Genomic DNA, 121,896 nt, shown 5'->3' on the forward strand with positions numbered 1-121,896 from the left:
GAATCTGGTTAAGCTGCTGTGGCATGATCTTAAAAAAAGTTTATTAAAACTATTCTGCCAAGCAAAGTGGGCCGCAATTCCTCCACTCATTGCTGGTTATCCTAAATGTTTGATTTCAGTTGTTACCGCCAGGGGCGGGCTGGGCAGGGGGGCAATTGCCCCCCAGGCCGCCCTGAATCCGGGCCGGTGGGCCGGCCGGATGGCCAGAAGACGGATATTCAACGCAGCCGCTTAGTTTGCGGCTGGATTGAATGCGCCCGTCGTGTCGGTAGCGTACCTGGCGGGGGCGGCCCGCCCCGGCTGCCGCTCATCTGAGGGGTGCCGGCGCGGCAACTGTGGCTGTGCGCCGGGATTTGAAGCCACGCCCACCATCTTCCCTACCAGAAGGACAGGACACAGAAGAAAGGAAGAACGAAGAGGAGGAGGAAAAGTGACAGTGACAGAAGAAAGGTAGGACAAGATTCAGGGAGAGTGGATAGTGTGTGAGAGTGATGTGAGAGCTGAATGCTTGTGAATGAGGGTTTCAGATAGCATGGATGTGTAAGTGTTGGGTGATAGCATGGCATAGGGAGGCTGTAATCACATTCCTTTCATGCCCAGATTCCAGCATATACTGGCTGCCTAAGCATGATAGGAGTGTGATTGCTGTTATCAAAAATTTTTTTGGTCCAACTTTGGTGTGTTAACAACACTTTTATTGGACAGAATAATTATATATATATATATATTGCAAACAGCAATCACACTCCTATCATGCTAAGTCAGCCAGCACATGCTAGAACCTGGGCATGATAGGATTGTGATTGCTGTTTTTTTTTTTTGGTTTTGGCCAAGTGAATGCTGAATTTTCAGTTTAGGTCCAGAATTTTCATTTCGGTGCATCCCTACTATATACTAAGCCAGTCACTGACGTGGTAGGCCTACACCACTTCAATGTTTGGCTTAGTATATAGTGATAGGGGTTGTAGTGCAGTATTGTCAGTGTCTGGCTCAATGTATAGTGATAGGCAAGCATTGACGTCAATGTGTGCCTCAGTATATATAATAGTTACGCTGTACCCCTGTCAATGTTTGCCTAACCATAGAAACTATGCAGTTTTAAGTGTGTGTGGGGGGGGTGCTACATACAGTATATGCCACAGGTGCCAAATACTCTCGGTACGCCCCTGCATCGTGCGGCAGTCAGACCCAATGGCTGTGCCTCAGCTCTTCGTCCCACGTCTTAAAAGGGGTGGGATGAAGAGCTGAGGCACAGCCATTGGGCGGTGTGGTGCGTGCACGCCGGCCGCTTTGATTTCATTAGGCGCCGGTGGAGTGACTGCCGCATGACAGCCGCTTTCAATGTCGCTCGCAGCCGCTTTGGTGGCGCAATGGGCCAGTTGACTAGACTTGCCCCCCAGGCCTTGGGCTGCCAGCCCTCCCCTGGTTACCGCCTAGCGTGGCACTACCAGTTTTTAGGTTTAGAGAGGAAATTACTTGCACATGGGTGATGTAGGTTTTGATTAACTGTTTACCTTCAACAAATGAAATAATAATTTAAAAGCTGCATTTTGTGTTTACTCATGTTGTCTTTGGCATAGCAAAATTAGTTGGATTATCTGAAACAGTTAAAGGTGACAAATAAGCAAAAAATCTGTACGGGCAAATACGTTTTTTTATAGGACTGTGAATTAAAATGTGTTTTTTTTAAATATTAAAAAGGATAAGATATATTCATTATTAATGGAATTAATCCTTTTTCTTCTACTCGCCAGATATTCCATTAACACATTCAGAAATTGTAGGCTATTCTTACGAATTCTCTTAATGTATCCATGGGGACATGTCTGCATCTGGACAACAGTTGACTCACTCGTTTCTAATAATGGAAACAAGTCACCAACAATATAATAAGACTATAGTTTTAAACTGGAACCATTTCAGTTAGATTGAAACCTCAAACAAGCAAGGGTCTGATTCTTAAGGAGAGTAAAGCCCATGAAAAGTTAATTTGTGATGTAACAGAAGTAGTAGAATCCAATTAATTCCCATTCTAGATTTCTACAGTGCTATTCTAATATTGTTTCCATTAATTTTTTTTACAATTATCGTATTATTCTATTGCTATACTCTGTGACTGCAATACTAGAAACTTGACGCTGAGATTGGATATCTTGTTACACAACAATTGCCGGAGCGGTTATTAAATCAAAGGTCTAAAATCCCAAACAGTATGTGATACGTCTGACTCCAGTCCAGCAAGATTAATGTTTATATAAAGGGTGGCATTTCCCAAATCAAGTAGTTATTCACTTAACCCAATGTGAGTGGTTCCCACCCTGTTACATCCTGTGACATCTGCTAAGAAAACAAATGCTCAGTTGGATTTAGGTTGCTAATTATTAAAAAAAATATATTAAAACAAGGAACTGACTACAGCTGTGCGAAACAACACCGATGGTCACATCAGAACTTACAGGGTGAATTTACGGTAATAAGGGTGATTTGGAAACTTTTGTGATAATTTATATGATGATTTAGTAATTTATTGTTATACCGTATTCGCTCGATTATAAGACGAGTTCTTTTCTAGAGCAAATGTTCTGAAAAATACCCCTTGTCTTATAATCGGGGTCGTCTTATAATCAGACCTCAAATAGGTCTGACTATGAGACTAAGATCCAGATCCCCGCAGCGCTGCCTGTCTTTTACTTTTCTCCTATAGGGTCGTCTTATATTCAGGCTTTTTATTTTTTTCCTAAATTAATATTCAGATTTTGGCAGGGTCGTCTTATAATCAGGGTCGTCTTATAATCGAGCAAATATGGTAATTAAATTTGGTACGTATAGGTGCCGTGACGTGTTGAGGCTTTTGATCAGCATATAAACAATTACACAAATATATATATATATGAAGCATCCATATGTTTGACAAACAAAAACAGGGATCTGTATGGTCCTGTAACAGCCGTACAATTAACATCCATAGGTCATTTTTTCTTGCTTGCGAGCAGGGCTCTCTCCACCAAATGTATCGGTTTGTCTTAGTCTGTCAATTCTTGTCTTGTCATATCCCTTGAATTTATGTATTGTATTAAGCGCTGCGTAAACTGTTGGCGCTATATAAATAAAGGATAATAATAATAATAATATTAATAATACAACATATAATCAATCAGTGTATAGAGTAAGATCAGACATCGAGGTGGCTACAGGTGAAATACCACAAAAAAGGCAATTCTTTAAGAAAATGATTTGCATTTGTATGCTGTCCATTAATCGAGTTTCGTGAATGCATGAAATATGAGATTGTGTAAATGAATGAACATGCATTGGCTCTTCTGGATATAATGCTCGTCCATTGAGCGAAGGCTGTTTCTTTGAGTAAAGAATTCCCCCAGAGTGCAAAAGAATCCCAAGCATGAGGTTTTGCCAATTAGTGAGTACAATTGTAAGAAGAAAGGCTTAAGTGGACTGAGATTCAATTATCTCATGTTACATAACACAAAAGTTGGAAAGTTGAAAGAAAAGGCCATCAGGTTCAAACTTTCTGAGATATTTGGAGTTTTTTTTTTCTTTTCTTGTCTGTAAAGAAAAACTAAATCCCCACCAGAGCCATTAAGGGTCATTATGAGAATACTCACATATTTTGCCTTTTTTCCCCAGAGAAGAGAGTCCTTACATGGTACATCATATTAATTTTTAAAGTGTTCCTGAAATCTACATGCCTGACAATTTTCAGAAATTAAAATACTTACTGTAAAGATACATGAATTGACTTTCTTGATTCGCCCGTCAGTTAAAAAAATCAGATTTATTGAGCATCCTGATTAGTGCTCTTCCTTATTGTTAATTCACAGTGGAAACCCTGCTTGACAACAGGCAGCTCAATTCATATTATCTATACCTCCTGACAAGTGATGCCATTCATAATGACTGTTATTAGAACAATTTAGTGGCCACCACTAGCAAGTCATTACAATAAAATATTTGTGATAGACTATTAAAGGGTTAATATTTGTAAAGGCCCAGGGTCAGCCATTGAGTATGTCTAGAAGACGTTAATAGCCCCCCTAGTGGGAGGCAGTCAGAAACTTGTTAGCCACATTAACTCATGACTGTGGGGGGTAAATTAATCAGCTTAGCTCTCAGGTACAGAGGGATATGAGGGAAGCAATTGTTTGAATTGACCTGTTACAACTAGTGAGCCATTAATATTATATTAATCTACAGATGTAATATTATTGTAACAACGTAGTTACTTTGTCTGAAGTTTACTTTAATTATGTGAGCGGTGTGGTGCCAGAGATCCTTCTAATTACCTTCACTTTTGGGTCCATATGTGGGAATTTGCGAATTATTGCTTAATCCAAGAAACATCTCTTTCTCATAGTGGTGCATGGCAAGAAATTAAAATATATTGACAAAACATTTCTTACGTCTGGTTTGAAGGGAAAATATGAAAGGCAGGAAATGGATGTGATATAATACGGATGTCAAGTTTAATATAACAATGCAAAGTATAAATAAGTTTAGGCAATGTTTCCAGTTTTATAACTAGGTGTTCCCAGTTGCCTTGTTAAAGATGGCCAGATGTTCATTTATTAAAGACACTTACAAAAATGGGCAGTAGAGAGCTGAATTTTCCTGTACCGGAAAACCTGGTAATCGCCAGATTCAACACAGGGCAGACATTGTCACTATAATTAAAGCATAGGCAAAAAAGGGACATGCATAAAAGTTTGTTTAGCGTCTCTGACACCCCTGCCTAAGAAGAATACAGTACATGTTAAAGTACTATGTGAGCGCTTCAAAAAAGTATATATTAAAAAATGTACCAGACACAGAAGAGGCAGCCCTGCTGTGGCAGCAGCTCTTCCTGTCCATGCTCGGAAAAGTTGTGTCCCTGATTGGAAGGACTGTAATTAATGGGAACACTTTTCCCACATGTGCACGTGGATCAGAAAAAAACCCTCGTCCACATGGTTCACCATGCCAGCTTTGGTGAAGCACGCCATTTTGCTGGGGATGGAGAAAGGAGCAGATGCAAATTTGAAGTGATTTGGAGGTCATTGATGTCCTAGTTGCTGAAAGGCATGCTAATGGCTGAATGTTAGTCTATAGTTCATTTATTTGAGGAGAAAACAGTATCTTTCCACTTGCCAGGTTGTCTCTAAAATGGACAAAGTTATCAACCCTGGACCTTCTAAAAATCAACATAGGATGCACCTGTTTTCTGCTCCATGAATGAAGAAACAGGGTGGGTTTTTTTTGTAATGTGACAGGGGAAATGTTTTGGGGGGACATGATCTAGGTTTAGAAGAATGGTGTGGGGGGGAAACGTTGACTATAAAGGAAAGCAAAGCCTGAAGAATTCTGGCTCATTTTTAAAAGGATCTCAATAAATGTATTCACCAAGGAGCACTGAACTGTTTACCATCATTAGTTAAGAGCCCACCAAAGAAGACACTCGTCCAATCCAAATGTTAACAAGCTCGGCCAAAGCTACTGAGTTTCAGTAAGAGTGCGTGGGTCTAACCATTCTTTTGTTTTTATGATTATGTACAGATTACTTTTCCAAGTCCTGAATGTGTTCAATTTTTAAAAAATGTATTTTTAAATAATTATTTAGTGGTTTTCTGGAATCAAGGAGCGGTTCCTCAGAGGTTTCCTCTCTACAGAAGATGCAGCCCACTTATGCTCCGTATGAAACGGCTGTGTTTTTCATTAACTTCTGTTCATCTCTGACATCGTTTGAATCTGAAGTCTGGGCAGGTTATGAAAGCAATAGTAGTCAGCATCTGTTTTCTGTGCAAATGGAATTACGTCTTACATGGGGGCTTTACAATTCTGCATTTGTGGCTATGTGCATATATCAGATGTAAACAGGCACCCCAGGCTTATCAACTCCTCCATTTATCATAAATGTAATGGATACATCACATCTCAAATATGTTTACTGTCCCGGTAGTAGAAAAAGGACATGCTTGGGGGTGCATTTATATGTGTGGCTAAGGGGAAGGACTTTCCCAAGGGTTTTTATATGACAATAAGTGTAATTTTACACTGTGGCAATTTCAAATATTCTTGGATCGGAATTGTATAGTATTTTAAAGCGGAAAGTTTAACTGAGCAAAGGGAAGTTTAATAAACCCAGTTCTGAGCTGATGCCGCTGATTTCATAGGCCAACCCGTCAACTTCTATCATTGCCTTCAGGGGACACTTAGTGCTGTCTGTTTTAATTTTCCTGGACAACATGGTCATGGGTTTGGTGTAAAATACCAATCTCCATCTGCTTGTGTAACCTAATATGAACATACACACATTTCTCAAGGGGACCATAATGGATGATTTAACTAGCAGTAACATATATATATATATATAGAGAGAGAGAGAGAGAGAGAGAGAGATCATAATAATACTCCATGTTAAGTAACTTGTAATGTGGTATCTAACCTCATGCCTGCTAGGCCTCTATAGTAAGACCCCACCATTCAATGTGGAAACACATTATAAAAATAAACTGAGAAAGCAGCATATGGCCTTTTGTAGTTAAAGTAATTTTTTTCACAGTGGTTTAGTACCCCACACATCCACAATGCATTAATATAAAACAGAAACCTGAGACCATAACAGACTGCAATAGAAAATGGGTTGTCTGCTTGGGATTCACTTCCATATTGACATCAGGAAAAGAGACTGGGTCGACATTGACACGCCAATTGTGCTGACATGTCTTCCGTGTTTATTTATTGCTAAAAGTAGTAGCATTCAAACAAGCATTTTTTAAATTATTATTTAAATGTTTATTTTAAAGGGAACTCTTTATTTTAAAGAATATTACAGAAAATTTACCAAAGTTATGTTTTCTTATAGTTTTTTTAAAATATATATAGTGCAAAAATAAGTGCATATACATTAACATATTTTGGGCACACATTTTGTGAATGTTAGAATTATTTAAGTCAGATTTTCAGGAAAATCTAAACAGGTCTGCATCAAAAGGCAAAACTAGCACTCATCACAATGTGCAGAATAGTCTAAATATACTTTAATATGAAATCTTTTGTACAGCGCTCCATACTTAAATTTCTACCCCTATATATTTGCTAAACAGTAGAAAAGATAATGTATTTCAAGTATAGATTGTGTTTTACAGTGAAATTTAACCCAATAGTTTTGATTTCCAAGAGGTTTGATTCAATCTGTTTAGACAAGAAATCATATTTCAGTTGAAAATAGCATTTCTGATTTACGTGTACTAAACGTGTATGTGTGGTCGTATGTTGCTTCCCTGGTTGCCCTGAGAGTTGAATTAATGACTACTTAGTCGCAATTTAGCGCTCGTTTTGTGCAGAAAATTTACAGTTCATTAAACTTAGCCCCTCGGGTCTTCTTGAGACATAAGGTTGTCTTAACCTACATGTGCTAAAAAAGCATGTTAAAATGGTTTGTCATAACACCTGCCAATATCATACTAATTAACTATACGTTATACTTCGTGCATAGTGTCCCTTTAAGACCATTTATGTTCAGGTTTAGATTTATAGATCACAATGTATCTACATTCTATTGCATACTCAAAAAAGGCTGATGGAATCAAAGATTATTTAAAGTAAAACTGTAATGATATCATGGACGTTGTCCCATATGGAGTAACTTTATGAAAATTAGGTCAACCAGACCCCTCCAGATCATAGAAGGAAAAATAATAAGCAAAGATCAGAGCTTACTGGAAGATTCCTCTGCAGACCCTCGGTCTGGCTACAAAGTCTTTGAGTGGGATGCATTTGAGAAACAAAAGGTTTATGAAAGCTTTTTAATAATAACCACAATCATTTATCCTTACAGAGTCCTGGCAATGTAGAACACAAATTAATAGAGAAAACATATTGGCGCCCACTCTCTTGGGCTTCCTACTTGCATAGTAAAAGATCACAATTTTGCAGCCCCATTATTTAATTGTGTAATTAAATGCTATAGAAATACAATAAGATTGTGTGAGTTAAAGTTTTATATAAGATATGGATGTTTTGCAAGCTTGACAGATGTAACCTGGGCGATAAACTTGAATAGAAAAAATATGGATTGGTATAATAAAGAATAAAAAAAAACATCAGTGTAACAAGTAAAGTACGTTAGGGTTTTACAGCGGTTAATCGGTTGCTGTCCCAGATATCCGCTAACATGGAACAGAACCGCTATATGGTATAACGTAAGCGATGTAACTATATCGTGAATACAGGCATATTTTGTATCTTTTTTAACAAATACATCTTATCTTATTCATATTATATGATCTGTTAATGGATAATGGAGATCTGAATTCCAGATGCCGGTGATGTACTGGTGTCGGTGATCCCATCAGAGAAGAAATATACATATTTTATTTTTAATTTTAATAATAATTGATAGTGGATCAATTCTTCAGCGCTCTTTTGGTATGTTTAGGTGTAATTCCGCTATGTTTCAATAAATATATAATCAGACCATCATATCACCCTGTTTATACATTAGTACATTTCTTTTGGCCTGCTTGTTGGAGTCTCAGTGAGCACAGATGTTGGGTAGCATCAGTGGGTAACACAGGGCGCCCTGTGTTTAATTACCCTATGAGTAATCTGTAAACCTCCACTGCCACTTTAGTCTGATCCCGTAAAGCCTCATGTTTTACTAAAGTCTTTTCATATGAACAGACACAATTCACTGACAGCATGGTCGTTCAATGCATTGTGGGTCTTTGCTACATATGGCACACAACAGATAAATGTGGATATTCCGCAGAGACAGGATCAGGAAGCCACTCTGATCTAGATTTCCTGTGTCTGAAGTGTTAGATACCAAAAGCCAGTTTCTCCTCCATTGTCTCCAAGCAAACAATGAGGAACAAACTTGGCTCGCCTTAAAGGGAATCAATCACCAGTATTTTCAATAACAATATTTATATTTAAACACATCCTTGTGCAGTTACACGTCTGATCCGCTTAGGTGGCTATTTGCGTATAAATGTTGTGTCTGTTGGTTCTCTGTGAGATTTTCCAGTTCTTATCAACTTGCGTGTTAATAGCACACTAATTAAATTATATCGGTGGAAATATATTTTAACTGAACAATTCAAGCATCATTAAGCGGGGACTTACAGCATACGTCAGTGAGAAGAGGACTGAGAACAGTTTATAGATTCAATTCAGACAAACTGATGTATCAAGTAGGCCTTCAAGTGTGTATCTATACCATCATATGCATACATATGAGGATCAGTGTGTATGTTACTTGAGAGTAATGTGTCTAACTTATGTGTAGGACGTGGGTGTCTATATAGTAAAAGTTATTTAATACCCAAAAATTGTATGCGTAGATCAATAAATAACACAAGTCATAACACAAGTGGGTTGACCCAGAATACTTAGGTAGACCACATCGATGGTCGATGTCAAGGGGTGTTTCCATATGCGTCCCCTGTTAAAAAGGATCTTTAAACACATTCAGCACATTGTAACAGAATTGCTCCTTATAAATCCAGCCCAATGTGAAGGCAGCCCAACTTACTATACTTTACAAATGAGAAACGTGTTGGCTGACAAACAAGGGAAGTGGTAAGTGTTTCTAGTTAAAATGAGGTACAACTACATATATGTTTTCTTATGTATATTTCCATGTTTCTAAAGAATCGTAGCAACTAAAAGCATTCTTTCACACTTCCTGTAATATCTCGGGTGTATTTACTAATTATAATGAGATATTCTGCTCAGAGTGTCAGACATCAAATTAAACAAAACAAGCTACACTCTCAGTTCCTGGTCTCCGGCTAAAACATTTCCTGTCGATAATATGAGTTCGAATGTACAGTTTGCTATAAATACATAGCTGGATCTTATATTATAATGTATAGCACGAAGGTCCATGAAATGTATATGTTTCTACTTTGCACAGTCTGGCTGCAGAGTGATTTAATTAGGCAATTTCCTCATTCTCTCCCTTCATCTCACACCATTATTAAAATTATTCCTCTCATCTCACTGGATCCTACCCTCTATCCACATCTAACAGGAAATTGACTGCTCTTCCGATTTAATAGACAACTGTGCCTTTTCATCTTTTTATTCTTTTGTCCCGAGTCAGACGAGGACATTATATATATAAATAGCAAGGCGCCACTCTTCTTCATTCTCTGAACAAGACCCTTGCTAAGCATTTCAGTATTCAACATATTAAGAAATCTTAAAGTTTCATGACACTTAACACATGACTCTATATTGACAGCAAGATATTTTGGTTGGTATTTTCCCTAGGTCTGAGCCAGATAAAAAGCCCCAGGCTCCCCTCACCACTTCCATGGCCGCTGTCCATTCTGCTGAGCATTGGGACATTATACCATTTTCCAGCCCATAGCCCTTGTGAATGTTTAGAATGTTTCATGGATATGAGTGTATCACAGCATTCAACATTCCTAAACGTCATAATTTGTGTATAAAGCAAGTATAGTAAAAGGGGAGGTACAATAAATGCAGTCATAAAATAAGTGCATCCCATTTCTCCCTACATCTCCCTTTCTCTTTTATCTCTGCCCCTTTTCTTTGATCTCCCTTTCCCACTATATTTCCCCTTATATCTCATCTTACATTTCTCATTATCTCTCCTCCAATTTAACATTTTTGCCTTTTTTCCCTACCACTCCACTTTTACTTCATCTTATCTCTTTCCTCCTCTTTTTCTTTATATCTCCCCTTTCTCATTATACCCCCCCTTTCTCATTACTTCTCCCTTTTTATCTCATTTCTCCCTTTTCTCTTTATCCCTTTTCTTCTTTTTCTAATGTTACTTCTCTTTATCTCTATCTTTCTTTATCCTCCTTTTATTTTGGGCCAGCGGCAGGGTGGTGGACACCACAAATTGTCGTCTGTGTGTAGACATCTTGGCGACAGGGGAGGGCTGGCACCTTCTGAACCGGGGGCAAGTCAAGCCCATCAGGCCCTTGCCCACCCACCACATACGCACTGGCACACATATGCATACACACTTACACACTCACACTTCTAGTGTTGTACACAACAAAAGTAAGTTTTATTTTACATGGTCTGATAAATGTCCCATATCTGCAGATACAGGGTTCATCTATTTTAAGGAGATAACATGCAAAATATTCTTTGTCTGCTGTTATTTGTCATAAATGGAATTTTTCAGTTCTGAGCTCCCTCTAGTGGGCTAATAACATTTCATAAAACATCAGTCAGTAACCAGCCCTTAAGTGACAAAGACAACGTTCTGCCAGTAATATATATTTTTGGAAATTAGAGTTATTCAGCAAAATGTCTTAGTAAGATGTCAAGGGTATATCTTGGCATGTTCACAAAGGTTCAGTCTTAAAAGATATAATGCAGTTGTATAACATGTCTGCTGAGGATTTTGTATAATAAATAGGAACCAGGTTGCCTCAGTTAGGGCTGTCTTTGGGAGTTGCACTGGTCTCCAACTTGCTGTCCTGGACTACCAGTCTGGTCACTAGACTTGGGCGCCGGCAAACTCTTCGTGTTTGTTTTCATGTCTAGTGGTCACCACAGCAATCATTTTTTCTAGGACACCTGACCAGCTCAGTTAAAGTACTGCCCTGTAGGATGTAGGATGTGTAATTTGGTAATGGGAAAGAACTTGACCGGCCACAACCTCAACCCCATCGAACTTGACCTGCCACGACCGGCCCTGACCTCAACCTCATCGAACACCTGTGGGATGAATTAGAATGCAGAATGAGAGCCAGGCCTTCTTAGCTAACATCGTTGCCTGTCCTCACAAATGGTCTTTTGGCTGAATGGGTCCAGATTCCCATAGATACACTCCAAAATCTTGTGGAAAGTTTTCCCACAAGAGTGGAAGCCATTATAGCCCCAGAGGGAAGGAGAAAGAACTCTGTATTAATTGCCATGTTTTTGGAATGGGATGTACATCAAACTCATCATATAGGTGTGATATCCAGGTGTCCACATACGTTTGGTCTTATAGTGTAGATTCTAGATTGTAAATTGATGCACTACTTGTAATATCTTGCTTACAGCACTGCATAATATGATGATGCTATATATAAATTTATAAATGATAATAAGGGATGAGGAAGGGAACCATGGAACTAGATCCATTTTATTTGCCATGCAAGTTAAACTCAAATAAACTCAAATAATTGCAGGGCAGTGTGTTAGATAAGGAGCAAATATCAGGTATATTCCATGTGCTGATCTGGCAATATCTCCAAACTTAGCACCCACGAATAGCTCTAATTTGTCGCTTTATTAAATATGGTCATATATGCCCATGGACATGCCAAGCTGTGTTATTTACCCAAAAGTACTACATGAAAAGCCCATATAGGTCTCGCAAGAATCATTTCATCACACAAATGCTGCCTTGCTCATTTCATTATGGCATGTATTGAATAGCAAACAGGAAAAATAATATAAAAAAAAAAAAAAACAGCTCACAGGGCAATTAATTCCCTTTCTGACAGATGTCCCCAAGGTACTGTTTATCAGCATTTACTCTAGTTTTACGAAGACTTCCGAGAGTTACGTAAACAGCCATCATCTTTTCCTCCCTGGCAGTTAATACCTCCTTTAGGGAATTTTAGAAAAACAGAATATTTATATGAAGCATGTGAGTCTATATGTGTGATGTAATGTCAGTAGAAATCCTCTCGGCACATGTGAGCACCAGACTACATAATGGTTTTTTTTACAGATCACCTTTTATATGTACCCATGAGCATTATGTCTTCAAGTTTAGGAATGTCTTTAATCACATAACTATGCACCAAACACACACAAGTGTTTTATGCTTAGAGAACAAACTTATCTACATCTGTTCTGTACTGCGTTATACTGAACATATGCATAACTTATTCATACTTCCTCTAAAACATCACACAGTTTCAACTCAGTCTAAAGATTCTAATCCTTAAATGGACTCTTGGATCATGTATACTACAAATAACAAACATCCTCTGCTGCTCTGAAGATTTGTGGTCGCTGTCTGAAGAATCTTTTGTGTATATTACTTGTAGTTCCACATATGGCCACTGGGACTTCTAACAAGGTTGTGTATGGTAAGTAGATCCTCAAAGGCTCCCTTATAGATCCTTAATGGGTTGTCTATGGAATGCTTGTTGGACAGTCCTGGATAGTCCAGTGAATGTACTGTCTCTCAGACGTGTTTTGGTCTTCTTTAGTATTGAGCCACTTACTGAAACTTGTCTTGAAGGCTTTAGGGCCTTATAACAAATGAGAAGATGTTGAGGGTGAATGGAGCATTCTCAGGGTCACACAGTTGTGGCAATACTGTTGATTGTATTCATTATTTAATAGGTGAAATTCTTGAACATAGGTGACCAGATCAAGGTTATGCAATCAACTATGAGTAAAAACAGTCAGGGTCAGCTCGTTTAGTAAGGTCCTAGTATGACCACACCATTACTGAATTTAAATTTATTGGCAGCATCTGGAAGCAATCGTTCTTTGGTGTAGGAAATGTATAATACAGTATTTTATAAACTTGTATATAATTCAAAAACTAGACCATACTGTTTTACTGTAACTTTTATTATGACTTAACATTATTTTCTCCTGTAATGGAATCAGCAAGTATAGAACATAAAGTTCAAAACAAGATCATACAGGAAATGTATCCATACTAGTCCTTAAGATCCCATATTTACAGTAAATAATTATCTGCATACATACTTATACTGCCAAGATAACAGGGTCAGACTGGGAATGAAAACCAGCCCTGGAAATATTTAGACCCCAGCCTCATATATTTTATTGTGTGGTCGAGCTCATGTGCCCACATGCCACACAAGAGGCATAACTAGAAACCCCAACCTCACAAGCAACATATCCTACAATTCCAAATATGTCTGCACTATCTTTGCCCTAAAGCAGCTTGTCAGTGCCCCCAAGCAGCTTATGTCATCTCTGCCCTCTAAACAGCCTGCCTATGCCATATCTGCCCTGTGAAGATCCTGCCTATGCCATCTCTGCCCCCTAAACAGCCTGTATCTGCCACCCTCTGCCCCTAAACAACCCTAAACAATTTTACTGTTATGGAAACAGAATATATATATATATATATATATATATTAGCAAGGAACGCTTATGGCTTTAATGAATATAAGCTGGCTTTGACTAGTATAAAGGGTCAAACCTCACGCAGATATGCGAGAGACGCAAGTAGCAGTACATTGGTACATTCAATATCAGTTAACAGATAATTACACAATGTTTTACTAACCGCAAAGATATCCGGCTAGCATCTTGCATCTAGTTAAAGGAAATTTCATAATATTGCCTAATGTTTGCTTTTAACGGTTGTCTGCCTATATCCGCATAGTTTTAAAGATTAACCAATTAATGTGATTTACGTATTGAGACGTCCCTCTTTTTGGACACTATATAACCTATAACACAAACGTAATAAACCAGAGTGATTCTGGACCAGACCCAGAGTGTGTCGTGTGTCTTATTTCTCTCTCTGTGCACGTACATTTATATTCACATAATTTGGAACAGTTCAACAATTGAAGAAAGGCTTTATTGGAAAGCATCCAAAACAGTTGGCGCCCAACGTGGGGCTCGAGTAAGCCGTACCCGGCGGAGGTCCCTCCCGGGGAGAGTTCACGCCGTGAGCTGACGATTGGACCCTGGGACTGCAGCCCAGTTACAAGGTAAGATTGTTTCTTATCTGCCTTGTGTGTCTCTCGTTACTCACGTGTGTATTCGGAGGAGGGAACTCAGGTGGTTGACGCACCCTCGAGAGGCAATAAAAGAACCCCATGTAAATATACTGTCGTAGTCACTTGTTGAACTGTGGTGCCTCCCTTTTCTGGCAAGCACACTGTAGTGGGAAGGAATCGGTAAAGTGTTGCAAGTCTACACCGGATCAACCCAGTTGCTTTTGATCCCCAGACGGTGCCGTAAGACTAACACTAATTTGGACAGCCCAGTCGCCTGTCCCCAGTACACTGTAGTGGAAGGAATCGGTAAAGTGTTGCAAGTCTACACCGGATCAACCCAGTTGCTCTGATCCCCAGAAGGTGCCGTAAGACTAACACTAATTTGGACAGCCCAGTCGCCTGTCCCCAGTACACTGTAGTGGAAGGAATCGGTAAAGTGTTGCAAGTCTACACCGGATCAACCCAGTTGCTCTGATCCCCAGACGGTGCCGTAAGACTAACACTAATTTGGACAGCCCAGTCGCCTGTCCCCAGTATATTATATTACTACAGTGTGTGTGTGTGCCTCGTATCAGAAGGTTTCGGACGGTTGCGGACAAGGACAAGGTTACGATATCGTTGCGGAATGGGGAACGATAACAGCGTTCCAAGTGGGTCTTGTACGCCCTCCCAATTAGTTGCCGACAGACGAGGGAAAAGATACATTAAGCAATTATCTAAGTTGGAAAAACGATATAAAATACCCAAAGGAGGAACCTTATCGATTTGCACCTGGCAAAACCTCCTAAATGACCAAGCAGGGAGATTGAGTGATGATGGATTAAAAGATACTATCAGAATTTGGCTAGATTGTAGCAAAGAATTTAAATCGCTAGGTGGTGAAGAAATGTATGATGAAAAGCATTTGAGATACTTGTGTAAGATTCCAGTATCGTCTACGCCACCGCCCTATAATGGCGCCGAGCTGTCGGATAAGGGGTGGAGCTGCCCAGCCTGTAATGCCATGATGTCAGGGGATCGTCGTTTTTGTCTGTACTGTGAGGCGCCCCGCCCCCTACCTGATGTGCCTACCACGTTATGTCCGGCACAGGCATCAGCGCCATCTTGTGACGCACCTTACCAACCAATTATTAATAGTGGGATAATGGAAGATCCCCGCCCGCTGCCTGATCCACCCTCTACTGTTTTGGATGCTTTCCAATAAAGCCTTTCTTCAATTGTTGAACTGTTCCAAATTATGTGAATATAAATGTACGTGCACGGAGAGAGAAATAAGACACACGACACACTCTGGGTCAGGTCCAGAATCACTCTGGTTTATTACGTTTGTGTTATAGGTTATATAGTGTCCAAAAAGAGGGACGTCTCAATACGTAAATCACATTAATTGGTTAATCTTAAAAACTATGCGGATATAGGCAGACAACCGTTAAAAGCAAACATTAGGCAATATTATGAAATTTCCTTTAACTAGATGCAAGATGCTGGCCGGATATCTTTGCGGTTAGTAAAACATTGTGTAATTATCTGTTAACTGATATTAAATGTACCAATGTACTGCTACTTGCGTCTCTCGCATATCTGCGTGAGGTTTGACCCTTTATACTAGTCAAAGCCAGCTTATATTAATTAAAGCCATAAGCGTTCCTTGCTAATAAATATATATATTCTGTTTCCATAACACCTGTGCCACTTCTTCCTCCTTAACAGCCTATCTGTGCCATTATTGGCCCCAAACACTAAAAGTAATTCACTTATTTGCTGATTCACCTCTTATTCGAGAACTCTTACTAATTACGGTAAGCTTTTGGGCTAATCAAGTGTTTCTTGGTAGTTGGTAGAAACTGCAAACGATTGCTTTAGTGAATAAACCCTAGAATATAGTTCATCTCTCTGAACATGATATTAGTGTTATTACCATGTGAGTATCACGTGTGCCAGGTTGTCTACCCAATTCTATGGTCTTGAATGCTTATGTAGGGGTCACATTCAAATTTCACATAGGCAAATTGCTTAAAATACAAAATATAATAGCTCATAAAGGCTTTTAAAGGAAGGCAAATGAGCACGTGGTTTAGATAAGGGTTATTTTGTCTATTAACTTAATGTTAATAACCAACTATTTGAACAAAAAAGAATGTTGTGTATATCAGTTATTACTGATAATTACCTGTTTCAATATTTACCTGTTCTGTTCTTCACAGATTTTTCTCTTTGTTAGCTCCCAATGGACTATTTGATCTATAGTTATTGTAACAATTCCTACCAGGTATGAGAGATAGCGCTCCTATGGGGTGCAACCCCAACAGACACGTTGCTGTGACACCAAGATCTACAAAACCCTACAGAACCAAAATTCCCCAACCACACACCCAACACATACCAAGGGAAGAGAAGAAAGTGCAAGAAGAATAGCAGCAAATGTAAGATCTGTTACCACAGGCAAATGTACAGAGATGTGGCGTGGAAGCAGCAGAGAGGAAAAATGCTTTGTGAGGGTGTAAATGGTTGAAGTCATGCATGGGCAGGTGAGTCAAACTATCTACTGGCCTCCTAATCTTCGTGGCTCCATGCTGGGAATCAAGCCTTGAACTGTTAGCACTCTTTAGTGTCGCGAAGTAAGCCACATAGTGGTATCTGTTTTCCATCTGCCTAATGCATTCATATTAAGTAAAAATCCCTTTGTGGTTGAAGAGGATAGCAGTAATAATCCTCTCTGTTATTGGCAGTGTTTAGAGTACGGACTTTTTACAGCACCCATAACTGAAGCATATGTTGAAAACAAGACTTGTTTATATTCTTCCTAAGTAGATAACACATATCACTTCTACCACGTTATTCTTTATGTGACTTGGGCTCCACCCTTTCCCAACAAAGAATTAAAAACCAAGACCCAGGAATTAATTAAGCATAATGACTATATAAATGAACTACTAATACTGCTGCTGATGGGACCATCAGAGAAAAAGGATCATTAAGTGTGGGGTGAAGGGGGTTTATACTTGCAGGACTGTGCTCTTTTCCACGATCTCTGCAGGTTTCCCTATCTTCTCTTCTTTGATATTAGGATATTGGTCAACGGGTATGGCTTACTCGTAAGGTATATGTTAAGTCTTGATGTTTCACAAAAGACTTGCAGCAGACCTGGCATTGGCCTAAGAAGAAGCAGGAGCTGGTATAACATATCTCAAAAGACCCATCCCCAGTATATATAGAACATTTAATGTGCCATTGTGGTACAATGACACTAACACTATTATATATCAAAGCTAGATTGACCTATATGACCTTTGTGACAAAAGATGATGCTGTCTAGACATTGAGGTTCTGCTGTTTAGCATTACGTAGTGCCACTACATGTAGTGGGGGCCATATTGTTTAGTGCCCATTGGATAATTGCCTCCATTGTTAATCTGGCTATGGTAACAAATGATAACATAACTAGTGACAAGCTTCTGAGATACTCACAAGGTTTAAACCTACATGCCAAAACATAAATCAATTTAGATTTGGCCGTCAAGCGAAGGTTGGAGGGGCTTTCCACAACACAATTCTCTACCAGTCTTCCATTTAGAAGTATTGTAGATTGTGGATGGGGAATTAAAAGTTTACCCCAAGTTGAAGTACGATGTCACCTTTAAAGTTTTAGCATGCAAGTCTCAAAATCTAGGGTATGCATCTTAATAATGATTGCCAACGTTTATGGCTTGCACCAAACATACTTTCTGTAAAACTGCAGATTAAGTTATGGTATGCTCATAGTTTGTGCAAATGTGTCACAATGTGCTAAACCCTTGGCCTTTATATCCAAAGGAGTTTATGGGCGATGGGGACAGAATGGTGTGTTGCATCAGCCAATGAATATAAGGGCATCATCTTATTACTTGGAAACTCTGGGAATCAGAGTTTGAGCTTTAGTTGGTGGAGTGATATTTGCCTCCGTCTGCTTCCTATATAGGATCTCCCTACAACCCATGCCTCCATGTCTGGGTCTTGCCTGCTACATACTAGACCCTGCCTGAGCTCCAGGAATACAGTCATATGAAGTTCCCAAGTCTGCATGTTAACTAATGCTTTACTGAGCAGTCGTCAAATCTACCTACGGTCAGTAAGACATCTGTGAATGTCTGGTGTCTGATACATTTTGATATGATCAAAATGATAAATGTGGCCTTTTTAGGTCAATGTCAAAAAGGATTATGGAGGGCACCCTGCACTTATCCGCTTTAGTAGGAGTGGATTATGTAACAATATGTTTGTAGAAATGTAAGACTCTTCTTCAAGGACTGTTTTGGAATCGTACAACATGTCTTTGGCTTGAAACCAAACCAGGATTCAGAAATGATAGCACGGAAAGGCTGCAATGTTGATTGTGTTATTTCTAGATTTCCCATGAGGAATGGAGGTATGTTAGTCCAGCATTGAGAACGGAATGCATAATAGCCCTGTAAGGGTCAACTGGTGTTCATCTTAATAGTCAGTATAGGTAGATTCCATGTAGATGTTTAATGAGTTAATATTTTTTTTAGAACAATATCGGGGTCATTCAGGGGATATGACATAATGGATGTGGACAGATTAAGAAAGATAGTAATTAAAGCAGTTCTATGGTTCAGCTTCAGTGAATAAGCATAACCAAAATATAGTAGAACTGGCATATTCACGACTTTACTTATGAAATTAATATCCCTTCTCTAAACCCAACAATGCTCACACGTATAAAGTGTGATGTATATATATATATATATATATATATATATATATATATAGTGTGTCATATAAATAATTTTATTTTAATTTGAAACAGTTATATTTAGATTTATTTAGCATCAAATTTAGCATTTGGAAAAGTGACAGATCAGTGTGCCAATTTATCCAACACGGTACCAACTATGACGCAATGAGCTTTGAGAAGACAAAAGAAAATGTAATTTAGACATTATGGGGTATGACAAACATAGATTATGGCAGATAATTCCTGATGAAAAGACTCAGACCTTACTCAGTCCTTGCACTTGTCGGAAAACTACCCTATATGTATATCCCACGCACTTGATGGAATTTAGCCAGTGTGTGACCTCTGTGGTGTTCAATCACCTATTGAGATGGTGCCACCAAGAAATTTACTGTGACCTGGGAAAATACGAGAAGGCAAATTACTTGGCGTTGCAAGTTAATTTCTAAATATATGACCTAAGCATTATGGTATTTAATATCCTGGTTTATAGGAGCAGTGGAACCAACATCAATCTAGAGAACCCTTGAAGAAAGAGAAGATCTTTTGGATTGGGAGCTCCAAGATCCCACCATTCCCTTCTTCATGTACCTTATCTCGCTTACACCCAGTGCAAAATATGAGGCATGGGTATGTACACAAACTACAATGCATTTTATACTCTACCAGTGACATAAAACAGGCACCTGCAACCCTGCTTACGTGGGGTCTTCAAGACGTATATAATATACTTGTTATTTCAGATTTACAAGATATTTGTCACTATGTAAATATTATTTATTTTCTTATGTGTTTAATACAGTGTGTTTAATACGGTACTATGTGCTGCTACATAATATTATTGACCATGCACACGCGTCAAATACGTTTTACCGTTAAGCATGGTAAACCTCAACAAAGTTTTCAGCGTAGCCTGTGTTACACATTGCTCTCTTCTCACTATTTTTAATATTTGTCGTTCCTACTAGCGAAAGCAAGCATTTGAAATATTTGCTGATGTTTGTCTGCACAATACCCCACGGAGACTCAATAAAATGTCTGCTTGTGTTTTTTTACTTTTCTAGAGGGATGGATTGCAAAACAAAAGGAAGATCCAGGCTGCACAGTATGAGGAATGCTTGCCACAGATTACACGAGAATCAATGTGTATGAGCAGGAAGAAGAATGAAACACAATTTACAGGTCATTTTCATTTTATTCTGTTGGTTTGTTTTGGATGGGTCTTGTACTAGGCCTGACCCAGGACGGCACCCCCGGGACCACTTAACACACCTCTGCTGCCATTGTCCTACCTGCAGGCTGCTGGGATACATCACTTCCCAGCTCCTTGCCTCCAAGGCACACGTAGCACAAGTTACTATAGATCAAGTAACTCCTCTGCCAGCCACTTAGCTGAGCACTATGGGAAATGTAGTCCAACAGCAGCTGGAGGGCCGCAGGTTGGACACCCTTGCTATAGATGCTGTGACAGCTCGAGAAAGACCTCTATAGTTTAATTGGACCTGTTACAAGGGAGATCTCTAATCTCTCCAGTGGCCCATGGAGAAGCAGCGCAGAGGGGAGAGTAAACACTCAATATCTGACCCCCAGATCAGCAGTCTTAGGCTTGGTCGGCCTAGGCCAAAATACACCACTCATCGTATATGAAACTGCATGCTTGTTAATATATAAAGTTGAAATATCCATGGGGTCCAGCTTGCTGTTCTATCAAACTGACAGTCAGGTACCATTCGTCTAGTCACCAATGTCAGCTAAACTGCAAACAGGAACATAGTTCAAGGTAACCCATCTTGAGTAACAACTTGTGTTGAGTTGCAATAGAAATCATAGAATCTATTCAAGGGAAATCAAGTTCAGTTGGCTGTCGAGCTGATTTGTATTTGTATTAAAAGATTGAATACTACACAGAATAAGTAATGATCTAGCCTGATACGGGTTTGAGAAATCCAGAATATGTGTTTCCAATCCTGCCCGTGAAGGCCACATTCTGAATAACATTTAAGGATTTCTGTAATTCTAGCCCTGATAAAACATCTTCAACTTGTTTTTGCATGGATATAAGTGGCAGAAAACAAGTTGTTTAGGTGAATGAGATGTTTTACTGTTGCTGCATATTCTCCGCTTCCCTTGCTGATATTCTGGCATATTTTGTTACAGATTAAGAAATCCCCATGTCTAGAAATAGGTTCTTCACTTTAAGGTTTTATTCTGTGGGTGAATGATATCTGTAACCTATAAAACATATTAAAGTGATTAATGTAATCTGTGCACTAGAGTTGAGTTACAAAGAAAATTGTGTTTTCATTGGGTGTGAAAATGTTGTTTTAGCTCGTATCTCACATATCGTTGAACTTTCTCAATATTTCACATTGCTTCGATTTAAACAGTGTGTTCTGATTTTCTCCGATGATCTTGAGTGAGTTTAGGGTTGGTGGTGCCTGGGTGCAATATTTATTTGCCCCCCTCCATTTAACACACACATACTAACAGGGAAACTGGCTTAACCCCCACTCATTCTATACTAACTGCTACACATTTAATCTAAAACACACTTTCCTTCACTCCTCTCAGGCTCACGCTTGACATAAACTGATGCACACTTATGCTAACCCCATACACTATCACACACAAACACCATACAGTAAAAGACACTTACACACACAGCACCATACAATAACACACACACACAAGTGCTATCATATACTCATAAACACACTCTATTGCCATATGCTGACACGCATCTACACTAATGCTATACAGTAACACCTCCATCATGCATTTGAAGAAGTACCATTTCTTTAAGAAAATAAACTATATATCATATAGGACCATTTACTCCTTCAGCAGGTGAAACTTGTCGAGATCATAATGCACAGTCAGTACATTGAAGCTGCAGCTCTTCTGCAGACTGTAGCATTGTGAATATGGATATAAAATAGATTCACATTCAGATTGTTATCTTGTTATACTTGTTCCCACTGCTGACACGGTAACACTGAGAACACGATATATGGGAATCACACATATATGCAGCACACTCTAGTGGTGTAATATAAGACAGTAGTGTTCAAGGAATAGATACCCGCATTGTCAGTTAATGGACTAACTCAACTGATTTGAGTAAATCTTTGTGACATAATGGTCATTGGCAATCATATTATATGATATATTGCCTCTTTTTAAATCAGTGTATATCAAGAGTAATATTCCACGTAGCATAAGAGAAGATTTTGATCTAATGAATACAAGTATAGGTGTCCTGGTGTAGCAGATGAACAGATCAACAAACTATTATTATTATTAGCCTTTATTCATATATTTGGAAGACAAATCCCTTCATGCACAATATTCGGTATTGTCCAGCACACATTCCCCATTAATCGGCTATGGAGAAAGTCCATATAGGGGCATAAAATGTACTTCTTTGCATATTTTGGCAACACTCGCAATCAGCTATTTATTTTGACCAAATAAAAATTAAAGTCTAAATTATTAACTGTGGGGGTCTCCATTTCACAGATATGTAAACAGTGTCTGGCATCCAGTTAATATTTTATTATATTGTGATTTTTGTATTTCTAAGTTGGTAACAGTGTTCATTTATTTGTATTATGGGACTCTTGCATTGTGCCAAAGCCTTTACTAACATGAAATGTTACATCATAACCTCTATGGGCTACTGCCATCAGATTGGACAGGGCTATTAAATATGACCTTTTTAATGTGGGGGCCTTGAACATCAGAAAGTGATTTAGGAGAGAGAAAATTTGAAAAATGACTTGGAAATAATTAACTTTGTTGCCTTTTTACTTTTGAACAGTTCAGGGTTCCAGTTGCATCCTTCAAGAAAGGCCTAAGAGCCAAGAAAGGAGCCTCAGCAGTGCAACAGGCAACATGAGAAGAGGACAGATTGTGTGGACACAAGATTTTCAACCTCTTCACAAAAATGTTTTACAGATGACTAAAGGTAATAATCTCTAACCTGGTTGGGACCATTCTGCCCCAAACCGAGAGGGAGAAATCTTTAGGCTACTGTAGAAGTGAATTTCCCTGGTATGGTGAGAGTGCTGATGCTCCTAAAATTATAGTTTTTATATTCATCAGGTTGGGACACCACTTTTAAGTGATACTTACAATATATTATTTTGCTGTGTACAATTGTGATCATGTAATATATCCTGTGCCAAAAAAGGAACCACTGACTTCAAGCTTTTTATTAGGAATGCTTGGTAGCAACGTCAGAGGTTACAGTCGTCCATGTGCAGAAGATGCTGAATCCCCAGTTGACATGTATCAGATAAATAAGGAAAAACCAAGGACAACCACCCTTCACTTCTATCTTCCTAAATCAGAATCCCAAGAAGAACCAGTAGACACTGCCAGGTATACACTTTTAAAAATGAGTGTACCTTGTTTTATTTGTAATTGTAATTTCATATTTGTCCTTATCTATTTATTTGGACTCATCCCTAGGAGTATAAATTATGTCCTAGAAGACATTCCATTTAAGGATCCCGTGGAAATCTGTCCATCAAGACAAAACCTTTCAAGGCAAGCGAAACACAAGGCAACGTATTTAACAGTTAAAGAAAGTCTGCCCACATGTAATCTGTCTGTGCATTATGGGGGAAATTATAAATGGGCAACTTCACTATCATCAAGGACCCATGCTTTGCTGGATGATAGAAACAGGAAGGACCAAGTTATGCAGAGTATCCAGAAGGCTGCTCATAATGTGGGATATAGATTAGGATCTTATTACCAGGACAAGACTGCAGGCAGCTCAGAGTATGGACTCGAAGTAAAAGCTCTAAGAGACACCCACACAACATCTGTTATATAATACAAAAGTATAACCTCTTCTATACATCTGATATGCAGTTTATTTTAATTTTTGTTTTTTTACTTATCCACAAATCCTTATTAAAAAATAAAGGCATAAAGAAAAGTAACATTCACTTTAGACCTGATATGTAGGTTGGTGCATTAAATTAATTTTATTTATTATGGTTGCTTGCTTCATTTTTTGTGCATTGTATGCATTTTATGTATTGAATGTAGTTCATATTAATTGATGAGCTCCAATTTGCTAATCCTGTCAAAGTAACCTAAGCTACCATGACCGGATAATTTAATTTTTAAATATATTTAGCCATTAGTGAATAAATTTGGTTGCGTCGCAAGCGCCTTAACCTCATTTGAATAATCAAAGTATATGTGATTTGCAGAAACTAATCAAACCAAAAATTTACTGTTGTGATATCTTTATAATTACATTTCCCGAATCTTCTTTTTAAATGCAATCAAGAGCAGGTATTCTGAACAGCTAGAATAGAATAACGTTGATTGGATTGTTTCATTCCCTCGCTCTTTAATTAGCTCTGTGTAATTGGAATTTCTACACTATATATTTTCAGGGATATTGGCATTCATGAAACACATGCAGTGAGTAACTTCTGTGTCCAGTGTAGTTAAAGTGTGGGAAGCAAGATGATTCTGGAGCAAATAGAAAAAAATCTGAAACACAAGACTATATGAACACTAATTTCATTCATTCTCACAGCCAGAGACTACTGTGGCACAAATCTTCCTTTAACTAGCTCTGCCACAAAATGTTGTTTTCAATTGTACGGTTCTGGAAAGTTGCCCTTACCCAACCTGAAATGAATGCTGTCATACTGCCCCAAGCAACTTGTGGCATTTATCATTGTGGCTGCCTGTTCTCTGCAATCACTTTTCTGTGATGTCTGCAAGAGTTTCTTTGAAGTTTTGTTAAAGAGATGCCAGACAGACTTGTCACTTAGATTAATAAGGGACAGTAGCCCAACAATCATTGTTATGAATGGTGAAACCCATGAAAACTAGTACCTGACTGATTAAATATGAAAACACAAAGTTACTAATATCACTGTGGTCAATGACTGGGATGGGATCAATTAGGAGAGCACTGGTATAATCAATATCATGCGAAAAATTATTCTAAGTATGAATTAACCATTTTCATATTTCAATAAATTACTGAAAAAGTTCTTCACAACTGTAATGATTTACCTCCATGGTTCTCGCAGTCCCATGTCGTTCTCTCCATTGGTCCTCTCCTCCAACAGCAGGGACGGCGTCTGCAAGTAATGGAAACCTCACTCCTTGTAATCTCACTCCTGATGGTCCTTCTCAGGTAAACGGGAGCCACGGAACTCGCCAGCCACTTCCTCTGCGTAGACTGTCTCACAGTAGGCATTTTTTTTGCTGGACTGTCTATATTAATGCTAGGGGTTCACCGTCACTTTGCTTTGTTGTTGCAAATCCAACTGTTGTCTCCAGTTTTTCTAATTTGACCTGACAATATTGAATCTGGCTCTGAACTGGCTAGCTATGGGAGTTGACCTTCTGCGTGTCACGTCCTACCCAGGCTGCGGAGCTGCATATCTTGCTCTTGCTTCAGTTTCCCTGTTTTGCTTCGATTCATTCCTGGATTTCCTTTTGCTCTGTTCTGATCTTCCATTCCTTGCTTCTGCTTCAGCTCTTTGCTTCAGCTCTGTTTCCTTTATAAGGTGTGCTCCAGCCGTTTGTTCTGTTTCTCTCAGTCTTCAGTCTAAGGTATGTCTCAGTGCTATGTGTTTGGTTTACATGTTTGGTTTGTTTCCTACCACTGTCAGCAGGGATTAGCGTTAGGACCCACCGTCATTGGAGTACTTTGGCGTAGTGGTGGACTAAGCATACTATGGCCATATGATATGACGGAATCTCCAATTGTTATCACATAGTTCTAGGCTAGTTCCTGTATTCATGTTTGTCTGTCTCTTATGTACCTTTGCCCTTCTTCCTTGTATCATCTGAGGATTCTGGTTCCTCTCTCCTCTCCCTATGTCCTAGTTTATATGGCCTATCCTTGCTTAAAGGAGAAGCGTCCGAGGATTCCGGCTCCTCACTCCTTCCCTTGTGTTCCTTGCATTGTTCCCTGTCCTTTGTTGTGCCTTGTATCATGTATGTCGTGTCTGGTTATGTTTCGTGCCTGGTCTCCCTATCCCTTCCTTGTTATGTTTCTGCTGTATCTTTTGCTTAGCTTCCATACTCCCTGCCTGCAGCATCCTGCACGTGATTCTAGTGATATGTTTCATGCCTGCTCCAGGGTGCCTGCAGGATATCACTTCACTTAATTCTGGACTTCATCCGCTGCTATATCAGGGCGCTGGTGTTTGGAAGCACAACCTAGGTGCTCAACACCTGGGTGAGTGCGGTCACCCTGCAACCAGGCCCTGTCCAACTCCACTACTGCACTGTGACTCCTGCACACAATCTTTGGGCGCGCTGGGTCCTTTCAGTTATCTGTATGGACCCGGTTTCGTGACACTGCGTTTGTGATTTGGTGACTTTTGATCTTTGCCTGAGACCCCGGATAGACACACACTCATCCATAAGACTGCTCCAAACAAACAGTCTCCCTTTAGTTTTGCCATGTGTGAAAAACACCTTAAGTACACCTTATGATTCAATAGCCACTTGAAGTAATCATTTTATGACTTTAACAGTCTCTTACAATGTTGTGGAGGAATTCTGGCTCACTCTTCTTTACAACTTTGCCTTAGTTCATTGAGGTTTCCGGGCATTTGTTTATGCACAACTCTCTTAAGGTTTCACCACAGCTTTGGATTTTGACTGTGCCTTCGTAAAACTGTAATTATTTTCTTTTTCAGCCATTCTGTTATAGATTTGCTGGTGTGCTTGGGATCATTGTCCTGTTACATGAGCCAAGTTTGGCTTTAGATGTCAGACAGATGGCCTCACATTTGATTTTTTGGTATACAGATTAGGTCATGGTCGACTTAATGACTGCAAGGTTCCCAGGTCCTGTGGCTGCAAAACAGCCAAACATAGCATATCAGCACAAACGTGGTGCTGTGCATTATGGCCAAACATCTCCATTTTTATTTTGTCTGTCCCACCGGTGCGGGGAACTCTCCTCACTGACAGCCGGGGAAGGTCTGCGCGATGGACGCAGACAACCTCCGTTGCTAACCGCACCTCCTTCCGGCTGCAGTGGAAGTCTATCCGGCTACGTCTACACGCTGCCCTGGCTACACACCAGCACCGGTAAGCACTGGTAAGTTTGGGGGTGCATAAGACAGGAGGTTCCAGGTCCCCTGCAGCTCTTAGGATCTTAGTCTCATGGTCAGACCTATTTGAGGTGTGATTATAAGATGACCCCGATTATAAGACGAGGGGTCTTTTTCAGAGCATTTGCTCTGAAAAAAACTTGTCTTATAATCGGGCAAATACGGTATTACACCCAGTAAGACAAAACTAATTCCTGAATTGTCACTATACAACTCGCTAACACTACACACCTCCCGAAAGTCCAGAAATAAACCACTTACCACACACTTCCTTATCGGCCGTATGCAAACTACTAAACATTATCTGATGTGCTAAATTAGTTCCACTTGCTAACACTGTTTAAATTGGCAGAAATAGCTACATGTCATCTATTGATTTATTAGTACATGTCCCAAGATGCAAATCTGTGTTATTGTATTATGCTTATCCTCCTAGTCCCTCTTTTGGTTAACATGGCAATGCTTCTAAACAGACTTTCCATATCTATGTGATCTTAGAACTGCAACATTATAATAAATCTTCCTTATACGTGAGAGCGTATTCAGCACCGATCCCTTCTCTCCCAAGCTATGACTCAAGCCAAGACCCTCTGTTTTCAGACATGTTTTGGCCTTACATAGGGGACTTAGTTATAGGTAAAGTGAAACAGATGTTAACACCAATATTTATACAGGCCAGCCAATGAATAACAAATTAGTCACAAATGTGCTACATTTTATAACTATTATACAAATAAATCAAGGGAATACAATGTAACATTTTCAATGGTGATCTTACAACATTACAATATACCGCACATATTTAGTGAAACAAAACTTTACGCCAAAGTACCAGTACATTACAAAAAGGAGAAGAAAAAAATACAAAAACAAAATTCTAATAAAAAGAACAATGTACCGGTAATTTAAAGATCAATGGGTTCACCTTTTATCTGTATGTCCTGTTGAAATCATGAGCCAAATACTATTTCTTTTGTTAACTTTTTAAAACATGTCTGTTTTTTATTACCACACACACTACCTCACCATACACAGGGTAGTGGAAGAGGGGATAGTCATCAGCCCCCCTTGAGTGATAGGGGGTTTTGGGGACCTCCTCCCCATTTTTTTACATTAAGAGGGGGAGGAGGGACTCGTAAGACACATTGAAGTTCCAGCTCACAGGATAATTTGTGAGTTGCCTGTGAGTGTCACATGATGAAGAGGGTTACATGACCTTGGGTGCAGTGTCAAAGACCCAATCTGTGACCAAAAACCAAATGATACCAAAAAAACCTATTTTTTTTCAATAATAATAATAATAATGTTTTAAATAAACAATTCCTCTCTTGCAGGTGTCCAGGAATATATGAAGATATACAATGCATATTTAAGTAAGGAACAGCAGTTTATTAAAGAAAGTTATAACACAAACATATATCCATTCAATATTAACATACAAATTTAGTACATATCTTATAAGCCAAATAAAGACTTAATCTTTTATCCTTTTCTATTACAAGAGGAATATTACTGTTACTGTTTAAGCAGTGAAAGTAACACAGGGTTAATCCAAGTCCAAATCAGTGTCTGAGTGAGATGAAAACACAAGCAGAGCCTTGAGGGAACATCCAAGTAGGGGGTCAAAGTAATGTGGAGTCCAAAAGGTCCACATACAATTCTGAAGCACTTAGACCACCATGTATACCCATCCGAATGAGAGCTTTATAAAGGGGTTAGAGGGTGAGATCAGGGAGCGGTTTATATATTTTTGGTATTATCAACAGAATGATGTAGACCAATGGTGCTTTTGGGCTCTGTTGTGTTTTGAATTTTGTACTCTTTTAATTCCTATAAAATAGGATCCTTTTGGAATCAACTGTAACTAACCAAAACTTTAAAAACTTTTATAAAAAAGCCACCATCCATCAACCACACCGTCTTTTCCTGAGCAGCCTGTATTTCTCCTGAGGCTACCTGAGGGTTTTCTTTGTATCCCGAACAATTCTTCTGGCAGTCGTGGCGGAAGTCTTTCTTGGTCTACCTGACCTTGGTTTGGTGTCAAGAGATAGCGGGATTTTCAACTTCTTAATAAGCATTTGAACAGTACTGACTGGCGTTTTCAAGGCTTTGGATATTTTTTTATATCCTTTTCCATATTTATAAAGTTCAATTTCCTTGTTACGTGGGTGTTTTGACTGTTCTTTTCTGCACCCCATGGCTCAGTATCTCGCCTGCCCAGTGCATCCACCGAGAACTAACAAACTCATTCACTAATTATACAAAGAAACTAATTGCAATTTAAAATACCACAGGTGTGGGAAATTAACCTTTAATTCCCATTTTAACCTCTGTATGTCACCTTGTGTGTCTGTAACAAGGCCAAGCATTCAAGGTTGTGTAAACTTTTAAACAGGGTCATTTGGGTGATCTGTTATCATTATGATATAAAAAGGAGCCAAACAACTATGTGATAATAAAGGGCTTCATATAATCCATAAAAACCTTAAAAAAGTTTTTTGCATGATCATTAATATTTTCTAAATCAATTCCAACATTTCACAATTTCTGCCAGGGCATGCAGACTTTTGAGCACAACTGTATTCACACATGTTCTGGTATCCTGTTATTTTTCTGAATGTTTTTGTGAATATTGTCCAGAGTTTCCTTAGTGGCACAAGTTTGAAGATGCATAATCCATATTGTTGATAAGTGGATAAGGCGAGCGATCTTCTGGACTCTACTTGGATTCTCCTCTCGGTCTCCAAACTGGAACATCAGTTAAAACTTTACAGTCCTATTTTCTTTATCATGGGACAGTTTACATAAAGTGTGTTAGTGAATATGCAGAACATATTGTCTGCCAAATTTAGTTTGAGACACAATATTATTAAGTCACTCAGGTAGGGTTGCTAAGTGGTCGGCATTTGTCTGGGTTGACCGGTTGCAGCTTGATAACCTCTTCACTGCTGGAGTGAAAAACTTTCCTTTGTGTACTTTGTGAGTGTGATGGCATCATGTAAATGACTGCCCCTTCTTGTTGTCTTAAATATTATGAGATCATACAGACACAAAAGGCATAGAAATGTAGACAAAAAACTATATATCTGCGAAAAGACAGATTTTCAAAGAATGAACAATGATCACAACTAACTTCATTTGGAAATATGGTTATTAACAGTATGAATTGAATATAATGTGCACTATAGATGGTGTTATGGTGACACCTAAAGGATTTCTGTATCGCTACATCTTTCTAAAAAATATTCCCACAATCCAATGGTCACAACTACCACGAGGGCTGCCCTTGTAGGGTGTGGGGGCCAGGGCAACTTGACTTTTCCAAGGCCCCCATTGGCAAAACTCCGAACAGCACCAGTAACGTGCACTAACGTGCATACCAGGGAACTTCCCAGCCAGGCGACTCTGAGGCCTCCCTCTTCTGGAATCTTCTGGAGCGTTGGATTAGCCACATGAAGGCAGAGCTAGCCACCTATAAGGGCAGGGCTAGCCCCCGATAGCAGAGAGTTGTATGGGAGACCCCGGATACAAAGCAGAGTGACCCGGAGAAGAAGTGCTTCTCCTGCAGATTCACCTCCCCCGGGTTAGCCCCCCCATATTAAATTTTTTTACAAAAGATCATGGCATTTGTTAGATCATTGTTAGATCAGGTTTGATCAACTGTTTTTTTCGTTAGATCTACTCTAAAATAGGCAATATTAACAATCTTTTTCAGGGGGGGCTAACCCGTAGCCAGCCCCCCCTCAACAAAAATTTCAACAAAATGTTACTGATTATGATAGCTCTACGTTAGATCAGGTTTGATCAGACAAAATTTTTGTTAGATCTAGTCTAATTACTGAGATATTGCATATTTAATGAGGGGGGGCTGGCCCCCCCTCAACTGAAATTTGGATTTTTTTTAATGGATCTTGGTAGATATTCGTTAGATCAGGTTAGATCAACTGTTTTTTTCGTTAGATCTACCACGCAGGAGGCGGTATTCACAATCCTATTTTGTGTGCGGGGGATGGGTACACATACGGTCTGGCCCCCCCTCAACTGAAATTTTGATTTTTTTTTAATGGATCTTGGTAGATATTCGTTAGATCAGGTTAGATCAACAGTTTTTTTCGTTAGATCTATCACACAGGAGGCGATATTCACAATCCTATTTTGTGTGCGGGGGATGGGTATACATACGGTCTGGCCCACCCTCAACTGAAATTTGGATTTTTTTTAATGGATCTTGGTAGATATTCGTTAGATCAGGTTAGATCAACAGTTTTTTTCGTTAGATCTACCACGCAGGAGGCGGTATTCACAATCCTATTTTGTGTGCGGGGGATGGGTACACATACGGTCTGGCCCCCCTCAACTGAAATTTGGATTTTTTTTAATGGATCTTGGTAGATATTCGTTAGATCAGGTTAGATCAACTGTTTTTTTCGTTAGATCTATCACACAGGAGGCGATATTCACAATCCTATTTTGTGTGCGGGGGATGGGTATACATAGGGGCTGGCCCCCCCTCAACTGAAATTTGGATTTTTTTTAATGGATCTTGGTAGATATTCGTTAGATCAGGTTAGATCAACAGTTTTTTTCGTTAGATCTATCACACAGGAGGCGATATTCACAATCCTATTTTGTGTGCGGGGGATGGGTATACATAGGGGCTGGCCCCCCCTCAACTGAAATTTGGATTTTTTTTAATGGATCTTGGTAGATATTCGTTAGATCAGGTTAGATCAACAGTTTTTTTCGTTAGATCTACCACGCAGGAGGCGGTATTCACAATCCTATTTTGTGTGCGGGGGATGGGTACACATACGGTCTGGCCCCCCTCAACTGAAATTTGGATTTTTTTTAATGGATCTTGGTAGATATTCGTTAGATCAGGTTAGATCAACAGTTTTTTTCGTTAGATCTACCACGCAGGAGGCGGTATTCACAATCCTATTTTGTGTGCGGGGGATGGGTACACATACGGTCTGGCCCCCCCTCAACTGAAATTTGGATTTTTTTTAATGGATCTTGGTAGATATTCGTTAGATCAGGTTAGATCAACTGTTTTTTTCGTTAGATCTATCACACAGGAGGCGATATTCACAATCCTATTTTGTGTGCGGGGGATGGGTATACATAGGGGCTGGCCCCCCTCAACTGAAATTTGGATTTTTTTTAATGGATCTTGGTAGATATTCGTTAGATCAGGTTAGATCAACTGTTTTTTTCGTTAGATCTATCACACAGGAGGCGATATTCACAATCCTATTTTGTGTGCGGGGGATGGGTATACATAGGGGCTGGCCCCCCCTCAACTGAAATTTGGATTTTTTTTAATGGATCTTGGTAGATATTCGTTAGATCAGGTTAGATCAACAGTTTTTTTCGTTAGATCTATCACACAGGAGGCGATATTCACAATCCTATTTTGTGTGCGGGGGATGGGTATACATAGGGGCTGGCCCCCCCTCAACTGAAATTTGGATTTTTTTTAATGGATCTTGGTAGATATTCGTTAGATCAGGTTAGATCAACAGTTTTTTTCGTTAGATCTATCACACAGGAGGCGATATTCACAATCCTATTTTGTGTGCGGGGGATGGGTATACATAGGGGCTGGCCCCCCCTCAACTGAAATTTGGATTTTTTTTAATGGATCTTGGTAGATATTCGTTAGATCAGGTTAGATCAACTGTTTTTTTCGTTAGATCTACCACGCAGGAGGCGGTATTCACAATCCTATTTTGTGTGCGGGGGATGGGTACACATACGGTCTGGCCCCCCCTCAACTGAAATTTTGATTTTTTTTTAATGGATCTTGGTAGATATTCGTTAGATCAGGTTAGATCAACAGTTTTTTTCGTTAGATCTATCACACAGGAGGCGATATTCACAATCCTATTTTGTGTGCGGGGGATGGGTATACATAGGGGCTGGCCCCCCCTCAACTGAAATTTGGATTTTTTTTAATGGATCTTGGTAGATATTCGTTAGATCAGGTTAGATCAACAGTTTTTTTCGTTAGATCTATCACACAGGAGGCGATATTCACAATCCTATTTTGTGTGCGGGGGATGGGTATACATAGGGGCTGGCCCCCCCTCAACTGAAATTTGGATTTTTTTTAATGGATCTTGGTAGATATTCGTTAGATCAGGTTAGATCAACAGTTTTTTTCGTTAGATCTATCACACAGGAGGCGATATTCACAATCCTATTTTGTGTGCGGGGGATGGGTATACATAGGGGCTGGCCCCCCCTCAACTGAAATTTGGATTTTTTTTAATGGATCTTGGTAGATATTCGTTAGATCAGGTTAGATCAACAGTTTTTTTCGTTAGATCTATCACACAGGAGGCGATATTCACAATCCTATTTTGTGTGCGGGGGATGGGTATACATAGGGGCTGGCCCCCCCTCAACTGAAATTTGGATTTTTTTTAATGGATCTTGGTAGATATTCGTTAGATCAGGTTAGATCAACAGTTTTTTTCGTTAGATCTACCACGCAGGAGGCGGTATTCACAATCCTATTTTGTGTGCGGGGGATGGGTACACATACGGTCTGGCCCCCCCTCAACTGAAATTTGGATTTTTTTTAATGGATCTTGGTAGATATTCGTTAGATCAGGTTAGATCAACAGTTTTTTTCGTTAGATCTATCACACAGGAGGCGATATTCACAATCCTATTTTGTGTGCGGGTAATGGGTATACATAGGGGCTGGCCCCCCCTCAACTGAAATTTGGATTTTTTTTAATGGATTTTGGTAGATATTCGTTAGATCCGGTTAGATCAACTGTTTTTTTCGTTAGATCTACCACGCAGGAGGCGGTATTCACAATCCTATTTTATGTGCGGGGGGATGGGTATACATACGGGCTGGCCCCCCCTCAACTGAAATTTGGAAAAACAATTATGGATTTTGGTAGATATTCGTTAGATCTGGTTAGATCAACAGTTTGTTTCGGTTGGAGGGACAACCCATATGTATTCCCATCCCCCCGCACACTATATAGGATTGTCAATACCCCCTCTTGTGTGATAGATCTAACAAAAAAAACAGTTGATCTAACCGGATCTAATGAATATCTACCAAAATACATGAAAAAAATTCCAAATTTCAGTTGAGGGGGGGCCAGACCGTATGTGTACCCATCCCCCGCACACAAAATAGGATTGTGAATACCGCCTCCTGCGTGGTAGATCTAACGAAAAAAACTGTTGATCTAACCTGATCTAACGAATATCTACCAAGATCCATTAAAAAAAATCCAAATTTCAGTTGAGGGGGGGCCAGCCCCTATGTATACCCATCCCCCGCACACAAAATAGGATTGTGAATATCGCCTCCTGTGTGATAGATCTAACGAAAAAAACTGTTGATCTAACCTGATCTAACGAATATCTACCAAGATCCATTAAAAAAAATCCAAATTTCAGTTGAGGGGGGGCCAGACCGTATGTGTACCCATCCCCCGCACACAAAATAGGATTGTGAATACCGCCTCCTGCGTGGTAGATCTAACGAAAAAAACTGTTGATCTAACCTGATCTAACGAATATCTACCAAGATCCATTAAAAAAAATCCAAATTTCAGTTGAGGGGGGGCCAGCCCCTATGTATACCCATCCCCCGCACACAAAATAGGATTGTGAATATCGCCTCCTGTGTGATAGATCTAACGAAAAAAACTGTTGATCTAACCTGATCTAACGAATATCTACCAAGATCCATTAAAAAAAATCCAAATTTCAGTTGAGGGGGGGCCAGACCGTATGTGTACCCATCCCCCGCACACAAAATAGGATTGTGAATACCGCCTCCTGCGTGGTAGATCTAACGAAAAAAACTGTTGATCTAACGAATATCTACCAAGATCCATTAAAAAAAATCCAAATTTCAGTTGAGGGGGGGCCAGCCCCTATGTATACCCATTACCCGCACACAAAATAGGATTGTGAATATCGCCTCCTGTGTGATAGATCTAACGAAAAAAACTGTTGATCTAACCTGATCTAACGAATATCTACCAAGATCCATTAAAAAAAATCCAAATTTCAGTTGAGGGGGGGCAAGCCCCTATGTATACCCATCCCCCGCACACAAAATAGGATTGTGAATATCGCCTCCTGTGTGATAGATCTAACGAAAAAAACAGTTGATCTAACCTGATCTAACGAATATCTACCAAGATCCATTAAAAAAAATCCAAATTTCAGTTGAGGGGGGGCCAGACCGTATGTGTACCCATCCCCCGCACACAAAATAAGATTGTGAATACCGCCTCCTGCGTGGTAGATCTAACGAAAAAAACTGTTGATCTAACCTGATCTAACGAATATCTACCAAGATCCATTAAAAAAAATCCAAATTTCAGTTGAGGGGGGGCCAGACCGTATGTGTACCCATCCCCCGCACACAAAATAGGATTGTGAATACCGCCTCCTGCGTGGTAGATCTAACGAAAAAAACAGTTGATCTAACCTGATCTAACGAATATCTACCAAGATCCATTAAAAAAAATCCAAATTTCAGTTGAGGGGGGGCCAGCCCCCCCTCATTAAATATGCAATATCTCAGTAATTAGACTAGATCTAACAAAAATTTTGTCTGATCAAACCTGATCTAACGTAGAGCTATCATAATCAGTAACATTTTGTTGAAATTTTTGTTGAGGGGGGGCTGGCTACGGGTTAGCCCCCCCTGAAAAAGATTGTTAATATTGCCTATTTTAGAGTAGATCTAACGAAAAAAACAGTTGATCAAACCTGATCTAACAATGATCTAACAAATGCCATGATCTTTTGTAAAAAAATTTAATATGGGGGGGCTAACCCGGGGGAGGTGCAGATTCTGGATGAAACCTGAGTGTGGCCTATAAGTAGAAATTTAACAAAAACTAAAATAGATTCACTCCAACACAGTAATTAAAACACCTGCAAACACACAGTGCCGTTTGCAACTTGGTAAGAAGGTTGTGAAAAATTGTCTTTATTGTTTAACCCTTTAATCTTTTCTTCCAAAAAGACACAGAAATGCTCTTCTCTCATTGATATCAAAGAATTACACATCAGAATTAATTGTTAAAATCAGTATTTAATAAAATAGCATTAATCTTTTATACTATTTGATACCTAGAAAAGTGTGGCTATTTCACCAAAAGGCATAGTTTTTTTTCAGGAAGATAAGGAAATAATGAGCTTGGTGACAAACACCGCGCAGTGTAATGGAATGTAAATAAGGGTTAGTCAGTCTGGCCTCCTTTTAGGCTAACGGTGACCGTGGCAACAAGAAACTGGCAACAAGAAAGTTTCTGTATACAGGGAGGGCCGGCTACAGGCTGTAATCCAATGCAGAGTTTTAAAGGAGATTTCGTACATTAAAAGTTTTCCATTTATGCAGCAATGTGGAAAAATCCATCAGAATATTTTGCCGCAGCCACCGTGAAGTATTTCGAGCGGCACAAAGGAGAGGTTGGTGTATTTTTGCTTTATTTGGTATGAATTTGTTATGTCACAATTAACTGATTCTTCATTTAACCTGTAACTTTTTGTTTATTTCTATTTGGCCCATTTCAATGGATGCTACCAAGCCGGCATATACAATTTAATGCAGCTGTTTGGTCCATTTCAATTTCCTTGTGGTCCCAAGAATTAAAGGGTTAAAAAGAAACTGTAATTTTAAAACGAAATCTACTATTACAAGCTTGTAGAAAATGAAGATTTCTTTCCTTTTTAAAATGCATTTTGCATCCAATGGTGTATACCATATCGGCTGTTATCTTTTACAATAAAGCACCCACATATAGCTTAGCACTGTACAAACATTTAATTCATGTATGAAAATACAACTTTAGACATATGGGGAAAAGATACAGCAGTTAAGTCACAAACTGTCTGTTTATGGCAATAGTACTATAAGCAAAATAAACAGAAGAAACATATGAATATAGTAATTTTGCATCAATACCTGCCAGAATTTTGATGATTATTTGCCCCCACCCTCTTATTATTCCATCATATATGACAAATGTTTACAGCGGGGCTACATTAATACCCTGGCTGCTCTGTTTTTGTTTTGTCTCTTTAAATGATCTCCTATTAATGGGGCCATTGATCACCCTCAACTACAATGATCTTTAAGTACTTAAACCTAGTATTTAGTAGCCATGGGTCCAGTGGCTCTGGTGGACTAGCAAAAGGTATCAGGAAACTTAGTGCATATCTCAACCTTTAGTACAGCAGAGATCTCCTTGTCATTTCTTTGGTATAGGGGTAAGACCGTTGAAATAACCCTTCCACAAAGAGACTGTACCAGAAACAAAATGGCCCTGAAAATACTGACTCTAGGTTGATGAGACTAAAGTAGTACCATTTGGACCTTATGCACAGTTGGACCACGCGCATTTAACATGTAATCTCACGAGAGCAGCTGGGCTCTCTTCTCCTTTTGTACCAGTTTGTTATGGGTGTGATTTTAAATGTATCCTACCGACTGTGATTGTAAAGCGCTATGGAATCTGCTGGCGCAATATAAGTAAATGTAATGTAATTAGTAAATAAGCCCTGTTTATTGTCTTGTAGGTTAATTCCTGCGCAATATCACCAGACTGTAAGCTCATTCTGACCTGCTCTGATGACAGTCGGATCCACTTATGGGACGCAAAGAGCGGATCACTCCAATGCAAAGTGACGGGACACACAGGTGAGATCCTCACTCTCCCCCATCTAATATTCAGGTTGGCTTCCCTTAGTAATAGAATAACAAGTAACAAGTAATACAATAAATAACAATAATAATAAAAATATTATTATTATTATTATATGTCTGGGATTTGTTTTTCCTAATTGATTTATCAGCAGAATTGTCATCAGATATTATTGCTTATGTCCCACTACAGGGCCAGTAAAATCTTGCTGCTTCTCTCCTGACTGCTCCCTGTTTGCCAGCTCATCCCATGATTGCACTGTGCGGATATGGAAAGTGGAGACAGCAGAGTGTCTTCATGTGCTAAAGGGTACGCGTGAGTCACATGGTCGTCCATAAAGGTGCAATAAATGTAATATGTATTTAACATTGCTAAGTACATTCTTTCTCTTAACTTAATTCTTAGCCCCCCCCTGCACATCTCCATAAAAAATGATGGTACCCCTGGGATATAAATATATAATCTGACAGCACGTAAGAGCCATATGGCATATTTAGATTTTATTTTGTTCTTACCTGCTATAAGCATAAAACCTTACTTGGCCCTTGACCTTGCATTATGTTCAGGGTGGTGTTATTCCAATGCCATATATATTTAAATACCCTCGGCATCTCTACCTCTGCCACTTCAGCTTGAAGGCATCTTTACATCTAAGCCTCTGAATTTCTAATTTTAGACTATTGTCCTATTCTTTTTACCTCCATTTAAGTAAACTTCCCACTGTTTACCATATAGACATATAAGGTACAAAAATGTCCCGAAAAAGGCATTAATGTGGAATGTCATCAATATATCCTAACCATGCTCTTACCTCTCTACACGTTTGACATATTTTCTGGTTCCTGTCTTATCCGATCTGGATATTTTTAAAACATATTGATTTATGCTGCATCTGTTTCATCTCCCCAAACGTCTCCTTAATATATTATCTCTACACAATTGACTTAACTTCACACTTAACATCTGTTCACCATCTTTCAGACCATTCTAAGTGTGTTGAGACTGTTTGCTTCAGCCCGGATTCTGTGTATCTGCTGTCTGCAGGCTGGGATCGCTTTGCCATACTGTGGAACGTGCAGGTAAAACATGATTTTCAGGCAAATTTTAACTTCAATGCATTTGTCTTTGTGAGTGATCACAAGAAATTGGATAAAAAAATAAGAACTTACTTTAATACTATTGTCACACTTGCTCAACAGCATGGACAGCATTTGAAGACATTTGTAGGGCATCAAGATGCCATCCAGTGCAGTGCTTTCTCAAAGAATGGATCATACATAGTAAGTCTGTGACCCGGCCATAATGCTTTAGGGCTTGCCTATCAGCTGGAGACAAGATATATTCCGTGTTGTCTATCTTCCTCTGAGATGACTGCTTCTGTGTTTAACTCGTTTTTGTTACATACTGCTGTTCTAATTGAAAGAAAATAAGCTGAATAACTGAATACTATGCAAGCTTTCAAGACTGCTGAGGTCTCTTCTCTTCTGCAGGCATATTACGCGAAAACTCGCAAACTATTGTTATTCAATAACTAATAAAAGTAGCTTCCTTACCTAAACTATACCAATGAAAAGTCTCAGATGACCCTTCTTCTATGGAATAAAAATATAATTTTTAGCCGTTTTGCCAAAGGCCTTCTGAGGCTCAGTGGCAACTTTCAGAGTTTCCTTGTGCTCTTTGACGTAAGATGCTAAGGTTGTATTGTCTGTCCATTAAAAAACGTATAAATAGGATCTGCCAGGTGCGCTAAACTGTACCTTTTGTACGGTTTGGTCTGCAGTGTTATTGCTTTTTTTCATTTAGGACTATTGTCGAGTTTGTGAGCGTTAATGCGTCAAACACTGAGTACAGCTGTTAGCAGTGAGCCTTGATTTGTTTTTAATATGGGCTAACCTTTCAGATGTCCGCTACGGAGGAATCAGTTCCGGGCTCCTTGCTAACAATGCGTTAAAAGTTACTGAGGCTACACAGAGAACTGGCAAAATCCAGTATTAAATCTAAGGCAGATACATGTTTTTGAGTGGATTGTTTTTACGAGGAGTGATTGTCCAGCAGGTCTCATTTTTATCATGGTATTTTGGCAGGTTGTTTTGGTAGGATGATGAAGTTGGGAAAGGTGTGCGTAGTATCACACTGGATAATCTTCTTTACAGGCCACTGGATCCTGGGATTACACTGTTAGAGTATGGAGTTTGCAAAATGATGGAATGGACAGAATTCTGAAAGGACACAAGGGCAACGTCAGCTGCTTGTGCTTCTCTGTGTCTGGGATGCTGGTACGGTAATTCAGTGCTACTGACACCCATGTGCCATATAGACAACAATGTAGGACTTAATGTCATTTAAGGCAAATTCTGTTTAAGGAAAGATTACTGATCTTGTAACATTTGTTTTAAAGGTTTGAGATATTAGATAATCTTGTTTCCCCATTTTTGCTCTGATCTCCCTGCCTAATGGTCATTGAGCGATCAGTAAGCAGGTCCCTGCAGCACTCCTTACCTGATCAGACGGAGGTCACTGAAGTATTGTAACTCAGCACTCTCTCTGCTTCTGATGCACATAGAAGGGTTGCTTCTTTTACCATGCGGCTTCCCCCAGCTATCACGCCTAGAATCCGGACTGGCTACTATTAGTCTGAACAGGTCAAGTACATATGTGTAACAATTGTCATTTAGTGAACTATCCCAGCTGTAAATACAGTTTTGTATTTTTTGTTGAAATACCCTGGCACCTCAGACCCATAGATTAGGATATAATTCATGCACACAAATCATTATTCCTCTATTTATAGTGCCAATAATGTATGCAGCACTCCTTACAATACATATATTCAAGGGCCCCTACAAAACTAGATTACAGACAAACTGATACATTAGGTAAAGAGGGTATTGCTCGCAAGCTTACTATTCAGTTAGTATGCATTGTTCACTTATTTCTCACCTAACCACTTTACTCCATTCTATGCCAAATTCAACAGTGAAACAGTAATTCTGATTGAGTCGTGTTTTTCTTGGTACACCAGGCTTCTGGTTCTTGGGACAAAAGTATTCGTGTGTGGAACTCACGCACCGGCTCCCTTATCTTCCTACTAAAAGGACACGCTGGGTGGTTGAGGAGCATGTCTTTTTCTCGGGATGGCATCCTGCTGGTATCCGCAGGACATGATAAGATGGTAAATATAGTTTGAAGAAGTATACAACCGCACGATCCAACCGACTGTAGTACACAGCATTCAGTATAGCGAAGATGACCATTTAAGAGAAATTATCTACATAGCCATATTTTTACTACCTTAGTTCACTATAAGGGGGTAGCCATGCTCACAGCCCGGAAATTGCTCGGTCCAATAACTCATGCAGTGGGGCCACATATTTAGTTTCTCAATTTAATACAGCCTTAACCATGACAAAACCTGCCTGTTGAACAGGCTAGTGACCCGGGCAATGACATAGGCCAAGAAGCACTCTACGACGTTCAAGGGACCTGCATTTACTTTAGTTGTCTCATTCTGAAATATCCAACACATTGGTTTCTTTTTATGTACACATATAGGGCATAAGGAAGGGAGAAAAATGGCAACGTTTTATATAATTATTATATTGTTAATATCTTACCATTTTGTAAATATAGGTAAGGCTCTGGGACTGTGGACATGGAAAGTGCATCAAGAGCTTGAGGGTAAGACATTTGCATCTACTTTGAAAATGCTGTAATTAAAATGTAATCGGGGAAAACCCAGCCCGTGAAATCAACTCAGTCAACACAATAATGCTAGATTCTTAGGCAGTTGATAAAGCTTGTGTAAAAGGGTAACTATATCCTCGAACACACAGAACATCACAGCAGATAACCCCTTTTTGACCTAGTCTACCTCACCTTCTAAATATCTTCAGTTTTACCTCTATAGGAAGATTAGAACTTCTTTTCCATACAAGCTGCTCTACACAAACACCGCAATCTGCATTAAGTTTGGGAAAACGTGGCCAGGTGCATTGATTTCTTAGCCCAAATAGGAGTAGGCGTCATTTGTATTAATTATGTCTTTTCTATTTAAGGCAATGATTGACGTGGTACATGCATGTGCCTTTTCCGAAGAAGGGACCCTCTTGTTAACTGGAGCCATTGGATTCACCAGGATTAATGGAAAATGAAATGAGCATTAGCCTTGTTATTCTGGAATTTCTGACAATGTTGTATAAAATCTCCTGATTCAATGTTCTACAGCAGGAAGAATACCAGAGCGGCATCAAAAAGCCTGTATTATAGAAAAACATTGCAGTACTGCAGATGCAGCACTCAGCCAAAGTGGAGAAAGCCAAGCTATTTGTCATAAAAAATGTTTATATAGTGTTATAAAAATTGCACATTGTGGTCTTAAGCCCTTTTTTTTTTTTTTAAGATTTAACCCTATTTTGTGGGGCCCTAGTGTTCACTATACTTTGTTGTATCCATTCCTATTTTATTTTAATAAACATTAGCAGAGTATCCTTTGTCCATGTGATGGCAAACATTTGGGCCACACATTACCAAGCTTGCGACAAAGTTTAATGGTGACATCTTGTGATTGTAATGCCTAATGTCACAGCTGATACCATTTCCTTAGAGCCAACATCGGCAAGATAAAGCTCTCACAGAGACCCAAATATTCTAAGCCAACATTTACCAAAGCTTGCTTCTTGAATGAGACTGGATATGTACAGATCTAATAGTAAACCACTGGCTAAAGTGTCAGTATTCTGAGATTACAGGGCTTGTCATTTGGCTACTTAAGGATTTTACCGATATTAAGAGGGGGGAAAAAAATGGAACAAACAATTTGAGTAAACCAAAATTTTATTCAGTGCATGGCACTTATGCCTTGACGGCAAACTTGCGAATGGAATACAGACGCTCTTTTCTTTGCTGTTTCCTGGTCCGCAGAGACTCTTCGTGCTTGTTCAGCCGTCGTCTGAGGGCCCTGGTCTTCTTTGGCCTCAGGTCCAAAGGCTTGTACTTCTTACCCTGTTAAGAAAACAATTTTGGAAACTTCACCAGTGGCCACAAAAACATGTTTCAGCAATAAGGGTTTTCAACAAGCCGCAAGCTTTTCATTTTTCAGTTTACTCTGAGAAATTAGTGCTGTACTTTATTTACAACGATTGCTTGGTACTCCAGATCAGAATTGGATCACCACAAATGAAATCTGTGGGGCTCAACAAGTTTGTTTAGGTTGCAGTACATTCCCAAAGATTCTTATACTATTACAAGATTCTTAAGCAAGAGCTATCAGTCCATTAGTTGCTTTGGGTTTTAAGACCTTTTCTCTCTCCTTAAAAAAAGACCACACAATAAGCTCTCTTTAGGCTTTTAACTGCTGGAGCAGTGCACTACTGAACCTTACAACATTCACTCACCCAATAACCGTTACCACTTATTGGTTGTTCATAACGCACAGCTGGTGTACTGCTACAAATCTACTTCACCTGATTAAAAGCAAGCAAGAATACTTTGGAAGGCTTGGATTTGATTTTATATCCTTAAATATGTAAACTGCTCACAGCAAACACGTATGTACCCTTCACTAGCACAACACACAAGCCACATAATCTTGGCCTATATATTTGCTTTTCAAACAGTCAGAATAATGTATAGGTGAAGATGCAAGCACTAAAGTGGTATCCTCTCAAAGCCAGATGCAGCGCATCAGAAAGCAAATTCGCTGTCACTCTTTTTTCCTTGTATGCAAGGATGCGTGCACTTTAAACAAACGTTGGCAATGCTAAGCTATTCCCGTTTCTCCTGCCCTACATAACAGCACTACTCACCTTGTAAAATTTTCTCAGATTTTCCTTTTGGGTCTGGTTGATCACAGTCAGGACTCTGGCGATGGACTTTCGCACAACGCGGCTGGGGGGGGGGGGTAAAAAAAAAAAAAATGGCTGATAAGACTTAAGCATTCAAAGGATTATTTTTACTGCATTCCTAAATAAAAGGAGTTTGAGACTCAATTAATGCAGCAGCCAACAATGCAGTGCAAGCATTTTGATGACAAAAGTTATCGTTCTGAAGTGCAGCCAATTGCATTGTTCCCCCTTCAATGAACATGTGAGCGCCAACTGAATGTTTTGCCTTGTTGCACAAGGACTATTTTTGCTCAAACTATAACATCCATAATACACCTAGTGCGTAATTATAAAGGTATCATGGAAGCTTAATTTCACAGCTGGAAACATAGCTTTAAGTTATATCTCCTTGTGGAGAGAGGGGGTCAAGGCAGCCAACTGACAGCACTACAAGTGTATATGCATCATTTCATGACATACTAAAGTGTTTCCATTTTGCACTCACATTTTAAGACAACTTAATTGGTAAACATAACTATGAAACCCAGTGACTGGAAGAAAAAAAAACAAAAAACTAGAACCATTAGAGGGCTGCATTTTGTTGCAAACATAAGCAACACATCGAGCTTTATGAGCAGATACTCACATTTTGGACAGCTTGGATGCAGCACCTCCAGTCACCTTGGCTACTCTCAACTGGGAAAGTTCCACTTTGAGGTCATCCAGCTGTTTAAGCAGCTCTTCCTTTTTCTTACCGCGCAGGTCTCGGGCCTTGATCTTTGCCTGAGAGGGGAATAAAAAGCAGCATTAACATCAAATCTACTGTGCAGTATAGGGAGGCGGCAGACCTGTCTTAAGAGGATTTCTATACAGCTGTCAAAAGTACCAGATGTACAGATCAAGAAAAACTTTGATAAATTGGGTTTCTAAGCAGCATGTACATCTATAGCCTTTGCATCTGCATCTGAAACAGTGTAGGACAAAACATTTTTAGAATTGTACATTCAATAGCAGTCTAGCTGGCCCAAGCCTATAGATCACTAGAGATCGTGAACACTTTTAAGGACTACCTACAAGTCACTTACTCCAAAGTCTCACTAAGTGCCAAATAGAAGAACTATGGAGCATCCAGATCTAGTTTATGGCATCTCTTTCCAAGGTACAGGGCTCCATGGAATATGTCTGCAAAGGCTAACTTTGGGGTACACTACAAACACCACATCTCAACAAGGCCTTAACACAGATCTTCTGCACAACATAAGATACTTAACAGCACTAATCAATAACAGAACAAAGCTAAGCTATGTGTGGCCCTGGAAAACCTCTGTTAAATAAACCTTCTGCACGAATGTGGACCTGCTTATGGGTGGAAAATTGTACAGCACCCAGCAAGGGTTACTTTAAGCGCTATTCCTATGGTTACAGCAGCAGCTTTATACACAACCCTGCAGATCGCCAGATGAAAACTTTGTGCTAAACACTTTGTGTTAAAAGCACACACCATAAACCGCTGAGACAGCCCCATTCCCTGATCTTCCGCTCAAACATACGGCTCTGCCTCAGAACGCGCATATAGTATGGCATAGCATATACGCACAGAACAAGTCAGTTTATACACTCAGCCTCGCCTATTACACAGCACCTCGAGATACATCAATATGACGTAACCTACTGCCACTGTAAGTAGCGAATAATATACACGCAGCACAGCGGCCACGGCTTCGGTCCTCACAGGCCTCAGGAAGCGGATGGGGGAAATAGATGTTATTTATCAGGTCACTTAAACCAAAACAACACACAATACCGGGCCCGGCATGTCCCCCTACGCCTCATCTGTCTGTCCTTAGTGAATATGGGGTGTATAATAAAAGCAGTTAGGCGGATGGAAACAGATTTTACAAGACAACCATACTTCACTCACCATTTTCACCGCTGGCTGCTAGAGGAAAGGGAGGGGTCAGCCGTCTACCGAGCTCTTCCGGGTGACGGACGCGACCAAGTTAACAATCGAAGGGGTGGGTTGCTAAGCAATTCGAGTTGCTCATATAGTACGTTCCAAGTAGGTTATTAATTAGAGGGGCCTGAAACAATAGTATTTCTTCATCTATACTATCCGGGTGTAGGAGGATATGGGGTTATTGTATTAGAGCACAATGGTTACGGCTGTATTAAATATAGCAGATTCCACAGGAAACAAGGAATAGGAATTTAAACTCTTTGATGTACTATGTTTCGTGTTTATGTTAGATCTGCTTTGGAAGACAAAAGGATTTTTACGTCTGTTTCCTAAATACTTCTGTTTCATAAATATGGTGTTTATTTTGACATATACAGCTATAATCTTCAGGGAAATGTTTGTATTTCCACAACGATGACACCATTTTCGATCTCTGGTGCGCCCGCTTTTGAGGGCTATAACTACCATTTTACTTTACTGAGAGGGTGGTAGGTATGTGGAGAAGTCTCTCATCAGAAGCGGCAGAGAGTAATACCGTGATGGAATTCAAACATGCACGGGATAGGTATAAAGTTCCTGAATCTAAGACAAGACCAAGGACTGATACAGACCTGAGTCTTTAGATCAGGATAAAGTAGGAAGTGTGGATGGCTGAATGGCTCTTGTCGACAGGGTAATCAGAGATGCTGAAACGAGTGGGGCGGTCAGCCTAGTGCTGCGGCTTGACTTTCATAAAATCCCTGACATTTTTGGATTGAAAATACAATTAGGGAATTTTGCTAACGTTGTGATGTAACTGTGACGGCCCTGGGTTAATAGTTGCCAGCTGTGGTAGTTATTGTCTGAATTCTGTATGTCCCAGTATATGTGTGACTTTTGTTGTGCTTTTGTTCTCCCCTCATGTGTTACCCTGTCCATGTGCCACATGTCCTGCCCACGGACTTTAACCCCTCGTAGCCCGGACATCATCGGCCCGACCGCAGCACTATTGTACCCAACAGGTGGTGGGGGTACGGACCAGGGGTGGTTCGGAGAAGGAGCCTCCTGCAGATTCCCAGCTGCTTGGGGCTGCCAGGAGAGTGGAGATCAGCTGGCACGGTTATTGCACGTCGGCTATCTCGCGGTCTGTCCCGGGGAAACGTTGAACGGCTGCCGCTCAGGGTCCCTTCGGCCAATCGCGTCACTTTTTGGACAGGATATCCTCAGGACCCCGAGCTATCCATCGGTACCCCGAGATCACCGCCGCTCCTTCTGGATCACCCCGGAAATCACGGTTTAATGCTGTATGGACATTGCGGGGCTCGGTGGCCTAAGTATGTGCCGGACTGTCTGGGCTGTGCTGGAAGATGTGGACATGATTTATGGTTTGTTTCCCACCTAACTTGCATATAAGCCTGTGTGTTTCCCAAATTAAGAGTTCCTGTTTTACCTCACTACGAGTTCTGTCAGTAGAGCGCTGTATTGCTATACTTCGGTATGTACCAGTGCCGCCGAGTGCTATGATCACTTACTGTCCTTTTCAGGACAATAGCCTAGAAGATTGTAACAGTTGTGGCAACTGAGAATGTTGATATAGTGGCTGTTACTGAGACATGGTATAATGAGAAAAATGACTGGGACATATCAATACCGGGGTACTCTTTATATAGAAAAGACAGAAAGGGGGAGGGGTGGCCCTATATGTGAAAAATAACATAAAATCTAACTTAATACAAGTTGGTGAGGAGAACTTAGAGACGGTTTGGGTTACAGTACAATTTGGCAAAAGTAAAGTAACTCGCATAGGTGTGATTTATAGACCCCCAGGACAAGTAGAAGAACTAGATAATCTACTAGTGGATGAAATAGCTAGAATGACAGTGAAGGGGGATGTTATAATCATGGGTGACTTTAATCTCCCTGATGTGAACTGGAAAACGAAAGTAGCTGGTTGTCCCAGGAGTGCGGATATTCTAAACTCCTTACTGGGATTATCTTTAAAACAGGTAGTTGAGGAACCAACTCATAAGGAGGCCATATTGGATTTAGTGTTCACAAATGGAGATTTGTTAACAGATATTTCTGTAGGTGAAAGTTTGGGATCTAGTGATCATCAGTCTGTTTAATATACGAACAGTGACTGAGTCACACCACACAAAAACAAAAGTTTTAGATTTTAGAAAAGCTGACTTTTCTAAAATGAGAAAATGTATAGAGGAGCCATTATCAGACTGGCACAATTTAAATGGCGTTCAGGAGAAATGGGATTTTGTAAAAGCTGTTTTATTGAAGATAACAGAAAATTGTATAAGGCTGGTCAGTAAGAGTAAACAATTAAGGAAACCGCTGTGGTACTCTGTAGAAGTGGCCAAAATCGTGAAAGACAAGAAGTTAGCCTTTAGTAGATACAAAAATACCCAAAGTGAGGAAGATAGACAGATCTATAAAATTAGAAAGAAAGAGGCAAAGAAAGTTATAAGAACTGCCAAATCACATGCAGAAGAACAAATTGCCCTCTCAGTAAAAAATGGAGATAAAACATTTTTTAGATATATAAATGAGAAAAGGAAAGTTAAACAAGGATTAGTTAGACTAAAAACAAAAGGAATATATGTAGAAGAGGATAAAGGTATAGCTGACTGCCTCAATGAATATTTCTGTTCAGTTTTTACAGATGAAAATGATGGAATGGGACCTCAGCTGGGAAAAAAGACTGAATCATTTGAAGTATGTGAGTTTATCGAGGCGGAGGTTCTACTTCAGTTGTCTAAGGTAAAGACAAATAAGTCGATGGGGCCTGATGGGATACACCCCAAGTTATTAAAAGAGCTTGGGGGTGTACTAGCAAAACCGTTAACTGATATATTTAACGAATCATTGGTAACGGGAGTTGTCCCTGGGGATTGGAAAGTAGCGAATGTTGTGCCCATTCACAAAAAAGGCAGTAGGGAGGAGTCGGGCAACTACAGGCCAATTAGTCTTACATCTGTAGTGGGGAAATTAATGGAAACTATGTTAAAGGAAAGGATTGTTGAACATCTGAAGTCACATGGGTTTCAAGATCAAAAACAACATTGGTTTTCCTCAGGAAGATCTTGCCAAACAAATCTTATTGATTTTTTTGATTGGGTGACTAAAGTAATTGATCAAGGTGGTGCAGTAGACATTGCGTATCTGGATTTCAGTAAGGCCTTTGACACTGTGCCACATAGAAGACTGCAATCTCTGGGTTTAGATCCCAATGTTGTTGAATGGATTAAGGAGTGGCTGAGTGACAGACAACAGAGGTTTGTAGTGAATGGCGTATATTCAGAACAAGGTCTTGTTACCAGTGGGATACCTCAGGGATCTGTACTTGGACCCATTCTCTTTAATATTTTTATTAGTGATATTGCAGATGGTCTTGATGGAAAGGTATGTTTATTTGCTGACGACACAAAAATTTGCAACAGGGTTGATGTTCCTGGAGGAAGAAGCAAAATGGCAAACGATCGAGGAAAACTGGAAAAATGGTCAGAGCTGTGGCAATTGGCATTTAATGTAGATAAATGCAAAGTAATCCACCTGGGGCATAAAAACCCAAGGGCAGAGTATATAGAATATTTGGTACTGTCCTAACCTCAACGTGTGAGGAAAGGGATTTAGGGGTAATTATTTCTGAGGATTTAAAGGTAGGCAGGCAATGCAGTAGAGCAGCAGGTAATGCTAGCAGAATGCTTGGTTGTATAGCGAGAGGTATTAGCAGTAGAAAGAGGGAAGTGCTCATGCCGTTGTACAGATCACTGGTGAGACCTCACTTGGAGTATTGTGTACAGTACTGGAGACCATATCTCCAGAAGGATATAGAAATGTTGGAGAAGGTGCAGAGAAGGGCTACTAAAATTGTTTATGGATTACAGGATAAACCTTACCAGGACAGGTTAAAGGATCTTAACCTATATAGCCTGGAAAAAAGACGGGACAGGGGGGATATGATAGAAACATTTAAATACTTAAAGGGAATCAACAAGGTAAAGGAAGAGAGTTTATTTAAAAGGAGAAATACTACCACAACAAGAGGACACAAGCATAAACTAGAGGGGCAAAGGTTTAATGGTAACATCAGAAAATATTACTTTACGGAAAGGGTAGTGGACACATGGAATAACCTCCCAGCAGAAGTGGTAGATGTTAATACAGTAAAGTCATTTAAGCAAGCATGGGATAGGCATAAGGCCAAGCTAGATATAGGATAAGGGCAAGTACTAAAGGAAAGTACTCAGAGGTTGGGCAGACTGGATGGGCCTACTGGTTCTTATCTGCTGTCACTTTCTATGTTTCTATGTTTAAGATACATGAATAATTGGATTGAAAATATATTCCATAACTGTAGATTCCTGAGACTAGTCGGCTGCTCTAAGGATGTCCTCTGATCTACAATCTGAGTTAAAGGCTTTAGATGTAGTGGCTCGTTGAAATTGAGAGGCATCAATTCCAGCTAAATGCATCAGCCAACAAACCCATCCAGTAGCCTTGGACACCGGAGCGAAAGGTTAATGGAAAGAAATGTTACTGACTCGAGGAAGCATGTAATGTTTCAGTCCTAGATGCATAAACTTGTAAACAGTCAACCACACAAAGCTTGTGATTATTAGGAAATTAAGGGTAGAAAATAGATGTGCATGGCGTGCAAAATTGATTCGGACAAAATTTTTTTTTTGTTTTTGCCACATTTGTTTTTGGGCAACCATTTTTGTTTTCCGGACTTTTTTTATTCAGGACAACATTCGGGGGCGCTCCCAAAAGGGGAGGTCTCTGACACCTTCTGGACTCCCCTTTCATTGCAGAAATATTTTAAAAAAGGTTCCCCCAGACTAAGGATGCAGCAGTAGTAGTAGAGCACTGGGCCTGAGCAGGCAGACACTGGCAGGTGATAGGCACATGCAGCCCTGTGCAGCAATATTATATATTATATATTATAATGCCAGGTTTTGTCACCAATACTTATTTATCAATGACGATTAATAGATGGTACGATAGAAAGATAATTAAAAAATGTCCACAAATTAGAGGTTTGGCTAGTAGCGTAATTGGGCAACTGTCTTAATCAACTAAACTCTACTGAGGAACAGGGGGAAAAATGTCTGCTGCAGTCCCTGTAATGCACTACAGAAGTTACTACAGCTTCTCCAATCCACCCCACAACAGTACAATTTCTGCACTAAAACAAACTATTCATTAATTTGCAGTATGGTAGGCGAGCAATGACCTCTGCTAAGTTAACTGTTCCAGTCTCACACTCCAACTCCCATTAGTCTATAACTGCTGCTACATTAAAATGGTGTCAGCACAATTATATATCTAATGCTTGTCCCTCCCCGTGTAAATGCTGGTTGCCCAGAGTGAAAAACATAAGGAAAAATTCCCACAGGTTGTTGGACCCATCAATCACAGCCATAACCATCGATAAGACCCCCCCAAAAAAAGTTTTTTTTATTAATCAATAGAGCATAAACATCAGAAACATGTTTTAAGCACAATAACATTGTAAGTTTTGTGAATAATTCCTTCAAGGCCAGGGTATCTGAGAGTTGAATTTTAAAGTTTTGAAGAGATATTTGTCCCGAATGAGATTGTTGAAAAGAATTAACAGATGTTGATTGCCTGATGGATCCTGAAGGAGATCTGGAAACGGTTGTATTAGATGTGGAAAATCAAAGCTCATTTCGAGTAGATTTCGATACAAATATTGAGTCGGCCACATAGGGGTAAATAGTACCACTGTTGTCTTCTGGGACCTGATTGTCCATAGGACTCTGGGTATCATTACAAATGGTGGAAAGGCATTATTTCTTGTTAATGCCCAGTTCTGGAGAAAGGTGGCAGACTGCATTGAGTTTTGACCTTCAACTGAAGGTAGTTGACAATTTACACAACATGCAAAAAGGTCAATGTCCAAAGGTCCCCATGGATGTAGAATCTGTTGGAAAATTGTCTGGTGTGGCTGTAGTTAGTTAAATATTTGGAATACCAATATGTGATTGTATTGGAAAGTTCCGGAATGTATCCGCAATCCAAGCAGAAATGCCAAAAATACTTCGCCAATTCTGCCAGATCTTGATTTAATGCTGATATATTGTCCATTCTTAGTAAAACCTACCAATTCACTTTGTCCGCAGTGAAAGTTTTTAGGGTGAAAGAAGCTGCTGAATGTTCCAGACAAGTGATATGAAGATGTCTTTCTTCTTGGGACCATCTGCCTCCTGTCAATGAGTGACCTTAGCATGCACCCCAACAAAAGCGACTCACATCTGCTTCCGTAATCTTATAACGGGTTAGGCCGAAATTAGCATTGCCGTTCCAAGCTTGGACGTGTCTGAACCACCACAGAAGTTCTTCCTTTGCATCAATAAATGAATGAGATCTCTGTGTTTTAGGCCTCCCTTGAGATGTTTGGCTTTCAAACATGGAAGAGCTCTGTAATAAAGAGGGTCCGGGAAGTAGACGCTGGCAGAAAGTTTGTTTTCAGGAGAAATATTTTTTATATTTTCGACGAAATTCCTCCGTCTTCATATTTGACGAAATTTGTCCAACATTTCAAGAAACTCATAGAAGAATGGAGAGTTTAAGATCAATGGATGGAAGAAAGAGGGCCCAAATTAGCTTAGAGTTACAGGGTTAAGGATAATAGTGCACTGGTTAAATTATCTTAAATTATTTAATGATCTTAATTAAATCAAAACTTTAGAGAGTCTTAGACATTGTGAGAAATGGCAGGCTGAGGCTGACTTAGTCTCACACATAAGAATCACGCTCTGTAAAATGCTCAGATGTAGCACAAAGCTATAATTATACAAGTGACCACAGGCTACACTACTAGGTACTACTTTTAGCCTGATGTAAAAGTATAGTGTGTGGCCACATGGATCCAGCAGGGGGCAGCACTCCCTATGACAGCCAGAGCCAGTTTCACATCCCAGTCTGGTCTTTTTTCCCCAAAATGTATGGCTGATGGGAGCTATAAGCAGAATTTCCTTGCGGGATGCGGCCAGGACTGCATACTGATGGGAGGTTGTTCCATTTATCTACCACCCTTTCAGTAAAGATGTGTATGAGTCTTATATTAACTAGGAAAATCTCTGCCAAGTGATTCTTTACTGATGTCACAGTCGTCGCTGCCAGCTGGTTGTGTTGCGTTATTTGCATGTTGTATCGGATGTGTGGACTTGTGATATACTCAGATGGCGCATGTCCTTCCCCTTCCCACTCATACCAGCTGCTCCTTCGAACACAACTCTTCAGATAATGGAATTCTGGGAGAAATGGAAATATGTCCACTGCTTCCCTGCTTGGGGGACCAGCAATAAAGAAAACCATGTAATCGTGCAGGACGTATGCTCAGGCGGCCACAACCTCTTATTGTGTACATTTCATTCTGATATTTTTCTTACCAAAAACACCCTTTTGCATTCTTACAAAAATTCATTTCTTCCCAAAAAAAAAACATGTAATACTAATAATAAATGTATAATTTATGATCGCAAGAAGAGGATATCGCTGTACTGGTCCAAGAGAAGATGGCGTCAAAGGTGAGACTTCATTTGAGCCACAAGAAGTATAGTGCTGCGTTGTGAGCCCGCACATGTACAGGCTTTGTCGTGAAGGGGTTAATGTTGTCGGTTGTTCCATAATTATTTCCTGTTGTCCCAAGAAGGCAGGACAAATGGCGGCAACAGCCCAGGGTGACAGGCTTAAGGCTCATAACTCTACAAACACAGAGAACCCGGCTGCTCCTCTTGCGGTCAGGGTCACACCTGATGAAGTCATTTTGACAGTCCTTAGTTCTTTTTTGCTCTGCGCCCCTCCCCAAGATCCTCCCATGCCTTCAAGATTATGTGGCGTTGTGACATCATACATAACATGGCATCACAAATTGCCCAGAGCGTGTGAATGGGAGTGCTGGCACCAATCAGGCTGGGGTGGAGGGGCGCTAGCTCAGAATGTGGCCCATTAATATATTAAAAACATAATTTGACAATATATTGAGTGGGCACTATCCAGATCTGTCCTACACACCCCGAACATGAAACACATAATCGGAGCACAGAAAGGATCTAGTGTGGGTTAGGTCCTTGAAACTTTAGACATTGGTGGCTGTATGTGGAATTGCAGTTAATGTCCAAAAATATTCAGACAGATACCCTTAATCTTCAAATCAGAGAAGCTCAAGCGGCAATTGCTTCCCTTGCAAGCATTTGGGAGGAGAGAACTTTACCAAGGTCTCTACATATCTAGATGCTGTGAGACCAGAGGAATAAGACAAAGCAATTCTAAAAGGTTATTATCGTTACTGCATGAGTGGCCTTTCAGTAGCCAAGTGTCCATTAAGCTGGCTACGCTGCTTTACTGTTTGGAATCCATAATTATTTTATAATACTATTTCATAACTATCACTATACGGTATATATTCTAACAATTCCAGAAACCATTTGCATTCAGTTCTTCTCTTGGATTTGCAGATCCGCAGCAGGGTTAAGCTCTTTTGATGCCGACGTAATTTATTATTTGACGGGAACGAAAACCTGTGGGGTAGAGAATTAAATTGCATAATACTTGACGTGAATTTTCGTTAAAACAAAACCTCCGTTGCTAAGCATCCACAATGTAAGGGTGGGTTTTCAGCGGCACAGCGAATGTGTAGGTGTGTGAGAGCCGGGATCCATTCATGGCATAGTTCCACTTTTTGCCTTCTCTCTTCTGTTAATCGAGTTGCAGAGAGCGGGTTTCTTGTGTGGCCCTGAGTGTTAAAGGCCAAATCTCACATAACCTAATTCAGTCCTTGTCCGTCAACATTAGTCATTTTCTGACATCACATCACTATATTTAAAAGAATGGTGTCAACTAACAGACTCATCCAATGCATATCCCCCCCCCCCAATATTTCAAGATCCAAATCGACACACCTTTGTGTGTGTGTGGGGGTCACTGTTGGAGAAGGACAGGACTGCCTGCCTACCTTGCCTGAATACCCACCATGCAGCGCTCAGCAGCCTGGGTTGCCCATGATCCCCGTTACACTCTAAAGCAGGGCAGTGGGGCAATTGGGTCGGGGCAGTGAAAATCCAGACTGGAGCCCCCCTTCAGATTTCCCACGGACCATGTGGGTGGTTCCCACTAATATCAGTGGGTGGTCCTGCTGACCTCACCAGACACATACCATTTTTGGAGGGGAAGTGGGCGGGCTTCCAGATAGTTCACAGGTATGCGCAAACCCTTGGGGGGTCTGGTGGGCGGGGCATTAATTTGTTATTAACAAATATGGCATTTACAGGAAGAATGATCTATTTCATTTAAACAATTGAATTTATCCACGCATTTTCAGCAGTTTCTATACACATGAGTGTAACCTTTAGGGATGTACAACCCTGGGAGCCACACAGTTTATATAAAAGAGGGAGATATGAGCTTTATTATTATTTATTTGGTTTATCTGGTTTGGGTAACTGTAATTACTAAGTGAAGTATATCTTAAGTTTAACATGTATATTAATATATATATATATTGTGTATATTGGACAGACTTGCAGCATCATTTTCCTGGAGCCAGTTGACGAACCTATAGGTTCCAGGCCTAAAGTTGCTAAGCAACCGCCATGACGGCTTCACCTCTCTTCGCGTCTAGCGCCGGTGACGCCTTTCCGCTTCCGTCGCACTCCCCGCCTGCCGGAGTCACCGGAAGCGGAGGGAGCCGGGCGGACAGGAACGGAGAGTCGGTGACAGCGACTAGAATCCAGAGGAGCCGCCACCTCCCTCCGTGCCACCCCTGACCCCCCAGCATTGGCTGTCACCGCCCAGCTCACACAGTGTTCCCCTGGCGTGTTTCCTCCTACCCCCTCCCCGCTACATCTCTCCACGCACCCAAGGCTACTGTTACCCCCTCGTCGCCCTATCGTTACCCCGGGCTCCGGTCCCCTGTCTTTCCGCTTCCATAATTCCGGGTGTCTCTCTGGTGTCACACCCACTCCATTTTCCGTGTCTTTCTCACATCGCCTTCTTTCTGTGCACCGTCCCCACTCCTCTATCCTCCCCTCGGGTCACACCACCCCTCCTTGGTGTCACCCCCTCACTGCCACCCATTTCCCACCGTCATGGCAAAGAACACCCTCTCCTCGCGGTTCCGTAAGGTGGACATTGATGAATACGACGAGAATAAGTTTGTGGACGATCAGCTGCAGGAAGAACCGGCTGAGCCCCAGGGTCCCGACGAGGCTGAAGTGGACAATCTGATAAGGCAATATCCTTCACGGTGTACCGGGGGTTACTGAGAATATTACCGTGGGGTACAGCTGACAATAGGCCGGGGTAACCCTGTAGTGTGGATGGGGTAATATGTTGCAATAGTGTGAGTGAGGCAGGTGGTGTGATCTGAATGGGAAAAAAGTAGAGGCTGCTACTTATTTATTCAACAGACCTTGGGGTCATTTGAAGGAGTAGCTGAAGTTCGTTGGAGTTTAGGGAGATACTTTGCAGGCAGCAGAATGGGGGGGGGCTCAAATGTGCGCATAGAGACCCCTAAACTAGTCGGCCCATCAAGGGGTTTATTCAGCAAGCGGGGAACTCTTAAGGGGGGTCGTCTTGGCCCATCTCAGAAGCAAAAGTCACCATTAAAAGCAGTTAGACCTTTAAATAACGTGTAACTCCTAGTTTAGTGAATACGCCTTGATACGACGTGGGTACCAGGGACTATGAGGTTATTGCATGTATAGTAGATGTTATCCGGTGATGATGTAATATTATCTGTGTACACCTTGGGGTTTATTCACTAAGGGGAGAGCTGTAGTTTTAACCCCTCACTGTCACTTTACATTCTGAAGGGCCAACTCCAGCGAGCTGCTGCAGGAACGGCTTTTCTAGCCTCGAAAGGTGTATAGTGAAATCAGTGAGATTTCCTCGGCCTCCTTGCACTTTGTGTTATGCTTTATACAGGGCCGCCTGTGTCGGCATTTCATGATGAATAGCGAGGGAGTTGAAACCGCAGCTCTCCTGCGAAATCCACTTTCCCTTTAATGAATGGAGCCGCTTGTGCTCAGAAGGTTCTTCGAGTTCTGATGTCGGTGATCGTTCCGCGTTTAACGTTAATGTCTGCTAAGGCTTTTGACAGAAGTTAAGTGGAAGACGTTCTGAGAGTTGACTTGTTCCTTTTTGTTCTGCGGGAAGCGACACGCACGGAGTGTCACCTTAGCAGGGAATGTTACTCATATTTGTACAATCGGGCTCCTGATCTCCGCTGACAGGGGGGACTGATGTGTAAAGGCTCTTGCGCTCCACTCCCTGGTTATGTTTGACTTGTATTGATCGTAAAATGGTCGTAAGCATGAGAGCGATACATTCCTTCTAGGTCAATAACCAGAGTTTTTATGAGATGCTGAATTTCAGGATGCCTTTTGCTCGCCTTCGGTGGTGTCTGTGATCCAGGCTGCTCCTTGACTTCCACATTTGGTGTTTCTGCTCACTTTTATTGTATTTCCACTTTTTAATGAGTTGATTTATCCGTAAATACGACCAACGGGTTGATCGGTATTATGACTTTTATTGTTTTATATAGCGCCATCATATTCCGCGGTGCTATACAATCGGTAAACAGGTCATAACAAGCAGTATATAACGTAACAATTCAACTTACAGAAAGGGGTAAGCAGTGCCCTGCCCCAAACCTTGGATTCTACATGTTGCAGGTCAAGTTGAGAAGTGCAGCTCCGCTGTTTGTAAAGGGTTAATAGTGACGTAACCTCACTTTGCTTTAATACAAGGCTGGGTTTTATTCTGGAGGAAAAAAAAATCTTAAGTATCCTTACCTTGTACATAATACCAAGTCCCCGAGCAGGTCTGGTGGTGATAAATGCCCGATCCGAAATTTGGCCATCATACAGAAATCAACAAACATGTTCATTATGTGACGGGTATGATGTGCTATAACCAGAGAACTGGAATTTCCAAAACAATTAAGAATTTTCAGTTTGTTTATTTATTTTACACACTGGCCAGAAATATGTCATAGGCTTTTCTTTCCTCCCATAAGGTGGTTATTGTATTTGTTTTGAGCCGCCATCTTTTTGTAGACATTTAGTAACGCAGCACAATGCATGGAGGTCATGAGGACCCCGGCTGGATAGAACATTAAGCTGCACTTGTGTCTGAGGTCTGTATTGCCCCTTTGATTGGGGTATGTCTTCTGTCCAGCGGGGCCATTGAAATGTTTCTGAGAGTAGGAGCAAAGAGGAGATAAACCCAATACGGGAAAAGCAAAGACACAAAAACCAATGCGCATGATAGCGATACAGACAAGTCGAAGCATCAACAGGCGTCTGTGGCCGTGTTCATAAACGTTGATCTGTCGGCGGGTTTCCTCCCTGAAAAGTGATGTCACCTGACTGTACGTGTTTTAACAGGACTCTCCGATCTGCCACCTCTGTTACTTTGCACATTAAGGAGAGGCTTTCATGAGAGTCGGATGAGCTTTATTTTCTGTTCCGGCTACGTTAATGTAATGGGCTTTTATTTCCAGAGACCGGTGATGGGTCTTTATGGCGTCTGATCTGATGATCCCAAATGAAGCTGATACACGGGGCGCAGACGTGTCTGATGTTATACATACATGTTTATTTAAGCCATTGTCCCGTTTCTCTCGTGCATTGTTAGCGGCGCGTCGCTCTGCACGCCGGCAGAAGAGGAGTTATTTAGTGCGAGGCTTTGCTGTAGTTTATACATACCTCCTGTGTTACGAGGTCCAAGGTTTCTTTCAAATTCCCTATTTTAGAAATGCATTAGCTGCTGCTCTAAATATAGGATTGTGACGGGCTGCCCGGTTCGAAGTGACATCTCTGTTCCCGTGGGAAGTATCAGGCCGGCTGTGTATTCTCTATATGGTTGTAGATTCCGGGTTGGGATTAGAAGGAACGGTAACCAGTTCAGTGCCGGGGAAGTGATCGCTAACGTCTATGTATTTTGCACACTCGCTTCGCTGATACCACGACCAGATAAGACTATTTTGGAGTGATTTCCAGATCTAAGTGTGATTAGTTCTATGGCGCATGTTAAGATATTCCACAGATGGATACAATGGTGTTCTAAGATCCTGGTGTAGCTTATCGCTTCCTTAGTGACGTCTACTTTGACCGTCCCCGTAGATCCTTTCTGAAGGGGGCCGCTGATTGATTGTGACATGTTTTGGAATTGATATGTACTAGTAGTTCACATAGCATTGTTTCTGTGGCCCCTGGTGCTACCACGCTCCCTGAAAGTACATTTTCTTCATTCATACACACGCGCGCTCTCTCCCATGCTTTGGAAACATAGCTTTTTTTGCCATAAGTACATTAATAATGGACTTCAATTTGACGAAACTCCCCGGCTCATCCAGTTCCAGCACTATGCACAACGCTACGTATAATAAAAATGAGACGGTGTGTAAGGAATCATAAGATGACACACATTGTGTGCATCTCCACCTCGAATTCCTAAAGTGCTTCGCAAACGTTCCAATATTTTGAAATGAGAGCATGATTATTTTCCTAGACGCACATTCTGGCATACGTGTTATTTTGCCCGTGTACATATACACGTTATTCATTCCTCTACTGTACACACTCGCACTCACACAAGGCCTTTATTGGGATACACAGCATCCACTGTATGTGAAGCCGCTTGGAGGAGTTACCTGTAATCGCTGACACTTTTTCCACCGCACAGCACCAGATGAGGATCTCGCGTTTCATGATGACAGCGCCCGACACATTTGTTTAGAAGTTGGGAGCCAGACAGGTCTGGAAGTCAGCCTGAAACTGTTAGGACATGCCTGAATAAATCCCAGGGGTTAGGTTACCATGCCTGCTAGGCTTTGGGGTTTGGTTCCTTTTGTGCCATTTTTGTATTGATCACTATGGCTTTTTGGTTTCTTGGCTTCTAAAACATCTACAAAGAAAGTCCAGCTGTGTTTTAGGACCCCGAAAGGTGTGCACCCCTAGCAATCAATGTAAAATGGCGCAAAGATAGGAGCTAGATCTAAATATCTAGAAGCCATGGCTACCTGGCTCCTTGGATTGTGAGACTCGACATGATCCTGGAAGCCATGGTCATCTTACTGGCTGCACGTGTGAATGATCTATATAATACAAACCCAAAGTGCATCGCAGGGAAGAACGGGCGACATTTCTGCCGCGTGAATCCTGATGTAAACAGGAAGGAGTAGAGTAGTTTGTCGCTCTCCGCGTTTCTGGTTTTACCTGAAACGTTAAAGCTGTCGGGGAGGGAAGAGGAAGGACTGTTTGCTCTACTAACCTCTCCTCGTAGTAACTGCAGATATGGGTATATGATAAGAAGAAAGGATCTTTGCACATTTTAGGCCATATGCACCCTCCCCCCCCCCCAAAAAAACACTTCACGTTGTCGTTAAAAGGTATTCTCACCAGCTACACTTAAAGTTGTTTTTTTTCTCTACTTTGATCACTCTGCCGGTGCAGACAACAATAGAAAATATTTCCTATGGTTTTCAGGGTTTTTGTTTTATATAATGACCCCCTTAGAAGGCGTATTATAGGGGCAGTTTACTTTAGAATTCAGGTTTTATCCTTTCATTCTGCTGGAACTTTAATGCAGTGATATTCACAGGGAACCGTTGAACTTGCTAATAATAATAGTGTGAAACATATTTATAGATTGAGACGTTCCTCAGCTCCAGGAAATATGCCGCTAACCGGCAGGCAGTGAAATTCCCCTTAGTTGGACTCCCTAGGACCGTGCCTGTTTCTACCCCACAGCATTTTGTTGCCGGATCCATCCTGCCTCCAACCACCAGAACCTTAGAGAACCCACCGGGATCCTTCTGTGCCACTCGCGAGTGGGGTAGATGCGAGTGGGGTGAGAGTGCAGGCACATGGATCCATGACACGGGCGCAATATGGAGTGCGCTCGAGTCACATGCGACTCTTACTAACATTTAGGTACCGAAGTTGGTTTGGTGTGAAAAAACCATCTATTGGTTATTTTAATTTAGATTCTTTATTTGATATTATGTAACGTAATGGAACCAATCAGAAACTGATTAAATTCTAAAAAGCGTTGAACGATAAAAAGTGGCGCGTGGAAATTAAAACGGGCCGCAGTGAAACATTTCTCTTCGCATGGCCCATCTTTTCGCTTACGACAGGCTCTCCGTGGGGTATCCGCTGAACATCTGTTTAACCGCACACTTAAGCCGGTGCAAAAGTCAGCGATAACTAGAACAGAATAAGACAATGGCTCTTAAGTTAAAATTTAAATCAGAAATGAATACGTTCGAGTGCTTTTACTGTTTGTGGTTGGAAAAAGTCACAATTTGGTTATTCTTGAAGTGTGAATAGAACGCTACTCGTGCGTTAACTGCCAATGACCAGACTTCTGATTTTGAAGAGACTGTAATTCTTTAACTTAAGTGAGTCCCAAAAAAGAAAACAACCAATTCTCGTTGAGCCTTAAATACAGTCCTTTATACATTAATGCAGATTATAATTCTAGGAAACTTGGTTTTATCTCATTTTGTTCCAATATACTTCCTTTATTTGCTGTCAGTCATGAGATATTTTAGGGGACCTTTCCTGCTCAAACACCGCACTGAGCTGATTCTTTATGGCAATGATAATGAAGTCTGTTCCTCTATAGTGACCAACCGGGTGATTAAGACTGAGCCATTCCAACATTTGCCGTAGTCAGGGTGTTTAGTAGATAGTTCCCATACAAATGGCTTAATATGCAGCTACTTCATTTCAGCGCAGGGTTATATCCGAAGCATGGGCTTGGCTGCTAATAAGCATTTTGTAATTAGATGTGTTTGTGGTCGAAACACCCATGGCTGGGTGGCGCCTCATTGTTTCAAGTTCTCTGATGGCAAAACTTGCTTAACAAGTTGATGGTAATTTCAAGTGTTTTCATTCTCAGCTGGTGCTGTTGACTTTTGCGAAACCCCTTTGAGAAAATGCTACTGTTCTGTGTGTCGTCCGTCGATGTTCCCATGTTCTGTGTGTCGCCCGTCGATGTTCACATTGTGCGGGCCAGTTCATGTAAAGTGCTGCTCCCTACAGTGTGCGGGGGGGGGGTGTAAAACCTCACAGAACGCAATGAGTTATACATCTCACATACTGCAGGGCGTTGAATGATAGGGCCGATCCAAGCCCTGCAGCCTGGCAGTTTTGGTAGCCCATATATCAGGGACAAATTTTCATTTATATAATTCAATTTGTTTTAAATAAGCATCTCTTTTCTTTGACCTAACCTGATGTGTGAGGATCTCCGGTGCCAGATGTTCTGATATTTCTAGTATTATTGGTCAGTAAATGGGTCATGTGAATTTTGTGAAGTCTAAGTAACTGTTAGTGTGTTAGATGGAGGCAAGAATAGGACATCCAGGCAACCTTGGCTTGTGATCTTGGTTAAGTGGCTTAGTCGTGTATTCAGTTACTGGGAATGGAGAGAAATCTGCTCATTTAGAAGCGTTTGTAATATGAGAGCCTTGTAGGACCTCTCAGACCAAGAAGGAGTTACGCCAGCGTGTCCCCCCATACAGCAGCCATTGGAGCAGCAGATGGTTCTCTGATATGGGCCGTTGGTGACGTGTAATATCTCGTCTTCATTATGATATTCAAAAGAGACAGATGAGAATGAAGTGTAGGAAGCTACATGTTATCCTCACCTACTCCTCTCCTTCATTTCTTTGTCACATTAAAAATCCATTTTCGAAATGTTTTTTTCTGTTTTAAAACTCTTCTTGTTTTCACATAACACAATACTTAGAGATATTTGTCATGTGAGTGTGTTCTACCTCTGTTATCTTAGTCTAATCTACTAAACAAACACCCTGACTCCATACCGTACTGCCTTGTAAACAATAGAATGGCGGGTGTTAATCACCCAACCAGAAACACTGACTAATGAAAGTCTATGGAGGAACGGACTTCATTAGCATTGCCATTACGACAACGGCGGCCTCCAGGTCTGCAGTTTGGAAGAAAACCAATGCTAGACTACATTATGCAATACAATGCTAAAGAAAATACATTTTCAGCGGGACTTCCTCTTTAACTGTCATCTCAAGCTGTTCCTTTCAGGGGATGTTTTACTTCCATTCCAGTAATAAATCCAATGGGTTCCTTGCGAGTCTTTGTTACAGAGTGATGAGTAACTCATTGAAACTCTTCTAACACCCAGAGGCTATTTCTTTAAAGCTCCACAGAGAAACACCAGCGTTTTGTTTAAAATATAAAACCACATTTTAGCTCAAAAGACATGTTGGGAATTGAGAATAGCTTAAAGAGACAGCCTACTGCCCTAAATACCCTCGCCAACACGAATGCATTTAAAGTACTTAGTAAGCCCTGTAATGTGCATTTATAGATCCTTTAAAAAAATCACACGCTTAGATTCCGAAAGTGTTAGATGACGTAGCTCCCTCCGGTTCCCCATGTTGAAATCAATGAGAAGTCGGATGCGCAGCGGGGTCCCTTTAGACCCCTGGGAATCTCTCACAAGCCAGAGCGGAATTAACGCGAGAACCTCACAAAATGTAAAATTCTGTTTAAAAATAGGCTTTAGTTCGGAGTCTAGATTGTATTTATTGACCAAAAGCTACTGCATGTCGGCGAGACTTGTTCTCTATAATACCGTTGCTTTGCACCATACGGCAAGGCTTGACAAATTTGTTGTGAATCTAGGCGCCAGATAAAAAAGTTAGGAGCCAGGATTTTTTTTTAAACTAACAGTTGGTTAGGAGTGATCGGATCATCATCAGCCCACTTACCAAACTCACTCACTCATTTGACTTGGAAGCACCCTGGACTTTCAGGTCAGTGCTGGGTTTTTTTTTGTTTTTTGTTTTTTTTAATTTTTTTTTTTTTTAACGCTTTTAATGCTGATGTTCCATTGGAGCACAGCATTGACTGATATTCAGTCCCCAGACAAATGTTAACCCCTGCAATGCCCTGTCATGTGTTATACACAATTGTGGCATTGAAGGGGTTAACGCTGCACTGTCGCTCTCATGGCGCGATCAGGCAGCAAAGGGGTGTTGGGGCTGGTGTCCACACTCATGTGGAGACCAAAGAACCCTCTCCCCTGTCCCTGAAGCTGCCTCTGGCAGCTGGGACGCAATTGCTGGTCTATAGACGAGCCATTGCAGGGGGGAGTCTCTGATGACTGCTGTAAGGCTTCCATGCCAACAGGAATCATCAAAAGGCTTGTGGGGGTTCGTTTTTGCTGTTGCTGGTTTGCCTGGGCTTCCAGGCAGACCACCAGCAGCAGAGCCCCTTACAAAACAGGAATTAACCCCGAAAATGCCGCGATCGCGGCATTGAAGGGGTTAACGCTGCACTTTCGCTCTCATGGACCGATCAGGCAGCAGGGGGATGTTGTGTCAGGTCCCCACACTTATGTGGGGACCCAATCAACACTCAACCCCATTTCCTGAAGCTGCCTGTGGCAGCTGAAAACGCGATTGCAGCTTTTCCTGCAATCGCAGTTTCAGCCTACAGAATCGATCACAGGCTCAGGGGCGGGCTCTGAGTGGCTGTGCTGTCTGCCCAGGGCAGACAGCAGCGCCCCCTCGATCACAGGCTGACAAACACCTAGGCGCCTGGGATTTGTCGAGCCCTGCCATACGGGATAGTTGGTGTATAATTATAATCTGTGCCTGATGAACCCAACATAGAACGTGAGGCATCCGTTCATAAAGGGAAGTCTTGCTGGATCTCGGAAGACTTCCGTCCTGGGGAGGGTGATGCCGGCCCCCGAGGGCTGCCTCGGTTGTGAGATGGTCCTCTGTGCCGGGAACCAGTGGGTAGCAGCGTGCGCCGGAGCACACAGCGCTGCTTTCCTTTTGACGCTCCATGCCGTCGTCATAGGGTTTTTTGGCCTACTTTCTTCAAGGTTGCGTGGAGTGTTGTGAAGGTTTTAAGGAGATCAAAATTGAATTAATTGTGGAGAATCTGACTCATAACTTGGCTGAAATTGACCATGAAAGAGCCTTAATTAGAATTATAGGAGGCATTATTTCTGTGCTGCTTCTCCTTAACCACTTGTTGCACAGGGGACATGCTTCGTGCTTTCCACGCTGCCTTCCGGAATTCTCCAGTCAACTCGAAAAACCAACTTGTGAAGGTAGTTACTGTTTCTCTTCATGTGTTGATTGTTTAAAATCATAATAAAAGCTCGGAACGGTTATTGTTTCTTCTCACCGCTCTTCTCTTTGCGTCCTAGGAACGGACCCAGGCGATTGTACTGAAAGTCTTGACATCGTTCAAAAGTAATGATATCGAACAGGCGGTGAAGACACTGGACCGAAACGAAATCGATCTGCTCATGAAATACATCTACAAGGGGTTTGAGAAACCCACAGAGAACAGCAGCGCCATATTGCTACAGTGGCACGAAAAGGTAGGCAGGGAATGAGCGAGCCGGGGCAACTTGTAGAGCAAAGATAAAGGAGTGGGACGCACCCGACATTGTTTAAAGCCGAGATCACAAAATGAGAGCCGTTACTGGTGACTTATATGAAGTTTTATAGCAAACACTGTCTAATGCCTCGTTGTAACGATAAGGTAACTTCGTTTTGGGAGATTATTGGTGCAGCTCTGATACCGTTCTGTGCCGTTTGTTATGTATCAGGATTGTTGTAATAGACATAGCAGACACCACCAATCACATCCAAATCTGTGAGTCAGAAACCTGTTCTTTATTTATCAGAAATGAAGACGGCATCTGTAAGAATCATCAAAGTTGCTTTTCTATCCAATTTTTAGGATTGGAAGAGAATTCTGTGCCGTTCGCCACCGACATTTAGGGGCTACTTGAAGGAGGGCACCATGAAAATGTAAAGCGACCACTCTGCCATCATATGCATTAAAGTGGGTGATGGCTGGACTGTTCCTTTAAATTGCAAAAAAGTCTGCTGATACAGTGTGTTCTGGGTTAGGGGGAGCCTGATTTTGCAGAGAACAATTTGTTTGGTGATTGTTTCGTATTATGGCGTAGTCTGAAGAATACCAAAACTGTCAAAAACGTGTACTCGTGATAGACGGAGTCAACCCATATAACATCATCTAGGAGCGGCTGCGATTTATGGCAGTGCTGTGACTCTGCTCACTGGGCTGAACTTAGAATGAACCCCCCCGGAAGAAAATAGGGTGTAGTGAAGATGTAGGGTGCATTTCTTGTTATACCTGTGTGGATATACATGATTGATTTGCGGCTTGATAAGTAAGAGCTTGATATTAACAGGTGCAAGTTTTCTACAGTTGACTATTCTGTAAATGATTATTTTTGTATTGCTCAATATGAAACTGGCGGATGCCACCGGACATGTTCAGTAGATGAGTGTGTTCAGTAAGGTGTGCCAAGGAGCTGCGCAGCGCAGATCACGTACCGGCACCTTGTTTTATTCCATTTCAGCTACATTTAGAAATGTATTATGTGCTGCTCGATCTGTTCCATCGGCACAGGGGAGGTAACATAGTAACATAGTTCATAAGGTTGAAAAAAGACCAGAGTCCATCAAGTTCAACCTATATACATATTGTGTCCCTACTGTGTTGATCCAGAGGAAGGCAAAAAAACCCTTATGAAGCAGATGCCAATTGCCCCATACCAGGGGGAAAATTCCTTCCCGACTCCAAATATGGCAATCAGAATAAATCCCTGGATCAACGTTCTGTCCCTATTAATCTAATATCCATAACTTGTAATATTATTGCTTTCAAGAAACACGTCCAGGCTCCTTTTGAACTCTTTTATTAAGTTTACCATTACCACTTCCTCTGGCAGAGAGTTCCATAATCTCACCGCTCTTACTGTAAAGAACCCCCGTCTGTGCTGGTGTAGAAACCTTCTTTCCTCCAGCCGTAGAGGATGTCCCCTTGTTATAGATACAGTCCTGGGTATAAATAGGTCCTGGGAGTGATCTCTGTACTGTCCCCTTATATATTTATACATAGTTATTAAGTCCCCCCTAAGCCGTCTTTTTTCCAAACTAAATAACCCTAATTCTGATAATCTTTCTGGGTACTGTAGTCCTCCCATTCCCCTTATTACTCTGGTTGCCCGTCTTTGAACCCTCTCCAGCTCCACTATATCTTTCTTGTACACTGGTGCCCAGTACTGTACACAGTATTCCATGTGTGGTCTGACTAGTGACTTGTACAGGGGTAGAATTATTTCCTTGTCGTGGGCATCTATGCCCCTTTTGATGCACCCCATGATTTTATTTGCCTTAGCAGCAGCTGCCTGACACTGGTCGCTACAGGTAAATTTACTGTTAACTAAAACTCCTAAGTCCTTTTCCAGGTTAGTCGTCCCCGGTGTTTTCCCATTTAATACATATTCCCAGCCTGGATTTTTCTTCCCCATGTGCATAACCTTACATTTATCTGTGTTGAACCTCATCTGCCACATCCCAGCCCAAGCCTCCAACCTATGCAGATCCATTTGTAATCGTGCACTGTCCTCTATTGTGTTAACCACGTTACAGAGCTTAGTATCGTCTGCAAAGATTGCTACTTTACTATACAATCCCTCTACAAGGTCATTAATAAATATATTAAAAAGAATAGGACCCAAAACTGACCCCTGTGGTACCCCACTAGCAACAGTCACCCACTCAGAGTATGTACCATTAATAACCACCCTCTGTTTCCTATCACTGAGCCAGTTACTTACCCACATACACACATTCTCCCCCAGCCCAAGCATTCTCATTTTATGTACCAGCCTTTTATGTGGCACCGTATCAAATGCTTTGGAAAAATCAAGATATACGACATCCAGCGATTCACCCCGATCCAGTCTTGAGCTCACCTCCTCATAAAAGCTGATCAGGTTAGTTTGACAGGACCGATCCCTTGTAAACCCAATGCTGATATGGAGTCATACACTTATTTTCATTGAGATTCTCCAAAATAGCATCTCTTAGGAAACCCTCAAACAGTTTACACACAACAGAAGTTAAACTAACAGGCCTATAATTCCCCGGGTCACTTTTTGTCCCCTTTTTTAATATTGGCACAACATTTGCTATGCGCCAGTCCTGGTGAACAGACCCTGTCACTATAGAGTCCTTGAAGATTAGAAATAGGGGTCTGTCTATTACATTACTTAACTCCCTTAGAACGCGGGGGTGAATGCCATCTGGACCTGGTGATTTGTCTATTTTCATATTTTTTTTAGGCGGCACTGCACTTCTTCCTGGGTTAGACAGGTGACCGGCATTAGTGGAAAGAGAGGAATGATGATGCTTCAGTTGTATGGTATTTCTGTATTGGGTAATTCTGGCCCTATATAATGCAGAATCTGGAGAACGCTCACCGACTTAACTACACATTTTATAGGATCCACCAAGTGCCTCTCGCAGCAGAAGCCCATTGGTGACAGGCCTTCATAATTTATGGTGACGTCAAGGAGTTTAAACCAAGGCTTATGTAGATCTCGCTGTCTGTATATTTTCTGCTGGACTTGCAGCTTGTGATAGAAGCTCCCGTTGAAGTCAATGTGACTTAAACTCATGAGATCGCACGGTGCTGCAATGTAACTCTCCGCCTGAGAGATCGGTTACCACTAAAACCTCATAGAGCACATGCTCAAGAAACTGTAATCTTCCTGCAGTGATTGTATGGATTTTCCTTCTCTAAATACCCCGGTGAGCATTGTTTGACAGCTTCAGACTTGCTTACACACCTTATTACATGAATCATTTATAGCAAAGTTCTGAAGAATCCACCTTCCCAAGAAGACACCTTCCCACATCACTGAAATCACACTTTGTTGACTATCTCCTTGTTTCTGGCTTCTTCCCGCAGGCACTAGTAATAGGAGGTCTTGGGTCCATAGTCCGAGTTCTCACCTCACGGAAAACTGTGTAAAAGACTCTATTAGCTGAATCCAGAAGTTTACGTTCCGGGCTCCAGAGCTGTGAAGGACGAGGGGATGCGGAGCGTCTGCAGAGTGCTATCTATTAAAACTGTTTTGGAAAATTCACTTGGGAATGCTTCTTATTACGACTGTGGACGAGACATGAATGTATGTTTGTTTAATGGGGGGGTGGATTTTCTTCCGAGCACCAGTCCTCTAAAGCGGGCCAATGCTACATTAACAGTATATCATTGGGGGGGGGATTTTTATTTTAGAAAGGGGGGGAGAGCGCAGAGAATTCATCGGGCACGCCAAGGAACAATCATCCGTAGTGCTAAAGGCTGCAGCTGTTCCTGAAGCCCAGCCCGCGGCCATACTTTAATAAGCCCAAATGCTTAATTATATCTGCCCTGTTCTGGGGTCAAACCAAGAATGTGATTTAAGGATGAAAAGATCTGACAATTACAGAGATGGCGGACTGGTGGCTTTCGTTTTGTTAACGTGTACATACAGGATTTTAGGAGTTCCCCGGTTTTGGTCTTACTTGAAATAACTGTTTTAACCATTTCTCCGCCAGAGAGGCCACGAGCGCATTGTGCCGCGGTGCGGGGCCGGCCTCTCTGGTGGAGACGGGACAGCGTTCAGTGGTTTGGGGAGGAAGATATTTGTTTGTGGTGTTTGTAACTTAAGGTAATGCCGGGGCAGCTTGGTCTTCTGTGTCTTACCAGAGAGGATTGAAGAAGAATAACCGCTCTCCGGCCGCGCCACCGCTCTACTGATACCTGTAAACGTTATTAAACTGCAGCTTCCACGAGTGAAGTGATGAAATAATATTCTTTTATCTTGGCATCATTGTTTGAGACTTTTTATTTTTTACCTTCTGAAGCAGCATTGCATGTTTCTCCTCGGCCATCATGTTATTTTGTGTGTGTGTTTTAAATCAACCTGTGGGGTAACAATCAAATATTTTTTTTCCGTGTAGGCAATTCATTATACAAAAATGGGTTTATTGGACAAGATATTACTTTTATACTACCATAGACACCTTCTGTGTTACATTAGTAAACATGCAATGTTGCTAAATTGGATTGGGGGGGTAGAATTTGGGGATTATTAATTCATAGAGAACGTTGCTGTCGATTGTCCGTTGGCATGGACTGCAGCCCAGTTGTCCGCGTCGGGCAGCTCCGCTGTAGGATATTCAGAGTATGGATACCTTATCCAGTCAAATGTGACACGGGCCGAAAGGGTGAAGGGTTACCTGTAAAAGTGCCTGCTACATCAATAAATCTCTTGGATCACATGTGGCAAATGTTTTTTTGTTTAGCTGAAAATGGTAAAAATGTCATGTATAATGAGACCTCTGAGACCTCATCCATGTGCAGATTCCATTTGTTGGTGACTAGCCCGGGCTGGGAATCCAACAACCTCAAGGCACCTGAGCTGTATTTGTTGTGTTTATGGCATTTGCCTTCTCTTACAAAAGAGCTCCTTCTAGTCTGGGTCTTGTCCAGGAGCCTCATAGCTGCCACCCCAATCCCAGAGCCAATACCCTTTTTGGCCTGAATTGTCCTCTTAAAAGTTAAGTTAGTAAAAATGAGGCATTATTTTTATCTGTACCATTCTAAGGTCAGGGTGACCACGGAGGAGGATAATCATGTCTGCTTCCTGGTACTTGTGTCGTGGCTTTTAAAGCTTTGTCAGGAGTAAGTGAACGGTCATCTTGCCCCAAGAATGCGGCTGATGCCGGAGAAATGGGTCAGTTTGGAGGGTTCTCCGCTGCAGAGGTGCTTCCATAGGGACATAGAACGTGTTGGCAGATTGCCCGATCTGAATACTTTTCCTTGTCCCTGTTAGATGTAGGCTAGCCTTATGTCTGTCTCATGCATGTCTAACCTCCTTCACTGTATATTAATCTACCACTTCTGCTGGAAGACTATTTCATGCATCCGCTAACCTCTCAGTAAAGTAATATTTCCCGATAATTTTAAACCTTTGTCCTCTTGTGGTAGTTTTTGCATGTGATGTATTCACCAAGCAGGCAGAAGCAGAGCAAGGTAATGCACCTTTACTGCAGCTTCTCCCAAGTGACTTTTTGTGTCCCCCTCCCTTCATTGCTGCTGGGGCTGCATCACTCCCTTTAAAGAAAGACACTTATGAGATAAAACCCAGTATGTCTGTATGCTCACAAGGTAGGGCTTACCCCCCCCCCCCCAAAAAAAAAAGATAACCCACCTTGTTGGGAGTTGTCATCTTAACTTGTATTTACCTGCTTTTACTAAGCCACTGTCCTACTTTAGTACAACTTATTTGGTTTCTGGCCCCCTTAGTAAGTGATGGGTGGAAAAAAAAGACAAAGATAAATTGCTGTGATAGTTCTGCCACCTTTTGCCCCTGGTCTGTTTCCATTTAGTAGAATAAGTCCTTTTTTTTTCTTCAAACCAAAATATATTCCAAACACAATGCTGGTTGGAAAAACAACGTAAATAAAGGTAGTTTTAACGCAGGATTTTAGTGAGGGTAAAAGCTACGGAGGGCAGTTCTCTGCGCAGGGACGGAGCTTCCAGAACTCAAAATGAAAACACGTTACAAGTGAAACCAAAGCAGCGGTGTTATTTATTCATTATTCTGCCACAAATAAGCCAACTACTCTACTATATACAGCATCCAGGGCCTATATGCATATGGATTTTGGGGAGATTAAGAGAAAGCAATGAGCAGAATTTTTACAGAGTGTGCATCAGGTCAATAGTCATATATACAGATTCAGAAATAAAATAAAGGTTTAGAGTTTTAGTTTGAGGAACCCGCCAGTCTCCCCACAACATAAAACACATACTTTCTCTGTGCATTTGGTTTTATACAATAAGAGATATACCTGGGGTTGAAAAACACTGGTTTTGTAGCAAAAGGCAATTTGAAAGTCATTAGCGATGTATTTGTCTGTCCGCGGAGGGAAGCTCCGCTTTACATACAGCTACGAGGTGTGCCGAATCTGTAACTATTACAACTCCTCAACGTCACTACGGAACGAGAGTATAACATCTCAGATCTGTGCCGTTAAATAGGTTATCAGATTGCATCCCTGAGGTGTGCAGTGAGAATGATCACCGCGCATGCTGACCCAGATTCAAGTGGTTAAAAACTAGCACTCCAAAAATAGATTGAATAAACTGCATTTCCAGAAGAGATCCTATTATACGCTCATGGGAAAAATTATTGCAGTACTTATATTAACCAAAGTCTTAAGAGTTTAAGTCCTTCTTTACCAAGTTGTATTGAGTAATATCCATTTCCAAACATCCGTCTTCAATCAGATATATTTTAAAAAAAAAGCTTACCATCCTTTGGCCATCAAATGATGCTTTTTTTAAAATCCAACTATGCTACATTCTAGAAGTTTCACTTGCATACAGATTATATAGATATATATATATTAATGAGCACCTTCCATGCAAAAATGAGAAAACCTGTTGAATTTGATCCATACTCTGTTGGAAAATGCATAGATCACAAGATATTTCGTTTCATAGTCATAGAGGTGTAAAGAACGACTGCGGGGTAGGTTATGGAACAATGAAATCTGATTGCATGAGAAGTGCTCACTTAAAATGTAATTGTGCATTTTCCTAAAAAAAATTGTAACTGATGCACGTTATCGATGCTCTTGGCCATAATCATGCAACAAGTAGGTCAATATGGAAATTAGTTCTCAACCGTGGCATCTGATTTACATATTAGACTGAGAAGAGAGTGTCACGAAAGAGCAGAACCACATCCAAAACACATCTAGTGTTACTTTAAATAACGTGTAGGGTATTTTTCACGCGTTACCACAAACGAAGGGCTCAAGAGGGTTTCCAGGGAAACAATTAGACGATCCAAGCCGTATCACGAGGACGTCTGAGATGTTATCAGGCTGTAGAGGAACGGCTCTCGAGGACCTTCCTTTTTCGTACAGTCCTGATACACATTAATACTGTTTAATGCTAAATGTGTTTGTTAGCCTTTTGTAATTTTGGAGCTACATCCTGCCAAAAAAATAAGTTATTTTCATAAAATACATTTTATATTTAAATATTTATTTAAAGTCATAACGCCACTTTCATATCACCAACATTGTCAGCAACATAACAGAAAAGGTGCAAATCCTGATTCCACACAAAGTATTGCACAACTACCGAGAGACGGGGATAATGTGACGAGTGAGGGGGAGATGACCCGTATATATATATTCATATTATATATCTGTCAGCACGATTCACTGGGATTTAGACTTGCCATTTCAGATGTAATGTTTTCCATTTTCAACGCGTACTCCCTAAAAGGACAGATATAGTATAAGAGCATCTTTTTGGGCTGATATCCATCGGATTTATGGCAACCGTAAAGGGCTTTTAATCTAAAAAGGATGCAGGGGTATTAAAAAAGTCTAACTTCTGTGTGTTAACAAGAAAGCCCATCATATGTCACCAAATAATGATTTTTGCTCAGAACACGGTAGATATTTTTGTGCACGCGTGCTTTAAAATTATAGTACCGTATTTGCTCGATTATAAGATGAGGGTTTTTTCAGAGCAAATGCTCTGAAAAATACCCCTCGTCTTGTAATCGGGGTCATCTTATAATCAGACCTCAAATAGAGGTCTGATTATGAGACTAAGATCCAGATCCCCCGCACCGCTGCAGGGGACCTGGATCCTCCTGTCTCCCCCCCACACACACACACTTACCGGTGCTTCCTGCGATCCGCGTAGACAACGTCCGCTGCAGCCGGAAGGAGGTGGAGTTGGCAGCGGGGGTTGTCTGCGTCTGTCGCGCATACCTTCCCCAAATGTCAGAGATCAGAGTTCCCCGCACCGGTCTCTGACAGCCGGGGAAGGTATCCGCGACGGACGCAGACAAACCCCCGCTGCCAACTCCACCTCCTTCCAGCTGCAGCGGAAGGAGACGTCAACCCGCTGCCTCGGCAAAACAGCAGGAAATTGGAAGTGTGTGTGTGTGTGTGTTTTAAATGGGGGCATAGGGCATTTCTGGAATGCCTTATACCCCTATATGCCACTCTGGCACTTAGGGGGTTAAAAGGAATATTATGGGGCAGAGTGGCTTATAGGGAGGTATAAGGCATTTCAGGAGGCAGAATGGTGTTAAGGGGGCATTTAATAGAGCACTCTGCCTCCTGAAATGCCTTATACCTCCCTATATGCCACTCTGCCCCATAATATGCCTTTTAACCCCCTAAATGCCAGAGTGGCATATAGGGGTATATAAGGCATTTCTGGAGGCAGAGTGCTCTATACAATGCCTTTTAACTCCCTTAATGCCACTCTGCCCCATAATATGCATTTTAACCCCCTAAATGCCAGAATGGGATATAGGGGTATAAGGCATTTCTGGAGGCAGAGTGGCACATAGAGGGTCAAAAGGCATACCATGGGGCACAGTGGCATATAGAGGGTTAAAAGGCATATCATGGGCCACAGTGCCATATTGGTGTGGCAAGCCTGGGGGCAGATGTGCGTAACTGGGGGACAGGTTGGAAAATACAAGGAAATAAAAACAAAAATATTTTTCTCAATCATAGCTTTTATTTAAAAAAATAGTTTAGACGAATTAACATTTACTGGTAAAACTTTTTTCCTTTAGGGTCGTCTTATATTCAGGCTTTTTTTTCCTAAGTTAATATTCAGATTTTGGGGGTCGTCTTATAATCGAGCAAATACGGTATTTTGAGGATACGACAGGTGGCTAACTTTAAGAGAAAAGTAGATCGGCGCGGTTTGCAACGATTGATAGAGATAGGCAAATAGAAGTTAAGAATCTCTTAAAGGAGACTGATTTCTCAGCATTACATTCAACCTCCAACTGTTTGTAAATTTGTTTTGAGGGAAACAAAGCCTTCAGGGATCCAAGGGCTCCTGAGCCTTCCTGAAACCTGGTGCTTTCCGTACTTCTTGTCTCCAGGCCGCTTTAGAAGACTTGGAAGAAAAACACAGAAATCCGAAGTGTAATCAGCATAGAAATGTCTCAACATCCAAACTTTTGAAATAATAATTTATATCAGCCTTAAGACTTCAACAAACCGAGGTAAAAACAGTACCAAATACAACAAAGACTCCTCAGGAACAAAAAAATATATATATATTAACGAAGCATCATCAAATACAAAGCAAAGTGCCATCACCGGCAGTGGGATCCTCCAAACCAAAACCAGAAGGCTACTGAATCAAAAGGGAAGGGTTATTGTACAAATAAATATTTAAAGGGGCGACCACAAGCGGTCCATGTTCTTACAATCTGATGGGCTGGGTTCTGCACCCTTATCTGGTGCTCTCGTTCTCTACCAATGTGGACCAGGAGTGTTAACGGGAACGATTTGGGTCATCAGAGACACAGCTCTCTCCTTCACTACTAGACTATAACAGTATGGACAGCCAGTGGGTTTTGGACTTCATAACTCTAGTAACATATCTGGGAACTCCCCACGTTTCTTTCTCCAACCTTTAATTAATGCTAGGAGGGGTAAAGACAACCTTGGAGTGACAGGGTAAAGAAACTGTGGAACTGGTCAGCGCCTGGACAAAGCGAGAAGCCACAGCTCCACATGGCGGTTAAGAGGACGAGTCGAATGTATGAAAGTCAGGTGCTATAACCGGAGCCTCCTGGCCAAAGCTGGAGAGCTCCCAGCTATAAATTACCCCGATGGAAGCCCATGAGATGTCCTCATAAGCCCCTAACTTCAGCACCACAGTATAAAGACAGATTAGCGGAATGGCAAGTCTTACAAGGATAATACAAAAGTGTAATTTACACTGTACCAGATAACACCTTAAATCATGTCGAGCAGTCAACAGTATCGCGTCTGATTCCCATCATTTGCCCTTAGAAGCGTATTGGGAAGCCTTAAGTATCTTCAAGTGTAGCAGCAACTTAATTTAAATAGACGTTATCATCGTTGCTGCCCTAAGGTTTAGCAGAACGTCGGTGATCACACAGAGCCGCAGATGTTTGAGTCAAAGTCACAAACTCTTGTCTGGGTTTTGTTTCAGGAAAAAGCATGTACCATTTGGACATCTCCATATGCGCGTGTCTCTACTACACCGAGGTTTTAGCGTATTCACAAAGATAGAACGAACTTTGCGATTCCAAACCAAAATAAAAAGTCACTCCCGAGATACCCGGATAATAAACAAGCTTGTAAAGGCTTATACAAAACACTGCAGGGACAGTGATTAGAATCATCAGTGCCTCCCAAGCCCTTAGTGTTTATTTCATAGAAAGTGCAGTCACCCAGGAGGCAAGTTTACAGATCCGTTTTCCTCTAGGTGTCCTTAGGACCACAGGGTTCTAGGTTTGGAGATCGATGGCCGGATAGAACCTTTTGGAGCTGGCTTGGAACCAAACCATGACATCTAGAATTTAAATAATAAAAAAGGTTATGTTTACTCTGTATTTTATCTCCAGTATCACTATCACATTGTGGTTTATTAGCTTGGCATGTCAAAGAATATGTGTCCATGGTTTTCAAACTAATACAATCATTAAGCAAAGACACTGTTTAGGGCCAACTCTGGGGTTTATTTCACTATTCATTATGAAGAGCCAACACTGCTAAGTGCCTCCAGCGTTGGCCCTGTATAATGCATAAAATACCTATGTGTAACCTAAACCAATATTTATACTCCAAAATGAACTTTGAGCAAAAAGTTATTACCTTGTATTCTAAGGTCTCCTTGACAAGGTTTTCCTCTTCCACAGAAAAGTTAAGTAGCACAGAAACAGCTTTGATGAGGTGAAAAGCCTGAAACAGAAAGTATAGCAGTTCAGTTTCAATGAGTGATATATGGGTCATGACCTTGAAATGTTAATTCAATCCTAAAAGGAATCAGGTCGTCCACCTGCTCTGACCCTGAAGATCGGCACTGCACGGTGCAGCATGTGTTTGCCCATCTGTGTACATCATTTGCTTTTTTTCCTGTATGGACAGAAAAAGTCTTACGGTCCAGCATTGGGCTGCACCCAGCACTGTACAATTTGGTCCGCAGTGGAGGGGTTTAGACTGCTGTACAGCCAAACGTGTGTGTGTAATATATATATATATATATATATATATATATATATATATAAAAAATTTTACATTTATATTAAAGATGCACCGAAATAAAAATTCTAGACCGAAACTAAAAATTCACCATTCACTTGGCCAAAACCAAAAATGACCCCCCCACCTTTAAAAAAAAACAAAAAAAGTACACCAAAATTGGACAAAAAACTTCAGTATATATATATATACACACACATATATATACACATATATATATACACACACATACACACACACACACACATATATATGATTAACAGTAATCACACTCCTATCATGCCCAGGCATGATAGGAGTGTGATTGCTGTTAGCAATCATATATATTTAATATAGCAATCACAATCCTATCATGCACAGGCAGCCAGTACATGCTGAAACCTAGCTAGCTGCCCCCCTTGTGTATTGATGCTGCCAACAGTATGGGGTCTGCACATCACTTACAGCTTTCCTATCCCATGCCCCCCCTCACTTACACATCCATGCTATCACACACTCATTCACAAACATTCATTCACTCATTCATATACTCAATCATTCACAGACACTCATTAATTCCCTTAATCACGCATACTCGTTCATACACTAGCCACCGATTCGTCCCTAATTATATATATATATATATATATATATATATATATATATATATATATATATATATATATATATATATATATATATACACACACACACACACACACATTTCTGGTGTTTGGGATGTCCGTTTTAAATAATCCCTTTGTATATTTTATACTCTCACAAGACTGTCAGATTGTCTTATCTGTTAATTTATTTCGTTAAGCAAATCAAGCCAGCGCCTCTCACCTCTGCTTCCCGAGCAGACATAAACTTCAAAACCACATGTTTGAGGTATTCAAAGTTGATCTCCCGTGAGTCGTTCAGGTCAGAGTTATTTGTCACGGTGAGCTGGATAGCTGCTAGTTCAGGGTTCTGCTTATCCTTAATCTCATTCACCTCCTGCTCTGGTTTTATTTTCTACAAACAGAGACCATAATGTTACCAAACACGTAACAGATAGCAGCACTGTCTGCCGATGATGAAGTACAGATCATTCTTTTATGTACAATATTTTTCACTAATGGTGTGAACCAGGAAGTGAAAACAAACAAAAGATATGTTGGGCATTAATAATTCTATAAAAGCTGCAAGCAATAAGGAGTTGTTCAGTTGGGAAACCCCTGGGAGAGGCTTCGGCTGGAGCCGTGTCAGCCGGCAGCACATGTACTTTGGACCGACATGAGGGATGCAATCTATCCAGGCGCCCCTAAGTTACACGCAGAGTGCCATTTGCAGAACTCACACATATACAGGATACCAACACCTTTTATGTTTCCCTGTTATCAGGTACCAGATTAGTTCTCCATGACAGCAGGATTCAGTTCCAAAAAAATAAGGACTGTCTCCTGGACAGCAGATTGTATGCAATGGGGTTGCTGTGAGCAGTCATCCTTTCTAGTGTACTACAACTGGGTGATATTATAGCAAGCTATAGATTTCTGTGATAATGATAAGAAGTTTTTCGTAAACATAAACATTTATATAACTATAATGATCACGTTTCACAGCAAACAATCAATGATTTACTTTTGTTTTAAAGGCCATTGCAAAACTTCCTATCATTCCAGCATATCAACTTTGCATAATAATCATTATTCCTCTTTTTATATTTTAGCATACCCAGACAATTTATGTGTATTTTTTTTTTTACATGTACAGATAGGGCGTTAGTTTTACATGTATCTACCGTGCATATCACATGATATAATGGTACAAATATGAAATAAAAGTGCTTTCCACAGGCTTGGGTAAAAGGCAGTCCCACTGGGACTTTAAAAGCACGCGACACACCATGTTCTAATAAATGGTTAAAGCCCACTACTGTCATGACTACACGGCATGTGATAAAGGGCAAAAGGTTTAAATCATAAAAAACGATGGTAAAGCTTATGATAACATTACTTACCAATTCTTTTTGCAACGTCTTCTTTAGCTCTGCCATCCTCTGCTGGAGCTGTTTTATAGTCTGCGGAATGGGCAGGGGGGGACACTTATAAAACCATTTTTACTCTTTGCTTGTCACGTTAATCCTTAAAAATTTGTGATGATGTACAAACCAGCTGCTGTTTGATCTACAGCTGAACTATCAATATTAGAAAGTTAAAAAATTGTGCAAAAACACGAGACCCCGCACCTAAGCAACTAGACTAGAGAGGGGAAAAAGTGTGAAATGCAGACGGACAAAAGGAAAGCTAGTCCTCCTACTTTATTTTATGTGTTTTAATAAAAATAGAGTGGATATTTATTTATTTATTCATTGTACCGCTAGGGCCCTCACCATAAGCCTTTTACCTAAATATCTAACATTTGCCTGGCAGTCCTCGTTACAAAAAGTTTACAGAGCAGAAGCAGTATCAAAATTCTCAATATATGGATATTTCACTCGTGTATTTGTCATCGGCAGAAAAATTCAGCGCGATATTCCATTAACTATTTAGTTGTCACCTTATTCTTTTCTGCAATTTGCTGCTCCATTTCACGGTTCTCTCTCTGCAGTTGGGCGATGTCCCCGACTGTAACCTCTCCGTTGGGCTCCTGCTGATTCGAGCCGTGCAGACGGTCGTGCAGAAGAGACACCTCTTCCTGCAGCGAGGACACCTGGAGAAAGAGAGAGAGAATGAATGGGCTTGGGCTGCAAAAAGAATCTAGTACGGGGATGCCTTTGGAAATGATAGAACTAAGATATATACGGTAGTATGCTCAATTTGTTTTGTATGGATTGTAATTGCACGCACACACACTATACCATCACTAGATTTTATACCTGTGAATTTCCCTTGATGCATAACATATCAACCAGAACTATTCAGCATATCTGCTGTTTCATGATATAAGTCTGAGCTCTTACCTCTCGGAAGAATTTTTTGTTTTATTGCATGAATATTAAAATATTATATTAAATTATGCACATGAAACATGCTATTGTCTATTAATTATTCCTCATAGAACACCAATGGTTCTGATGACCCCCGGCTTTTTGGCAGGCCGTACCTGCGATTCCTTTGCCAGCAGGGCCTCCTTCTGTCCCTGCAGCTGGAAGCTCAGATCTGTTGCTTGCTTCGCAGCAGTTTCCTCGCTCTCTGCCATTTTGGTTTTGTAAGCTTCCAGATCAGATTGTAACTGTTGTTTTTCTGACACAAGAGCGTCATAATCTACAAGACAGCCCCAAAATGAATGTAAAAGGCAAGCATTTAGGAGTATAAGCAAACACATGCTTAGAAAAAGTGTGGAGCGAGCCAATCTATTCCTTGACCTTTACCACACAACCAACTTATATTGAGTACAACATACTAGTCATTAGCTAACATGCCATCGCATGTGCAGCCATACTGGATGATGATGAAGTTAGTTCTCTCCGATTTACAATCTAGACACAGTAATTACAGAAAAATGAATACAGTCCTCACCTGCTTTCAATATCACCAATTCGTTATCTTTTCCTTCAAGATCCTCTTTTGCCCGGACAAGTAAAGTTGTGTTCTCATTAATAACAGCTGTTAGGTTGGCCACCTGTCAAAACAACCAGGACGTTAAATATAATAAAATACAGGATACTGTGAGGATGACCCATTACTACTAATCTAGACCTTGGTAAGGTCCGCAAGGTTCTTTCAAGCTAACTACCCATGAAATCAGAGGAAAGCAACACGAGCCTGAGGGGTTTTAGAATACGGCTGATTCGTCAACAAGTTAAAATGAGAAGGGTGGAAACGGAGCTAACGGGAGCACCTGCTGCTGAAGCTCTTCCTTTTGCTTCCGCATCTCCTCCAGGGCTTTTGCAATCTCCACGCTGACAGTCTCCCTGCTGCCGAGTTCCTCCTACAAGAACAAATTAAACAAGAAAAGGTAAATATCGTGAGCAATCAGAATATAGAAAATCTTTAACAAGCCTGCATGTGTGCTGCATTCCAACCATTCTGCTGAATTAAACCCTCCTGTAACCAAACAATTCCTTGTACTGTTTAAAGCTCTTAGCTCTATGACATAATTCCTTAATCATGGAAATGTTGTCTCATTCATAATTTTTAGCTGTGGACACTTTTCAAGTCCACATGCAGTTACTGATGGGCTGTTGCCAGAAAAAAAAAAAAACTTTTAAAAGTCTGTTTTCTTGTAACTATCAGAGGCAAAAATAAAAGATCTAAAGTCTATTTGCTTAGTATACCAATGAGCAATTAGTGGAACAACAACTTTAAATGGTTCTTCCCTATGGTCTTCTACTATTAATTTCACAGTGTCCAAAGAACTAAGCATTTTATTCTTAAAAATACATTTCTCAAAGAATCCTAAGGTTTAAAACTATGCAAAGTTTATACAGTTTATAAGAAAGAAAGAAAAAAGAAATGATACATTTTCTTTCCCCCCCGCCACAGTTTTTTAAAAAGACTACAGGAAAAGAATACGGAAATAGGGATTAAAGGGACACTCCAGCAAACACATGTACCTTAATATGGAGAATATATAAAACAGAAATCGTTACCTTCATTTTCTCGTGCTCAGCCTCCTGATTCTTCAGAAGAGTTTCCAGCTCTGTGTTCCTTCCAGCTAGAGCTTCGTTTTCTTGTTCCAGGTGACTCTGATTAAAAAGCAGATAACGTAAAACCCGTCCCACTAACTCTGTGAAGGAGGTTATACATGGTGAAAGCTTTACACCTTAGTTATAAATAAATAAAGAAGTAGACTTAGAAGAACTCTGGTATGGGCTTTACAGCAGAGACTGGATGGGCCGAGTTTTTCTCATCTATCATCCACATTTAAGATGAAGCCATAAAAAATACACTGATAAAAACCAATTATCACTAGTGTTATCTTTTAAGTGACCTTTAGTAAGTTATTGAGATACCTAATTTAGCCAGGTCATTTCATGACAATTCACTTCATATGAGCTCGTGTTGAAAATTGTATTAAAATTCTACTGTTAGCCGGAGGAACATATCATATATCATTTGCAAAAGCCTCCTAGGCTAAAGATCGTTTATAAATGTGACGTCACAAATATCTTGGGACAAGGCAGCAGATGAAGTCATTAAGATGCATGAAGATAGCAGCTCTAGAAAGAGCACAGAAAATATAATTTATATATGGAAAGTCTAAATAGAAGAGACACTTGTACAGAAGCTGTATTGGCAACATCGTTCAATGTGGTCAAATGTTAAGTTAATGAATGAAAGGTCGCCGGGTCAGACTTACTATCTTGTGCTGCGCTGCTGTCCTATCAAAGTCTCGAGCCCCCTCCAGAGCCAAAACCTGAGCCTCAAGTCGTTCCACCTTCTCCGCACATTGCTGTCTGACGCTTAGCTGCTGCTGTGTTAATCGGTTACTTTCCATCTCCATCTCCGATTGCTGGAAAATAGCCCGGTAAAGAAAAAATTAAGATCTTTTTGGCTTGCACGAGACTTTCAAAGTCAAACCGATTGCAATAATCTGATCAGTCACAAACATCAATGGTTATGGAAACATCAATGGTCATTTTTACATTAACAGGATGGGTGCCCATCCTCTCCATTCCCTTTTGCTCAGTACCATGAAAAGGGGCTTATCTATATAGCCGCATCTGTAGACTAATCTATCAGCAACGATAATCCATGGAAACAAACATTTACTGGTGTAATGAGGTTGGCAAAATCAAGTCACATACTGAGGACATCCAAGTCTCTCTGCGTACATGCAGAAAATTCATAACCCCATGTGAGTGTCGGCATACAGGAAACCAGTATACACAGGTCCTACCAGAGATTGAACCTGCTCTTCCCTCTGCTTCAGTTCCTCCTCTCGTCTTTGCAGATTATCCCTGACGGACTGTAAGGTCTTCTCCAAGTCTGTGAGCTGGATGAAAACAAGAACATCATTAGCATGCACAGGCAAACTAGATACACATACATAAAACAGAAAAAAAGCTTCATTATGTATATCCAATGGCAGCGGGGACCACCAATTCCTAATTGTGATCATTTTTCCCCCATGGAAACAAGGTTTCAGTACTAAAAAGTAAGAAATACAATACAAAATATTTGTAGGTCTCAACAAATTTGTACAAAAATGGATGGACAAATTAGTGTCTATTTAAGAATAGTTTAACTTGACTTCTCACCCATCGGAATGTTAAACAGAAATGATTACTGTGAACTTGTAAATTTGCCTGCATGATCCATCTGTCATTAATGCTCATTGAGTAAAACAACTAGTAGCTTCATGATGTAATATTTGGATAATGGTTTGGGGTTTTTACAAATATCGCTAACACCAAGCACATCTGAATTAAAATATTTTACCTGGGAAGAGCTGTCTTCCTTGAAATGAGCGAATTCATCATCTTTCTGCTTCAACAAATCCTGCATTTCTTCTAGATCACTCTTCAGTTTGGTTACCTTCATGGAAATGCAAACGGAATCGGCCTGATTTCGACTAAAATGTATTTTCTTATATTCCTACACCAAGGACGGTGGTTAGCAAACCAAATTTTGCTTTAAATAATGGCTCTTTGAGCAACTTTGGGGCAGGGGTAGCCAGCCATGGACCACGATATTCAAGAGCCAATTTTTTGTGGACAAACCCACCCGTGCTACAGATGATTTGTCTTATTAAGAGTTATTCAGTGGGAGTAAGTAAAGTATAAGCAAAGTGCTTTTGTATGCGACTGTGGAAATGAAAAAAGACAAAAAGTTTCTGTATATAGATGTTTGCAGTAATGAGGCCGAAGCCCTTACATCCCCAAACGCAACACGCGGACACTCACTCACTCACTCACTCACCTGACTCTCCAGCTGCCGGACTGCATCGGCCTGCAGGGTTCTGGATTCCAGAAGCTGATTTCTAGTCTCTCCTAGCCTTACTTCCAAAGCATCCTTCTGTACAGATAAAAAGGGGATATACGTAGAATATATTGCTTCTGTGTATAAATCATTCTCACAATGCATACCGTTGTTCCTGTTCGTCACCTCCAGCTAGAGGCAGCATCATAACGCAGGTTACCTCTTTCAGTAGTTCATGCAGTCCTTCCTCTCCAGAGAAGGAACTTTCAAGCATCTTCTCGAGTGATCCGACCCTCTCCTGCAGTCTGTTAATCGAGGCATCTTTTTCTTCGGCTACCACTGCCATCTGATACATAAAAGAATACGTTAGCAACAAATTAGAGCCAAATGCAAAAATAACACAATCATTTAGCATGACGACACTAGAAGTTCTACACCTTTACACATCAGCTGCAAAACTCTTCAAGTAGAGGAACTTGGTCTGACGCGCTGGACCTGCGTGTATGGCTATTTTACAAACCCAGAAATTCCCCACTTATTTCAACTTTGCTAAGGAGCAGAGATTTGGAGAAACTTGCCAAAGATTTGTATAGAACCCTCCAGGGACCAAGCATGTTCCAGACGCTGGAGTTTTCTTCTGAATGAGGCTGTCAGATGTTGGCCAATGAGACCAATTTACACATTTAAAGCTTACCAAGACACTAAAACTAAAAGGAGGCAGCTGGTCAGGGCTGCAGCCATTTAAGACAGGCATGAGAGTACATCTTTATGAAGAGCTATGAAACGCCATTAAAGTGGAAATAACCTTTTCGTGATGCAGTTTAAGAGCTTCGTAGTCCGCTTGTACCGCACTCAGTCTCTTTTCACACGTAGAAGATGCAGACTGAGCCTGGGAAACAGATGAAAAAATGATACAGAGTTGTATAATTGAAACAGAAGACCTTATAAAACAGTTTAAGAAAATACCTCCAATGGGTAGGTGCTCACTTTTCATTCTATCAACACACATTTTCTCCCGATTAGTTTCCTGCTTGACCGTCACAGAGACTCCAGAGAATCACAACACTGTCGTAGTGCGCAAGACTCCCAAGGAGCAGGAGAAGACAAAGCTTTGCTAATGGCAGCACAGATCTCCCCAATACACCACTAAGCAATGGGGTCACCTGCTGCCAAATTCCAATATGGCTCCTTAAGCTTAAAAGCCAGGTGTCCAGCAGCATCTTCTAGAAACTACTACAATCCAAACCACTGGCGATTAGAAGAAGACTAGGCCTTGCTAACTAGGCCTTGCTAACAAGTACTGCAGCTTAACCTTATGCTGTGAGTTGAGGGAACATATATTATTATTAGGACCTGCTCTGGATATTCAGAAGAAGCTCACCAGTAACTCACCTTTTCCAAGTCTAGGGAGAGTTGCTGGATAAAGTCTTGAAGCTCTTGCTGTCTGTTCTCCAGCTCTGTTATTTTATTCACAGCTCCTTCGTGATTGTTAAGGAGCTCTGTTCTGTAGGTACAAGCAGAAGCGAGAGACAGTTAGTGGATCCGGATCCCAAAACATACTCTTCAAATGATCCACATGAAATAATCCCATTACTTCATGATTACATATGTTATATATCCAGCACAAATCTACTGTAATCTAAACAGCAAGCTTTTACTTGAATTTTACACTTGAAAAACGTACATTAAAAGAATCATTTATAGACGTTATTTCTCATTGCTACTGAACATTAATCTAGTTAGGTTTGTCCAATACGAGCATAAAAATACCACCTCTTCCACCAAAGGGGTGGAATAATCACACAGACCTGCAAACTGCCGTACATACATTTAATAAGTAGAATTATCTTTAACATTTAGAATATTGGAAAGTGTCATATTTGCTTTTAAAAGACACATCGTAGCAAAGATTTTCTCCTGGTTCTAGCGACCAACCTCTGCTGGGCAAACTGGGAGTTCTCGTCTCGCAGGTTCTCGGCATCGTCTTTCAGCTTTTGCAATAACTGTCTGAGGTCCTGAAGTTCAGCCTGAGATTTTTGTGCCTCCTCCTTTTGCGATTCCAAATCCTTTTCTGTTTTGCTCAGCAGTTCTTCTTTTTGTAGCAGCTGAAAATTCAACAGTTCAATAATTATTATGGATTGTAAGATTGTTTGTGTAGGGCCCTCCTGACCTGGAAGGACTTCTGTAAGTCCAAATTAAACCTGTTTATACATAGTATAGAACCGCGGTGTATGATGGTGCTACAGAAATCAATAAAACATAATCTATATAAACTATGTATTATATTTTGTTACAATAAAATAATTTTGCTGGCGTGCTGCATATGAAGGCTGCCATCCTGCTGCGTTACTTATTAAACTTGTTGTAGGTTTAGATACCCCTCTAGATTGTAATTTTTTTGAGCAGTTCCCTCCTTACATCTGGTTTCTGTAAGCCAAACAGTTATGTTATATACTACTTGTTATGTCCGGTCTACCCATTGTACAGCTCTGTGGAATATGATGGCGTCTTTATCAAAAAATGCTTACTAAGACCCATGGAGCTTCCCTAGATTCTCTTGTGGATAATTTCCCTACAGCTACTCTGTACCAGGTAGGATATATAGTACAAATCCGCTAACCATGTGTTTGATTTTTGCCATCTCCTGCTGTTGAAAAACTTCTAGCTCATCAAGGTCTTCTCTCTTCTGGAACAAGGAAATACTCTGCTTTTTCATGGTGATCACCTGATCAGAAAGCTGCTTCTTCTCCTATGGATCATAAAGAAACAAAAAGTTACCCAAATCTACAACCAGGCACTAGTTTCTCTACTGAACCTCAAACTGCTGCAACCAACTACAGAACTCATATTAACCGAGCCAACAGATTTCAGTTCCCTAAACCGCTTAACTTTTATGGAGATAAATATAGTCCAAAACATTTTATCTGCCGCTAATCACATGCTGGGAATATGATACCGAACAGCTGAAACTAAATGCCCCTGGATGTCTCAAAATAACTGTAGATCTTTTATAGACCCCCTAACTGCATTGGGTTGTTATCATATAAGTGCGTTCCGTATAGCGCCATGTCTGCAGTCATTTATTTACCTCTTCAAGATCTGCAAGTTTTTCCATCCATTCCTAAAGGGGAGGAAGCAACAGCAAAGACCATACATTTACTCACGCAAATAAAACACGGTATAGCAGTTTGATTATTACACACAATAACATTTACTTGCAAAATATTTATTTTCACAAATTATAGAACGGCACTTTTCTTAATAAATATGCGGCTGCGTACAATTAACTTTGGATATTTTTTTCTCTAAGAAACAAAAGACACGATAATGCAAAAAGGATCTGAATATTCTGTATGTCAGCGAGTCTGAAGCAATCCTTTAATCTGTTCTCACAGAGGAGGCAACCAGGCAGTGAATCCTGTCTACGTAACCGCATTCTGATAATATCACGGCTATTTACATTTCTTACACAGCCGTAACTCGTTTCAAAGAGAAGTAGAGAAACCTCTTCAGTCTTTAGATGTTGAATGGAACAAAGATCGCAGGCACGGTCTATAAAAACACTTGGACTACAGAAAGTAACCTAAACTAATCATGATCTGTTCCAGTATATATATATATACACATACACATATATATATATATATATATATATATATATATATATATACACACACACATAAATACATTTAGATATATATGTAAATATATCTGATAATATGATTCTTTTTATGGTTTGGTTGATTTTTATTACCTTTTGTGTACCTAAAATGAAACCAACCATAACAATCATATTATCAGATATACTTAGTGATCAGGGTTATGGTCATGTTGCCATATTAGCTCTTTATGAGAGCAGAGTCCCCTTAAAAACCCGCAGCTCACCTGATCCTTCTTTTCAAGCGCCAGCGCTAAATCTTTGGCCATTTTTGCCCGGCTTGCTTGATAAACTTCATTCTGCTCTTGTAATTTCCTCATGGAAGCTGCGACAAGAGCAAATTATTATTTTCTTGGATGTTTATGTTTTTCTTTTTAAAAGGACACAGCTATTATCCATTCGTAGCAGTGCTAAATGTTGATTAGAAAATGATTGGTTAAAAGTTGATTTAAGGGTCATATTTCCATCTATATGATCTGCCAAAGAAATTAAGGTTAATGTAAAAATAAAAAATATATACTTACCTGAAAACTCCTTTCTATGGTAGTAAGGGGCCTCTATAATTATATTGGTGGGGTCACAGAATACAAAGTATATATGTATAGAGCTAGAATGTTCTATGGGTAACTGTAGGAGGTGATCCAATATTGTATTAATAGGAATAATTGTCTCTTTAAGCATCTTATAAAACAAAAAAGCAAGGAAAATCCCAAACTGATGTAAGATAGAAAATATTTTTGAATATAAAATGCAGGGCATACAGTAATAAGCCCCAGCACTGTATACAGTAATGTATTTCACCATTGACAAACATCGGGTTCTATCTCCTATTGTTCCAATAAACGTTCCTTATCTGCAGACCGCCATTGTTGTCAGTCACAAGATATTTTGGGGGACTTTCCCTGCTCCTCTATATACTTTCGTTGGCGTGTATGGCAGAGTGATTAAGACTAAGCCATTCTATTATTTAGGATGTCTGTCTATTGGGCAAAGATCACAGTCTACTGGGGGGCGCTGGTGTAAACCGGTTACAATATATATATATATAAAATAAAAGAGAAAAAACTTTGATAGTGTAGAGATATAAACAAGTTATCTTAAGGTGGGTATGTTTCAATCTATACACTAAGATTGATAACAGCTAAAACATATACACATGGCCAATATGCAGTTTCCTGAAAACAATATATAAAAACTAGAAAACTTATATTAAAACAATATTTTTGAAAACTTATTTTTAATATGATGCTAGTAATACAAAAATGGTGGGTTCTCCGCTGTAACAGGTGCTTGTTCTAAGAAATATTTTCCTTTAAAATAAAGGAAACCGGTTGAAGGGAAGTATTACATTTATATTTGTATCAAAAATAAAAGATGATAGAGACAGGAAAGAACTGAACAAAGGGTTTAATAAATACGTACAATCTTGGTGTTTTTCTAAAGCAACCTCAAGCTTGTCTTTCATCCTCTGCAGTGCACGGACCTGTTCTGCATAATCTTTGCAGGTGAAGACCAACAGTGTGAAAGAATAAGGAGAGGACAAAACGGGAAAGGTGACAACATAAAAAAAAAAAACACACAAAAAAAAAATAAAAAAAAAACATGAGTGGGAGAAGGACAGGGAAGTTTCCACCAAAATTTCTATATTTTACTTTTTTTTGGGAGGTACCACTACATGGCTAAACATGAAACAAAGGAAACGGGTACATAGGGGAGACAATACTGGGCCGGCTGGTGGTGTGTGCACTTCACAATTATGAAACTGATCAGGTGAAAGGGTCATCTAAATTTGTGGCAACCAATCAGTCCTTAAAAGCCACATCCTTAAAAAACACATAAGACTTTTAGTTATATTACTTTGATTAGCGCTAGATTACGAACTACATGCAGAGCCATAAACTCTGGACCTATGATCTAAACAGGAGAATAGTGGCAATGTAGGCAACCAACACAGGATCTTTGGCTCTATGTTTATTTAAATCATTGGGGGGGGCAGAAAGTGTGAGTTTGATGCTCTGTCAACTGCCTGGTGTCATTATGATGGGTCAATCCCAGTGAGTTTCTCCTCCAAGAAGAGCTCGGCTGGTGCTGTACAGTACGTAGTTAACTAACCAAGAGTTCTTGAACTGATTTATACTTTATTCAAGTCCAACACGGCCCTTTTTGCAGGATAACCCTCTGTGAATTGGCTCTTCATAACACACAGTGCAGTCAGCAAGCCGTCAGCCTCACCTGCAAACTGATGCTTTAGTTTGAAGAGTATCAACCTTTAGGCTGAAATCAATGAAAATAGTGGCAAGTTACAGTGTGGGGTGGAAAAGACTTAAAAACAAACCATAATTCACATTTTGGCTAAAGCAGTGAGCAACACGCCACTAAATAATTTCATTACTATATTAGCACAATCTGAAGTCAGATAGAAGAAGAATATCCGGGTATATAAGCGATGATAAAACATTTGGCAGGACAGTGGTATAAGCACGTGGCAAAATGATCCATAAGGTCTTACAATCGACGCTCCCTGGAATACCTGATAACTTGGCTTCCAACCTGCGGATCTGGTCATTCCTTCGGGAGATTTGGGAGGACAGGTCTTCCCGTGAGCTGCTGCCATCTGAGGCCTATGAAACCAAATTAATGCAGAACTTTAAAAGAAGTGGGATAAAACAAGCAGAACAGGCAGAGAACCGGGTGCTTTACGGGGCAGACTTTGTTTTTTGTTTTTAAGTCAGATGGTCCCTCTGGTGGATTAAGACCGAGACAATCTATTCTTTATTGTGTGTCCAATAGACTGGAGAAGGACAATATAACTAGAACACACAAATAGGCCAAATGTACAGAATTTTTTTTTTTTTTAAAGGACACTTTTTGAGTCATAAAAAAAACTAAGGTGGGATTTCCTTTAACTTCATTCTTAAAAAGTGTCATAAAAAAATCAGCAGAGATGGAGGACATAGAAGGAGGAAAAAGGGCACACATATTACCAATAATACGAGAAAATATAAAATCATGCGGCTGTAATGCAATTTTCCCATTTATTCTTTTGTGAAATTGTGGATTGTACTATTCCTGCATTCTGCATTACAGGCTCATTAAAGTTGGGATCTTCAAAATGACAGAGGTAGAACTGCCTACAGCACGGCTCCTGTGACTCTTTTACAAGATAAGCCCTAACAACATTTTTTTTGTATAAGACGACCCCCAACTTTTCCAGTTCAAATATAGAGTTTGGACTATACTCGCCGTATAAGACTACTGCTCTACCCAGCCTACAACAACCAGCCAGTCACGGCAAGCGATGTACCTTACCGGTGATTGGCTGGTTGTTATACAGACATATACATACATACACTGCCCTTACACACACACACACACACACACACACACATATATATATCTACACATACGCCTGTCAATACATACACATTTATGCACTGCCCTCACCACACACCCCTGCCTTTACACACACACACGTGTGTATATATATATATATATATATATATATACACACACGTATATACCGTATATATACACGCACATGTATGTATATATATATACACACCAGCTTACAAACACACAAACACACTGACCATCTCACACCAACATACATACACTGCACTCACACCCCTTTCTCATCTTCTATCTTCTTTCTTCCACCCAGTTGTGGGAGCGCGAGGTCTGTCATGTCAGACCTCTGTTTACTGCTCCCTCATCACTACGCCCGGCAATTGATGCCGAGCGCCCGGACATGACATCATCACCTCGCTCAGCATCAATAGCCGGCGCGTAGTGATTAGGGAGCAGGGAAGCCGAGGTCTGAAGTGCCAGACCTCGAGCTCCCTAATGTCGGGCTAGTTAGAGGGAGGTCGTGATCTCCCCAATCACGATCTTGCACCTACCTCGGCGTGGCCCTGAAGACCGGCCCAGGGGTGGTGGCTTCTCCACTCGCCCCTCCCCTAGAGATTTGTGGCTTCGTGGGACTCTCCGGCTGGGTAAGTATTCGGTACTCGGTTAGTACCCGGCGTATAAGACGACCCCCGACTTTTAAGATTTTCTGGGGTTAAAAAGTCGTCTTATACGCCGGAATATATGGTAGTCTTATCTGCAACCGCTCTGGTTTATAGACCGTGAAACTCCATTATTATATCCCTTGTTGTAATGGTGGTTGGACACAACTGAATCACAGGTGACGGTGCTCTCGCTGTACGGTACTCACAAAATCATCGCCCGAGTCAGCTCCTGCGGATGTGATGGACTCCTTGCTGATGGTGCGGGGAATTCGGGCAGCACCCCCAGGCCTAGGGGCAACGGCTGCCTCCTCTGCAATCTTCTTTTTAAGCTTGGTAAACATGGCTTCCCCTAACTAGCCCCCCCTTCTCAGATAAGAGGAGAACGATTTGTGGTTGCAGGAAGATATATTCACTAAGCTGAATTACTTTGGTTCCATAATGCACCTGGGAAGAAGCACATGCCATCAAAACAAAACATTTTAACATAACTCACAAAATAAAATACAACTATTATATATATAATATATATGTTTAGGAATTAAGTAACAAGAAGCTATTTTACAAAACACAATTTGTAAATATTTAACAAAATGACCAGTTACAGTATAAGTTTGGTTGCAAATGTCAACATATCGTATTACAAACATTAACAATGGCATTTAATGCAAACAGGAAAAAGACACTTGTGACTATGCCTTGAGATTGTCTAATTATACGTGCAGGTTTCTATATCAAGTGGATGCTTTTTCTGAGACCTTTAAATTGAAGAGAAAAACATAAAAATTTGTGTATTTAGTTTGTTTTGCATACATCGAAAATGCATTATCTCCTTCCCTGATGCTTAAATATTGCGGCAGGTACTCCCCTGCTTTAGGCATCACAGTGGACTATTCCATGTATATCATATTCAGGCATTTAAGGTTTCATTAACCAGAAAAGGGGTTTCTAGAACACCAGCTATTACTAATACCTCTTTGTCTCTCTGTGTGTGTGTATATTATATAACAATGAATATGAAAATAATTAGAAATATTATAATGTACAAAAATTATTAGTGTCTTCCTATCAATGCTGGGGGTTCAGTACTTGCAATAACATTACACTTCAAGGCTGTGTATAAATGTTTTTTGTGTAGCTGGATAAATATTGTATATTTCTGCACATTTAGAGGAAAAACAAAGTATTAGCAATAAGACATATGCTAGCCAGGACACACGATGCTGGAATAAAACGCTTGCGGAGCGGAATCAACCAAAATGCAGAACAGCGGGACGTTTTGGTTTTTAAAATGTATATGAGATGTTATGATTGCAAAATACAAAGTGTCAAATGATCCAACATAACAGGAACGTGGAACTATCGCAAGGTTCCCACAGCAGCAGCACACAGAAACAGCATCCATTCCCGGGGTTAACCTGCGTGATGCCAGTCATCTAATATTCTGAACTCGCTGTTACTACGTGCCACCGAAAAGAGAAAGAATTCGTTATTTTCCTGTATTAAAGCCACATTACGTAACAGCTTTATTGGGGTCTTTTGTCCCTATTTATGACCCCTAAAGCAGTAAGAGCACCTTAATATGCGAGCGGCGCCTAGTTAATAGAAACTGAATTTGACAGCAGATGAGAATCATTCAGCCATCTATTCTCACTATCCCTGCCGTAAAGACTCAGACCTTAATCAGTCCTTGGTCTTGTATTGGATTTAGGATAGCCATGAGCCTTTCCCATACATGTTTAAATTCCCTCGCTGTATTAGTGTCTACCACTTCTGCCGGGAGGCTGTTCCGTTTATCTACCATTACAGATTCTTTTTACAGACGTGATTTTTCTAGCGGAACCAAATTCTTTAGACAGTCTTCTTCTGCTCGTTTCTAGCTATACTCCCACCCATCCATGTGTCCCGATTTTAGGGCAAATAATCACAATGGAAGGGACAGGATTATCCACGCTCTAGATTATGTTTTAATAGGCAAATCCACTCTTTATGAACAAGCGACAGCGGTGTATGACTGAGCCAGGCTGTCATTAACCCTTTCTTTGCACAGTTTAAATATCTGAGCCCGATCTGCAGAATAAAGACACGACACATCCGGCTTTCCTATGCGGATCAGAAGAAAACATCATAAGACTTCCACCTGCGGACACAACGGATTTAGTGACACAAGCGGGGCAGATACGTTTAAAGGTCTCCGAGTGCCATACAGGGGGACAAACACAACAACGCATTAAAATGTCACACAATACGGGGTAAATGTCATGCGGGGTCGTGGAGGCAACAGCTGTAGCCACAAAGGGGCAGAGAGGAAGATGATACGGAATGCATTGGAATTCATCAATAAATGCAAAGGTATCTTAATAACTGGGGACAAGTGTCATGGCGGGCAAGTGATTAGACAGAGAAAAGAAAGAGGCGCTGAGGAGGTTACGCTACACCGTGTATACTATAGGCCTCATATACTTATATGCCATTACCACCTATAGGGCTGCGCATGTATAAACACAATCATGATAAACACACTGGAGCACTGAGGCCAGCTGACACTGCAGGGCGACGGCTGTCACACAGCCTGAGGCAGGAGTCTGGCCCGGAAACGGGGGCTTGTGATGAAGGGAAGAGGAAGCAACGAAAAGGAAAGCTAACTTAGAGATTTCCGCTTTAACGGTTAACACTTAAACAGTTAAGGAAAGAAGAGCTGTTAACGCACAAAAACATAAAGTACGGTAGCCAGCTTGGGAACGGGAGGTCCGGTTTGTACCTGCTGGTGCCGGTCCCTGTCAACTTCCCCCCTCGGAAATGTTTTGATAACCCCGGCCTCTCTCCGTAATCGCCGGCTGTCCGGTGGATGTGGCCGGTGACGTCACAGCAGCGCCAGGGTAAGTTGAGGCAGCCGGTGATTGGTAGGAGAAGGAGTGGGTCACATGCCGTTTCGTGCGATTCTTCATTGGCAGAGCATACGTGTCAGGTGTTCTGGGCATGCGCGCAGTAAGTAGGAAGTGGCTGGCGGAAGTGTATCGTATCAGTAACTGTGTAGGGCGATACTTGGCACGGAGTGTGGGTGATCTGATCACTCGAGTTGGTTGGCAGCACAGTGCATGATCCCCCTTTTCATCATTTGATTATTTCTGCCTATTATGTGTTCTCGTGAAGCACATTTGGAAAGCATTTGCAGGTTTTTTTAAGTAGGAAGTTAGCCAGCCGCCTTCCCTAATGGCTCAGCATTGACTGTACACTGCAGGCAAGCCCCTCATTAACGTACACAATGGGGACCACAGCTTGTATGTGAAATGTAAAGATGTGGTTTCCCCCACCTCATTGGTTAGTGTAAGGAGCAGCCTATCACTGGCAAGAAAGCACTCCTATTGATACAAATAGGCACACTTTCCACACATGTGCAGAAATTAGCTGGGGAAAGGGGCAAATGCATATGGAAGGGGACAGCACATAAATTTAACCCCTTAACGTCCATTGGCGGATCAGGCACGTCACAGAAAAACGGTAATTTCTTCGCTTAAACAGTGTTGCTATAATGCCTGGAGTGTCAACATTCACCATACACTGTTGCGGTGGACGCCCGTTTTAAAAGCGTTCAATGGTGCCGCTGAAATGCATCAATCACGAGGCATTCAGCGACACCGAACACTCACCCCAGGACTCACTGTGACCGCTCCGAACCTTGAAGCAGATGGGCTACAGCAACAGAAGACCAATTCGCGCAGGCTGACCAAAATTGGACAATGGAAGACTGGAAGAAAGTTGCCTGGTCTGATGAGTCTCGATTCCAGCTGCGGCATTCAGATGGCAGAGTCAGACTTTGGCGTAAACAACATGAAAGCATGGATCCATCCTGCCTTGTTCAGGCTGGTGGTTGTGGTGTAATGGTGTGGGGGGACATTTTCTTGGCACACTTTGGCCCCCTTAGTAACAACTGAGCATTGTTTAAACGCGACAGCCTACCTGGGTATTGTTGCTGACCATGTCCATCCCTGTATGACCACAGTGTACCCATCTTCTGATATTCGGTGTACCTGCTCGGCCATGTAAACCCATTTTTATGAAGCTCCTGACACAAAGTGCTTGTGCTGATGTTGCGTCTAGAGGCAGTTTGGAGCTCTGTATTGAGTGATTCTACAGAGTGCCACGTTTAAAGTGACAGCGCTTAAGTATGGCCCATTCTATTGCCAATGTTTGTCTATGGATACACCTGTTAGCAATATATAAAGCTGAAATCTAAATTCAATAATTAGGAGGGGTGTCCACATAGTATAGAGTAAGGTCAGCTGTGGGTGGGGGTCTATACAGATTCAGGTCAGGTTTTATTATTCTAGAATGCATATTTAAGTACCCACAGAGTACCTTAATATGAATTCTTCCTTATTTGGGTGTTCCGAACATTAAACTGTCCCTTTAACCATAAAGTATATTTGCTGTTTCATCAGAAATGTCTTGAATCATGGGGTTTGTAGGTGAAATGAAACATTTCCTCTCACTTTAATTATACATTCTGAAAAGCCAAGCAAGTTGGCTCGGCATAATATGCGATGAATGCAAAAGAAATCTTGCAGCTGTAAGTAACATTATGAAGGACAGATTCAGTCGTCCTTTGTGTTACATAAATGCCCACGCATCCTAAACTCTCCCCTCTTGACTTATTAACGGTCACAGCACATAAACACTGTACAGGGATTTAGAATCTGCGGAGGATGCCTGGTATGCTGAGCTCTCCCTATATTGCAAGCTTTATGGGGATATAAATAATATTCCCTTATCTTTCTCCTGTAAGTGCATTCCAATGATCAGCGTCCTCCACCTTCTGCCTCTGCTTAGATTTAATTTCTAATCCAAATTTGTATCTAATCCAAATCTCTCACCATATACTATGTTACATAATATAACTACATATCAAGATCAACCGGGTTTAAAGTTTTTTTTTTATGTTACTGTGTATGTATGAGTGATCGTCACATAATACTTAACCCGTTAATGACCGGGCTGTTTATTTTTGTACCCTTTGTGAGCAAGGCTATTTTAACACTTTTGGGGTGCTCGTGTTTAGCTGTAATTTTCTCCTCTCCCATTTAGTGTACCCACTAATCACCTCCTTAGCTCTTTTAAAATGGGCGTCTGTTGCCATACAATGTATGCCAGACGTTGACGCCCCAGGAAGGGAGCCCCTGCTGCCGATCTCGGTGTTGATGAATGCTTAGACATCAAGGCATTACAGCAACACTGTTTAAGCAAAGAAAAAAAAAAAGCCATCGTAGATCACTTTCTAAGCTTGTTTAATGTCATTAACTCACTGCTTTTGTGTTGTTAAGGGGTTACAACAAGCTCAATCATTTAATGTAATGTAGCAATACAGCCTTTTATAGCACTATGGAATCTGATCTGCATATAAAATATGATGTAATGTAATTTATGGTTTAAGACATGCAATAAAGATAACATTAGCATTGCCATATATTGGTTAGAATCAGATGACCAGACAGGAAAAATACATTCATATTACTAAATGTTATATATATATATATATTTATATACAGACCATGTTATGAAAAAACAAGAGAAAAAAGAAAAACTTTATTTTTGAAGGAGAAAATATCCATACAAGTAACCACAGACATCAAGCAATATGCTTTTAAAAATCCAAGGAGAACAACATTTACAATATGACCCAAGCAACCGTCCATGTGAATTATATACAAATGCCCAGAAATATTTGAGTTGTTACCAGAGGCGTTGCTAGGGGAGGCCAAGGGGACTGAAGTTTCACCGGTATAGCCCTGGTTGTCGGACATCAGCAATGTGGGAGAATAAGGCTGACAATGTATCTATTGTGTGTGTGTGTGTGTATACTGTGTGCAAATTGGTTTATATCATATTTGTGGTTTGGATAGACAGTAATGTATTTATATTTAGTGCATTCCTGGGTCTGACCCAGGGCAGCACCCCAGCCACCACAGGACTCGCCCCTGTGGACACTGTCCTTATTGCTGAGCACAGGGATAAGGCGGCATATGCTGGCACCCCACCTATTAAGGATGTACAGTATGGTATGGAGACTGGAAAGACTGGCCTTGGTCCTGCATAGTGTAACTGGGCCAGCTAGGGAGATCAGAGATCACCCTTATAACCATCCCATTGGGTGGCACCAGGGAGCCAGATAACCTCCCATGGACCTGTCGCTCTAGGCCTGACTATAACATTGTGTATAGAATCCATGTGTGCATTGAATTAGTTGATAACATTAAGTTGAAACTTAGTATGGGCTAAGAACTTGTATGAGGCTAGCAACACCCCTGCTTCGTACAATCTGTGCTGTCTACTCTCCCGCTCGATCAGACCTCTAACTTAACGTGTAAGAAAAGGACAAACGTTGTAGACTCCATTTACAAAGTGCCATTCACAATGGTCTGACGCTCATGATTCATCCTAAATACATTTTGGCTTGAAAAATATCTACTAAACCGATAACCATTTAACAAACACAACTATTTCATTGCAAGAGAGGCACGTACTGCATTGCTTTTCGTCTCTTCTCGAGCTGAAATGAAACTACAAACATACATTACACAACACATAAAACATGAAATAAAATCATGAGGCTTCTGTCAAGGCTTTGTTGGATTGATTTGATTTAAAAAAAAAAAATAAAAAAAAAATCTAATGCTAATGGAATGAAAATATTCCATACTTTGGAAATTCAGAAAATAAAACATACAAAAAAATGCACTCTAAGCTTTGAAAATGATTTCACTGCTTTAAAACACCCACGTCGTTTTGCGATTACAAAGATTTAACATGAGTTTCCCTAAATTTATGCTAAATTCTCTAAACTGCTATATAACATTTTTTTTTTTTTTTAAGTTTACACAATGTACACCGCTAATCAAAAATAATTCTGCTAAGTCTCAACCGTTCTCTCGTGGCTACAGAACATGAAAGACGCACGCTTACATTAACAATAAATAGAGGGGTGGGGGGCACGCGGTCACGGCTACTTGCAAGACTTATATATACGTGTGCTTATCTAAGTTTGAGTTCAGTCTTTGTGGATTGGTGATAGGACCGCAGTAATGACCATCGCTTGATCCGATTAATTGCATGAACTGCATTATTTGCATAGAATTTGTAAGCCTCGAGGTTTTTTTTATTGGTTGCTAACTTTTTATGAACACGATGTATGCTTACCCCAGACATGACCGTTGCTACTGGATTTTGTAAGTAACACGGTCTATATGGGAAATTTTTCTCTTTAACATATCCTCCAGATGGGGGGGGGGTGTAATTAATCTTATTAACCCCTTTTATTACAGGGCGACTGAAGATGCCTTACCCTCCTATACAGCACAGTGAAGGTACAGAGCCCGTCCGTCGCTATCCCAGTAGGGCATTGACGTTAAATACTGCTTGGTTACCTCTGAGCTGCTTTTGGACTTCATTGGTTCAGTCAGTTAGTATTTGCGTTTAAGGCCAGATGTATACTCACACTACTGATGTCGCAAGAGAAGCGGCATATGAAAATCAGTCAAAAAAGTGAATACTGGACCAGAGTGGTTGGGGTTACCATTAAACATCGATTTTGCACCACAGGTCCAAGGCATATGCCTAATGTGCCCTGTGGGAAATGCAAGCCTCTAGATGGTAAACTCTTTGAGCAGGGCCCTCCTCTGTAAGTCAAATTGTTATGTTATATACTACTTGTTATGTCCTGTCTACACATTGTATAATGCTACGGAATTTGATGGCATTTCCCCCAATCTCAGTGGCATCATCTCAGTGGCCAGTGGAAGAAGCTAGGTTGCCGACATCATTAAAGGGGATGAGTTTGGGCACATAGAGTACCACCGATAGAAAAGCTGGCCTTGAAAGAACAGGGAAGGCAGCGGGACATCAATTATGTAAATAAATAAATCCGAATAATTTGAAGGAACGCAAGACTACTTGTGAAAGCAGATGTCGATGGCCATGACTTGTCTAAAGGACATGCAGGGGATATGAGTGACACCCAAAGACAGGAGGGGGAGAGGCTCCATACCAACTGCTCCAGCTCTAGAAGTTTAGCTTGTTGATTGAAGGAATACCTTGGTCCGTAATAATGTTGGAGGCAACCCACAGCGCGTCCGGGTAATCACTCGTCTTTGCTAATAAATTCCTATTTTTCCCCTATTCTCATTACTGGTTGGTTGGGATGTTTCATTTTTTAAATAGTAATTTTCTAGAAGGTCATATATCTTATATAAACATGATTGTAAGTTTAACAGCAAACATTCAATGCCCCCTGTAAGACATTTAACATGAATAAAAACAATGCACTTGTATCGATAGCAAAATCTAGGAATTTAGTTCTTCATGTTTCCAATGTTTCTGGCATTTTTGTGCTTTCTTACAGAATATCACAGTATATTCATCTATAGGAATACACAGACCCCTGGATCATAAAATAAAATGTATTCAAAAACTACATAAACATTTCCATTAAACATGTTACTGCTAAGACAAAATTCATTTTAAAGCACCAAGGATGGATCCAGGTAGAGCTAATAACCCTCCTGTCCCTGATCCACAGCACCAGTGCCACGTGTTCACTCCACAACTGTTAGTAATACAATGGAAGGGGGGCTGTTATGAAAATGATTGTACCGTTCAATTTTCGTATCAGTTCATAAGTATCATCATTGCCGAATTTGCTTATCGGCTAATAATCATTTATACCAAAAAATTAGATAGGACTCGCTGGACTTGGGGTACTCTGACATAGTGGCGGGCTAAGCAATATATGGCCGTAAAGTATGACGGAATCCCCAATAACTATGCCTTTGCTGAATTCTTTCTTTATGTATTTATTGGTCATTATTAGTCCAGCAGCAACCTGGGAATCCGAATGTTTATGCCTTTTATGCTTTCTAGGTTGTGTGCTCCTCTATTTTGATTGTAAGCTTGCGAGCCGGGCTCTCTCCACCTAATGTATCGGTTTGTCTTAGTCTGTCAATTCTCGTCTTGTCGTACCCCTTGAATATATGTATTGTATTAAGCGCTGCGTAAATTGTTGGCGCTATACAAGTAAAACATAATATTAACAATTGTATCTTCAGGCATTTTACACTTGAAGAAGAGACTTAAGTAGTCTTGTACTCTTGCAATTCAGGTAGCCAATAAATGTATCCTCTTTATCAAATTTGCTTAGTTTCTTTCCATGGATAACCAGGTGCAGCCTCATACCTCTATTAACCGGTCATTGTTACACTTAAGAAGTACGCTTTCTTTGCGTAGAAAATGTCGCCTGGTCTGGAAGGTCAGTTGGTAAAAGTAAAAAAAAATAACCTTTGACTTTGAAACTAATCTAAAGCTATTACTGGCCTGCAGCGCAGCGCAGCACGATAATCCTGGACACAAAATAGTAGGAAGGAATGAGACCTTTGAACTTAACTACATGTAAAACCTGATTGCAAGTATTCAGCTAACCAGAATGTGTCTTGGCGAACTGCTGGTCATATGAAGCGGCTTTGCAACCTATATACTTAAAATTATAGTTAGTTACATATGAGAATACAGATTAATAATAGTTTTACACGTATAATGAACAGGACAGAACACAATATTCGTGACATAATGTAAGAACACATAATGCTACCAGTGATTCAAAGGACAAATAGGAGATCAGACATGATTTTCCTAATGTATACCGACAGCAAAGAGCTTGAGTTCAGATTAATAAGGAAAATGCATATTGCCACATCCAAGAAAAAAAATGGAGTCTTCGGTTGACGCAGGTAGCTTTTAGTGGGACTGCCGAGAAGGACATGTAAAGTTACAGAAGCTTTGGGGATCTCAGAAGTCCCTGGCGTGACTTTCAATGTATTTTCTAGGTTGGCCACTAAGTGTATCAACTTTGGCTCTAAATTCAGATTACAAATACCAAGGACTTGATTAAGTACCCATCGAAAAGTGGATTGGTGTTGTTCTGCCTCATTTACCTCCTCCCCGGATACTTCTACTGGACCAGGAAGCTTTGGTACGTTTTTGCACTCAGTGCCATCCCAGTAGAGTGGCTGCATCAGCAACCAATTGCATGTATGCTAGCAAAACATCAGTGTTCAAATAGCACACATATGATTGGCTGCTTATTCTGTCTAGGCCGACTAGGCATAGAGTTTCAGCCCCTCTTAGGGCAATCAGGGAGATCATTCATTAAGTCATCAAAGCCTCTATGGTTCATTTCCACCCGGCGCCGCGCCAGCGGGTGACATTGTCTGCCGGCACTCAGCAGCAAGGACTGCAGTGGAGAGTCGGCGGCTGGTGGCTGGGGCGTGAGTTAGGCCTAGGGCAGCACCAGCGTTAAATATACCAGTGCTCCCATTAACTAGAATGACAGCACCACTAGGGTTTCAGTAGCAGCAGGCGAAGAGGAGTTATACGAGACAAAAGAACTCCAATAACTAAGGAACGCCTGCACTTGTCCTCAAGCAAAATGGACTCCAATCCGTATAACACGAAAATGGGGCTAAATCCTTGGGATTGTAACTGGCTTCATCTCCACTCCAGAAAGTTAAAGCTTTATCCTTAAGTCTCTCGAGTGCCCTTTCACTTCTGTAAAACACGAGCAAAAAAGGACAATCCTTAGCTCTATGACAGCGAACTGCTTTGGTTAATAACTCCTTTCATGCGAGAAACGAAAGCATCCTCCGGTGGCAGTGAACGGGTTAAAATAAACTTCAAAGCATGATACATACAGCATTACTACGTAATGGGCGCTTTATGTCTTGTAATCGTATGTCTCCAATAACTAAGGTAGTGAATGATGTCTGAAACTTTTCTGTCCCTTTAAGTCATAACCGACCTACTGTTGTGCGAAGTGTAAAGGGATGACTACCTCAAAGAACTCAAAGTTCCCATCGGCACGCTTACAGTCTTTAATTAAACCAGAAAAGATGAAAAGCCTCGTCTCTAAACCCTACCACGGTTCTCATTTTAGTAATTCAAGACAACTGTCCCGAGGTTTCGGAATATGCAGCTGTGGCCTGCCATCCATGGCTTGTATGTAAGTGAATGCTTTAAACACAGACTCCTGTATCACGGACATTGTTCCGGGGCGTTGCAGTACTTCACGTTGCCCCTCTGTCCTCACAGAGGAGATTTTTTTTTTTTGTTTTCCATGCTAGGGGATTGTCATTCCAGGACAGAACACATAACAACATGCGCAGAAAGCTGGGGCTCGCCGCCCTGCAAGCAAAAAACACAAGCACTAGGTGCCACACTACCGACTATAGGAGGGTTGGAAAAGTGCAAACACAAACTATATCTCCGTACCTTCTCTGCCAGAGGTGCTCACTCTACAACCAAGGCTTAGAATTAACATAGTAAAAAGATCAAGTACTTTGTATCTCTATGGTCAATTTGCATTTTTACAAAAAAAAAAATAAAATATGCACCTCTCCATATTTTGTGGCTTTGGATGCACAAATGTTCATGTAAAATGGGCGCTACAGCTAATATTCATCCATGGTGCTCTCCAGGAACAAGTTTCGGACATCTAATATTGAAGCCAACTCCAAAATCTGTTTTTGAAGGTGGAGGTTCTCCACCATCTCGTCCCGAGGCAGAGGTGGGTACGTTTCTGGGTAATTCCTCGTTTCCTGATAGAAGAAAGGCAGATTTAAGGAGTCACCGAGGCACGGGATGTGCAGTAAATAACCGACCTCGGCAATGCAAAGCTTTGTGGAGAAGCAGGACGTGGGGGGTACGTTCTACGCGATCGTAATTTCATCACAAGGTGTCTGTCTGGATCAGTTTAAAGGCTAGGGTCTGCGTCAAAAGAAACCTTGGTTCTATTTTAAAAATAAAATTATAATTTACTGGGGAAAAATGGTTGTATATTCTCACTAGGTCTTCAAAAAGTATTTTGAAAGTGGGTGGAATGGAATATGATGATTTACTTACCCTAAAGCTCTTGTGCATCCTTAAAGTGGCTGAACAAAATATGAATCGTGTAAGAAGCAAGCGCAGGAATTCATCGCCAAAAAACTGAAGAAAAGCCTGATCTGTGGAGCAAATAATAAAAAAAACCCAGATGACTGCAAAATTGTAATTTGCAAATATTACGCTCTACTCCAGAAAATCGAAGGCAGACACCCAAGTTTGATTGGAATCAAATGGCATGGTATATATGTGTTAGAAACCCCTTTCCTTTACCTATGGAGCGCGAGTGCGTCAGCAGCTGGGCAATGTCTCGGTTGATTTTCCGGAGGTGTTCCTGACATTTCTCCCAGAGTCCTTTGCGCATGCTTGATAGACCAGAGATGAAGAGAAACGCCATGAGCGGGTTATTCAAGAATAACGTGAAGAGACTGCCACGCTGTGAGTGATCTGTAAAGATGGAAAAGATAAGTGCTTAGCAGGAAAGGACACCGTGGTCTTGGCCTGGTTACCGAAAACACAGAATTTGACAGCAGAACCATTCGCCCCGTTTGGTCTGCCCATTTTTTCCTGCTGTAAAAGCCTCAAATCTTATTTAGCTCTTGATCTGGTCTCATATTCCGGAAAGGCATATGTCTATCCCAGGCATGTTAAAATGTCTTCTCCGTATTCACTCTAACACATCTGCTGGGAGGCTGTTCTGGTTAAGTTAGATCTTTTCAGCAAAATTTATATTTTTTGTATGTTTTTAAAGCCACATTTGGAAAGTGCACTCCCCCCCCCCCCCCCCATTTTGGTCAGTCTGTGCCTATGCTCTATCTTTGAACCCATCAAAGATAACTTTCTAAGCTTGTTTAATGAAATGACGTGCCAGGCACGTCATAGGCCGTTAAGTGTCTGTTTTTGCGTGACGAGCCTTACCCGTCAATGGACATTAAGGGGTTAATGTCTATAAATACTCAAAATTACCAACAAAAATGTAGTGTATAGCAATCATCTCTGACATGTTATGCATATGCATGGAAGATGCAGACACATTGCGATGCGTCATGAAGGAAAGTTCTCCAGGGTAGTATAGTTTATAGATCACTAGTTTATTATTCCCTCCCCTCTTAACCCCTTCCCCAGTCCTGTGCCTTTTTAAATCCCTCTTTGTTCTCCTTTAACTTCCCTCCTAACCAATTTCCTTCATCTCTCCCCGATATCTACCCCTTAAAATTATAATTCCTTCATTCTTTCTCTCTCTCTCACTCATTTCTACTTCCTCTTCCCACCTTTTAACTTTTCCCCAGCCCCCCGGTAGAGCATACCCCTCCTTACCTATTGACTCTGTAGGCCACATTGTTATGTTATATATGCTACTTGTAATGTCATGTCTACCCATTGTACAGTGCTATGGAATATGATGGTGCTATAAAACCAATTAATACTAATCAAGTACAGGATACTTGTTATATGTATCCTGTTTCCAGGTCGGGCCATTATACGATCACGTATGCACACACCTTGCAAAGCCTTTGGATATGATGTTGGAGAGAGCAGGCAGACCAGTGGCTGTCCGAACAAGTTGGTGAAGTTCTACAAATAAAAAGAAAAGACAAAAACCAAGTTAGGACCCAAACACACATAATAGGGTTTGTCTGCTCACCAAACATAACATGAAAACAATGATTACTTATAAAAAAAAATAATTTTAAAAGCCCAGACTGATTTCATCATTGTGGAACACACTAGACTGTAGGGGGTTAATAACTACCGTTTCCCGGAAATCATATGACAAATAGGCGAGATTCTTTGTATAACAAATCATTTATCCAACAAACAGAAAAAAAATCCACTGAAATCGGATTTCAAGAACTTCTGGACCCTGCAGGAGCTGCCGGCGGCCCCTAATCTGTGCTCTGGCAAACGCAGCAGCCAAATTGGCAACCCTCCACATCTAACACGATAAATAAAGGGAGGAAGGGAGGTGTGCAGGAGCGCTCGGTGTCACCGCTGTGGATGGAGCTGGCACCTCATCCTCATTGCGCTTAAATTACGGAGTAATCCCACTCCTCAGCGCCAGCAAAGGGTTTAATGGACCAGCCGTACAATTTAGAAAGCTCAATCCCTGTGTGCTTCTTCTGTAACAAGGGTTGTGTTGGGCCCTGAATAACACATAGGTATGGGCGAGAAGATGCTCAAGAAACTGCCCTTATCGCTGGAGAAGTTCACTAGGCCACGCATTATGTATAGTTAAGCATAAATAATTTAACTCGCCAGTCTCCGGAACAGAGGTAGCTTAAAGGGATCCTTATATATTCTATATTTACAAGGAAGTACAAGCACTGTGTGTGTGTGTGAATGGGGAAACGGATCCCGTACCATCCTGATGCCCTCAACCTTCATCCGTTCTCCCCGTTCTACTGTCCTCGTGTCACTGACCCCGATATTATTATTTTACAGAAAGCGTACGGTAATACCTTGTAGGCCACACTGTTGGACGAATCCACAATGATAAATAAGGGTTTTCTGGTGAAGGGATAGAGATCACCTGGGTGGAGGCTGTTAAAAAAAAGAAACACATTAGAAGTTAAAGACCCAAAACCATCGGGATGGCTCCCCACAATAACAGCACATACAGGCATGTCTTATCCCTGGCCGGGAACAATAGCGTAAATTATTCATACACAGCCATCCAGGTCAAAATTGATCATGATAATACCACTAATACATAAAAAGGGGAGTATTTCGCTGCTTGTTACGGTGATGCCACCGCTTTTACCAAAATCCCTCTTTATACACAACGTGAGGTTTAAATAGTAGTTTGGGGCCACAGCCGTGATTTTTTGGGGGATATAATAAGGGAAGCATCCAAAACAAAACCCATATAAAAACATTTTGTTCATTTTACAGCTTCTACGTCTATGAGTGGTTGAAAATGTGATTTTTATCCCAAACGTCTTAAAGTTGGAAACTATTTTGTATAATGAAAAATAATTAAAAACATACTAGTGACATTCTAAGTTTTACCTATTCCTTCTTAACATACGAACATCAAGCATAAAAGCAGAGGTGCTTTAACATGGATGGGCAAAATGGTCATTCTAACCAAGATACAACTTACAGAACAGAAACTATTTAAAATAAAAAACACATAACCACATTTTTTTCTGGTTCGCATAACTAGTACATTTTGACAATAAGATTAACACGCTTTAAGAAATACTAGACCAGAAGGCGAGGAGGGCCCCCTGCTTTTGTTAGCGTGTAATCTATCGGGTTACATATAATGATTATCACTTTCACCAGATGGCACGCTAATACACGTGAAATATTGGTCTCCCCTCACCAGTGCATCTCTTTATAGGTCTGGTTCCGCTTGTGCAAAGCATCGCCGTTCACCACATCTCGATTACTATTGGTGAGCACCCCTCCGAAATCATACGGACCTGTAGCGAGGTAGCGATAATGGAGCTTCAGCAGATCGATTTAAGCAAAGCACAGCCCCGGATGACACTTTGACGTCTGCTGGCTGACACATAGACGTGCGATCTTCTCTTATAATCTTTTATTCATACGCAAGATTCCCTTCCAGAGCGCGTCATAGACATGGAAAAACTAGACAACAACAGGCACGAGCGGAGGGGTCAAGTGACAATTATCCGCCGTGAAAATATAAGACATCCACGGAAATGTCCATTATAGACTTGAATTACAGAGAGAGATTGCACTAATAAATATGTCAACCAGCTTGTCTTTTAATTCTTGTAATGAGAAATATGTAACTGTTAAAGGAAAAAAAAAAACAGCACATCAAAGGCTGGCTAAAAATTGCAAATGATGACAATTCTTTTATGGTATGGATCAGTGTTGTCCAACTTTCTCACGTGGAGGACCACATGCCAACGTAGAGAACCGGACGCTAGGGGATAAATGATCCCATCGGGCCGTGTTAAGGCTACATCTAGCCACTGGTAAGACGTGGATGTAGAAGGGTCATCTCTTACCACAGCAATGCCCAGTTGGACAACAGTGTCTCAGAGGGGTTTAGGTTTAGGATGAACATACAGTCACGATGAAGACAAGATAAACACACAGAAACATAAATGCACAGTGTGTGGGACACCGAGAACGCAAAGGACAAGGACAGAGGCACCGGTGTAACAAGCAGGTATTAAGAGTCAGTACAGAATCCTGCCAGATACACATAGTCAGCGGTAAACATGTAAAAAGGCTTATAGCGTGTACTAGTATTCCTCTGTGCCTTCACACACCGCATGCTTAGCCGTGCACACACGAGACGGGCAATGGGCAGCATGCGTCAGATAAAGGAATGCATGTTTAATCCAGCTGATGGCCAGTGACTTATGAATATGGTTTTGGAAATCTGCCGCCTTTAAACTGAGATTGTGAGCCGGCGTTCCTTGTTTTACGTCTGCGCGTGAGATGAATGGCTTGGCACATGCGCAGAGAGTCCCCGGCTAGTATGGATCAGAAACGTCATGGTGCATTTACTGTGGAGATCTTGGGGGATACATAAAACTCAATTTAGGGTATATTAGAACTTGTATTCATGTCCAAGTTGTTTACATGGCTGTCGATTTGCTTTTCAAAATAAAACCTAAAGAGAATGGATGAATGGCAGCTGCCAGAATCCCTCGTAAAGTGAGAATATTATAGCACGTTAGACGGGGACACAGACGAATAGACAGTGACATTAGGGGTGTTTCTCCCATCATTGAAATCTTTTGCTTCAAAAGAAGGGATTCTGTTTGGTAAAAGGATAAGGACGCACACAGACAACCGATTCGGATCTGCAGGGGCTTGTGAGAGTCGATTCATATTCGTGCGATGTCATGAGTTAAGATGAAAATGGCAGCTACATGAGGATATGGATGCCTGGTTAGCGGCAGCACTGCTGGAGGGCCAACATTAAAGAGCGGCCAAATGACGCAGAAGATGTCTGTACATGCACGGCAAGCCGCTCCAGCAGTGAGACGCACGTCACACAGCATGGAATAAAGGGAATTGGAGCCCTGTGCGTGACAGGGAGCATTCCTTTATCGTACCTTCATAGTCAGAGCGACCTGTAGGGAAGACTCCTGTGGCAGACAGATAGATCAGGAGGGCACTGTTTGCAGGCAGCTCCTGCGGCAGGGAAAGCAAAAAGTGTCACAGCAACAAAAAAAAAAATCCACGTATCTTTTTTACACATACAGCGCGTTTACTCAACAGCCCCCCCCAAAAAAACTGACCTTAAAAGATGCTGCTAGGAACGTGTACAGTTGGCTGAAGGTTGGCTTGTACAGCAGATATTTATGGGGGTTCTCCCTTTTCGTCGGCTTCTCTCCGGGGTCCTGTAAAATGTCAGATCTGTCAGATGTAGCCGTGGGTATATTGAACGCATACAATAAAAATAAAAAAAACCGCCTATGACACTTTTATCCAAGTTGCTCAAAAGGGAATGTGGCTTCCACATTTTTTAAATTCTACATTTTTCGCGTAACACATAAGCAGGCACTGATTGTTGCCATAGAAACAGAAAAGGTTTCTAAAAGTTTCCGTGCTTTATGTGATCCAACCTTCAGAGGAAAGAAAAAAAGACGACAGTGCTAAAGATTACGTGCTTGGCATACCAGAGAGTGCAATGTTCTTCCTAATTGGAACCGCACCATTAAGAGGAGCTCTCTATACGAGACATCGCTGCATGGGAGCATTTTACTAAAAAAGCAAGAAGGGTCTATTATTTAATTACCTTTTACAATATGGAGACCCCTAAGTAGAAAACAGGCGATGGAGGTTTAATGATCCCTACCAGGTTATAGGAAACTAGAATACGACGGCAGAACCATTGGCCCATCCAGTCTGCCTGTTCTTCCTGCTGTAGAAACTCATTCTAACCTTTTAGCATCTTGGTAGCCACACGACTGCAAATTATAAAGCGATCAAACAGACACATCAGTGCATCGCTGTCGCTAACCTCATCTAATAGTAATAAAACAACGAACCAAGTGACCGGAAATTCCAACTTCACGCACTTACCTGTAATCCTGGTTTATTCATCTGAGAGGTGAGGTTCATGGGTTCCCTCTCTAAGGCTTGTAGCACCCGGAACATATCTATAGTTAGCTCACTAAACTTGACCTGAGATTGCAAAGGAAAGCGATCAAAAGGACAAAAAAAAAACCACTCATAATGCAAACTGAAACAAAACAAGCCATGTTAAGGCATTCTATAAAAGCAGGTCTTCATCCGGAAGGGGAAGTCCCAAGTCATTAAGCATAAAATACAACGATGGGGGAAAAAAGCTTTGTTTTATATTATTTTGCTCCAATAAACTTCCTTTACCTGCAGAGCTGGAGGCTGCCATTGGTGTCAGTCATGATATGTTGGGTGCCTTTCCCTGCTTAAACACCACACTGAGCTGACTCCATTGCAATGCTAATGAAATCTGTTCCTCCATAGACTTCCATTAGTCAGAGACTGAGCCATTTGATTATTTACCACAAGGCAGCATGATACATGTGTTTGTCTAATGGATTGGGCTAAGATCACAAAGCTAGAAAGCACGCAAACAGCGTTTAATATAAGCAGAACTTAAATACTTTATATTCCTTTGTGTTATTTTTTACCTGGTTATTACAGTTGCCAATAATTAGAGCGTCAGCGAGCATCAACTGACCCACCACCATACCCTGCTCCAACACTGGCCCGGAATTCTCCGTCAACCTGTTGGAGATGGTCACAATGGTATTGTCATCATTCAGCACCATGACAGGGTCTGCCTGAAAGGAAAAATGGAGGACAAGTAAGTGAGGCTGCTCTTTTTGAAGGGTTATGGAATGAAGTTCCACGTATATTTTGCAAAGGTAGGAAAAGGGTTAAGACTGTGCGCGCTGAAATGCAAGGCTACTCTGTCCATGTTCTGCAAGAAGCATTAGAATAGATCCATTAATCATAAAAAAAAAAAAAAAAAAGTCTGAAATCCCGGGAGCGACCATGTGAAGGACACATGAAATAAATGATTACAACCAACTCATGGGGGAATAATCTTGGAGCCCTGGAACTATCCTAAACATTTATCATACTACGTTGGCTACTGATTTATTATTTAGATTCAATGTAAATTAGATGCGGTGCTGGAAGAATTGTCTCAGGAGGAAGGCATGAGCCGTTCCTTTGCTTTGACACGATCTTTGACGACAGAACAGATAAAACGTTGCGTAACTTTCAGACTGCATTATGCGTAACCTAGCTAATCTTCCTAAATATCACAATATCTTAAACTCATATTCTAAGAAACAATAGCCGAGATACGGCTGGAGACGGTCTGCGTAGACTTCTCAAATATTAAAGGGAAATGGTCACTTGTAAGACGAAGCCATGTTTGAAACTACCAGATGCAAATGTTCATCGCCTATGATCCCCAAGCGACGATTGAAAAGGGGTCTACTGTAAACCCAATTAAGAATATGTAACAACGCCTTGAACTTAATCTACTTGTACTCTTTTAGCAGACAGACGGTCCGGTGATAAATGTTTTTGTTTTTTTTTTACTATTTTCTGCATGCAAATAGCTGTAGGCATTCTTTTGCTACTTGAGTTAGAAAATAAGACTTCGGTCTTGCAATTATTTCCTTTTTTTCTTCTAGAGACTGGTTTGGAGTGAGAAAATATTTTTTTTTTTTAAATGTTACAATGTAAGCCTTTGGCAATAAGGTATGCTATATGGACAAAAGGTATTGGGACACCTCTTAATTATTGAATTTAACAATTAATTCAGTTCAAGTCAACGTCAATTTGTGAAATTTCATCTCTTCTAGATATTCTAGGTAACTGTAAGTGGTATTATTGAAAAGTGGAAGCTTTTAGGAACAGCAGCAACTCAGCCACAAGGCGGAAGACCACGTAAAGTCACAGAGAGGGGTCACTGAGGAGCATGGTGTGTAAAAGCCGCCAGCGCTCTGCTGATCGCATAACTGAAGAGTTCCAAACATCCACTGGCATTAATATCAGCACAAAAACTGTGCGGCGGGAGCTTCATGGAATGGGTTTCCATGGCCGAGCAGCTGCATGCAAGCCTCACAGCACCAAGTACAATGCCAAGCGTCGGATCGAGTGGTGTAAAGCACGCCGTCACTGGACTCTGGAGTAGTGGTAACGTGTTCTGTGGAGTGACGGATCACGCTTCTCTGTTTGGCAGTCTGATGGGTGAGTCTGGGTTTGGTGCATCCCAGGAGAACACTACCTGCCTGACTGCATTGTGCCAACTGGAAAGTTTGGTGGAGGAGGGATAATGGTCTGGGGCTGTTTTTCAGGGGTTGGGTCTAGTGAAGGGAAATGTTAATGCGTCAGCATACCAACACATTTGGGACAATGCTAGGCTTCCAGCTTTGTGGGAACAGTTTGGGGAAAGGCTTTTTCTATTCCATCATGACTGTGCCCAAGTGTATACAACAAGGTCCATAAAGACATGGTTGGATGAGTTTGGTGTGGAAGAACTTGACCGGCTGCACAGAGCCCTGACCTCAACCCCATCGAACACCTTTGGGATGAACTGGAACGGATATTGTGAGCCGGACCTTCTCGTCCAACATCAGTGCCTGAAACACTCCAAAATCCTGCGGAAAGCCTTCCGAGAAGAGTGGAAGCCATTATGGCAGCAAAGGGGGGACCAACTTCATATTAATACCTATGTATTTATTATGTCATGTCATAAAAGTCCCTGTTGGTGTAATGGACAGGTGTCCCAATACTTTCGTCGATATAGTGTATTTCAAAGGTGAAGAAAAGAATGGGAAAACTGAACCTCAATGAACGCTGCAACTTCTTGAAGAACAAGATTCCACTCCAGCTGATCCTCTGTGTTGAAGCGGTGTGTGTAGTCTTCAATCTCATCTGAAAGTTCCTACAAACATGGAATAAACTGATGAAGGAAGAGCGTAATCAATGCTATGGTGTGAATTTTATGTGACAGACTTCCCCGTAAAGCAAAACAAGACATGTGGATGATAGACAAAACACTAACACAAGCGTACAAAATTGTACCATTCTAACATAGCCAATGCAAAAAATTATTATTTTTTTTGCCGTATAAGAGACAAATTGCGTGATCAGGTGAAAATTACCTTGACTAGATCCTTAACAACATCCATTTTATTAAGTAAGAGGCAGACGACAATGAAGCGGGCATAATAACGCAGCTTCTTCACCACCAACTCAGGCCTGAAGGAAGTAAATAGCAGAGCTAATATAGGACAATATAATAAGCATGGACCATCCCGGCAATCATTAAAACAAATATATATATATATATATATATATATGCATATATTTTAAGAGCATGAACTCATCCTACTTAAAAATAATAAACATGATACAAATCATTTGTTAAAGAAATGCATTTCATTTCTAAATGCATTGGCATAAAAAAAAACAGAGCTCAGAGTAATAATGTGATTATTATTATTTGATGTGTATATTTCCTTGGACAAGCGCTAATTTATGTGACTATTTAAAAGTCTTTTTAGGGGGTTTGGTTATATGTCGTGCAACCAACATCCGCGCAAAACATAAATCGTGTGTCCATTACTCATTATTTATTTTTCGGTGTAACAAGTGAAAATAAATACCTTTAACAAATCATGTTCATTTACTTTAGAAAACAGCGTAAGTTATCCTAATGGCAAGGAGGCAGTGAGTTTACATCATCAGCGTCTCCCTGCAATTCTAAATCACACGACCTTTAACTGTCCACATGTGCCACTTACTGATTAAACAAAGCTAAAGATAGTTTGCTTAATGTGTCATCTGGCAACCGATAAATTCTAGTTATTAGGGATTTACTGTCACTCAATTATAGTATCTTAAGATGCACATCTCAAACAATTGCGTGCCTGAGTTTCACGGTTAAAATGTGTCGGGCGGATCTGAAGGCAATTCCCCGCCACATTTTAACTCTGAAGACTGCAAAATAATACATTTGAGCATGATCGTCCCTTTTAAAAATGAAAAAAAAACAACTAATTGCCACACATTTTAGAGGAACTACAACCTTACCTGTCCTCCTTGGTGACCTGAGAGTAGTAGGAGCGCTGTCTGATTGCTGAATAAAAGGAGAAAGCTTCATTAAGGTAACTGGTCTCTGACGTACGAAGACTGTGAAGGAAACAGACGTAGAAGGGTCTTTAGTCCGGTTGTACTATACTGATCATCAAATACACTAATGGCTCTCAAAAAGAAAATAGGAGTGTAAAAAATGTGTCCAACGAGATATAAAGCCGGAGCAGGATGAAACAGCTGTCTTGTCTTGCCGATTGTCTTGCCTCATGATGTGCTACTTAATAAATAATAAAAATCAATGTGTATGAATACAACAATCAAAAATTTCACTTTGTAAAAATATGTCTGGATAACAAACCAATTGTTAAAAACAAACAAACAAAAAACTCAATAACAGTATCTGCTTCCAAACTTTAATTACAGCTCCTGGCTTCACATCCCCATAGAAGGGGCTTAAAGCTTCAAAAAGCATCAAAGGTTGGAAGCAAGTCCTGCTGGGAGCTAATGAACGGACGCAGAGTCAGATGTTTCCTAATAAGACCGGCGTTGACCAACACAACACTGATTGGAAACAAATACCGCTCTGCTACTGGAAAAAGCTCTTTTCGCTGGCTCTGGGTCAACCCTACTATCATTAAAAGTAAGCAATTCATAGTTTACCTAAATTATGTCACTGAAAAAAACCTTACAAACTATGCTAACTGAACTGTTACAGTACATCTTAAGAGAAAAAAATCTCTACATTTGTCCCAGTAAATGGGCTATATGCTCTGTGTGAAGGTAAATGGCGCCCTTTATCACTCCCATCACCCCTGTGTTCCAATAGCACGTTCTGTTCACTGATCCAAGTTTAAAAGGCTAATTGATCGTTAGAAAAACCTTTTACATTACAGATAAAAAATGTCATTGTTTTCCATGAAAACAGGTAAGTGACCCCAAACTTTTGACCAGTTGAGAATATAACATGAAAACAAAATAACTAAATATAAACAACATGATCTGTTGACACATACAGTACATCTTATAGTATTTTGGCTACAATAAGCTGCCGGTACTTCGGCCAATGGCTCCTTAAACTCAAAGCGGTAAGTGTTTCCATAGATCGGTACTCACTAATAATGGTAGTAGAGCTGTCCAATTTTTGAGGCTATTTCTCCAATCTGCCAACGTTTGAGACCGTATCGGTTATCCAGGACCTGTCTGAAAGGGAATAAGTCAATAACTACATGAAAGGAGAACTCTATGCTTGAATACAGGTGATTCAGTTATGGGTATTGTTAAATCCCGCCAAGTTAGGCTCTCTATAACAACTGGCATTTTTTTACATACGGTTTCCGTGACTGTGCTACTGCGCGACATAAATCATGGTTAATGAAGGGCTCATATTTTATAGAGTTTGGGTTTATTGAAAATGGCCCCGGGTCTGATCGCGTGTTCTTACCTGTGCTGCTGTTGAAACTTCCAAAGCTTTGTGTAAACATCAAAAGTCCTCCCAAAGTACGATTGCCATTGCTTCTGCCCGTACTGGGGCAAATCCCTGTAATAACACGTGACGTGTTAGATCTAGGCTGGGCATGTGCAGGGGATAGAGGTGGCTGATACAGCAGAGGAACCACAACTCCCATAAAGCCCGTGATGGGCAGCAATCAGCGCATGCCTTTTCTATTACGATGCTCGCTGATCATCATGGGAGTTGTTGTCCAGCAATATCTAGCTGGAAAAAAAGTGTGGCATGTGATCAGCGGCATCTCGGATTGCAACATTTTATTTGTTTGCTATAAATGAAGCCTGCTGTATATTTCTATAGAAGTTCAGTATCCATCCCAAACGACAATTATGTTCCATCGCAGACAGAAGGGCCCAGGGCCAGTCCTGCTGACGCTTCCCCCCGTCCCCCCCAGTGATCAGGTGATGCTCATCAGTACAACCTGCCCTCGCTGAAGAGGTAAGGGGGTTCGCTAAAATGGGGGGGGGGGCATAACCGTTTATCTGCTAGTGGAAGTTTCAACAGACTTTAAATGTTAAAACAGAAGAGAAGGAGCTCTTGATCAGCGCATTCTCTGCATGCGCCTTCCACCTCTTCCGGCACAAGGCAACGTCGCTCCATCACACACAGCTCAGCCACCTGCAGTGAGCGGTTTCCATGGAAACAGACTGGCACAGGGAATGGTTACCCAAAAGGCTTCATCACCTCCCCCACTTCCTTCCTTCTCAATAAAAGCAGAGGGCAAGTCTTGTGTTTCACGGTATGAAGGCTGGAACTAGAGACTCTCGTGGTTGAGCTTTAACAGCAGTTCATTTCTCTTTAAAAAGCAGAACTGGAATATTTACATTAACCCCTTTAACGCAAAGGAATCTTTCCATGTGTGTTTCCAAGGCACGGGGTTGGTTTTGTCCCCCCACATATTTTCTATAAGCATGGGACACTATCATGGTCCTCGCTGTACAGCGCTGTGGAATATGATGGTTCTATAATAAATCAGTAAGTAACGATAATCGTCTGGCTGGGAACTTTTAAGAGGAAGTGCATTTTAAATGCATGTTGATGACATCACAACAGCCTTATAGAGTAAAGAGACACAGAGCGGAAAACCCATTGGGGTCTAGCTAACTAGAGAGCGAGAGGTCATGAAGTGTCCTTATTAAATATATATATATATATATATATATCACAAAAGGCCAACATATCGCATAAGGAAGTCTGTGTTTGATGTTAGTAATGTGTGTTAATAAGAGAGATAAAGTGTGAGCAAAGACAGAGAGAGAAAGAGAAGAGAAGGAAGGAGAAGAGGAGAGAAAGAGAAGAGAGAGAGAGAAAAAGAGATATTATAGAATGGTCCATTAGTAAAACATATCTGTCATGTATTTCTTTTAAAAATAGCGATAGAGATTGTGAAGTAGAAACACTTAGAAGTAGCAGATTGGGCAGTGAATGATTCAATTATTAAGTTAAAATCCTCTATGCTGATCCTGGTACCCTGTTGATTACAGGGGGGCTTCTATGTCTAATTTGGACCCCACAACAGTCAGCGCTACAGAATCTGCTGGCGCTATATAAATAAATGTAATCTTATATAATGTAATGTAAAGCAAGGAATAAGTGCACACTAAGCAAACACTAGACTTCAAGATGAATTAAAAAAAGAGGAGCATACCCCTAACAAGCAGGTAAATACAGATTTTGGGGTGCTGCTGAAATTTGAACTAGTAATGCATATTGTTTCAGGAGCATTCCGAATTCTGCACCTGTATCCACGTTAGAGAAATCCTCAGTTTGTATTTTCAATTCAGAACCCAGGGATTTCGCAGAGAATTGGGAGTTTTGCTGGAGAGGAGGAGACACTCAAGTCAGAACCGGCTTAAATGTCGCCCCCTCTTCTGGCACAGATCTGCAGAGTATGGGGATCAGCGGACACAAGGAGAGTAAGGGTCCCAAAGAAAACCACAAAATAATTAACTGGACACTATGTGTTTTTTATTTTACTAAGATTGTACTTCCGTCCCGTTCCTCCTCCAGCTCTTTAGAAGCGTTCTGCTTTAAGCTCCGTATGAGGTACAGGCAGTTAAAAAACGCTCCGCTGGTTTCTGACGCAGAAGAAGCCGAGTATGGGAGGCAGAAGAAGATAGGAAACGGCAAACACAGTGAAATGATTCTGACAGCTCTACACCCGATAGGTACTAAACGTCTCGTTAATACGGGAGCGGGAACACTGCGTGTAAAAGCCAACAGCGTGTAAATAGGGAATTCAAAGATGATGTTGACAGCCAAATATTTAAAACGATGTCCTCTTCAAAGTGACCTTTAACGCCAACATGTTATCTACTGAAATAGAGAGATTTGGTATCAATATTGTTAGTGGGCCAGATCCAAAGCTAAAATTATAATGATCCCGGCAAGAACAGGGTAGAGATGCTATTAAATAAGATGGATCAGACTTCTGCAGGAACTCCATTAGCTGAGTGATCTCTCGAATATTAGCTTTGGAAATAAACCAAGAGCCAAAGAGGTTAAAGTAAATTAGCAGGATGCAACCACTGATGGTTTGGCCATGACAGAGGCTATTATGCAGTGGGACCGCTTGAGGTTTCAAAATAGTTTATTGTTCATGTGTCAGCGAGAGGAATGTATATGATTATGATTATATTTTGTTGTTGTGAGTAAGGGATTTAAACCTTGTGAAGCCAAGTTCCTCCAACCTTGGAAAACGGGCTGGTTCAAAGCCATATGTAACAGGGCATCGTCACCTAGCATTATAAAAGTTAAAGGGACAGCGCTGTTATGCTTATGAGAGCTGAGTGCCCCCTTTAAATTACTATTTTGTCCCCCCCCATGGAGGAAGTCTGCAGAACCCCCTCCTCCATCCATCTGTCTCCTTTAACGTGCCCCAGCTCAGATTATTTTCTATCCACAGACTGAATGCAATCTCATTCCAGTGGCTCGGCTGCAGTACACTCACAGGACTCCAGGGGGAGACAGTCATAAAGAGTTTCCAAGAAATACTTATTGTATTTGCATTATTTAAAATACACAAATACACATTTCATGGTCATATATATAAAAAAAAAAATACACATTTAAAATCTTTCCTTTAAGACGGCATCTAAAATGACAAATATTTAGAAACCTAGAATTTGACCACGGATAAGAACCATTTGACCAATCTAGTCTGCTCATTTTTCCTGATGTAGAGACTCGGATCTTAATCAGTCCTTGGTCTTATCTAAGATTCAGGATGGCTTTACGCCTTCCCCATGCATGTCATAGTGCTCTTCTAGAGAACAGATTATATGTGTCTGTGAGCTAATGCGTTTGTCCCCGGCGCTATACTCTGCATCCAGCCCCTCCACCCGCCGCATCGAGTTTGTGAAGTCAGGGCACATCGTCACACAGTCAGGGAAACGGGCAGTGAAGCTGAAAATTAAAAGTGAAAACCTCAACAGTTGCTGATTTTTCAGGATCGAGGAAGATGACATTTTTTTTCCAAGCTCATGAAAAAGGGAAAAAAAAGGGTAGCAAGAAAGAAATAAAACACAAAATTGACTTTATACACATGAATTGCGACAGCATAGAGAGTAACGTGCTTCAGGAACCAAGGTTCCTAAATGACCTTATTAAATGCTTCTGCTTCACTGTACAGAAAGAATTAAGGGTGTTATAACCCATCCATACACAGATACAGAGGAGACAGGATATCCCAAATGTCCAAACGAGATCCCGATGCCGTTTAAAGGGACATCAAACCCTGCAACGCTGAGAACAGACACCTTTGCGCCTCCATAATACACAAATATCACCAAGTTATCTGTAAAAGGAGGGATTTTTTTAAATTTTATATTGAATTGTAAAATATAGGATGTGAGAAATGTTACAGAACCACTTTAATGTTTAAATAGGGAAGTCCCATGGAAATACAGTACTGTACACAGTAACGCAGGTTAGCACCGACAATAAACTGGTTTAGTTTTTTTATATTGCCCCATAAAGCTTCCTTTATCTGCAGACCCAAAGGCTGTCATTGTCAGCCAAGGGATCTTTTTGAGTAACTTTCCTGCTCAAACACCACACTGTGCTGATTCTTTATGGCAATGCTAATGAAGTCTGGCTATCTATTGTTTACCACAAGGCAGTATTGATAAGGAGTCTGGGTGCTTGTCAAGCATATTGAGCTAAGATAGCGGAGCTAGAACACATACAAGTTGCTAACATGCAGTTGCCTGAAACATTAAATGATTAAAAGAAAATAGAACAATTTTAAAAAGAAAACAGCTTTTTTGAAAATCATTTTTTGAAAAACAGTGGAAATTCCCTTTTAAGAAGTGTGAGAAGTTGAAATCCTAACTACAACTATCTTAGACATATTAACAGGGCCAGTGGCACTCATTGGTGCCTAAAGGCATTAAGTAAAATGCCTGCCACAAAATCCGTTGCTGCCTACAACTCAATATCATAGTGGGGAATAACACAATGTTGCAACCTACTGAAGAAATCATGCATCTACAGGAGCTGAGATAATATGCGATGCTCCCGGGTCAATGCTTTAATACCAGGTCAAAAAAACGCTGATGCATTTGTAGTCAATATATTAATCAGATTACAATTCTAGAACTCCTTGTGAACTAAGAAGGCATGTATTTTTCTCCTCTGAAGAAGTAATCATTGTATTTCAGTCCAAGCGTAGTCTGTAACAATCCCATTGACACTATGAGTAGATTACTATTATTATACATTTTTTTCCTTTAGGGCAAATCTCTCAGTCTCTCGTTAAAATTATGTGGACTCATTCACTTCCACTTTCATTCATGTTTAATCCCACTCTCATTCACTCTCTCTTACACTTCCTACCTTCTCTACGGACCGATTCCATGTCTCGCAGCTCCACTAGAATATTCTTCATCTTCTCTTTCATTTTTTTCTTTGTCTGCATCTCCACGGACATGACTTCCCGGTGAACTTCTACAAAATGCCGGCGCATGGGGGAAGCACCGACATTTTGTGGATGTTCATCGGGAGGTCATATCCGTGGAGATGCGGTCGAGGAAAAAGACAAGAGAAGAACAAGAAGATGAAGAGGATGCTAGAAAAGAAGCAGAGCTGCAAGACACGGAAGCAAAAGTGGTCGGCGGATAAGGTAGAGAGACAATCAGAGAGCGAATGAGACTGCAAGAGAGTTCCAGTGAATGTGGGCGTCGAACAACAAATTTCATTTCCAAATTTAAAAAGCCCCCCGATTTTTATCTGAAATGAACTGTCAGGAAACAGAATTAATTGTCTGAAAACGAATGGTCCAAAAAGATTTGCCTTTTATTTGGCCCATTTCCACTTGATCACTAAAGAGGAATTTTACTTATATCAGTTAGCTATAGCACCGAGCTTGCAAACAGCTTGTAGGTCTAGAGTAACGTTATGCTATGTGGTCAGATACAACTTAATCGCACACACTTAACTATGAAAAGCCAACTCGGCCCTTGTTGCAGGAGAAACTCGCATGTCTGGTCCATTACAACATATAGGCAAGAAGGGGGAACGTTTTGCACCCCAAACTAGAATATAAGCTGCCAGTAGGTTTAGATGTTCACATGTCAAATGTAGAGGCTTATCCTTCATACCCCACATCACACTAACCTCAGACCATTGAAGAGCTGCTTGGACTTATCCAGCAAGTAGCAGAAATCAGTCACTGTCTTTCTCTCCACCTGTGGGATGTCATCATCGTTGGTGACCGACATTACTCTGCCTTATGTTGTCCTCTGCCCTAAAAGTGGGAAAATTAAAAACAAAAAAACATTGCATTAAAAAACTGATTACATCACACTTAATTTGACACTTGGCAATGACATACCATGCATTCTGTATAGACCAATATGATATCCATTGCACTCAGCTCTGTTTACTGCAGCTTGCACTCTCCATGCGCGAGCTGCCAACATACCACCTATTAACGCGCATTATGGTACACCAATGGCTGCCTCGGTAACTGGAGCACCTGAGAGCCATTCGCCCCCCCGGTGACGCACAAGGTATATATCAACATCATACCATCAGGTACTTTAGGTGATCGCTACCTGCGTAATTTGTGGGTAAAGGACTATGAGGGTTTTGCATAAAGAGCAGTCACTATACCTTTGGTGCATACATGAGACCAACGTGCTTTACTTTCTCTATGGCAAATGGCTTCCCAAAGGCTACGTGTGACAATCAATGGTTTTTGCACAGCCCTACCCTACAAGTTCCATTGCATTACATTAAAATGATATCCTGACCCCCCTGTCTATTCATCATAATGCTATGTGATCTTCAACACAACACAAGGCTCCAGGGAAACCGGAAAACTGGGGTAAGCCTTCCAAAGAGACGCAACGGTCGAGAAGTGGAGCCAGCCTTCGTGGGGCAGATCTACTTTAGGATGGCCTTGAGATGCTTATAGCTTATCAGTCCCCAAGAAAGCAGACAGCATTTCTCTTCGAAAGGGGTTTTAAGGGTTTCTATACGCATACAACAGGAAGGGCGTAGGTAAAAGAATCAATCAGGGATCGCTTAGATTACAGTACTGGTATTCATACGCGATGCCTGAGTGTTTGGTTCGAGATAACATAACAGTGACAAAGATAACAAATTAAATCATGCAGTTTTATATCCTTATTCCACCGATGAACGAGATGAACACTCCTGACTCGTGTCTTAATCCTCACCTAAAGCTCATTTCAACAGGACCAGAGTAACAGAAACAACGTAGTCCTAACTTGTGACAAACATTAAAAGACAACTGCCTTAAAGTGACTTGTTTATTCAAACTGGTCCTACGCATGTCATCAAATGAACCTCTTTAGTGCCGTCGCATTAAAAGGCCTTCCTGCGGCCATTTAACTCAGAAGTATATTGAGTTAAGGTACAGCAGCCACCTCCACAGCGAGTGATAAAAACTAGTAGC

The 121,896-nt window shown here is 40.8% G+C and overlaps 5 protein-coding genes across 6 annotated transcripts; 2 read left to right on the forward strand and 3 right to left on the reverse strand.

Annotated features, from left to right (window-relative positions):
- The first annotated feature begins 36,944 nt into the window (after positions 1 to 36,944).
- Positions 36,945 to 42,399, forward strand: WDR38 (WD repeat domain 38). The gene is made up of 9 exons (XM_089496061.1): positions 36,945 to 37,013; positions 38,124 to 38,244; positions 38,441 to 38,563; positions 39,230 to 39,327; positions 39,448 to 39,528; positions 40,402 to 40,524; positions 41,271 to 41,420; positions 41,879 to 41,926; positions 42,304 to 42,399. The coding sequence occupies exons 1-9, from the start codon at positions 36,945 to 36,947 to the stop codon at positions 42,397 to 42,399; spliced, it is 909 nt and encodes a 302-aa protein (XP_089352187.1).
- Positions 42,400 to 43,099: 700 nt separating this feature from the next.
- On the reverse strand, positions 43,100 to 46,005 carry LOC149284933 (large ribosomal subunit protein uL29). Its single transcript, XM_089496095.1, has 4 exons — positions 45,992 to 46,005; positions 44,717 to 44,853; positions 44,053 to 44,134; positions 43,100 to 43,249 (listed from the first exon to the last, which is right to left on the reverse strand). Exons 1-4 carry the CDS (start codon positions 45,992 to 45,994, stop codon positions 43,100 to 43,102), a joined length of 372 nt encoding a protein of 123 aa, XP_089352221.1. The 5' UTR covers positions 45,995 to 46,005.
- A 10,128-nt stretch (positions 46,006 to 56,133) lies between these two features.
- LOC149284934 (actin-related protein 2/3 complex subunit 5-B) lies at positions 56,134 to 68,919 on the forward strand. 2 transcript variants are annotated; one of them, XM_089496132.1, is made up of 4 exons: positions 56,134 to 56,279; positions 65,086 to 65,167; positions 65,267 to 65,443; positions 68,857 to 68,919. In XM_089496132.1, exons 1-4 carry the CDS (start codon positions 56,134 to 56,136, stop codon positions 68,917 to 68,919), a joined length of 468 nt encoding a protein of 155 aa, XP_089352258.1. The 2 variants fall into 2 exon arrangements, with proteins under 2 accessions (XP_089352258.1, XP_089352259.1); XM_089496133.1 differs by having other exon boundaries at positions 65,095 to 65,167.
- Positions 68,920 to 76,239: 7,320 nt separating this feature from the next.
- GOLGA1 (golgin A1) lies at positions 76,240 to 91,848 on the reverse strand. Its single transcript, XM_089496062.1, has 21 exons — positions 91,714 to 91,848; positions 90,028 to 90,118; positions 88,920 to 88,994; positions 87,725 to 87,822; positions 86,928 to 86,960; positions 86,460 to 86,588; positions 85,775 to 85,944; positions 85,232 to 85,343; positions 84,060 to 84,185; positions 83,840 to 83,935; positions 82,818 to 82,913; positions 82,278 to 82,430; positions 81,568 to 81,663; positions 80,817 to 80,906; positions 80,495 to 80,597; positions 80,079 to 80,239; positions 79,533 to 79,685; positions 78,994 to 79,053; positions 77,835 to 78,005; positions 76,623 to 76,709; positions 76,240 to 76,320 (listed from the first exon to the last, which is right to left on the reverse strand). Exons 1-21 carry the CDS (start codon positions 91,846 to 91,848, stop codon positions 76,240 to 76,242), a joined length of 2,316 nt encoding a protein of 771 aa, XP_089352188.1.
- Positions 91,849 to 102,996: 11,148 nt separating this feature from the next.
- Positions 102,997 to 120,694, reverse strand: LOC149284936 (protein SCAI-like). The gene is given in 16 exon segments (XM_089496112.1): positions 102,997 to 103,143; positions 103,448 to 103,548; positions 103,700 to 103,873; positions 104,929 to 105,001; positions 105,886 to 105,967; positions 106,755 to 106,854; positions 108,475 to 108,553; positions 108,661 to 108,762; positions 109,448 to 109,549; positions 110,038 to 110,190; positions 112,215 to 112,313; positions 112,534 to 112,630; positions 113,441 to 113,563; positions 114,581 to 114,667; positions 114,909 to 115,004; positions 120,591 to 120,694. Coding segments are annotated over 16 exon segments (1,719 nt in total).
- Positions 120,695 to 121,896: the final 1,202 nt, after the last annotated feature.

Source organism: Sceloporus occidentalis, unplaced genomic scaffold (assembly GCF_023333645.1).
Source record: "Sceloporus occidentalis isolate IW3139 unplaced genomic scaffold, rSceOcc1.0.p SCAF_87, whole genome shotgun sequence".
NCBI lineage: Eukaryota > Metazoa > Chordata > Lepidosauria > Squamata > Phrynosomatidae > Sceloporus > Sceloporus occidentalis.

Bases quoted from the DNA above. Each gene is read 5' to 3' on its own strand.
- WDR38 (XM_089496061.1), top strand. From the start codon at position 36,945: ATGTGGAAAAATCCATCAGAATATTTTGCCGCAGCCACCGTGAAGTAT. The intron at 38,245-38,440 runs GTGAGATCCTCA...GTCCCACTACAG, and splicing joins CAAAGTGACGGGACACACAG to GGCCAGTAAAATCTTGCTGC. The intron at 38,564-39,229 runs GTGAGTCACATG...ACCATCTTTCAG, and splicing joins TCATGTGCTAAAGGGTACGC to ACCATTCTAAGTGTGTTGAG.
- LOC149284933 (XM_089496095.1), bottom strand. The intron at 44,135-44,716 runs GTGAGTATCTGC...CCCCCCCCCCAG, and splicing joins GCATCCAAGCTGTCCAAAAT to CCGCGTTGTGCGAAAGTCCA. The intron at 43,250-44,052 runs GTGAGTAGTGCT...TTTTCTTAACAG, and splicing joins ATCTGAGAAAATTTTACAAG to GGTAAGAAGTACAAGCCTTT.
- LOC149284934 (XM_089496132.1), top strand. From the start codon at position 56,134: ATGGCAAAGAACACCCTCTCCTCGCGGTTCCGTAAGGTGGACATTGAT. The intron at 65,168-65,266 runs GTAGTTACTGTT...TTTGCGTCCTAG, and splicing joins CGAAAAACCAACTTGTGAAG to GAACGGACCCAGGCGATTGT. The intron at 65,444-68,856 runs GTAGGCAGGGAA...TTCTTCCCGCAG, and splicing joins TGCTACAGTGGCACGAAAAG to GCACTAGTAATAGGAGGTCT.
- GOLGA1 (XM_089496062.1), bottom strand. From the start codon at position 91,848: ATGTTTACCAAGCTTAAAAAGAAGATTGCAGAGGAGGCAGCCGTTGCC. The intron at 85,344-85,774 runs GTTGGTCGCTAG...TTGTACCTACAG, and splicing joins TCCCAGTTTGCCCAGCAGAG to AACAGAGCTCCTTAACAATC. The intron at 80,907-81,567 runs GTAACGATTTCT...TTGTTCTTGTAG, and splicing joins CTGAGCACGAGAAAATGAAG to GAGGAACTCGGCAGCAGGGA.